We start from the raw sequence: 136,038 nt of genomic DNA on the forward strand, positions 1-136,038 counted from the left end.
AGTGTTGCTACTCACTACTCCTAAGACTGAGTCTTAGGGGTCTGAGTACTCAGGGGTCTGAATCAGGAGATCCTTTCCCATGGCGAAGAGGAGAGAGAGTGATGAATTTAAGAGACCGAAGGAAACAATTGGACTCTGGACCAGTTAGGAGGTTGGAAAGTGAAAGACAACCGGTGGAAGCCTAATATTAAGAGGCGTGGTTTGAGGCTGTGTGACTAGATGACTATGAATTTTAGTATCCCAAGGAAAGTGAGAGACTTTGCACCCATGTTTCTCCACTCGTGCCCACCTCCACTTCCTTTACACTCATTTCTGCACCTGATCTAGACACGCAAAGCTGCCTTGGAACAGTCTCTGCTGTGCGAGAAGAAGAGCACTAGTAATGCTAAGAACAAAAAAAGGTTCTTTAAGTGTCCTCTCCCCTCATTTATAGCAGTATAAGGGAACACATAGCTGTTCCCTAAGGCTTGAGCCAAAATTGTTGCTTTTCTGGATTTTTTCTTTCTTTTTTTTTTTTTTTTTTTTTTTTGCCTTGTTTCCTGTCGCTTTCCAAGAAGACCTAGGTTGGTAGATAGCCACACTTGTCCCCATCTATTCCTGGTGTGTACATTCCCTACTCTTACTCTTACCCCAGTCTGTTTTCTCTCTTATTTTAACGTGGAGAATAGCATGACCCTCGAACGTGAAGCCGAGATGGCCCTAATTTAAGATGGTGAGGGATGAGCTGGATAACAAGGAGCACGTTCATAACAAAGAGAGTTGTATCTGTCCTAGGCTGTTGCTATTAAGGGCCTTTGCCCTGCTAAGCTCTGTGTGGTAAATGGCAGAAGACTCCTTCAGTTTTCTTGCATGCTCTTAGATTAGGCCCTGTGATACCTCCCCATGACTATTCTTTCCATTTCTTTTCCTAAAATTTTCCCCCACCAAGTTATGCCCCACACTGACCACTAAAAATAATACTCTGCACCCCCCTCCCCTTCACTAGTGCCCCAACAACACCAACATGCCTTGTGAGACTCTGACAGGAGGTACAAATTCAGTGTCCCTGCCCAAGACCAGATCCTCTCCAGGTTGGGTTCCAGGTGTGACCGAGGATGGAAATACTGACAGCCTAATATGGTTAGCAGCAAGTACCATGGCATTTGAGTCAGAACTGATGAATGGGACTGGAGAATCTCCCAGCCTTCACCTGTCTGGAGTCTGGAGTCTGCTGCAGCATCACTGGGTGCTTCCCATGGAGCAAACAGGAGCAGAGACAGAAGGGGTGCTGCCTAGCTGGCAACTAGCCAGCAACTGCCACTCCCCAGCTTCCCAACCACATGAAAGGCTACAGGAGAAGAGCTCATCCAGAGCTGAAGGAGGCCAAGAGGCCTGACTTACAGTTCATCAGTCCTTCTCCCTCCCTCTGACTGCAAGTGGAGTTAAGTAAAAGCTGAAATTGTAGCCACCCACTCTGTGGGTTGCACACTCCCACTCTCGTCACTGACCCCAGACCTGGGTCTGAGCCCAGCGCGTGTGCCGGGAGCAGGGGGGGCGGGGGGGGGGTGTTGGCCTTGCTGACAAAATCCAGTTGGAATTTCTCAAGGTTGTGGTTTGGGGCTTAAGTTTGCCACAGAGTGTGTCTGACGAAAGAGAAAGCTAGAAAGAGAGGGAGCCAAAGGGAATACAGAGGAAGGAAACAGGAAAAAGATGAAATATTCTTTCTGTAATACCATTGGAGATTCTCCTCCCCCTTTCTAAGTGTGAGAAATTCCCATTCTGAATGTTCCTTATCATTATTCTCTCTCATATCCTATTCTAGATACACCCCCTCTTCCCCACTCCCCCGTACACACCAGGCTCAGTCAGTGACTGAAGTGGGATAAGACATCTTACTGCTTCCATCAAATTTCCAAGCCCAGAGTTCTCAAGTGGAAATTCAAGGACATAAAATTTTGCCATAGAGTACTGCCCTAACCCAACATTCCTCAAAATGCCCTTGCTATCCCAGTAGCAAAATCACCTGTTTTTTGAGGGTAATTTGGGTAGCAGATATATCTATTGCCTAGAGGAATGGAGAGAACATTCCCTGGCCAAGGAGATGACCTGTTAGAATCAGCAGCTTGTAACCCCATAAACATTTAGTCCTAAATGTATGAGGTCTATCCCTTTTCTGAATTGAATGATAACGGTTTGTTTTCAAAGACACTGAGCTAGGAATAGAAAGATGGTAAAAAGCTTTAAAAATCTGTTTTCTCTAGTTATGGTTCTCTTCTAAAAGATAAAGGAACTACTTTACTAAGATTAAATGCAGAAGAGCTCTGAATAAGGAAGGACAAAATACACGTGCAAATAATTCAGTAGGAAAGCATGCTGGTTTTGCTGGTTTCCAGAGCAAAACACTCCCTTTTTGAGCACTGGAATCTCCTTTATATGTTTCCCATTAGTCTTATATCTACCTCCCAGGTTCTCTGACTTGGAGCCATTAAGAAAAGCACCTGCTCTTTTGGCTCCTGGTTTAACGCTGAGATACCTTCAGTACTTGAAATTTCCAGAAAAGAGGTGACCATGTGGTGTGGGGCAGGGGTAAACAGAGTTCAGCCAAAGAACCTAATCTCATCTGCAGTCCATTTTTGTGAATCAAGCCTTCTTGGATACAGCCACGCCCATTCGTTTATGTACAGTCTATGGCTACTTGTGATTTACAACAGCAGAGTTGAGTAATTATGGCAGGGTTGAGTAGTTGCGACAAAGCCCACAAGCCTACTACAGTTGACCCTTGAACAACACGGGTTTGAACTGTGTGGGTCCACTGAATACACAGATTTTTTTCAGTAAATACCATATAGTACTCTAAATGTGTTTTTTCTCTTCCTTACAATTTTCTTAATAACATTTTCTTTCCTCTATCTTATTTTATTGTAAGAATAGAGCATATGAAACAAGTAGCACACAAAATATGTGTTAATCGACAGTTTATGTTATTGGTAAGGCTTCCGGTCAACAGTAGGCTGTTAGTAACTAAGTTTTAGGGAAGTCAAAAGTCATAGACAGGTTTTTGACTGCATGGGGAGGGAGGCTCCTCTAACCCCCCTATGTTGTTCAAGGGTTAACTGTATATTCACTATCAAGCCCTTTGCAGGAAGAAAAAATTCCAACCCTTGTTCTAGGGCAAGGACCAAGGTGAAATCTGGAGTTGAGGCACATAAAAAGTAAATAGGGCCTGTGTTTGGATCTCTAGCCCCTCACCCCTAGAAGTACCCCCCTGGTTTTCCACACTGAAAGTTCCCAACTAAATCATTGAGGATCAGGGGCATCTGGGTGGCTCAGCTGGCTAAGAATCCGACTTGATTTTGGCCCAGGTCATTATCTCTTGGTTTGTGAGTTCAAGTCTCACGTCAGGCTCCATGCAGACAGCAGAGCCTATTTGGGATTCTCTCAGCCCCTCCCCTGCTCATTCTCTCTCTCTCTCTCTCTCTCTCTCTCTCTCTCTCTCTCTCTCTCTCTCAGAGAGAGAAAGAAAGAAAACTTTTAAAATAATAAAGAAATAAATCACTGACGACCATTTCAAATCCTTTGTGGAGCCAGGCAGGATATGGGTAAATAATGTCATTGAGTATATGAGGGTAGAATTCACCTGGAAAAGAAGCCATGGACTGGGATCCCAAGTGTGGGCAGAAATATCACCACCTGCATCCACCGGTCCAGTAGCTTAATTTATTTTAGTTACAAACAGAAACCAAGAACAAGTCTCAGTACAATAAATTATCCATCCCCATCCCTCCTGCTAAAGAAAGAATAAAAGGCTCAGAGAGTCTTAGGTAAAATTCTTCCTTTGGAGGTTTCCCTTTAACATCTGAAGGCGGGGGGGAGGGATAGTTTCCCTAAGGACCTAGACAAACAACCCTCTGAGGACTCAGGGGAGAGGTCCCCCTCCAGCACTCTGTCTCTTCCCCAAGAAAAACCTCTCTACCACCATCTCCCATTACCCCACAAGAGTGGGCCCAGATCACTGTAGAAGAGTTTGGGAATGGCAGGTAGGAATGAGTGGTCTCCCTGGATACAGGTCTTCCGGCTCCACACAGTGCCTGGGTCTATCCCTCAAAGGGAAAGAGTGGTCAAACTACAGGGACTCCCCAGCCAGAAGGAAGAGGAACCAGAGCTAAAGGGACCCCAGGGTGGGGGAGAGGGAGGCAATACAGTGCATTTCATCTGAGCTCATTTCAGGTGTTTAAGGAGCAGAAGAGGGGTGACAGCTTTCTCTCCAAGGCCCTCCTACTGTGGGGGAGAAGGCTGCACATCACAGACTCTACCTGACCCCCACCACCCCCAAGCTGCTTCCAGGTAGATACTTGGAGCTTCTAGGAGCCAGGACTGACCCTGGACAGAAATCAGAGCAAAAGGCTGAAAAGGTGCCCCTCCCCTTCCCCAGTGCTGTGGCGAGGCCGGCCCTCACTTACACACGTTGACCCACTCTGTGACCTTGCACTCATCACACAGCACGTAGCAGCACCAGTGGAAGCGGCAATGACAGCGCTCGACTCGTGTCTGCCGGAGCAGGTTGTGCCCACGGCCACAGCACAGGCTGCCACAGCCATCCAGCAGGCGGCTGGTCTTATTGCAGGCCCGGCCCCGAGTGCCCGGGGAGCCCACGGCAGGGTCTCGCTCACAGAAGTCAGGCGACTTCTCAAAGTAGACCAGCTCTCCTGAGAGGCGACGGGGACGCAGGCGGGGCTGGAAGGCTCCGGAGTTGCGGTTGTGGGTATCGATGAAGATGGCCCGACCCAGCCGCTCCCTCAACGCCGCCCCCACTGCCCGGAACTCTGGGGCCGCCCTCCAGCAGGTCTTGAACTGGCAACTGCCCGACGTGCCATGGCACTTGCATTTCCGCTTCAGGTTTTCAGTCACCACCTAGAGCGGCAGAGGGAGGCGAGGTGAAGGGGACGGCAGCAAATGGGCAGAGCACAGAGGCACAGGAGAGGGGAGGGGACAGAGAGCACAGGGAAGGATAAATATAGGCGAGAACGATCATGGAATATCAGAAGAGAAACGGCACTGAACGGCTGGCTAATAGCCCAACTCCCTCCTCTTCTGGCTGGAGAACTGAACCCAGAGCAGAGTGATTTGCCCATCTTTAATCACTAGCTGGTGACAGAGACTCAGCTTAGGGAACTAGGTGGTAACAGAACTCAACTCCAGTTGTCCGGACTCCCAGTCCAGTGCTCTTTCCAGAGTGAGCACCAAAATGAGGAGTCTGACCCAAAGAACCCCTAAATTCTGTAGGGAGGCAGCTGTAATAATAGCTATCTATCGTGTAATGAGCACCTACTGAGGACTACGCACTCTGCCGAGTGCTCCATTTGCTAGCTCCCTCTTAATGACAACGTAAGATAGATATCATTAGAGTCTTTTTACAGATGCAAAACTGAGGTTAAGTAACTTGAGGTCATCCAGATGGTGAGTGGCAATCACCCACCGCGTCTCCTCCTCTCATTCTGCTGTGCCTCTCAAACTCTAGCCAGGCCTCGAAAGCTAAGGAGACCCAGGACAAGTTGCACACACATACCTGTCGCCCCACCCTGTTGTTGTGGATTCGCATTCTTGCCTGGATGTCCCGGGGAGCTTCCCTGGAATCCAAGAAATCCCGAGAGAACTTCTCTCCAAAGTCCATGTCATGGTTACAGCCACCCCATTCCCATGTGTCCTGGGGGCCAGGGCTGGGGCCTGAGCCGGGGCCAGGACTGGGCAGGGAGTGGGGGAAACTCTTGCCCCGGGACAGTGCCTGCAGCTGCAGTAGTTTGGCCCTCAGCCGATCCTGCTCACCACTGCCCTTCCAGCCGCAGCCGCAGCTCACCAGCTTGCCCAGGCTGCAGGCCGTGGCTACCGCGTGCATGACCCCTGCAGCCAGCATGGAGAAGGAAAAAGCACTCTCCCGGAAACCTGGGGATAAAAAGGGTGTGACGGGGGGGATAAGGTTGACAGGCAGCTGAGAGGGGGGAGGTGGAAGGAAATAAGCAGCCACCCTTCAATTCCAGGAATTCCTAACTGGATCCTGACTTTGCCATTTACCAGCTGAATAACTGGGGAGAAAGTCACCGAGAAGAAAGGGAACAGAAGCACAGAGCCTCAGTTTCCTCATCTATTAAGGGCGGGGGGTGGTGGGAGTGGACTGAAGTGATCTCTGAGGCCCATCCTGGTTCGGTTACTCTGGGATCTGCGGGTGTGGATGAAAGAGCTAGCTTGAGGGCAAGACCCCAAGGGTTGGCAGGTGACTGAGAGGGAGTCCCCGAGGTCTTTGAAGATTCACCGAGTTCTACATCTGAAAGCCTTAGAAATTCCCCAGGGAGCTTGGGTGGTGGGGTGGAAGCCGAGACCTTTGTGGGGGGGTGTCTTTTTTTTTTTCTAAAGCGTCTTTTAACCAACGGTTGAAGCTTCCAGGGCTGGGGGCATCTCCACCACCCCAATACCCCCAAAGCACGGGAACTGTGGAGCTGTCCTTCCCCTTTCCAGTTTCTAGTTTTATATTTGCCCTTTGAGACTGCCCTTTATGTTTATCCTAACCTGCTATTACTCTATAAAATGCTGGGAGGGGGAGAGAGTGAGGGTGATTTTCCCTACGGCCCTATTAAAATATTGGCTTCTTTGTTATGTTTTGGGGGTCACAGAGGCTCAAGATGACAACCCTTTCCCATGCTTCCCATTTGGGTATCAAAGCCTACACCAGGCCCTGTAAGGAAGGAGGGGTCTCTCACTTCCTTTTAGGTAGGGGCTTCCTTGAGCCCTGAGAGGATGAGAGACAGCACCTCTTTAGGGGCCGGGCCTCTCCCACCCCAGGATGCAGGGCTTCTGGCCCAGCCTCCCGACCCCCCCCCCCAACCTCCACCCTCCAGGGGTGAAGCTGTTTGCACACGTCTTGGGAATTCCCCCGCAGATGGCAGCTGCCTATTAACCCCGTAGTCCCTGAAGTACTGCCCCCACCCTGGAGCTGAGCACAGAATGGATCTTTACTCCTCCAGGGAGGAAACTCGGGCATGGCCTGGCAAGAGGCAACGATGCCTTCCAGACCATACCTCCCAGACCAGACCAGCAGTGACCTGTTCTTCGCCCCTCCAGCCGTTCCTCACCTGCTCAGGTGAGAGCCACCTGGGGCCCCCACAGCACAGAGGAGGGGGCTGCTCCCCGGCTTCAAAGTCATCAGGGTCTTTGTTCCCAGCCTCTGCTCCTGGGAACCCCAGCAATTAGGGGAGTAGGTTTAACCCTTAAACGGTTGGGGGCGTCACCCCACCCCCGCTGAGGCTCTGGGGACACCAGCCTGGGCTTGTCCCAGCGGAGAGGGAGAGGGGAGAAAGTTGAGGGAGGGAATGGGGGGGGACGTTTGAAGCTTCCAGGGCTGGGGGCATCTCTTCCTCACAGGTGCAACCCAGACTGAGCCTGGTGGAGGCAGGAAAGGGGGGCCCTAGGGTAGGAGAGCCGCGACCCAGCTGCCTTGCCGGCAGCACGCAGGTGGAAGTCAGGAGCAGGGGCCCAGACGGGTGGCCAGGCCCAGCTCCGTGGCTCCCGGGGGGGGGGGAATTCCCAGAGAGGCCCCTCCCCGAGTCGTGAACCGGTCCCTTCCCGCCTCCGCTCGCCTCGGCCTGCCGCCCCCCCCCCCCCCCCCCCCCCCCCCCGCCCCCAGCCCCAGAGGCGCAGACCCGCCCGGCCCGGCTCACCGCGCTTGAGGATGGCGCTGTGGTGCGGCAGGCGGCCGCCGCCCTCCAGCGCCGAGCAGTTCCAGCGCTGGTCGCGCAGCTGGTGCTGACACTCGTGGACCGCGATATGCAGGCCCTGAAGCGCGGATGCCGTCACGTCGGGGCTGCGCAGGCACAGGCCTAGCTGCCGTTTGCTCAGGCCCGACAGCGTCAAGCATACGGTGTTAGCGGTCAGCGGCGGCTCGCCGGGCAGCTTCAGGCCCAGAATCTCATTGCTGAGGGCCCTGGGAACGCAGAAGGCGTTTCGGGGTCTGTGGTCCAGGCCGCGCGCCCCCTCCGACTCCTCCCGTCCCGGGTCGGTGCTTGCAGCCTACGGCTCTCTCGAGGGCTGGGTGACAGGGGGGAATTGCTCACCGACTGCACAACGCCAGGAACAGGAGACCCGCGAAGCCCGAGGGCGGAGGCCGCGGCCGGGGCTCCTCCGGCATGTCGAAGCCCGGGCCGGAAGGCCCCGGTGGGCAGATCGATCACCGCCTGCGGGACAGAGAGACTTGGGCACTCGGGAATAAGGTGGGCTCCCCCGAGCAACCAAGGATTCCTAACTCACCAGTGCCACCCCAGTGACCCTCCACATTCCTCCCCAAACAAAACAGTAAGAATCATCCCTTGATTCCCAGTCCCCGCACCCTGCGGGAAGACTTAGGGGCCTCGCAGCTGGGGCTTATGCAAGCGCCCCTGGAGCCGGACCCAGCCAGACACAATGCCCGGCACACAGACACACTCACGTGCAGACTCAGACACACCGACTCACAAACACCACTCCACCATCTTGCCCCCCGGGGCTCCCTCTTTAAGGGCCCCAGGACTGGCTTCCCTTGCCGATACAGTCTCGCTTTTAGGGTTAGGGGCCAGAATTGGGAGGCGGTTCTCCACCAACAGATCGCAGGATGTGGGGGAGGGTCACCTCCAGATGCCGTCGAGGGCAGGCACCCTCCGTGAGAAAGGTGGAGGAATGGGCTCCCAACCCCTCTCTACCCCCTTCTTCTGCAGTTGGGAGAGAGGGGAGGCTCCAGGTGTGCCAGACAGGGAGGGGACCTGGTTCCCGCCTGTAAAGGACCGTAGCTCAGGCTGAGTCCTCTTCCTCCTCTGTGTTACCTTTCCTAACTAGTGTTCCCCTCCTTCCAGACGCCCGTCTGTCTGGTCCCCTCAGGTCCCAGCCTCGGTCCCCAACCCTTTGCTCTCGCGTTCATTGCCCTTCAGATCTGGGGGTGTCCCTTTATTTGCTGTCTTCATCTCTGGCAATATCCCTGGCTCTCTCTCGGTGTCTCCGTGCCCCTGTGGGCGGATGCGTGTCTGTCTGTCTGTCTGTCTGTCTGTCTGTCTGACTGCCCGTGTGCCTGTCTCGGCCGCGTGTGCTCGTCCCTGCCCTCCCTGCTTTCCCGGCTCCGATTACCTCCAGCTGCTCTGGTGCGGGGTCGCCACCGGCAGGGCTGGGTCGCCTGGGCTCGGGCTTCTCAAACCGTGGGGAGACTGCCTCGGGTTCTGCCCCCTCGGCAGAGCCGCATTCTTCCAGGGTAGGGCCACTCCTCTTCGCTGCTTCCCCAGCGCCGCCGCCGCAGCCGCCGGGAGGAAGGGAGGGAGGAAGGGAGGGAGTGATCGAGAAAGCTAGCGAGCGGTCTAGCAAAGAACTGGGGGCTCTGGCTCTACTCTACTCATGCCGAGCTCACAGGCGGCTCTGCTGCGGCTGACAGAGTTGCGGCCCCTCCCCGAGCCCCGGGCATCCCCACCCCACTCCTCGCACCCCCCGCCTTGACCCAGGGAGCGCAGCCGCTCCCCCTCCTCCCAGCCTACACACACACCCTCTCCCCCGACGCCTGGGTTCACGCTTGGCCCCACTGAAGGGGGTGGTGACCAAAGTGCCTCTCACCTGCTCTGGGTAGCCAAGTCTGCAAGGAGGGTGCAGGGACCCAGACTAGGGAGACAGGAGCCTGGTCCCACGTGGTCATTTCTCTTTGCCTCAGTTTCCCCAAGGAGAGCTGGATGGCTGGAGAGTGCCTTTGACACGATGAAGCTGGAGCTGAGAATCAACTTCTCTCCCTGGACACTGCTGTGCAGAGCCCTGAGCCAGAGCGCACCACAAGGCACTCAGAGCCGGCAGGAAAAGCTCCCTTCTGGGTGGCTTGGCTTCCACCCACCTCTGAGCTCTGAGCCTGCCCCTTGGGAGGGGTCAGCCTTGGCCTCAGAGTTTGGTCCTAGCAGAGGCTCGGGTAGCCCCAAAGATCTTCAGCCTTCTCCTCTGCTTCCCTTGGCTTCCAGGCATCCTTGCCTGCGGAGTTCTCCTGCCCTTCCCAGGATCCCCCAGTCTGTACTTGGAGTGGCCCATATCGTCGCTCCATGCTTTCAGACGTGCTTCACATGGAATGAGGAGGGCCTTGGGATCTCAAACAGAGCCCAGCCTGAGGACAGCCAGGGAAAGAGTCCCATCTTGGGGTGCACAGACCAGGACAAACCACCTTAGGGAGCTCCAGTGGCAGTGAAGGGGTTAGGCGCCACTGCGCTCCTGCCTGACTCACCCTCCCAGCTCTAACCACTGCGGGCTATTTTTGCCAGAGAGGGGCCCCAGGCTTCCCAGCCGCCCCCCGCCCCTGCCAGACCGCAGCCCAAGGCACGACTGGCCCCGTGCGCCCGAGGCTGGCACGTTGACTCAGAGACAGGCCCCCTGGGGAAGCAGAGCCACGGGGCTGAAACCCACAGCCACAGTCATCTCTTCCTTGGTGGTGGCCATGCAGCTCGTCTGGGCAGCCAGCCTCCAGCCTGTGCTGCTGCAGAGCCTGCCCTGTGCTGCAGGGGGCACTGTTGTCTAGGGGGCAGAGCGGTCTGAGAGAGGTCAGTGACTTTCATCTGCCCGTGTATTTTTTATTGACCACCTTTATGTACCAGGTCTTGAGTAGGCTGGGGAGGTAAAAGTGCCCTGGTTCCTGACACTGGCCAGCTCTGGCCAGAAGAGGGTTGCTTTTCTTTGCTTTTGCACCTCCGGGGGCAGGGAAGCAGGAGAAGTAGCCCTATAGCCCCTGCCTCTTCTTCCTGTTTAGAGGCCAAGACCCAAACCATGTGTGGCTTTTGAGGCCACCAGAATCTGCAATCTCAGTAGCTTTCACCCTTACACCTGGATTCAGCGATCCTTGCCAACGTCCTTGTCCTTCTGCCTGCGTGTTAGCCTGGGACTCCACTCAGGTCCCTGGAGGAAGGGGACAAGGTTTCCTATGCTCCTCTTCTCTTGTGGAGACCCCTTGGACATTTTTTCTGATTTTTTCTTCTGATTCTACCCTTGTCAGGCTGTAGTGTAGTCAGGTGCCAAGGAATGGCCAGGGGCAGAACTACCACCATAGACTTCAACTTCTCAGTGACTCCAGGGCTCCCCAAGCTGGTCTGTCCAGGGGTCCATACTCCTGTTCCCTCTCCATGCAGAAGCTCAGCTCTGGGACAGAAGGCCACAGGCAGGCAGACTGGGTGGCCTGAACTGGCCCTCAGTGCCCTTGGCCCGACCGGCTGGCCTGAGCACTGACCCGCAGGCGGCTGGAGGGTGGTGGAGCAGGCGGGGTCTGGAGAGGGCTGCGGGTACACACCCATTGCCTAATACCCCAAGCACGCAGCCAGCTCCAGGAAAGGGGAGGGGCGGGAACCAGAGAGACCTTGACAGGGGTTGGGGCCATGACAGGAGGGGGAAAGTGAGGGGCTGTCATTACTCTGGGGAGGGAGTGGGAGCAAGCTGGTCCTCCTTCCCTTCGATGAGAAGACTGGAGGGCTGCCTTCCCATCATGAGGATGGAGGGTGGGTGTAGCAAGAACAATCTGGGAAGAACACTGGAGCCCTGGAGGGCGGGGGTCAAAAAGAAGAGTGGGGGCCCCCGGGAGATTGGGGGATCCAGCAACCGAGGCGGTGGCTAATGCAGAGCAAAGCCTCGGGAACCTCCTCCTCCTCCCCCCCTCATGTTTGCCTTGGCCCGGGGTCCCGGGTGACTCATCTATTGCTGAGCCGCTGATAGGGGCGGCCAGGCCCGGGGAACCCAAATTATAGGCCCAGGAGGGATGGATGCGCCCTCAGCGGTGAGCTCAGCTGTGCTGCCCACCCTCCGCCTGTCACGCCTTCTGTTGTAGCACCACAGGCCACCGCCCGGAGGCACCAAAGGGTCCACAGTCCGACTGCGTCGGACTCTCAGGGAAAACCCCAACAGTTGAGCGGTTGGCCCCAACAAATCTGCGGGATTACCCTAGAAAGAACTTTGCCCCCTTCTCTACCAGAGGCTGATGCCTTCCCGGCCCAAGGAGGCAGTGCCGCCTGCTGGTGCTTCAAAGGAAGGTAGGCTCTTCTGCCCGTGAACCCTCAGCCCTAGTTCCCTGCTTCCTCCCCACACCCCAACATCAAAATAAAGCCCCTTTCCCCTCCAGTATCTCTCTCCCCTGTTCCTGCTCCAAGGAGGTGCTTTGCTACTGGCTTTCTACTTCAAGCCTTTAAAGTTATCCGTGGTCAAAAGTGATAGAAAAACAGAGCCAGGTAAAGGAGATAGGTGGTGAGATTCCGCTTTACATAGGGGGATGGGAAAGGAAGTGAGGGAATGAACCCACGGAGATATCGGAGGACGGGCATTCCAGAAGTCAGAAAAGCAGGTGCAAAGATCTGGAGACAGGAACTCATTTGGGATGTTCAAGGAATTAGCAACTAGGCCAGTGCCGCCAAAGGGAGGAACCCACAGGGGAGAGAACTGGTGCGCAATGAAGGAGCAAGATGGACCATATAGGGCTGTGGAGGCCACTGTAAAGATTTTGCCTTTTTCTTTGAGTGAGATTGGGGATCATTGGAAAATTCCCAGCAGAGGAATGAAATGATCTGACTTCTGTTTTGGAAAGAATGCCTCTGGCTGCTCTGTGGATAAGAGACTGGGGGTGGGGGGGTGGGGAGCAAGATGGAGTGGCCATTTACTGAGATGGGAGCACTGAAGAAAGACCTGGTTAGGATGGGGAAGAATCAGGAGTTCAGTGTTTTCTGTTTTTTTTTTTTTAATGTTTATCTATTTTCTAGAGAGAGACAGAGCATGAGCAGAGGAGGAGCAGAGAGAGGCGGAGACAGAATCTGAAGCAGGCTCCAAGCTCTGAGCTGTGAGCCGCAAGATCATGACCTGAGCTGAAGTCGGATGTTTAACCAACTGAGCCACCCAGGTGCCCCAGGAGTTCAGTTTTGAACATGTACATCTTGATATGCTTATTCAAGTGTTAGGTGTGCAAGTCCAGAGTTTAGGGTTAAGGGCCAGAGATATAAATTAGGGAGCATGAGACTGAATAGATCACCAAGAGAATGAGTATCGACTGGAAAGAAACTCCAAATTGAATTGGTGTATACTCTGAAGCTTAGAAATTGGGTATACAGGGTGCAACCAGATAGAAGACTGAGAAGGTGAGCAGCTAGGGAGGTAGGAATGGTGTTCTTGAAACCAAGTGAGAAAGTATTCCAAGAAGGAGAAAGTGTTCAACTCCATCTGCTGTTCCTTAAAAGTTGGTTAGGATGAGAGCCAACAGGTCATGGATGATTTTGATCAGGAGGTGTAGCAGATTCAAAGAGGTGATGGGGTGGAAAGAGGGAATAAAGAAAAGAAATTGGCGCCAGTGATTAAAGCAGCCCTTTTGAGCTTTTGCAGTAAAAGAGGGCTGAGAAATGGAGCAATCTCAGGAGGTAATGTGGCGTCGAATGAAGCTTTAGAGTTTTTAGAGGGGAGATATTACAGCATTTTGCCTGCTGATGGGTATGATCCAGCATAGAGGTAAATTGAAGAAACAAGAAAGAAACAGGACAATTGATAGAGTAATGATTTGATCTAAATAGAAATTTGGGCCAGGTCATTCATAGCATGACTCAGACTTAGAGCCCTTAGAGCCCACTTTTCTTCACTACTCCTGGTGGGTGGAATGGTAGAACAAAGGATACCGGCTTGTCTTTTCTTTCTTCCCACCTCTGCTTGTCACCAGGAGCCACAGAAAGGGCTTCCTGTCTTCCAGTGCATCTCCAGCTTCCATGGGGTTTAATCAATCCACAGGCCAAAGCACATGGCCCAGGCCCCAGTGGGAATAAACTCCTAAGGGATGAAGGACAAGCTGCCCATGGTACTTTGTCTATTTACTTGAGCCTTCTGTGCTGGGTGCCCTCCGTAGAGACTACTGGATTTGGATCTGGGGAGGATGCTGGGCCCAGAACATCTTGTCTCTCAGGGTCAAATCCTTGGGAGGGTCAGGTGCACTGGACTGGGCAATAGGCCTGGGAAGGATATTGCCCTCAAAAGTAACCTCCATCAGGGGGCACCTGGGTGGTTCAGTCAGTTAAGTGGCCGACTTCTCAGGTCATGATCTCTCAGTTCATGAGTTCGAGCCCACATCGGGCTCTGTGCTGACAGCTCAGAGCCTGGACCCTGCTTCAGATTCTGTGTCTCCTTCTCTTTCTGCCCCTCCCCCCACTTGCACTATGCCCCTCCCTCTCTCAAAAATAAATAAACACTAGGGCTCCTGGGTGGCTCAGTCGGTTGGGCATCTGACTTCAGCTCCGGTCATGATCTCACGGCTTGTGGGTTCAAGCCCCTTGTCGGGCTCTGTGCTGACAGCTCGGAGCCTGGACCCTGCTTTGGATTCTGTGTCTCCCTCTCTCTCTCTGCCCTTCCTCTGCTCATGCTCTGTCTCTCTCAAAAATAAATAAACATGAATTTTTTTTTAAAAATTAAAAAAAAACCACTAAAATAACAAATTTAAAAAAACCTCCATCAGGCTTCATCTTGGTTAATAAGCATCTCATTTAAAATGGAGGTGCCCTTGGGGCAGCTGGGTGGCTCAGTCGGTTAAGCATCCGACTTCCGCTCCTGTCATGATTTCACAGTTTGTGAGTTCGAGCCCCTCATCGGGCTCTGTGCTGATAGCTCAGAGCCTGGAGCCTACTTCAGATTCTGTGTCTCCCCGTCTCTCTCCCCCTCCCCTGCTCACACTCTGTGTCTCTCTGTCTCTCGGTATAAATAAACGTTAAAAAAAATTTTTAAATAAAAAATAAAATGGAGGTGCCCCAAGAAGATTAATTAAACTTATCAGACATGGACTCCTTAGAGTAATTTCCCTGCCTTTAATGGGATACCTGATCATTTCTGAGACTTAGAACTCTTCAGGATCAGACCTGGGTACATACTCAGTTAGAAAGCACCCCCTAAAAGCAGGGGAGGTGAAAAAGAGAGGATTCAAAAGGGAGACAGAAAGATCCTAAAAATCATTTTTATTTATCTGTCACTTTTGAGATGGGGTCCATAGCTTATTGTATTTGCTACACACTCACAAAAGCTGGAAAGAGCATTGGCTTTGAGTCAAAAAGAGTTTTTTAAAGTTTATTTATTTTTGAGATAGAGAGAGAGAGAGAGAGAGAGAGAGAGAGAGAGAGAGAGAACACAGGGGAGGGGCAGGGAGACAGGGAGAGAGAGAATCTCAAGCAGGTTCTGAGCTGTTCAGCACAGAGCCTGACTCAGGGCTCGAACTCACGAACTATGAGATCATGACCTGAGCTGAAATCAAGAAATCAGACACGTAACCAGCTGAGCCCCCCAGGCACCCCAGATCTGAGTTTTAATTTGGGTCTACCAACTTGTTCATTTTTTTTAAGATTCTAATTTTGAAGCTATTTATTTATTTATTTATTTTACATTGGTTCCATGCCCAAAGTGGGGCTTGAACTCAGGACCCTGAGATCAAGAGTCTCATGCTCTTCCCACTGAGCCAGACAGGTGCCCCTAAGATTTTGTTTTTTAAGTAATCTCTACACCCACTGTAGGGCTCAAACTTACAACCCCAAGATCAAGAGTCACATGCACCAGCGACTCGGCCAGACACGTGCCCCATTTATTCATTCATTAGCTGTGTAGACCTTGGACAACTTCTTAATCTATTTTTTTTCCCTCTGTAAAGTGAGAGAGAAGAGAGACATAAGGGAGGAGGTCCTCCCTCCTGGCAGGGGCCATTTGTGTATGGTGGTAGGGCATGATGACAAAGCTGGTGGTGCTCCCTATGCCCCAGTACAGGGGACAGCAGCCACTTCCTCTTCAATAGGAGGCCAAGATAGCCTTGAAGCTGAATTGGAGTCCCTGGGAAAAAAGAGAAAAGCCTACAATGGAGGAGATGCTTGCAAGCATTCGGGATATCTCAAATGTGGTGAGAGTGGAAAGAGCCAGAATTTTGCAAGAAGAGAGAAACTTGGCAGAAAAATCCAAAAAGAAGCAGACACGTGGAGGCACAAGTTCCCTATTCTGGGTTCAGCTCAGCCAGCAACTCTTCTCTTCCCAGCCCTCCCCACCCACACGCACACCTGACATCCACTCCACTGCCCTTCCTGAGCCTAATCCACAGAGACTCAGCTACTCCAGGCTTTGTCCATCTTGATGCCGCCTTGGTTGCAGCCTCAGTCCCCTCCCCCGGTGACATGCACATGTTGATACATGCCACAGAGTGACACACCACAGGGTGACACAAGGTATACACGGCGAGAGTGACACATATATGCATAGTTAATCTCCCCACGCACACACACTCATCCACCCATCCACCCACCTCCACAAACAGTCCCAGACACTCCATCCCTCAGTCAGTCTTTGGGTCTTTCCTGACAGTGGCCGCCACCTCCTTCCCGACACATAGATGATGCACTGCCCCAGGTGGTGGCTGTGACAAGATGACTGATCCCTCCTGACGTGAGCTACATGCCAAGATTCTTTGGAAAGTTCCCTAACGTCCCTCCTCAAAACATGGAGTTTCTCTCCATGAGGACACACACGAGTGTGCACCCTCAGAACACACTCACACATTCTCATATGCATTCCCCCTTGCATTGTCCCACTTAGACACACACACACACACACACACACACACACACACACACACACCATAGTCACTTGTGCACTCCTACCAGCCCACAAACACAAACTGCCGCGGTCCCCGGTTTTCTCTCTGGTGAACTTACCCCACAAACCCACCCTCAGGATTTCCCTGACCACGACCCCACTCCCAGTCTCCCCCTTATCCTTCCCTGTCCAGCCGTCGGGGGTTCCAAAGCAGGAGGCGTCTCCCCGGAGTCGCTGCCCAGAATCACAACTTTCCTTCCTCTACTCAGGAGTGGGGAGAGAGAGGACGCCAGACGGGCCCAGGGTGACGTCGAGGGGACAGCCCCACAGCCGGTGGTGGCGAAGCGGCTGGGCTCCCGGCAGACTCTCCCCTTAGCACATTGTCGCCGCGCCCCCTGGCGGACGCTGGTCCCCGACGGGCTCCGGACGCGAAGAGGAGTGAGGCGGGCGCGCGTGGGAGGGCGTCCCAAGGGGAGGGGTCGGCGGCCAGTGCAGGCCCGGAGGCGGGAGCCACCGGGCAGGGGGCGGGGGTGAGCCCCGACGGCCAGCCCGTCAGCTCTCGCCTCAGACGGGCGGGAGCCACGGCCCCGCTCGCTGCCCATTGTCTGCGCCCCTGACCGGTGCGCCCTGGTGCCACGGTGCGGCCCGGCGGGCAGCCTCCTATCGTCACTTCAGCCAGCGCCGCAACTATAAGAGGCGGTGCCGCCCGCCGTGGCTGCCTCAGCCCACCAGCTGGGACCGCGAGCCATGCTGCCCGCCGCCCGCCCCCAGGGCTGTTAGAGCCAGACTGCGAATTCTCGCCACCGCCGCCACCGCCGCGACCCGTCCCACCGTCGCGGGCAGCAGCCAAAGCCGCCCCAACTTCAGCACAGAGCAGGCGAGGCCGGGCAGGCCATGGGGCACTGGGCGCTGCTGCCCGGCTGGGTTTCTGCTACGCTGTGGCTGGCGCTGGCCGCTCTGCCCGCAGCCCTGGCCGCCAACAGCAGTGGCCGATGGTGGTAAGTGAGCTGGTGCGGGGTCGCCACTTGTCCCGGGGCGCAGAGCCAGGGGCCAGCCCCAGCCAGCTCCCACGCTCTGGGATCCGTCCGCAGACAGGCTCGCTCCACCGCACTGACTTCCCTCCGAGACACCGAGGGGCGCTCTGGAGCGGAGCTGCCCCAGAGAATCTAGTTCTGAGGAGGTGGGGTGAACGGTCCGCCCGCGGCGGCCCACGATACTCCCTCCAGGCAGGGAGCCCACTCTCATCTGGCACCGCCCTTCTCCCTTGAGCCCCAAACCCAGCCTCGCGGGGGTAGCCACACCACGGGTTTCCCTGCCTCGGAAGCGAAGGGCCAGGCCAGCGCTCAGAAAGGAGGCGAGAGGAGGGTGGGACTCCTGAGCATTTCACCCCTTGGGTGGGCATGGACTCCAGGCCAGGATTTCCTTGCCCAGGCTCCCGGGGAAGCAGTCTCTCAGAGTCAAGGTGGACATCTAGTCTTCAGGTTTCCCATGCCTCCCCTGTCCAGTCCCCAGGCCCAGGGTCCTGAGCGGCCCTGCACAACACTCTGGACGCCCATTCCTTTCAAACCAGTTAGCCAGGGAGCTCGGAGTCTTTACCTCATTATTGATCTCCTGCTGCTCTCTCAGGCAAATAGTCCCAGGAAGAGGACAGGGTAGACACGATCTTTTTGCTTAGGGAGCAGGTCCCCTACCAGAGCCTGAGCTCCTACCACGCATCTCACCAGGGGCATCGTGAACGTAGCCTCCTCCACGAACCTGCTGACCGACTCCAAGAGTCTACAACTGGTGCTGGAGCCCAGTCTTCAGCTGCTGAGCCGCAAACAGAGGAGGCTGATCCGCCAGAACCCGGGGATCCTGCACAGCGTGAGCGGGGGGCTGCAGAGCGCTGTGCGAGAGTGCAAGTGGCAGTTCCGCAACCGCCGCTGGAACTGCCCCACGGCTACGGGGCCCCACCTCTTCGGCAAGATCGTCAACCGAGGTGGGTACCCAGGGAAGCGACACTTCCGGGACCAGGGGAACGCAGGGTCACCCGCAGGGCAGGGGCGGGCGAGTGCAGGGAAGATGTCCCAGGCGCCTGCAGGGTTCCAGGATCAACCCGCCCAAGAGCTTCGCGCCCAGCGCCAGCTCTACCAGGCGTTTGCAAGCCGTGCACCTCCGGCGCGAAGCTTAACTTTTCTGCGCCACTGCCCCAGCAAAAGCGAGTTCTGAGTCGTGGACGCCGGCTCGCCACCGTTTCCCCGGCCCCTCTCAAAGGCGCCTGGGAAGCTGATCTCCGCGAGTGTGTCTTGCCTCCAGCCCAGCAAGGCTTGCATCGCCGACAGGGGCCGAAAGTTTGGGGCGCGGAGAGGTCTTGGCAAGTGCAGAGTTCTTCCCCTCCCCTCTTTTCAGTTTTTCCCTCTGGACCTGCCCCACTCCCACTGAGGAGCCAAATGCGCCCTGAGTCTCAGGAACGCGTGATTACAAGCGTGGACAGGGTTGCGTGCCCACGCACGTGCTTTCTCTAGGAGATCAGCTTCCCAACCCAGCCGGCCGCCGGCTCTCGGGACTCTAAGGGCGGAGTCAAGGGTCCCAAGCCCTCCACCGCGGATGCTGGCAGAACCCCGCGTACCCCCTCGCTGATCCCCGCTCCCTTCCGTCACAGGCTGTCGGGAAACGGCGTTTATTTTCGCTATCACCTCCGCCGGGGTTACCCATTCGGTGGCGCGCTCCTGCTCAGAGGGCTCCATCGAGTCTTGCACGTGCGACTATCGGCGGCGCGGCCCTGGGGGCCCCGATTGGCACTGGGGGGGCTGCAGCGACAACATCGACTTCGGCCGCCTCTTCGGCAGGGAGTTTGTGGACTCCGGGGAGAAGGGGCGGGACCTGCGCTTCCTCATGAACCTTCACAACAACGAGGCTGGCCGCACGGTGAGCGGGCTTGAGGGGCTCCGCACGGAAGCGGAGTGGCGTGGCAGGGAATCTCCGAGTCCCTGAGCAGGGGCTAACCTCGAACTTGGGGAGTGACGATCGGTGATAAGGCCAGGCGTCAGAGTAGGGAATCAGGAGAGGACGTCCCGAGGATGCAGGAGGTGTGGACGGAAGGCAGAGAATGGAAGAGATAGTGGCTGAGGGCAGGTAGAACTGAAGACATTAGACGTCATGGAACCCGTGGAATGTATTGCCTGCAGCCCTCCGTTGTACAGATTCAAAAAACGAGGCTTGGAGGCCGAGACCACTATCCCGCGTGGAGCAGTTGGGCCTGGGGTTCAAATCTCGGCGCGAGGGCTAAGCCTGGGCCTTTGCTGAGGTCCTGGCAGGGTCCGGGAGGGGGCGGTATCTGGGACGGTGGTGGCTCTGGCCCTGACAGTGCCCCGGGACACCCTTTCTTCCTCCTTCCCCCCAGACTGTGTTCTCTGAGATGCGCCAGGAGTGCAAGTGCCACGGGATGTCCGGCTCGTGCACGGTGCGCACGTGCTGGATGCGGCTGCCCACGCTGCGCGCCGTGGGCGACGTGCTGCGCGACCGATTCGATGGCGCCTCGCGCGTCCTCTATGGCAACCGCGGCAGCAACCGCGCCTCGAGGGCGGAACTGCTGCGCCTGGAGCCCGAGGACCCGGCGCACAAGCCGCCCTCCCCCCACGACCTCGTCTACTTCGAGAAATCGCCCAATTTCTGCACGTACAGCGGACGCCTGGGAACGGCGGGCACGGCCGGGCGCGCCTGCAACAGCTCCTCGCCCGCGCTGGACGGCTGCGAGCTGCTCTGCTGTGGCCGGGGCCACCGTACGCGCACACAGCGCGTCACCGAGCGCTGCAACTGCACCTTCCACTGGTGCTGCCACGTCAGCTGCCGCAACTGCACGCACACGCGCGTACTGCACGAGTGTCTGTGAGACGCTTCGCGGACTCGCCTCAGGAGCGTTCCCCTCTAGCCCACCCGGATACGTGCCCACCCAGTCCCTCCAGCCACAACCCCCGCGATTCATACGTGCGCGATCATTTCTCCCACCTCCTCCTACCGGGGGACTCCTGAAACCACTTGCCTGGGCCGGCATGAACCCTCTTGCCATCCTGATGGACCTGCCCCGGACCTACCTCCCTCCCTCTCCCGGGAGACCCCTTGTTGCACTGCCCCCTGCTTGGCCAGGAGGTGAGAGAAGGATTGTTCCCTTCCCCGTGGGGGTCAGCTTCTGACCGTGTGGCTCTGCTTCCTCCACCGCGCCAGTGACCCCCCCCCGCCCCCCCCGCCTCTCTCCCTCCCCTTTATCCTCCGTTTTTTCTCCAGATCTTCTCACGCCCTTCCCATTCTCCTGCCAAGGGTGCGGACGCTGAACACACACCTGGACAGCAGGGCCTTTCTCCTCCCCACCTACAACGGAACCGGGAGGTTCTAGGGTGAAAGGGCAGCTGTGGTGATGTGGAAAAGGAGGTTGGGGGACCCAGCAGAAATACCCCCATTCTCCCAGCCTCTGTCATGGAGCCATTGAACAGCTGTGAGCCATGCCTCCCTCACCCACCTCCTACCCCTTCCTGTCCTGCCTCCTCATCAGTGTGTAAATAATTTGCACTGAATCGTGGATACAAAGCCACGAGTTTGGTTGTTGTAAATAAAACTATTTATTGTGCTGGGTTCCGGCCTGGCTTGCAGAGACCACTTCCACCCCACCCCAATCCCTCTCCCTTCTCCTCTCCTTCTGCTCTCCAGCCTCTTCTGATCCCTCTCTTCCTCTCCCCAATTTCTCAAAGATGCCGTTGCCTACCGGAATCAGCATTTCCTTCCATTGTAGCTATTAGTGGCTCCCCACCCCCACCGATGTAGTATCTTCCTCCGCAGAATAAAATTTCTATTTTTATCAGTGACTCGGTGGCTTCTCCTTGAACCCAGAACACACCATTGCTTGCCTCTCTTGAATAGGCTACATTGTCGGGGGACTGGTTTCCCCCGCCCTGCAAGAAGACCCTGAGATTCTGACCCTTGCATGACCTTAATGAGGCCCCTGGGGATCTAGGTCGTCAGAAGAACCTGGCCAGGAGCCAGGACACCCTGCAAGATTCTTCTTCCTATTTGAACACCAACCGGCTGTGTGATACTGGGCAAGTCCATAACTGCCTCAGTTTCTTCCCTTGATGAACGGGGATTAAACAAACAGGCAAACAAACTCTAAGCCTGCCTTTCCTTTCTGGAATTGTGAAAATAGCTACACCTGAGTGAAGCCACGACCCTGTTCTGAAAAGAAACCAAAGAAGAAAAGAGAAAGCCAAGCAGAAAGGGTGCTGCTGTGGAGCTTTCGGCCCCTGAAGCCTATTGGCTTCAGCTGTGGTCGCGGCTTATTAGGACCTTATCATGTCCTTATTAGGACCCCAGCTCCCAACCTTGGGCTCAGGAGGATCCAGGTGACAGGTGATGGGTTCTAGCACTGGACCCAAAAGCTCAGAGATGACAGTGGGGGAGAAGAAGGGAGCTGGAGGGCTAGAATCCAACTAGAGGCTAGGGCTTAAACCAATGTGACCAGAAGGAAACCCAAGTGTGGTCCATAACCACACCATTAAGTTAGTCATTCCCATAAAGAGCCTGAAAGAGCACTGTTACGAATAACGCTCATACCTCCATGTGCACATTCACCAGAGTCGGCAGGAGTACTAATCCTGCCCACGCCCTGAACCTATCTCTAACCCTAATCCTCTGCCCGTCCCTAGATCTAGGTCTAACCTTAGCCTTAACCCTAACTTCAGACAACACTAACCCCTTCCTAAGCTCTAACGCTTGTCCCTAATCCTAAGACTTCCCCCCAGGGGAGGACCTAAAGGGCAGGGGGAGCTATGAAGCACCCCACCCCCCAAGGGCAACAACTGATCCCAGATGGCTGGAGAATTTCCCCCTCTCCCTAGGATTCTTTTGCTGTGGTAGCTGCCTCCCACCTCTCCCTGGATGTGTGAACTCTGACCCCTGTTGGCCTTTGGGGTATGTGTGGGGGTAGGGGAGTGGAGCCAGGAGCTGCTCAACCCTGCAATGACATCCCTTTCCCTTTTTCTCCATCTGCCAAGCCAGCACCAGCTTAGCTCTCATGGGCAGCAGAGGGGGAGGAGTAGAAACCTTATTGATCCGGGGTAGAAGGCACCTCTCATAAGCCTTGGGTTTCCAGTAAAGAACCCCCTGCAGAGAATGTCCAGTCTATAATCCAATGAATTATTAGATCCCCCAGCTCCCAAAGCAAGAAGTGAATGGGATGCCAGAGGCAGGAGAGGGGGCTTGGGCCCCTACTGGACGATGCCCAGAGTTGGGGAGAGTCAGCGTTTGGGGAGCTGAAGGGTTGGCAGCTGTCCCCAAGCACTCTCACCTGATTCCTAACTCCAAGAGCTGGAATGGGTATCAGCTTTCAGGCCTAGAAGCTGGGGCCTCTGAGCTGAGCTGACACACAAGGGCTGAAGAAGGGTAAAGGGAAGCAATGAATCCTGTTCTGGCCCTAATTAGACTTTCAACAAACCTGTTGTTTTCTCAGCCTCAGTTACCTTGTCAATTGAACAGGGATGGTTGCCAGTGCTTAGACCTCTCCTTCAAGAAGGTGGTGAGGTTCAGATGAGGGTCATGTACGTGAAAACTCTGGTCACTTGAACACTTGCTGACGCCTCTTCTGTGCCAGGCGTGTGCCAAAGGCTGGGGATACAGGGATGCGTGAGCCATCGTGCCTACCTGGAGAAGTTTATAGGGTGGCCAGGGAATCAAGCACATCGACTGGTATTGTCAGACGAAGAAGGGAGTGCAGTGAAGGCTCAGCGAAGTGTAAAGCCCTCTGCACACCCATGAGGTTTGATGAAAGACTCCCAGAATCAGTCCTCTGCATGGGAGCCCTCGCTTCCAGGGGCGGGGACTCCAAAGTGGGTAAGGAAGTGCAGAATGAGGCTGGGCCCTCAAGGGGCCATGCACCAAGAAAAAAGGTGTGTGGGAGGGGGAGGGCGGGGGGCAAGCAAAAGGGGTGTGGGATCTCTGCAAAGCATTACATAGAAGGTAATTCTTTTTCATGTTATGATCACCTGTGCCATTCTCACGAAGGGCTGTGCCTGGAAGGTATCACCATAGGCAAGTGTTGTCAGGAATGGGCCTGATGCCCCAGCTCTGCCCTATCCACCCAGGCTACCCTTCCACCCACTTCTGATCTTCAGGTGCCAGGTGCCACACACCCAGGGGGATCTGAGGCTGCCAGGGACCCCGGACACATGGTTGGCCTCAGCGGGTGAGGGAGGCACTAGTCCTGAAATACCCTGGGGGGGGGGAGCGGAAAAGCTGAGAGGAGTGAGACGGCAGGCCTGCGCAGTCCCCAGGGGGTCAGCAAGCCGGCACCACACACACCCTGCCACACGCACCCTGGAAAAACCCTGTCAGTGGGGCTGCAAATACCCCAGGGTCTAGCACCCCCCCCTCCCCACCTCAGGCTGGCTCAGTCCTCCTCTCCAGGCTAGAGGGAGAAAAATAACAAAATGAGGAGAAAATAAGCTGTTTGGCTGTGGTGTGAGCAGGAATATCCATACAGAGCTGCCCACCACTCACCCTTACTCACTCTTTCCACACCCAGCCGGGGCGCCCAGCATGAGACAGACCACCCCCCTGCCCCCTCCCCCGTCTGGGCTAAAAGCAGACGCTGGTGAGCGAGCAGCAGGTTATAAATATGCCCAGGGAACTGCCGCCAACTCGCTCCCTTGTCATTCCCTGGGAGGGGATAGGGTGGGGTGGCTCCTAGGGAGGAGCCAGGGCTGTTCCTGGGGCCCAGGAGGAAGTGGGGCTTCCAAGAGGCTACTGCACTTTTTTTTTTTTTTTGCCCTTTTCAAAGGGAAGGAACCCCCACCACTTCATTTTTCCTGGGCATTTGCTCATCTGCTCAGAGGTGGGGTTCCATCCTTCCCGGGCCACACTGAGGACCTCAGAAGGAAAGGGCCCAAGGCCACCCTGTGTCACGGTGCAGCCCGGCATCACTCCTCTTTCTCACATTCACTTACCCTCAGCAAAACCAGAGTTCATTCATTCATTCAACAGGCATTGACTGACGGCCTGCTGAGCACCAGGCCCGGGCATCAAAATACCTGCGAGCACAAGTGTCTGCACGTGTATGTGCACGCACGCACAGTGGCCCGGCTCCTGTGTGTTCACACCAGCACCGGTCCCTCTACGGACTTCTTGGCTTTAACCCGGCAGCCTCATCAGAAAGGGTAAAGCTTTAGGCTCCTTCCTGGTTCTGCCTCAGAGTAGGTTGGTGGAGGTGGAGGGTGTTGAGAGCAGGGCCCCTAAACATTCCTGCTTCCATTACTCCCCAGATAAATGAAGGGTCCTTTTTCTCCTCCTGCTCAATCATCTCCCAATGCAGGCGCCATGCCAGGAGAAAGAGCCACTTTGTGGGATGCCGGGGGCCACCTGCCCAGGCTGCCAGAGCCTCTTGCCTCCCAGTCACTTGCCAAGTAGGTGCCAAGCTGGGCAAAAGGGGGCAGTGCCACCCTGGGAAGCTTCCAGTTCTCCTCCCCCAAGGCCGAACCCCTCCCCTCTCCCTCCTCCCTATTAATCCTCGGAAGTGAAGGGGCCGTCCCTGGCGGCCCCTCGGCCCTATTGTGGCCCCTCGCCCTCCTCGGCTGGCGTCTAATTAACTCCTCCTGCCCCCGGTTTTGTGTGCCCCCCTTACCCCACCTTGTCGGCCCCGCCCCTCCGCTCGGCCTGCTCCCCCCCACGGACATTCCAGCCCGGCCGGGGCTGGTGTGCCAGGGCAACCAGGGCCGGACCAAGGCCTAATCCTCCCGCCGCCTGGCCCGGCTGGGGGAGCCCCACTCACCTCCCCGCTCTCTGGGGGCTGCCCGGCTCTGCTGCGGCGGAGACACACAATCAGGACAAAGGCGCAGCCCCCAGGGGGCTAACTCAGCCTTCACGCCCAGGTTGTGCGGCATTTGGGGAGTTTAATGAATTGTCCATCACGCCTTTCAGGGCCCGCCCGTCAGCCTGGATTAATCTTCGGAGCCCTGGTGGGGTAGGAGACACTAAGCCTGTATTTATTACTCTCCCATTGTCACTAATTGAGGTAATTATCTGTGACTCTGGCCTGGCCAACAATGCGGCATTCACTCCCGGGACCTCGATGGGCCTGGCTCCCACTCTCAGCACCAACCCTCCCTCCTCTCTTCTCCCAAACCCGCCAAGGGCTAAGTTGGGCCCTGGAGCATGTTGGGAAAGTGGACAATGTCCCACAATGCTTCACCTCTCAACCAGTGTCTCCCACAGCCACCACCATGGAGTCACAGCTAGGGAGAGGCCTGCCCCCCCCCACCCCGCCAAAGTAGATGAGAAAAAGAAGGCAGCCTGTCTAGGGACAGGTTTGGCTGGCAGAGCCCCCAGGCCACAGAGGGGCATGTTTCTGAGCTCTTTGGTTTTCTGGACACTCCAGCTCCTTACCTCTGGGCTGGTGACACCAGGATCTCATAGGGTCCTTCTGTGGATCCACATGAGTGGTCATGTTCCTATAACCTCCAGAAGTCTAGAATATTAGGAGGCCCTAATCCATAGCAGACGTACTCTCAGGAGATCCCTAGAGCTGCTAGAGCTGACAGTGTGGCTGTGGATGTGATGGGGGAGGTTGGGAGAAAGACTAGGAAAGGGCTGGTCAGGGAGCTCCGAGAGGGCAAGAGGAGTCATCCAAGCAGGCAGCATCTAAGGGTCACACTCATGTGGCCATGCAGCAACCATAGGGAGAAACTCAGATTTGGAGGGGTGAACAGTGCCAAAGAGTAGACTTCTCATGGAGATGGCTTCCCAGGTCAAGGGGATTGGCTTGGCGAGTGTGTGTGTGTGTGTGTGTGTGTGTGTGTGTGTAAATGAAAGAGAGCGATAGCAAAAAAAAAAAAATTTTGGTTTTTGGTTAAGACTAGATGTCAAGCTCTTGAAGGCAGGGGCTATGATTGTTCACTGCTGTTTTTCCAAGAGCCTAACATTGTACCTGACACATAGTAGGTACTGTCACGTGAATGAATGGATACATGAGGCTGGTACTTGCAGTGGGGTTGGGGGTCTGTTGGCTCTGCTTTTCCATAGCTGCACTTAGCCTTTTCATTCTGTCTCAGCACTTGCTGGAAGGAAATGTCTAGACCATCCAGGGACAGTTCTTGGATGGGCACTCCTCCAACTGCAAACATTTTAAGGACCTTGGCTGAACACAGAACTACAGTCAGAACAGCGCCACCTTGTGGTGCCTCTTGGAAGAGCTCCTGGAGAGACCAGCAAAGAAAGCAGGGGTTTATCCCTATGCTGGGGTGAGGGGTGGAAGGACACCAGGCAGCAGCCCCCTCTCCTCCCATTTATCTGACCCTGAATTGCTGTGCCAGTGTTCCTGTTACACAGTTTTATCATTTCTTCCTACCTTCTGACAGCATTTGCTGGGAGCCTGCTCCAGGCCCAGCTTGTAGTGGATACAGAGCTAAGTCAAAGGCACTACCCTTAAGTAGCTTATGGTCCAGCAGGAGATTCCACAACATAACAAGACCAACGAAGGCCGGCCGTATCAAGCAGCAGAGAAAACAATGCTATAGGTGTTGAGGAGGCAACGGGGACATTCGCAGCTCAAAACCTCTCTGCCCCTCCCCTCTTCCTCAATCCCTCTCGCTAAAGCTCAAACGTTTTATCCTTGCTTTCCAGAGACACTTCATGATTTGGCTCACACACATCATTCCAAGGTCCTTGCTCCTCTGAATTCCCCACTGACTCTGTTCCCCGTGAAAGCTTTGGGCTTTCCCACCTCTCTACCTTTGCTCATGCCCTGGAAAGCACCTCTTCCCCATCTCCCCCTGTTGAAACCTATCTCAGGTGTCCCTCCCTACATTCAGCCCTTCTCATACCCCTTGGCAAAGTGGCCTTGCCTCCTGAAGCAGCTTCTGGGTAGGGCTTTCATGAACAGCATGTACAGGCTGTCCCATGGATGGTTATCTGCGTGTTTCCTGTCCTCCTACTAGGCTTCCACCTTCCTGAGGACTGTGGGCTCTGTGCTTGGCATTCCTTGTAGCACTGAGCTAGGCATATCATATGTCCTCATTAAGAAAAGAGATGGATGGATGAATGGATGAGTGAATGGATGAACGAACAGATGGATAAATGGGTGAATGGATGGACAGAGGGATTGGTAGCTGGCTGGATAAATGGACAAGTGAGATGTATAGATGGATGCATGCATGCATGATGGATAGATGGATGGAGGAAGCAGCTATTCTTTAAAAGGACACAGAAAGGGGCACCTGGGTGGCTCAGTCAGTTAAGCGTCTGATTTCGGCTCAGGTCGCAATCTGACATTTGGTGAGTTTGAGTCATATCAGGCTCACTGCTGTCAGCATGGAGTTCGAGCTCAAGCTCACCTAGGCTCCTCTGTTCCCCTCTCTCTCCGCCCCTCCCCTGCTCGTGCTCTTTCTCTCAAAAATGAACATTTTTAAAGTAATAATAAAATAAAAGGAGTCATAAAGGGGGACCTGGGTGGCACAGTCAGTTAAGCCTCCGACTCCTGACCCTGGCTCAGTTCATGATCTCATGGTTCGTGGGTTCGAGCCCCGCATCGGGCTCTGCACTGATGGTGCAGAGCCTGCTTGGGATTCTGTCTTTCCTTCCCTCCGCCCCTCCCCTTCTTGTTCTCTCTCTCTCTCTCAAAATAAATAAATTAATTAAAAAAAAAAAAGGACCCATAAAAAGCTATGTAGTATCCAGGGCTCCAAGGGAGGAAGCCCCACCAAGACATGCCAAGACATGCAGGGGAGAGGACAGTAGGCAGACTGAGTCTTCCTTCACTAACAAATTCACCCTCAGTAAGCCATCTCTCAGAGTCCTTAGGTATATTCCCACTCCCAGAAGTCATAGTCGGGGACCTTCTCCTTCCTTCATGCTTGCCTGGATCCTCAGGAAGGCCTTCATTAACATATGTTATGTATACAGTCTACACTGTAATGCCTTTGTGGGTTTCCTCTCCCGCATCCCTCACTCGCCCTATCTCACACAGAGATAGAGATCTCACCCTAGACCGGAAGCTCCCTTTAAACAGGAACCAGGTCTGAGTCTCTTGTGTGTCCCTAGGGCCTGGCACACATGTTTAATGAATGAGTGAACAAATGAATGAGTGAATGCTCACCTTTCCCCACAGGCACACTTTGCACACTCCCTATAGACTCAGGTCCAGCCAGAACTCTCCTGGTTCTCTCCTTCTCATACTCCAGACACACACTCCTGACCCTGAATCCTCTAAAGTCCCATAATTACGGCCTGGTTCTTTGTTATCCATTTGTGACCGATCTAGGGAAGTTCCAGGGCTCCCACGAGAGTCTGAAAGGGGAAGGGGCCCGCTGGGCCTTTAAAGCCATATTAACTGGCCCCCCCCCCCCCCCGTTTGGGACAACAGAAAAGGGCTTCCCGGGAAGAACCTGGCTGTTGGGAGGGTAGTGTCCTGCTGCCCCAACCTGACCACGCCCTCCTGCGTCTGCTGTCCCTACACCTGACCTGTGAGGCTGTCCCAAGGTTGGGGGTGGTTGTGGCCTCTGTCTCAAGGCTGACCAGCTGGCAGACGCAGCCAGATTTAGAAGTCATTTTCGCAGCAGGGAGCCTCCAGCCTCCCACCCACAGTGCCACGCAGGGCCAGTCTGAGATATGGCTCACCAAGGGCTGGCCCCCAGACCTGCAGTCACTCCTCTCCTCCTCTCTATCCCTTTCTCCCCAGATCTTTAGCAGCTCGCGCTGACTCCACCCTTAGGCAAAGATGGAGGAAGTCCTGGGGAAGGGGTGTGGGTTGTATCTCCGCTCTAACTACCCAGAGGTTCCATGTACACCATTCACCCATTCAAGGGACTCTCTCCATCCCAGACCTCCCCGCTCCTCTTGACCTGGCCTCTGCTGCCTGTCCCACCTCTTGCCCTATCTCTGCTTCCCCATCCTCCTGTTCCTAAACCCCCAAATACTAATGAGATAGCTCTAGAGATAAATCATAATCAGAGCTTAACGCTTATGTATTACTTCCTATGTACCAGGCATTGTTCTAAGTGCTTTTACATATTGAATCGTTTAATCCTCCCCACAGGCCTATGAGAAAGGCACTATTAATAACCCCATCTTATCACTGAGGACCCCAAGACGCAGGGAGGTTGAGTAATTGCCCAAGATCACACAGCTGATGTGAGGTAGGGGCAAGATCTAAAGCCATGCTGCCAGGCCCCCGAGTCCATGCTCTAAACACCACACTACACCATTTCTCTGGTAACGGTAGTAGTGTGGGTGAGCTCTGAGAGCCTGGCCTCCTGGGTGTTCAGCCCCGAAGAGGCTTTCGCAGCATGGCGGAGTCTACCTCCCACTATCCTGCACGGCTCACCTCTTCTACTAGCCCAAGAGCCTGGAGCCCCTGGGCTGTAGCAAACTCCAGCCAGATGCTCTCACCACTGCCCTGGCCTTCCTCGGTCTTCCTCCTGGCCTGAAGGCCATTCTCTTCTCAAGCCCAGAGGCCCAAGGCCCATTCTCCCTAGTGGGCCAGCCTCACCGCAGCTTGCCCTCAGTTTTCACTCCTGCCTTATCTTCTGTAAGTGCTCCGAATGTTCCCTCAACTCCAGTCTAAGCAGACCATTTGGGAATTTCCTACACATACTGTTTCCCCATATCCGTGCTCCCATTTTTGCTCTTCCCTCTGCTTGGAACCCCTTTCCCCAGATTCTATTTCAGATGTCTCCTCCTTCGGGGGGGAGCCTTTCCTGAGCTCATAAAATCCATACAATCTCCCTGGTTTGACTCCTTGTAGTACTTACCACTCCCTGCTCACTACTATCGTTGTGTGTTTTCATCTTCACCCCGTTGTCAGGCAGGCCTTACTTACTCCTCTCTTTCCTGGAGCCCAACCCAGCGCCCGGTTCCTCTCAGGTGCTCAGTAAGTGCTCAATAGTTAGAATCGACCTGTACGTAGAAGGTAGACTGACCTTAGGAAACTCTGATCTCTGCCCAAAGTGAGGTGAACCTCACTTCCTTTACCTCCTCCCCAGCAAGAGCTAACTTGAAACCTGACTTTATGGGTCCCAGGCAGGTTCTGGGATGAACTCTCCAGGGTGATTCCGATCAATGCTCTCCCTTCAGGTTCAGAAGCCCGAGGAGACACTCCCCCCTTCACTGAACCTAGGTCAGCTTGCCACAGGCTGTGGTCCAGCGCGACCTCCCAAACTGCCCTGCCTAGTCTGTCTGGGGAGGGTAGGGAGTGACATGGAGATAACGGGAGACCCAAATCAGAAGTGGTTTGAGAATGGGGCTGGGGCTCTGAACGCAGAGTTCGAGCTGGTGGACTCGTAGGGATGGGGGCAGAGGCGGGCGAGCCAGGACTCTGCGACTGAGTCTGGGCGAAGCCCCCGCGCCCGCGGAGTCGGCGGCTAAATTTACCCAGGCTGACTCAGCCCTTGCCCGGAATGGGGGGTGGGGGGAGTGCGCCGGGGCAGTGGGAAGAGCCAGCGGGGGTGGGGTGGGGGGCAAGGAAGGAAGAGTCCGGACTAGGGGAGACAGGGTTGAGCCGGGAGTTTCCATCCAAGAAAGGAGTCCCCCCAGCCCCCCCACCAAGTGGGAAGAAACTGGAACCCTGGGGGAAGGACAACGGAGAGAGGGAGTAGGTCGGGTCGGTGAAAGGAAGAACATGCCAAGATTGGACAAAGGGAAGCTTAGATTTATTGAGCGCCTACTGTGTGCCAGGCACTGTGCAAGGCGCTTTACATACATTATCGCATAAAATCCTCACAACAACCCTGCGAGGTAGGTGTTTATAAACCCCCATTTGACAGATGAGGAAACTGAGGCTCAGGGAGGTGAAGTGATTTGGCCAAATTCGCATGGCTAGTAAATAGAGACAGAGCTCTGCAAGATGGTAGAGAAAAAAGACTTCAGTGTCTGGGTCCCAAGCCACTTGGCGTGGGTGAGTACAAAGAGGGGCTCCGCGCGCTCCAGAAGTCTAGAAGGCCAGAGGACTGCCCCCGACCTCACACGGCTGGAAGGCGGGGGACCGGCGCGCAGTAACTGGGAATCAACTGGTTAACTAGCAGTGCCTGGGTACGGGGCGGGGGACTCGGGAATTAGCTACTGGGGAAATCCGCGACCTGCGCGCGCCCCATAGTGGCTACAGCGAGTATCACACCCCACACCTACAGGCTTTTGGGGACCAGCCTCCCTCTTCCTTCCCTGGCCAAGGTTTCTGGAAGAGGCAGAGATGCAAGAAATTTTCAGGGTTCTTTCAGATGAGTGATACCACCGGGGTGTGAAATTGTGGTAACAATTCATAGCATCACTAAGGAACACTGGGGAGGAGGAAAAGGGGAAGGCCCAAAGAGGTCCCAAGCTGATTCACTGGCTGCCTTCCCTCCCCAGCTCAGACCACTGCAGGCCAGGGACAGTGACAAGGCCACACTCCTGCTCTGCTTTGGGGAGCCCTCACCTAAACCTAAGATACTGGGATAGAAGCCCTCACCCACTCACTCAGATCTTCTGCAAACCTTGGACAATCTCTTGAGTTGTGAACGAGTGCAGGTGAAAATGAAGCCACCCAGGGACACTCAGACTCCGTACATTTATTCCCAATTCTCTTTCTTGGCCTGTGGAGGAGGGGATAAGATACAAATCCTCCCCCAAGGATCCAAAACATCAGAGATGATGTTAGGACTCCCTCATTTTACATATTAGTAGGCCTGGAGAAGGGAAGTGACTTGCCTAAGGTCACCCAGCAGGCAGTGTCAGAGTTGGGATTGGAACCTTGTTTGGGGCCTTGTGACACCAAAGTAAGCCCTCTTCCTATTTTGCTGGTTGCTTCTGGGTCCCTTCCTCTTCTGCCAAAGGCCTCTATGTCACCTGGTCACCTCACTCAGAAGCCTCTTCCATCACTTTCTCCCTCCAGCCCAGAGACTCTGCCCTAAGTTGCCCTCCTATGACTATACCATCCCTGCCCTCCCTCCTGGTCCTGGCTAGGTCTCTCTGCTCAGCTCCACAACTAGTTCATCCGCCCCTGGTGAAGATTTTACCCCAGTGCCCTGAATGGAGCAGGGATTAAGGTCAACTGCTCATCCTCGCCTCTCCCGGAAAGGAAAGGAAGGGAAAGGAAAGTAAGAAAGGAAAGGACAAAGAAAAGAAAAAAAAAAAGAAACCATGAATTGCCACATGCTCCCTTTCCTTTCAATCGGGCGGCTGCTATTTCAAGTGTGGGAACGGCTATGGGTAAGGGGTACAAGGAAGTCTGTGAGGAAGAAAGAGGACCAGTGGGCCCAAAGATGGAAAGGTTGGGGAACACAAATACAAGAAAGGGCCTCTCACTGCTGCTTCCTATTTCCCTGTGGCATCCCCTTAGTGTCCCTTTCTCCGAAGAAGGCCTCCTCGGTTCGGTTGATGACATCTAGAATCTCTCGGATACTGTCGCTCAGCTCTGCCGTCTTCCCGCCTTCCCCGGGCCGGGGCCGCTCATTTCGCCAGGAGGCGCCCGAGGCTTCGGTGTCGCTTCCATCAGAAGAGCCGCTGTGGACGCTGAGCTCCGCAGCTTCGTCTGAGTCCGAGTCCGGGGCAGTGTGACGCCGGATGCGGGACACGGCTTCCCGCAGGGCCCCGGCGTAGGGCCCTGGGGTCCGCGCCCAGCCCCGGCCCGCGCGCCGCGGGACAGCCGCCACTTCCTCCGAGCCCTCGGCACTGCCCGCGCCTCCCGAAGCCGGTGGGCCTAAGACTGAGCGCTCTGGGCTACCTGGCTGCGCGGGGGCGTCCTGCAGGTTTACTTCGCCAACCGGGAGCCCCAAGATGCGCGAGGCGCGCTCCTCCAAGGAGGAGTCCGGGGGCTTCCCGCCCTCAGCTTCGAACCCTCGCCCCCCACCAAGCTGGTGTGAAAGGCGACTGCTCAACAGCAGTTTTTGGCATGGGGAGGAAAAGGCCGCGACTCCCTCGACCTCTTCCTTGTTGGGCTTCGGTTGGTTAGGGGCATCCCCCCCGACGCGCGGCACCCCATTGGGCAGAAGCTGTACATGCTGGGTTCGAGGGGTTGGAACGTACTGGGAGCGTATCACCACGCACGTGGCGTCAATGACAAAGACGCCTTCTCCCCGAGCAGGGCCGCGGGAGCTGCGGGGCAGGGTGTGGGCGCGGCGGGCCCCTTTCCAACCCTCCAAGGTCTCAGGTCCTGCCCCCTCTCTATGACCCAGGGACTCTCTCCATCCAGTGCCTCCTGGAGCCCAGGGTCTGGGGAGGGTCTGGCTATGTCGCGGTGCCTGCCTTTTAAGGGAGGGAATCCAGCATTTGGGGAGCCAGCTCTGTTCCCTACTTTCTTTCCCTTCCCCGGGGCCCTTGAGATGGGGCCTGGACCTGGGAGCGGGACGCGGTGGGCTGGGAGTCGCAGCGGCCAACCCCGCAGGAGCTGTCTCCGAGCTTGGGCTCCCAGCAGCTTTGGCTTGGGGATGGCTGTCACTACCACTATTCGGGCCGGCACTAGCCAGCCCCAGGCTTTTCTCCACGGCCCCTTTGCCGGACTCCAGCCTTGGCCTGGCTGTTCCACAGCCTGGGGATCCCCCCAGGAGACCCCGTCCCTGTCGGAGACCCCAAGCCCCGAGGACGTCCCGATAGATCCGAGGATCCAGCCTCTTCTTTGTGAACCCTCCCTCTGTCCTGGCCGGAGTCGGAGCACAGGCTGCTGAGGCGGGCGCCTGGGAGGGCTCGGGGCCTCGCTTAGACCCCAAGGTCCTGTGGGGGCCTTCGTAAGAAGGTGGAGCCACGTAGGGTGGCGGGCGGTCCCAGCGTCGTCGCAGGGCCGTCCCGGCTGCGCCCCTTAGCAGCAGGTGTGCCTCGTAGCTGGGGGGCCCTGACCGCCTACCTCCCCAGGGCCCCGCCCACGCCGCCCCTGGGTCGCTCTGAGGCTGCGCGGATGGACGGGGCGGTCGCCCCGCCAGCCCCAGGCGCTCGGGTCGTGAAGGAGCTGAGGGCCCTACAGGCTGGGCCACCCGAGGGGCGTTCCGAGGTTCCGGGCGGGGCCGACCGAGGGGGCTCCTTCGGGCCCCACCAGCCTTGCGCCTTTTTCGCTCGGTCTCCTTGGCCTCCCGCTCTTGCGATGCCGCTTTCCTTTTCTCTTGCTCCCGGGCTCGGGCCTCGGCCGGGGGCCCCGCCCGCCAGTTGGTCGCCTCCTGCAGCACCCTGGAGGCCCAGGGACGGCGGGGCGGCGGTTCAGGGGATCCCGAGCGCGGCCCACACCTGGGACAATGAGCAGGAACCCAGGTGAGCAGTTTGTGGGGGAAGGGGGCCGAAATCCGGGGAGCTGGGAGCACTGGAGACCATTTGGGGCAGGTGTGTGGAGGGGTGTGTGTGAGTGTGTGTGCGTGTGCACGTGCGTATACGTTAGGGCTGAAGTCGAAGCCGGACTCCTCACCATCTCTCCATGCACACTTTAACAGCGTCTGCCCCATCTCACCTCTTGCCCTTCCTCACACCCACTCCTGCCCCCCAAAACAGTGCGGGACGAGTCAGGCCCCAGCCCTCGGGATGGGGTGGGGGGAGGCGTGGGAAAGAGAAGGGGGACCAGCAGCACTGGCTGGTGCCTGCGGGGAGGTCCGGACCCCACTCCCCGCCCCACCACTCTCTTCCCGTCACCCCTCCTTCACTCACGTGCGGCTCTGGGGCCCACGGGCCCAGTGGCTGGCTTGGAAGTCCATGGGCTGTCGAGGAGGGGCGCGGCGACTATAATGACAGGAAATTGTCTTCACTTCGATCACCAGCAGCTTGGATTTCTGCACCCAGAGGCAGCTGCCAGACTCCTCATCCTGGGGCTCCCGGGGGCTGTCGGGCCCCTCGGAGAATAGCTGGCCATCCAGCATCCTGCCCCACCCCACCCCGGCCCCCCACCCTCCCACCCGCCCCGAGAGCCCCCTCCCAGCCCGAGGAGCCGGCGCCCACTGCAGAGCGAACGGGGCCAGAGACTGGGGACTATATATACCCGGGCACACGTGTGTGCCTGTCTGTGTGTGTGTGCGCGCGCGCATGTGACACGGCGCGGCGCGGACGGCACAGCGCTGTTACCTCCCCCATGTGCACGGCCGCCCCCTGGGGCCCGGGATTGGGCGCCCCTTCCCATTGCTCATGTCCCCCAAGCCTGATGGGACCTGCATGAGTGGGCAGGGGACTTCTAATTCTTGCCAAGCTGACGGTGCCCCTCCCCCACCCCCATTTCTTCAAGCTTCCTGTCGTTTTAATCCTTCCCTCTTCTGCTTGTCGGGGTGCCCGACCACCAGGGTTCTGCCTCTGACTTCCTGCCTCGGATTTCAGTTTCCCGGACAGGGAGGTGATGGGAATGGAAGTCAAGGTCTCTGCCTGCCACTCTCCGCTGGTTTCCATGGGGTTGGGGTGCAGGGGGTCTATTTTTAGCGGCAGTGGCTGTTCGGGTGCAGAGAGATGAGTAACCAGCTTCCATGCGGTGGAGGGAGGAGGCGGTGGTTTTCACACAGCTTTTATGTGACTCTGGGGGAGAGCTGCCTCCCCCAAGCCCAGAAAGGGTAACCTCCACACCCTTAACTCCTTACCCTCTCAGTGTTGCAGCCCAGGGCTGCTTGTACAGCTGCACACAGGAGTCTGTCTTGGCCATCCTAACTGTCCCACACTCCTGTTCCACATGTTTGTCCTTGGGGACCTATGGAGCCCTCTCCCCGCAGCAGGCTCTCTCCCCCAATCCAGGAGCCAGGACTTGGGGGTCATACTGTTCTGTGCCCACACAGCTCTGCTGAGCCTTATGGAGGACAGACCACGGTGGTTATGCATTTGCACCCTTTCAGAAGGGATGGAGGAGGAATACTGTGCTCTCTTGGCAAAACCAACCCCCTAGCAACTGAAATGATGAAAGTGGCCCCCACTTCCCAGGGTAGAGCTCCCCCTCACCACTACCACAATCCCTGGCTCACTTCCCCCCCCCCCCCCCCCACCTGAAGTGGTGCTTAAGATGGTCACCTTTTAGGATCATTCTGTCCCAGGGGCAGAAGGTGTTGCTTACATCTACATGATCCCTCCCCCCAAGCCTATACCAGGTGTCCCCTGATTCACCATGGTAATGTTAGTGGCAGCACAGCCCACGCCAACCCTTCCATGCAGAGACTTAGCAACCATGCCTGGCAACCATGGCAGCAGCTCCAGTGGAGGAGACGGGTGCAGGGAGGTGGGAGAAGAGTGTGTATGGCAATGGTTGCTGAGGAAGAAGGGATAATTTGCCTCTTCTAAGAGGACTAAGTAAGAATAAGCTATGAGGCTCCTCAATTTTGTCCCTTATCTTTCCTTCTACTCCATTCTCAGATTCTGAGACTGATTGGTTGGGTTTTAGGGAAGAATGGGAGAGGCAAAAGATCATGCAGCCCTTTGGGTACAGACCCTTCCTTTTACGAAGATGGAGCCAGAAGGGTGTTGTGGGGCAGAGATGGACTTACTGAGAACCAGAACAATCAACCCCAGGCTCCCTGCTCCCCAATATGGACCTTTAAGATAACCCAAACAGCCCCTATTCCAACCATTGGAGGCCCCTCCCCCTTCCCCAGACCCTTCACACACCTACCAGCTCTGCACACTGGTGGCTCTTTGCTCCACAGTGCTTCCTTCCACCTAGGTCCCACCAGAGTCCTAAGGCTTTTTAAAGCCCTGGCCTCCTCCCTAGACAAACTCTCCATGATGGAATGTGACATAAGGAGACATCTGTCCTTTCCATCATGCACTCACCACCCCCCCACATAAACATACCCTAATTCTAATAACTTGGAAGCCTCCCTCCCCCAAGTCTGGGAATGTGCTGTAAGCTGTGAAGAAGAGAATGCAGAAGCAGGGACTTTCTCCAGAGCCGAGATGGGGGCCCTGACAGATGCCTTGAAACTCCTGCGCATGTGCCGTCAGGAAACCTACTTTGGAGGAACCAATATGGTATGTCAGGGTTCATCAGAGTTCTTAGGTACAGTGTGCGTAGGGCAAGGAATTACTCCAAGATTGCTTCTGGTCTTGAGCAGGAAACGGTATCAAACCTACCAGTCAGTGGTGAGATGGCACCCAAAATCTGGCTCATGCCCAACAGTCTAGCAGTCCTTATGGTGTTTGGTGTTGACTATTTTGGCCCACACGGTTCCAGCACAGGTAAAGAGCCTGCTCCCCACAACCCTCACCCTCCAGCTCATTTGCACGTTGGCGGAATGGCAAGGCATTTTGTGGGTTCAAAGACAGTGCCAGCCCAGCAAAATTCAAACACAGAGTCCAACCTTCCCTGAGAAAAGTTGATAACTGTGGCATGTCTCTCTGCCTAAAGGAGACCTCAGTCCCTCTACTCTCTGGAGACAAAATACTATTATGAGATTTTCCTGGGGTCCAGCTATGGTTTAGGCAGAGGGGAAAGTGAGGTAACAAGGAGAATTTCCGGGAATAGACTGGGAAAGGTAGTAAGTCTAGCACAGTAGTAAAGAGCAGGAGCTCTGGGGCCAGACTGTTGGGTTCAAATCCTAGCTCTACATTTTATTAGATGTGTGGCCTTGGGCTGGTTCTTAGTCTTCTGTGCCTCAGTTTTTTTGAACAATCTGTAAAACTGGAATCATGCCTACCATTGTTCTGAGGATTAAATGAATTAATATATGTAAGGCACAGAGAATGGTGCCTGACACAATTATCTGTGTGTGTGTATGTGTGTGTGTGTGTGTGTGTGTGTGTGTGTGTGTGCGCATACATGTGCCATTATTCTGTTGTTGTCAATAATGAGTTAAAGAAGCCATATGAAGTAGGACGTTTGAGCATAGTGTCTATCAACTACAAGAATCAAAAACACTGCAATACCATGAAGAGGTTCCTGTCATTTTAATTACGTTTGCCATGAAAAGCAATAACCTCAGCTAATCACTCTGCCCTCCTCCTCTTCCTAACCCCCACCTCCCTTCATATGCACACAGCACAGGAACCCAAAGGCCCTCCTCCCCACAATCCTCCCCACTGCCATTATGGGAAGAAATGTCACTAAATGGACTCAGCCTCCTCCATACAGCATTTAACAGGATAAATAAAAATACCTTTAGAAGGGGTTTGTTGTGCTATTATCTCAGGGTGGAGTCAGGGGCAAAGGCAGAGGCAAAGGCTGGGTGAGGTCTGGGGATCTCTTAGAGATCAGAATTTGCTTGAGGGGCACACAGCCCATCATTCACCCAGTAAGGGGGATATGTCTAAGAAGGCAGGGGTTAAGATGGGCTAGGCTGTATGTGTGAGGATAAGGACAGCTAAAAATCCATTCTCCTTCCTCCCCCCACACCTTCCCCAGCTCCCAGGGAGTCCCAGCTAGGGGGCTCCCAAGCAGAGAACAGAGTTACAATTCTCTTAAGGTTTCATCTGTGGTTCCTAGAACTGTGGGCAGGCAGTGAGTGGGGTATGTCCCCTGGTGCTGCCTGACCCGTTCCCCAGCTCAGGGCTTCTCTCCTCCTGTGAGCACCAGGGCCTGCAGGATGTCAGACAGTGATACAATCCCCTTGACCACATCATTCTCATCTACCACTACAAGTCGGTGAACCTGCGTGAAGCAACACAGGAGAAAAGGGATTTTAGTGACGGCCTCAGTTAGGATGAGCCCTTCAACCCCGACTCTCCTTGCCAAACCCCACACTCAACGCTGCTTCCCCCAGCTCCTTCTGGGTCACTGGCCTCCCTACCTCTGCTTCCACCAGCCTGTTGATGATGGTCTCCAGAGTCTCATGCAGGTAACACTTGAGGACACCCTCAAAGTAATGTGATCGATGTTGGAGGGCTTTCGTCACAGACACATCTAAGTTGTTGTAGGTCTTTTCTGCTGCCAGATTCTGGGGAGAGAGAGGAAGGTGCTTGCAGGAAGCAAGGGAGCCAGCCCCCAACCCCTGACCCCACCCACCTACACCAGAGGGATTTAGGGTAGTTGTCAGCCATGCCCACAAGCCACACCCAACTCATTCAATTCCTTTTCAAATAGGATTCAAAAGTTTGGAAGCTTCTAAAACCCTTAGGTCCCAGAAGAGACTCTCTTCTACTCCCTCTCCACATTCAATACCCCACCCCTTTCCCTACCTCCCAGCCCCTCCACAATCACTCACGATAACATCAAACTTGGAGTAGATGTCCACCACACGCCCTAGGGGGACAGAGGCAGCTCAGCAAGGAGGATCTGGCATCCAAGGCTCCCCCTGCCTATAGCATCGCCCTCCGGGCTGAGCTGACGGACAGATTTTCCCAGAACCACCCTGGCTTCCCTGGAGCCCTCCCTCTTCTTCTGTGAAATCTCTCACCTTTCTCGTCTACTACTGGCAGTGCTGAAACTCGGTGTTGTACAAAGATGCCCAGAGCCACGTAGACAGGGGTGGTGGTGCGGACCATAGCAATGTTAGCATAGGTGCCAATCTGTAGCTCTTCCAGAGACTTAGACATGAACTCTGGCTTGGGGAACTCAGTGATCTGAGGAGAGAACCATCAGCTTGATCTTGAAGGCTCCCCAAACCACCCCTGGATACCCCTCCAACCTTGTATATAAGGAGTAAAAACCAGGCTGAGGACACTTACAAACAGTTTGAGGAACTTGAGGATACGCTTGTGGGTAAGGATGTACAAGGTGTTGCCTGATTCTGGGTCAATAACTGGCAGCCTGTGGATCTTGTTTCGAATTAATGAAGAGACAGCATCAAACAAGCTGTGGGAAGGTGGGGAATAAAGATAAGTCCCACAGTGCTGAGCCCAAGGTGGGTAAACAGCTTTTAAGAACATATTTACAAAGAGGGAAAACTGGTGACTGGGAGAGGACAGCAGTGTTCAAACCAGACCTAAAGAGTGTGGAGTGTGTGTGTGTGTGTGTGTGTGTGTGTGTGCGTGCGCGTGTGTGTGTGTGTTTGTGAGGAGCATCTTTTCTCTCTTCTGCCTCTAGATCTCTGGGTATCTAAAGCTTTAGCTATGCTGGTGGCAAGGCTCTTCCCTTTCTGGACAAATGGGTAGCTGGAACTCACCTGGCATTAGGAGAAATGCAGACAAGTGGTTTGAAGGAGTCCTGTAGGTACACCTCTGAAGGGAAAAGGGAGGTTCACAAAATACCAGTATGGAAAACCACTTGCCACTAAACTCTCCATCCCATTTTCTTTTTACAACCCCCAATTCTCTACATACCTCTCCAAGTTTCTATCTTGTGTTCTTCCAGCTCATAGATCTGTACCTGGAAGCAGAAGCAACAGAACTTGAGACTTGATCTCTCTGCTGCATTAACCCCTTGTAGTTTCCTTGGGAGAAAGGAACTGAGAATGCGGGACTCTGGGTAGGGAAAGTGGTTTTGGTCATTGCGCTAAGGTTCCTTACCAAGGCTGATTTATAGTAGCGATGCAGGATATTGATGAAATCGGTGATGGTCAGCATGCCTAGAAGCCAAGACAAGATCCCTCAGCACTGTTCAAAGCTTCTCTCCCTGCCCAGCACAAGATGCCAATAATACTGTGTTCCAGAAACTTTTGCTTACCCACAAAACTTTGCTTCTTACTATCCCACAAAGGGGCAGCCCGTACACCATTAGTCACCAAAGCAAAGAAAGCTTTCTTCACCTGTAGTCAAAAAGAGTAATAATCACAAAGGAAAATTCACAGGGTGCAGGACTTTAAAAGAAAGGGGTTGGGTATGCTGGGGAAAACATGAGACTAAACCCATATAAGGACAGGGATATTACCCTTGGGATGAGACAGGATGAAAGTTTTTGAACCAGAGGCTCCTAGGAAGGGGGATGGGAGAAGAGGATTTCACCCACCTGCAGGGAAGTATCAAATACAACCAATTTGGAGCTTGTGGGAATCAGGTCATAGCAGCGATGAGACTTCATGAAGGAAGTATACACACTATTGTTGGATTCTGGGGTCTCTGCATAGGGTGGGATAGTTAGAAGCTTCCTTCCATGCATCAACTCACAATCAAAAGAGGCAGAAAATAAAAGTGTAGTTGTTCAAATATTTAGAGGCTGATTTTTTTTTATAAGGCCCCCTTGTCTATCTATTTTGTTCCTATTCCCACAAAACCTGGATAAACCTGTTAGAAACCATTTCATTCAACCCCCGACTCCAGGTAGGGCTATATTTATTGGCTCCTTATGCAAAAGATGGCTGACTAAAACAGAAAGTCTATAATATCTATCATTAACCTGTTCAGTCTAAAAGTTTTTTTCTCATCTTTAACTCAAATTTTCCCTTTCATATGTTTAAGCGCATTTTCACTTGTTCTCTTTTCTCAGTGAAGATGTAATTAAGCTTCTTAAAATTCAAGTAAGCTTCTTAAAATTCTTCTAAGACCTACAGATGAGAAAGTCCTGGTCCAAGTTGGGCCATTTTAGATCAACATTCAGTTGGAGCCCAGTGCTCAATTAACCTGGCCCAAAACACCCCGAGAGTCCATCTTGGGATGACCCTGTGAATCAGAAATCATCTCACCTACTCTAGGCCAATGGGAGACCCTGGATGTGTTTACTTGTCTATTCCTCGGATTTTAATTGCTTGCTTTAAAGCGGAGAAGCAACCCACAAAATAATAACCTGAATGTGCTATGTACTATGCTATGTGTACTTTAAAAAATATGACATCATTTAATCCTCACAGATTGACAGTAAATCTGGAAAGCAAATACTGTCCTCATTTTTCAGATGAGAAAACAGGTAGGAAGCAGTTAAATAAACTGTTCAAGGTCACACCATTAGTAAGTGACAAGAAAGACTTAAACACAGACCTACCTGATGCCAAAGTTCATGATCTTAAATCCTATGCCAGTTGTTTGTTTTTAATTTTTAACCAGTCATGCAGATACACAGTTTAAAGAATCAAATAGTTCTACAAATTTTGTTAAGAAAAACTAGTCCCTGGCACCTGCTGCCCTGTACTAGCCCTCCCCAGAGATGAGACCTCTTTTAGCTGATTATTTTGGCACTTATTTCTATGTGTATAAAGTAACAAGCTATATATATTGCTCTTTTCTGATTTTTCCACTTTTGGGCCTTATCTATTATCATCCAAGGAATATGAGAATTTTTAGTTCTCCTTCATACTAAGACCCCAACACAAACATGAACCTCCCATCTCCCCGTTCTTCCAGAAGTTAAACTATAATGTTGGTTACATTAGTATTTAAATAATTTTGACTAAATATTATTATTCAGAGCTAAGCCCAACTGTAAACTCTTGACTTTTTTTTTCTTTTCCCCCTTTTTTCTAAAGATTTTATTTGTTTAAAGTAATTTCTACACCCAATGTGGGGCTTGAACTCACAATCCTGAAATCAAGAGTCGTATGCTCCACTGACCAAGCCAGCCAGGCACCCCTTCATTTATTTTTTCTTTCTTTTGCAACTTTGTTTTCCCTGGAGTTATTAATTGTCGTCTTTTTTGTTTTTAATAACTAATTGAAGTATTTATAACTAATGCAACCCCAAACTCTTCACCAATTGTTTAAATCTCCTTTTCAAGGGGTTCAGAAGCACTAGTCTATCAATTTAAACAACCCAAACAAGTTTATCCAGAGCCCAGTCTATTCTGACCTGCCCAAATCTGGGCTGGTTTGCTGCTGTGCACAGCTGTCATCCTGAGATCTTCCTTCATCACCATCCAGGGGCCCCCTTTCACGTCTCTCCTGTATTGGTACTCCTGTGTCCTGTATCCTATGATTTCATCTTTTTTTTTTTTTATTACTCCCTTGTTTTGGGGGTGTACATCTTCCTGTAGCTTCCCGAGAAAGGGTGCATGGGAGGTAAATTTTTTGAGAACTTTCAGCCTGCAGATATCTTTATTTTCTTTATTTTACCTTCATCTTTGATGTATAATTTGGCTGGATATAGAATTCTAGGTTTGAATTTATTTTCCTGCAGCATGCTGAAGGCACTGCCCCATTGCTGTCTAGCTTCTGGTGTGTTGAGAGTCTAAGGCAATTCTGATTCTTTTTATGTAACTTGTTTTTTTCCTCTCTGAAGACTCAGGATCTTCTCTTTGTTTCCAGTGTTTTGAAATCTCATGATGATTCTGGTTTAGGTGGGTCAATTTCATCCACTGTGCTGAATACTCAATGAGTCTTTTCAGTATGAAAACTAATGTCCTTCAGTTCCAGGAAATGTTCTTGAATTATTTCCTTGATCGTGTCCTTCCCTCTGTAATGTCCTTTTTCTCTTTCTGTAATTCCTATTATTTATTTATTTTAAAATGTTTGTTTATTTTTGAGAGAGAAAGAGTGTGGGCCCGCAAGCAAGGGAGGGACAGAGGATCCAAAGCAGGCTTTGTGATGACAGCAGAGAGCTGGATGCGGGGCTGGAACTCATGAATGTGAGATCATGGACTGAGCCGAAGGAAGTGGGATGCTCCACTCACTGAGCCACCCAGGCACCCCATGTAACTGCTATTATGTAGATTATAAGAGTTCCTTGACTGACCCTTTAAGGTTGTTTTTATTTGTTTTGGTTTTTCGTTTGGCGAATTGTTGCTGTTGTTAAAATATCTTCTCTCCTATTTTATGCTTCTTTGTTTTGGGTGTGGTTTTTTTTCCCCCACTTCTTTGATTTTTGTGGGGTTTTTTTTAAGATTGTATATTTAAGTAATCTCTACACCCAACATGGGACTCAAACTCACAACCTCAAGATCACGAATCACATGCTGTCTGGACTGAGCCAGCCAGACACCCCACTTCTCTGATTTTTAATTCTACTTTTTGGGAAACTGCCTCAACCTAATTTCCCAAACCTTCTACTTGGTTTTGGACTTTTGCTATTATACTTTTAATATCCTAGAGCCCCTCTTTGTTTTCTGAAAATTCCTTTAAAAAATGGTTTCCTGTACTTGTTGCATAGTGGAAATGTTCTTTATCTGAAATTAATGTTAATTTCTAAAGTTTTCTTCTCTATGCATTGAATTTTTCCTTCTGCTGTTTTTCCTGTTTCTTTTAAAAAAATTTTTTTAGTCTTTATTTATTTTTGAGACAGGGAGAGAGAGAGAGAGAGAGAGAGAAATGGCATGAGTGGGGGAGAGACAGTGAAAGAGGGAGACACAGCTGAGCTGTTAGCACAGAACCAGACACGGGGCTCAAACTCACGGACTGCGAGATCATGACCTGAGCCAAAGTTGGGTGCTTAACCAACTGAGCCACCCAGGTGCCCCTTCTATTTATTTCTTTTGCAGGGGCAGTTTGGATCATTTTTCTTTTAAACAGTTTTTTTTTTTTTTTTAATGTTTGTTTATTTTTGAGAGAGAGAGACAGACAGAGTGCTAGCAGGGGAGGGGCAGAGAGAGAGAGAGAGAGAGAGAGAGAGAGAGAGAGAGAGAGACAGAAGCCAAAAGAGGCTCCAGGCTCTGAGCTGTCAGCACAGACCCCGATCTAGGGCACAAATCCACAAACCGAACCGTGAGATCATGACCTGAGCCGAAGTCAGATGCTTAACCGAATGAGCCTCCCAGGCGCTCCTCCTACTTGTTTCTTTTGGCGGGAGGGGGGGGGGGAGGTGCAGTTTGGATCTCTTTTCTTTTTTAATGTTAGAGACTTTCTTTAGATGTCTGGTAATCCTTGGTTTAAAGGAGCATTCAAACCATATTCTAAGAGTGCAGTCTTTTAAAGCTGATTGGAAGCTCAAGTGTACACGTTAACTGTTAACACAGTTAACTTGTTCACTGTGAGCTGTTTAGATGGGGAACAGTCCGTATTTTTAGGGCTTTCTCTTCAAGGGGATTCTGGAGAGAAGGATTATTTATTCAGTTCCACGCTTGGGAGTATGAAGTCTTTTCTGTCAGCATTCTGGAAACTGGATTGGAAAAAGGACTGGAATTTCAGCATCCAGAGTAGTTTACTTCGTGCTCCTGCATTTGCTATAGTACTTCAGCCCTCAACTAGGCCTGAGCCCCTCTCCAGACCTTCAGTCTTTGCCAAAGTTGGGAGGGGCAGCTTCCTAGCTGCACTCAGTGGAGCAGGGAGTCTCAGATTCTGACTGCTTCTTAGATCTTCAATGCGTCTCGCCTTTCCCCATTGCTAGTTTATAATTCAGTTTTCTCGGGTCTGCTAAATCATTTACCACTCTTGCCTCTGTTTTCCAGCTCCCAATTACTATTGTCTCCTCTTTTATTCTCCCTATTCTGCCGGGTTTGTACCTTTTGAAAAAAAATTTTTTATGGTGGTTTTAGTCGCTCTTTGTAGAAGAACAAGAGTAGATGTGTGTATTCAATCCACCATCTGTAACCGGAAGCCCACTATTGTTTTTCAAATTTGACAACTCACAGAACTCCCAAGAACATGTCTTTTTTTTCAAGGTCGTGTAGGGGAAAACTGTGGCCTGTGCTGCTGGCCCCTGTGGGACTCCAGTATTCCAAGTGTCCCCCATCCTGGGACTCCCCTGCCTTGCCTGAGGCAGATGGGCTAAAGGAGTTCCCAAGAACATGTCTTTTGATGTCAGTTTAAGGCATACTTCACTGATAGTTAAATAATATCATTTTAGGCTACAGAATTACAAGCATATTTGATTTGGCTGTCTCAGTAGTTTAAAAGTAATTTAAATCAGTTCCCCAATTTTAAAAATCTGGAGATTAACATAAAGATCCAAATTCTCAATTTCTTTCAAAATCAGATCTGACCAAACCAGGCTTGAATTCCTAAACGGTGACAACGGACAAGACCTGGATTGTTGCTGCCTCCTTTTACATGTGACGAGATCTACAGGTTGTCAGGAATATGCAGCCTCCAGCACTGCTTGGTTCATGCAGACAGTTTGAGGTTTTGACCCTTGCCTTGGTGCTACTGCAAATGTACTCGGATACATAAAACAGGCACTGCTATCATGTGGCAGTCTCAGTTATGAAGAATATCATCCAGATCATTCAAATATGACCATATTAACTTTTCTGGATACCAACAAAATGAAAACAGAACATTTAAAAAGTCTTGTGGAGAACTCAGAGACCCTTAATAATCTGTCCTAAGACCTCACCCCGTATTTCAATTCTCTGAGAAAGTATGTACTCCTGATACCATAAATATGTCCTGGGAAGCCCCAGGAGTGTTCCTGGGCAAAATCCTTTAAGGGGGGGTGCCAATAAGTTCTTCTTTCTAGATGGTCTACGGTTAACCATTTCCTTCTCACCAGTTATTCGGGAAGGTGCTGGAATTGCCTTCTCCTGTGCCCTGGATTTTATGGTTTAGTGTCTCAATTTCTAGATTAGTTTTAAGGGCTTTCAAGGCCTTTCTATAATTTCTTGTGTACACTCAGTGGCTTTAGTGAGCTCACTGGATGATAAAAGCCTAGTGGCATTGTTTCTGGGCTAATTCAAAAGTACTAGGGGCCTTGATTCACGGTTAGGCAGCCCAGAGTTGCCTATGGAAGTTTTTCCTCAAAAATTTCCTTTAAGTGGTTTGATAATTGAAAATCTTAGTCATCCCCACCCTGCCCAAGATTTACTCCTGGGTGCTCCTGCCAAATTACTATTCCTGATTTGTATGATTTGTCTGGCCCAGTTTTGATTTTTCCCAGGGGGCATCCTGAGAAGATTTGAAAACATTGCTGAAGACAAGGTATGGTTCAGCTATTGCTTTCATAGCCGGTCTCCTTTCTTTAGTAAACTTACCTTGAGAATGCTCATTTTCCAGAGCTGGGGAGCTATCTGAAGAAGCAACCTGGAGAGACAAAAGAAACAAAGATTCAGCCTATCCTTGATTCCATCCATTTTAGCCTAACATTGGGAAGGGCTGGTGAACTAATGACTTCACTTAAAGCACCATAAGGCCCTCTTGAAATATTATCTCATTTAATCATCAGAACCACCCTGAGGTAAATACTCCTTTTAGCCTTATTTTCACACATTAGGAAACTGAGGTTCAAGAAATATTAAGCAGCCTACCCAAGGTCACGTGGCTGGTAAGAGGTAGAATAGGAATTTGAACACATATCTGTGTGGTTCCAAAGCCTATGTCCTTATATACTACACTGCCTGATGAAATATTAGATCTTAAAAGCCAAGACTAGAAAATCTGTGCTTAAGGCCAGTCCCACAAGGTTCTCACAGATCTACTTTATAAAAACACGAAAGCCAGAGAGACAATACTGCTTTCCCCTCAATACTAAGCCTAAATGTAGACACTAGAATCACAGACATACCCCTTTACCCTAAGAGAGGACCACATCTGGGGAGGATCCCGGCAGTTGACTGTCACAGAGAGTTAAAGCTTAAATGACTGAGGGGTAGATGAGGACTGTCAATGCTCTGAAACTGAAGACCCGACTCCTCTTAGCACCCTTGTGAGTCAAAGGCTGCTACAGCCCAGAGGATGCTGGTTTTCTAAGTTTCTTTGCCCCTGACAGTCTTTGAATACAGAGAAACCTTCAGAACCATGTCTGTGCTCCCTCAAGTGGGAACATTTGGAAATTTCATTGTTATCTAGGAACGCAGGAGGGGTCATGATAATTTCAATCTACTGGCATGAACAAGTTTGGCTCCGTTTGTTCTGGGTAATATACCCAAACTAACTTAAAGTCATACTTCACCTACATAGCTGCTGTAGTAACATGAAATTAAAAGCCTCGGCTTGAGCCTGGTAAGTTGGCTGGTAAACAGGGTCAAGTTGGCAGGACAGCCCTAAACGTCCCTCCCCTAATGGGCCAGGGTGGGGGCAGAGGGGGAGGGGAATAATCTCCTTCTCTTCTCTCTGGGCTGCATACGACTATCAGCTTGGCCTGGCATTTTGGCAAGGCTATCGGAACAACAGCCTCATCACTTATAAGTGGGAGAGAGGGCTGTTCAGCAGTAAAGATACACACATAGTATAATACAGTCTCACAAAGATCTATACAAAGACACAGAAACAGTTGCTTCTGTAGAAATTATTGTACCCATTATATAATACTTACGTACTGCACTGTGCTACAGTGTTTTGTTTTGTTGGTTCATTATCTATCCAAACAGGTTTTAAATTCCTGGAAGCCTAGAACTATTTTGTATTTCTCTGTATCACCCATAACATCTAGCATGGGGTTTTGCATATAAATCTCAATTGCTTTGTTTTTTAACTCTCAAATTAATAATGATAATGATGCACACCGATATGAACAGAGAGACCTATGATTAAGTTACAGAGAGAGAAAACAGATGTACAGCTAGAGATACAGAAACCTACACAATAGTCAACCACAACTGAATATGACTTTATCTTTCTGCCTATTTATCCACAGAGGAGGATAATTACGTCCACTCTTCTCTGCTTTTAATAACACAGGAGACCTGAGAAAGTCCCACTGTAATACACGAGTACAAAATATTATTATACAGACACAGGCTAAATCTGACACATGGACTCACAGTTTCTTCTGAACTCCTGATCCACATTTTTTTTTTAAATTTTTTTTTCAACGTTTATTTATTTTTGGGGGGACAGAGAGAGACAGAGCATGGACGGGGGAGGGGCAGAGAGAGAGGGAGACACAGAAACAGGCTCCAGGCTCTGAGCCATCAGCCCAGAGCCCCGGGGCTCAAACTCACGGACCGCGAGATTGTGACCTGGCTGAAGTCGGACGCTTAACCGACTGCGCCACCTAGGCGCCCCCTGATCCACATTTCTTTTTTTTTAAATTTTTTTTTCAACGTTTATTTATTTTTGGGACAGAGACAGAGCATGAACGGGGGAGGGGCAGAGAGAGAGGGAGACACAGAATCGGAAACTGGCTCCAGGCTCTGAGCCATCAGCCCAGAGCCTGACGCGGGGCTCGAACTCCCGGACCGCGAGATCGTGACCTGGCTGAAGTCGGACGCTTAACCGACTGCGCCACCCAGGCGCCCCAGGCCTGATCCACATTTCTAATTGTTTGCTGGACAACCACAGATGTCACACAGACTCCTCAAATGCTTCAATACAAAACAGTATCTGTCCTTCCACCCTGTTATTGTTACTGTGGTTCCCATCTTTGTTTTTTGCATTGCTCTCGTAGGTGCCTAGAACTGTAGTTTTGATTCCTCCAAGAATGGGCCACGCCAACATGTCTGCTTAGGATCGCAGGGCAGGGCATGACCTAAACTTGTCCTTAACATCTATCAGCTAAGCTGATATGTAAGAAATGCCTCAAGTCCCTTTCTATCCTTTCCACTTTTACAGTTTTAACTATAGCTTTTACCTCTCACTTCTGCAGCATTCTCTCAATTGGTCTCCCTGCCCTAAATCTATCTCCTTTTCATCTTTCATGCTGTCTCCAAGTTCTCTCACTAAGCATCTCAGGTTTGTAAGGGACTGTTATCTCCAGCAACCAGGAGCTCAATACTTTCTGAAGTAGCTCCATCCATTTGCAGAAGCTGTTGAGAACATTCCTAAAGCACACTTACTGCCTTGCTTATAGATCTTCATGGCTCCCCTTATTACAAAACAAAGTTCAAACGTAGTGTGGCATGCAATACCTTCAACCTGACCTCGGCCTACTTTTCCAATTTTTTCTCCCCGTGCAAGCAAAATCCAAACCTCCAGCAACATCATGCCACTGGCTCACCCCCAATTAATCTTTACATACCCTGATTTCTATGCCCGTGCTCACACTGTTCTCTCAACCTGCAAAGCCCTCTCTTAGGTTTACGATAATTTCTCCCTCCCCATGCTTCCACAGTCCTTTGTTTGCATGTTGATGATAGCATTTATTACAGTCTACGTTCAGTAACAACTGTCATTGGCTTGCCCTCACCCCCACTCTAGGCAGGCTGAGCATTTTCAAAGCAAGGGTTTTCTTTTCTTTTTAAAACAATTTCTATCCCAAGAACCCAATCAGGACATAAAATGTGAGGGCCAAATTAGAAAATCTATATAAAAATGTTTTGTAAACTCTAACACATTTATGAGTAAGTAAAATAAAAATTGATATGTTGTTTTCAATTTAATGGAATCAGACCTTTCTTTTCATTCATTTATTCATTTATTCATTTATTTATTTATTTATTTTAGTAAGTAAACTCTACTGCCCAACCTGGGGCTAGAACTCACAGCCCTGAGATCAAGAGTCTCATGCTCTGCTGCCTGAGCCAGCCAGGCGCCCCAAACTCTTTATTCTTGTGCAAAATCCTCTTAATCTGTAAGAGCTAATTCCCTTGCCTGGGTGACCCAACTGCAAATCAACTTTACCACACTTCCGTCTGTTTTCTCATTTATAACTCGAGGGCCATGACCTCTCTGCAGGCAGAGAAAGGGTGTGGTAAAGGAATTACTATGGGCATGGGACTGACCCAAAGAAAGGTGAACCTGCCAGTAACATGATAAAAACGAAGACATGAAGGGTTACTCTGCTTGACAGAGAATACATGGTTCCAGATGCTAGAAGGCGGCTCCGGAGAGTGAGGGTGGGTCCAAACATGCAGCGGGCTACCTGCAGCATCTCTGGGAGGATGACAGGGGCCTGCCACAATTGGGCAATGCCTGCTAGCCAAGAATGATCCGTGCCGCCTGCTTGCAGTCGCAGAGCAGGGCATAATCTAAACTTGTCCGGGGACAGGGCGGCCTCTAACACTAAAAAGATTCCCTCCTTCAGAGAAAGCCCACTTTTCAGTCTTACTAAGGCAGTGTGAGTTCGCTGGACACCTCGAAGCAGAGGTCTTTGTGATCGCAAGGCTCACACTCAGACAACTGAGGGCCAGGTGCTACCTGCAAGTGGCAGTCCCTTGGAAGCCTCCCCTCCCCCGCCTCACCCAGGAAAGCCGGGTCACAACCCTGCTCTCTGGCAAACCTCTGAAGGTTTGAGGTGCTATGAGGAGAGGAGGCCCCAAATCGCTAGGGTGTGCGCGGGTTCCTAGCGGAGAGCAAACACTGCCAGCTTGGGCTGAGACTACCGCGGACGGAAAGTATGCACCGCGCGGCCCAGTCCTAGGAGATGCGCCCAGCGAAGGAGCGGAGGGGCAGAGTCACGGGATAGGACAGGCACCGGCTTCTCGTTTAGTGGGCAGCAGCGCCGGTCCCTGCCCAGGCCTCCCTGTCCCCTAACGGGGGGTCTCAGGCTCCACAGCGCCCCCCGCCGCCCTCCCGTGCTCCTCACCGTCTCCATTTCAAGAGGCGCAGACTGGGCTCGCTCGCTTTAGGAAGCTCTCTGGGAGCCGGGTGGGAGGGGTGGAGGGGGGACAGGTCCCGCCCCATGTCCGGTACCGCTACACCACTTCCGCCTACGTCAGACAGACGCAAGCCAAGGGCGGAAGGCGGGGAGTTCACTCTTCCGGCGTGGCCTGGCCTGAGTAACCGCCCTCCCCCGGGTCCTCTCGGACCTCACGGATCCGCCGACGGCGAGGGTGACTGGACCGAGCCGCTTGTATTTAAAATGTTCTTTTTTTATTTGTCGTTTAAAAACAAACTTGGAAGAAGCAAAATCCAAAACTTGCCCTTTGCCTCTTGCAACATAAATTATGTACAGTTCAGAATGATCGCTGATACAAAACATGCCAAGGACAGGGCGCTGGGGAGAGAGGGCGCTTTAAAAAAGGGAATCATTTCATCCGTTGTTACGAAGGACCAACCTTGCTGTACAGGATACACACAACACAAAATAAAGTCTTCACGGGATTCACACTTGTCAGCGATTTATTTTTTAAAAAGGGGGAGGGTCCTGGAGGTGAGGGGAGAAGACTGTAAAAGGGAAAAACTGAAAATTGAATATGTGCAAGTGTAAACCAACCCAAAATACAAACACGGGGGGGGGGGGGGGGGGCGCGGGCGGGAAGGGAATTCAGATGCAATTATACAGGCGGGATACTTAAAAAAAAAAAAAAAAAAAAAAACAAAAAAAACCAACAACCAAAATTCCAACCTTGTAGCTTGGGTCTGAGTTAGTTTATATAAAAATTAAAAACTGTATAAGGTTTCTTCACTAAATTCTACAGGACTATCGGATACCTAGCATATGCTTACAAAGTCTGCCCCATCCCCTTTTCCCAATCCCAGGGCCCAAGCCCCAACCAGAGCCTGACTCACAGGAGTCAATCTCCCCCTCCCTGTAGCCTAGACCTTTTGCTCTTGGAAAAGGAATATCCAATGGCTTTGGGGGCAGCAGCCCAGTCTCCCCACTGTCTGATTTAATTACAGTGGTTTCTGTGGAGGTGGGGGGATGTTACTCTCTTAAACATTTGCAGCTTGAAACAGTTGAGGAAGCAGCTTAAAAAAAAAAATTCTCCCTACCCCCATCAATCCGCAACCCCCCAAATTCAAAAACAAAACAAAACAAACCTAAAATCACAACAGCGACCGTGCTCCCCCTCCAGCAGGCCTGCCCATCCACCGCCACCAAGCCCACCCCTACACTCCAGACATTTGATTTTTGAAAATATTAATTACAAAATGTCCTTTGCCCACAGCCCCTAGGAGAGAACTGCATATAAGCTTCATCTTCATCCCCACGCGCTCCCTACTAGAGACGGGTCTGGGGCCTCACCCACCCCCAACCTACCCCTACCCCCCAGGAAGAGGTTCAACTGCAGCACAAGCTTGGGCAGAAAGGGGAAGGAAAGGGAGGCAGGGAACCCATCACCCTCTGGCTCCCCCTGGGGCCAGCTCTCTTTTGTGCGTTATAACATAGTCCGACTATACAAAGGGGGTGAGAATTGCCCAGCCTCTATACCCCCACCTTACAGCAGTCACAGCCAGGGGGTGGGAAGGAGGGGGTGAGGAAAAGGGCGGTAGGTTGGGTTATGGAGGGGGCCCCCCCACAAGGGGAGCTCCATGTGTCCGCCCCACGCCCCCCTACCATTTATAAACTGGTTTTGTAAAAAGAAAATAGATATATTTATATAGAATATATAAAGCACAAAAATTAGTAGTTTTACATTTGCTCTCCCCGGGGGTGGGGGGAGAGGGGAGGGTTCTCACCTCCAGCCGGCTCCCCCATTCCCCACAAGACTATGTACAATCCCATGTATAAATAGATAAATACCCCCCACCCTCCCCGCGCTGACACTAAGCTCCCCACCCCCACATCACCACCCCTTCCCACCAGACCAGCAGCAGTTTGGTGACTGAGGGAAAGTGGGAGCTCCGGGCCACACCCTGCCTCACTGGGTATGGGCATGCCACTCAGGGATAGCCCTCACCCTACCACCCACCCACCCCATCCAGGGGCTGGAGGGCAAATGGGCTCATGATGGGGTTGGGAAAACAGGAGGGAGATATCCTGGTCCTAGGTTTAGCACCCCCTCCTGCCCCCATGTCTAGATGGAGAAGGAAGTCCTAGAGCAACTCGGGGCCAGTTATCCCCAATCTTCATCATCATTAGCCTCAACCACCATCCCATGCCCATAATTAAAAACAAAGATGGATTTTTTGTTGTTGTTTTTCTTCCTCTTCCTACCCCCCTTCCACCCACTCAGAAGAGGGCAGTGAGGTGGAAGAGAGGATCGGGGCAGTAGGGGGCTTGGAGAGGGTCTCACATTTCAAAACAGCAAAAAATCCAACACTTAAATGAGGTAGGTGTGGGTGCGGGGTCTCCTTGCCCGGCTTGCCTGGCTCGCCCTCCTGGGCAGCTGGGCGCCTCTTTCCCGTTCATGTTGCATTTGTCAGAGTGGAAAACAAGGAAACACAACCCATAGAGAGACAGAAACACAGAGGAGAAGAGGGAGACAGAGACAGATTGAGAGGGAAGGGGATGGGAGTGAGGGTGGGGGCAGGACCCGGCAGGCAGGGCCAGGTGTGGGACCCGGCCTTTGGGATTGTCAAGCTTAGTCAAGTCTCTTTGCAGCCTTGAGTTGGGCCGGAGAGGTCGGTGGGAGCAGCAGGGCTGTGAGGCCCGGCCACACATCCTCCTCCCCCCTCCCTGCTGCCTCCCAGTTGCTTCTGGGTAGTTCCCGGCCCATATCCCCCTCAAACCTGAGATGCCCAATGGCTGCTTCTGTCTGGCCCCTCCTGGAGCTGGGGGCAGAGATGCCAGCCTGGGGGCCGGTGGCGGGGAAGAGGGTTGCCCCTGGTGCCCAGGGTGGGCTTGGCCTAGGGCCCTCTGCCCCAGCCTCCTGCTCCAGGGGCTCCGGTCAGCCGGCAGCCCCAGCCCTGGGTCCTGGCTCTGGCTGCTACCTCTCTTCCCCCTCATCCCTTTCAGGGAAGAGGTTGGGGGTGGGGGGACTCCCCTGCCTGGTAGCCTCTAAGCTTCTTAGTTCATCCATTTTCGACAATTCCAGGCTCCACAGTGGCAGGGGATCTTGTGCTGATCGTCCTCAAAGTCAAACTGATAGTCATAGGTCAGCTGGAAAGAGAAGAGGGTAGAAATCAATGCCAGCCCCCCCAGAGGGAGTAGGGGAGGGCAGAGATCTGATCTGAGGGCAGTGGCCTTGGAGCTTGGCTCTAGGGAATGGCAGAGAAGAGGGAGCTTCTTTGTCACTCACACACGACACTTCCTCTCACCTCCTCTCCTTTGGGGATTCGCCGGCTGGAGATGATGATGATTTTATCCTCCTTGTCAAACGTCACAACTTCCGCCACACAGTTAGGGGCACAGGAATGGTTAATGTACCTAAGCAGCGGGCCAGAGTCGGGGATGCCAGGCAACTGAGTTGGGATGGCTTTGGTTCCTTGTTGGCCCACCCTGAGTGTCACCCAGGGACCCCTAAATCCCTCCTTCCTCATTCCTCTCTCACCTGGCAGGACCTCCGGTCAACGTAGCATCAATCACATGTTCATTGTTTATTCGGAACATGTAGATGCCTCGATTCTGGAAAGGAAGAAGTTGTACAAGTGAGGAGAGTATCAGAGAATGGTAGCGGTGCTGCTGGTGAGATCAGGTAGCAGATGCGGGCAGTGGGCTTATCTTCATTTCTTACTCTGCCTTTCTCCCATCACTTACCTCCTCCTCCCGCAGCTTTCCACCTGCTCCCCTGACCCCGATTCTGCCCCTTGCTCCTCCGCTGAGTGCAGACCATATACCAAGATGGCCCCTCTGCCAGTCCATACCTGCTCCTCATAGATTTTCTCCCGCCGGTTGGCCACCTCGTTGCGAATGATGGTGCCAATATACTCAATGACCATCGTGTGCTTTTCTAGGTCCTTGGCGGCATAGAGCCCCAGGCCCTGGATACGGGAGCGAGCCAGATACACATTGTTCTTCCACTCAGTGCGCAGACGCCGGTACTGCGATGACTTGGAGTGCACAAACTGCTTGCTGTATGGGGTGTTGGTCTCGCCTGTGAAGGTGCTCTGATACGCCTTGGACATGCTGGTGCTGTTCAGGGTGTGAGGCCTGGGAGGTGACACAGGCCATGACAAGACAGCTCTCCCTCAGACCAAACACACACCACCCGCCTCCTCCCCGGGATGCACAACATGCCAGTTAGGGGCATGTGCTGTCTTGGGAATGGAGCGGAGGCATGTGGGTCTTGGCTTTGGTGAGGTAGCCACTAGTTATGGGAACCCTTCCGACACCTGAGTGGGACAGAGAGCCCAGGATGGGGGGTGGGGTGTGGAGGGAGAGGGGGGCACCAATTCCCCTACACTGAGCCCGCTCTCCCATCTCCCCACCTTAAACCCCCCTCTTGCCAAACATTACACAAGGCCATGCTCCTCTGGGAGGTCTTCCCCAAGCAGCTGAGGCCTGGAATTTAAGCTCATGATTTGCTCAAACATCCGAGTTCTACCTCCTGAACATACTGGAAGCCCTGAAAATGGGGGCCGTGTCTACCACATCGGGCTGGATTTGAATTAAAAGTGGCTCTGAATTCACAGCCAAAAAGTGGTATCCTTTCCTTTCTTCAGACTGTCCCCTTCTCTGACATAAGGTTGGGCTCTGTGCAGATGGCTCAGTGCAGGGGAATGACTGCTGCCTGGCAGGATGCCTCTTCACCACCCTAGGGCACCAGCCAAAATCTTGCCCATCCCAGAGCAGTGGTTTTCAAACGTTTTTGATTCTTTTCTATTTAGCAGAAATCTGTTTTTCTTTTTTCTTTAACAAAATGTCATTGGAATTCCAATACACAACCTAGATGAAAAGAGAATGCTTCTGGATGAATCCAATTTGGGGAAGGGGGAGTTATGCACGAAGAGGGCCAGGTTCGGCTTACTCGGTTTATGTGTTCCAGGACTTTCTGAAACACACAAAGTTTGAAAACCACTGTTGCATCGAGGACTAGGGATGACTGGGGTAGTAGAGCCTGATGCTCTACAACAGCCCAAGGAGCAACAAAAGGCCTCCAAGAAAACCCTGTTACGTGGATTCTGCCTCCCCTCTACCCAGGGACCAAAGTCAGGCTACCGTGGCACACAGAAAGAGCAGTGAACCGCAAGTCAAGAGGTAAGGTTCTGGTCCCAGCTGCGTGACCTTTGTCTAGTCACTTAACTTTTCTGGGCCTCAGTTTTCTCAGCTGTAAAATGGGGGTCATACCACCTGCCCTACCTACCTCATAAGGTTGTTGTGAGGATCAAATGAGATAATGGATGTGAAAACGCTTTGAAAAAAAAAGTATAAAGTGCTATACAAACGTAAGGTTTTAGTATTTTTCCATTATATTTCTAATTATTTTTGACACCAACTCAGCCTGGGGAAGGGAAGGTGACCCTAACACTTATAGGGTGTCTCAGGTTTGGGAGAATCACAGGCCCCCTAGAAGCAAAATAAGAGGAAGGAGGTGACTGGCCCCCTTACACATTTCATAAAATTTCACCACCATCTACCCAGAACCTCCCCAGTAGCCATTCCCAGGGTGCCCAAGATAAGACTATCCCAGACCCCAGGCCAACCTAGGATACCTGAGCAGGGTGGAGGAAGAGGAAAGGGATACCCTAAGTGATACCTGCATACCCTCTAATCAGGAGGCCTAGAGTGAACCCCCAAACCCTCCTAATTGGCCGGAGGGTTCCTACCACCCACCCACTCCCACATCCCACAGCCCCCCCACACACAAGCTCACCGTTTGTAGTGTGTGAGGATTTTAGGCTCCGATCGGGCACAACCAGTGGGATTGATCATGAGTGGCAGCTCCATCAGGGGGTGGCGTCCATAGCGGAATAAATAGTTTTGACAGCTCTCCACTCCAGGCAGCTGTGGGCACAGGCCGTGCTTGCCTTAGCCTGAGCATTTTGGGGGCAGGACCAGAGTCCCCGGTGCCCACCTGGCCCCCAGCCCCTCCTTACTGATTCAGCTATGCGCAGCACGGCGTGCACCGTCAGCCCAAAGAGCTCCTCGCCTTTCAGGTACTCAGGGAAGAGCCGCAGCATGTCGGCCTCTTTTCTCATGGCAGCCACAGGCTCAATGATGCGATTCCACACAGCTAAGAGGCAAAAAAAGAGAGCAGCCCTCAGAGGCGATTTCTGCTCACTGATCTCAGCCCTAACCTCCATCTGGAGCTATGGTCATTTCCTGTGGCCTGCACACCTCCCTGTCACGAGGCTGTGTCGTTCTTCAGGACCCTCCACTGGCCTCCCAGTCCCACTCTCCCTCAACAAGCCAGAAGGCTTCCTACCCTGGAGGGGCATCACAGAGCCCTATGACACACAAACATGGACCCAAGGCCCAGAAGCCCCAGCACAGGCCACAGTGACTAACCGAGAGCCAGAACAATAGGCATGCTCTGGACTTGGGAAGACTTGGGTTCAAGTTCCAGCACAGGCTTTAGGCCCTTAAGCCAAATACTCAAATTTCTCTAAGGCTCTGTTTCTTTATGTATAAACTGGGCAAAATGAAAGTACTTACATCATAGGGTTGGCATAAACAAAATCACCTGTATGAGTCACTTACATTAGTTTGCGCCACATGGTACACGCTCACTTATTTTTATCATTAACGCTAAAACTAAGATCAACAGAATTTTGACCAGGGCGAAGCAACCATAAGGAACACGTGGTTAAGAACAGGGTGGGTGAGCTAGATGATGCGGTCTCAGAATCAGAATATTCTTTAGTTCCACTGCAGGTAGGAAAAGAAGCTAGAATACACGAAGTAGACTAGCAAAACATCTTCAATTACAAGAGCAATTAAGGTGACCAAGAGAGGCTAAAACACTTTCTCTGGGGATCTCTAGAAGACCTCTACCTGCCCGAGGTCAGGGGAGGAAGGTCACTCACAAAGACCCTGAGGTTCTCTCCCATTTCCGTAGTACCATTTCAAGGGCCCAGTGCTCACCCTGGGGGGAGGCGTCGGTGAAGACCAGGTCCTCCAGGCCCTGCTCGATGACTTTGATTATGAACTCAGGCCTTCCGTTGTTCTCGCCGATGGAGCAGCGGTAGCAGCAGCGGCGGTTGTTGGTGCGGAGGCTCCAGTAGATGCGTGTGGCCTCATAGCCCACAGGATAAAGGGCAGTGGCACTGTGGAAGTCGGCCATTTGGTGAGGGAGCAGCTGTCCAATGGCATGGAACACAAGGCCCCCTACACGGAACATGTGCAGCCGCTCTCCCCGCTGGATGATGCTGGCGATTTGCTTCACCTCATCCCGCTCAATGTAGACCCGCCGGAAGACAGCAAAAGAGCTCAGCTCCTGCTCACAGGGTCCCTTGATCTTATGCATTGGACACAGCATGGTCTTGTCCTTGAAGAACATGCACTTGGCGCGGATGGCACAGGCAAAATGGTAGACGTTGGGACAACGCATTCGATTGCAACTGCTGGTGGCACCGGTGCGCTGGCACAGGGAGCACTTGGTGAGCAGTCCTCGGTGCAGGGCAACCTCCACGTTCATCAGTGCCCCGCCCTGGGTCTCGTATACCTCCGTGGACCACAGAGCGCAGTTGAGGTGCACCCACAGGTCCAGGTCCAGGTTCAGCAGGCGGGCAGGTCCATCAGTGGCCCCATCACCCTCCTCGTGACAGAAGCAGCAGCGCCGCATGTCGCGAGGCACCTTGTCGGGTCGCAGGGCTGTGCCGAGCTGTTCCATAAACTCCGCCACTTCCCGCTCATCCTCCTGCCGTCCACCGGCCTTCTGAATGGTCAGCAGCAGCCGCAGCCGCTTCCAACGCACCCCCTTCCACTTCTTGAGGCGAGGGGGCCGGGAATCTTCACCTTCTTCAGGGGGCCGGGCTCGGGGCTTGGGTCGGGCTGATTCAGGGGATGAGGCCAGTGGCAGAGGCGAGGGGACAGGTGGCTCAGCTGAGGGTTCAGCCGGGAGTTCAGCCAGGGGTTCAGCAGGGGGGCTGGCAGGAGAGGGTGCCAAGGGGGATGGGGGCGGGGAGGGTTCTTCAGGAGGCGGGGCTGAGAGCTGTCGCACATCCAGGTTGGAGACGTTGTAGGTGTAGCTGTGTTGGGTGGGTGGCTCTGGGGCGGGGCTCTCCTATGGGAGGGCACGTGCCCGGTATCATTAGTGCCAGCTCCTCACTTAACTAGCCCCCTCCCTCCTCTCACCCGGAAGCCACTCTCCCCAAAGCCCTCTGCCTTCTTTGCCCTAGCCAGACACCCACCTCCCTTTCTCCCCCAGACCCACCTGTTTCAGGAGGCTCAAGATGTCTAGCTGGCTCTTGAGGGTATAGCCAGGCAACACTGCATCAAACTGTTTCAGCCAATCAGGGCCAGCTTCTGGGCTCTTGCCTCCCAGACCCTTTTCTTTCCCTCCTGCAGGAAGGAAGGGATCAGAACCTCCCACCAGAAGCATTCCCCACAGGTCCCAAGTTTTCCTGCCACACTCACCAGGGCCCTCGGCTTCCCCCTTCTTAGGCTCAATGCCTGCCCGGGCAGGGCTCTCTGGGAACAGCACCTCATAGGAGTTGGGGATCTTCATGCTCAGCAGCTCTGCCACTGCCACCATCACACCATTCAGGTTCTACCAGGGCAGGGAAGGGGATGGGAGGGCTGTGTCAGCAGTGCGGAGTGAGCACTGTCACCGGTTTGATGGGGACACCCTTCAACACCCAGAAGCCCACTCCCCAAGCAGCCAGTCAGTCCTGCCCTTCTCACACGCTTCCTTCATAGCACCTTTCCGAGACTGCTACGGACATGAATGGGCGCTCCACCAAAAGGGACCAGTGCCAACCGAGTTTAGGAATGACACAGGCTATATCCACGACCTGGAGACTCACGATACACATTAGCAAATTAAAGGATCTGAGGAACCTTGTAGTAAAGAAACTTGTTTTGTGGTTTCAAACCGGGATTTCCAATTTTCTTTGACCACAAAACCCCGTCAACATTAACAATAAAATAACAAGAGTTCTACCAAACGTGACTGAAGACATGCTGTCTTACAGCATTTGTCGCGTCATGTGCAACTCTCCTCATTTGTTGACTTGGGTCTACCACTGGACAGGGAGCCCCCCTGAGGGCAGGGACCTCTCATGCTTTATTTACCCTAATCCTGAAGCCTCCGGCCCAGGCACTCACACACAGCAGGTCCTAGTGCATAGTTCTGAGTGACTGAACTTATCCACATAAGCTCCATGGGCTGCCTTCTGACCAGGATCCCCTTGGTCTCCAAGGTACCCCCAGGACACACCTTGGCTGCAGCAGCAGAGACCGTCAGCATGACTGACACCTCACTTCCTTTGCCCTTTTCCCAAGTTGTGGCAGGCAGCTTTCCAGGGGCCTCCAGGTCCAGGGCCCCATAAGGTTTGGTATCTGGGAAGACTGAATGAGAGAGGGACCTGTGTAAGCTCTAGCTGCCTCTCTCCCCCCAGCTCGGACAACCCAGCCCTGCCTGGCCCACACCCAGAGCAGCCTCTACCTGGGATACTGGCCCGAGGAATGATGGGGATGACAGGGGAGAGAGCCCGGTCATCCTGCTCCCACCGGCCTGAGCCGAGCTGAGGGAAACGAGGGGCCTCCTCCCCCAGGATGCTCTCAGGGGACGAAGCCGGCACAATGCTGTCAGGAGAGTCGCTGTCCTCATCACTCTCCATCCTGTGGGCCAAAAGTAGACATTTGCTGGTACTGCCCTGCAGACTCCCCCTCCCAAATCTAGAAATTAGTCGATGTCATAGCCAGATTTGAAATCTGCCATTGGCCAAAGGAAAGATGAAACAACCTGCCCCGGTCCCGTACTCCCATTCCTCATCCCCATTTCTGGCTGCCCCCACCTGACATCCTCAGTCTGATTGTGAGGGGGTGTAGGCAAGGCAGCCAGCAGGTCTAGACTCTTCACCTCTGAAGTATCTGAAGAGTAGAAAGGGAGAAGAAAAGTCAGGCTGGTGACCAGAGCTGACACGGCTTTCTCCCCCACATTTCAGGCCTAACTAGTATAAGATCTAGCTTAGCTATTACGAACTGCTGTCTACCTACCCACCGACCTACAAATCTGGGGCAGATGAGCTGTATTTATTGAGCCTTTCCTCTATGTCAGGCCCTGGGCTTTGTTTATCATCTTTTAACAACTCCAGCAGAGGAATAATATCACACCTCTTTATAGTGAGGAAATTGGGGCCCACACAAATCAACCGTGTTACTTAGCTGTGCTAACACAACTAAATTAATACAGGAACCTGAATTCAAATCCAGATTTCACTGTAGTTCTATAACCACTCAAGCAGGATTGTTCCTCACCAACAAAAGCCTCATTACCCCTTTCCCTGCCATCTACCTCCTCTGTTGCCTGTTCTCTGGACTCCCTGCTTCCAACTCATCAGCCCTGAAGAGGCCCTTCCTAACCTCAGGTATCCTGTCATATGTGCGCACGGGGCAACATGCAACCATTCCTCTCAAACTGTATGAGAGGGGACACTAACCAACTTGGACCCCCGGCACTAAATCCTACCAGAGAAGGAGAGGCCCACTCTGCTCCTGACTTACCCCTCAGTGTCCCTTCAGTATCCCGGGCAGAGGCAGCATCCTTGGGGTGCTCCCCCAGCTCTTCAGATGGAGTGACGCCATTCACCATCTTCTGCTGCACCGATGGGGGTGGGGTGGGGGGCAGCGACGAGGGTGGTGTCGGCGGGTTACTCAGGTTATTCTGGGGGTGGGGTGGGGTGTTGTGTGCAAGATGGCATAGGGAGACTGATGTAATCTCCTGGCCCCACACGACATCAGCAATTTCCTCATCTTCCATTCCCACCTCCACCTCCCCAAGAACCTCGTCATCCCCAAGAGGTATTGCCGTTTTTCTGACCTTGGTAAGCAGCTGGGAATAGTAGTCAGGGCCCGTGGACAGCGCCCCACTTCCAAAGGCCCCCCTCAGCTGGCATTGCCCATTGACCGGGCAGCCACTGCCAAAGGGAGCAAAGAGGCTAAAATTGGCGGTGATGGTAGGCTCCGTTAAGGGCAGCAGGGACAGCTCCTAAGAGGGGCAAGATGACAAGGTTGGAAACCCACAGTGTGTACATCTCTGCCACTGCACAGCTGGGGGCCAGAGTGCCCCCTATCCTGGGATGGGACCAGGGGGCTGGCTCCTGGGGGTCACCTGTTTCAGCTGTTTCAGCAAGGCCTCGCTGGCCCTGACCCCGTCCTCCTTCCGCAGCTTCTTTCGGGAGCTCACCAACCTGTCGCTTGCCTTCTGTACCCGCTTGGGCTTTGGTGTCAAAGGCTTCCTTGCTGCTGTATCCTAAGCCAGATAAACCCACAGTGAAGGCTGCTGTCTTCCTCAGAGCCCTCGCCTCCTGTTTGAACCAGACATGCTCACGCTGCCCTAGGTTGCAGCCCCAATTCTATCTGCTCCAATCCATATAAAGTACTCACCTCCTTGTTGCTGGGGGTACCCTGTAGTTTCTGCTCCAGCCCAGCCAGCTTGCTGTCAATGTGCCCGTTGATCTCAGCTCGCAGCCCCTCGGGCCCCCGCCCAGTGCTGAGTTGCACATTCTTTGCCCGTAGAAGCTTCTGCAAGAGCAGATGCCCGGCCTCTGAGCGGGGGCCTGCCAGCAGGAGGTGGTTGCTGGTACCTGGTGCCCCTATTGGCTCCCCGTTGGCCTCCCTCTTCACCGCCTGGGCTCCCAGGGCACATGGCTCTTCCCGAGGCTCCTGCTTGATGCTGAGATGGGGTGGCTCAGGCACTGCCTGCCCATTCACCTGCTCCAGATGAATGCTCTGCTCTGGCTTCTGGGCTTCCACTAGGTTGTCTGGGGGGTCCCAAGGTCCCAGCCCCTTGCCAAAGAAGGTATCTGCAAGCTGGGCAGCAGCAGGTGAGACCCTCCCAGGAGGCAGCTCCAAGGATGGGCCCTGGGGTTTTGGAGTCCCTGGCTGGGTGGGGGTGAGCTGGGCCTCAGAGGGGAGCTGGGATGGGACCAGGGGGCTGGCTCCTGGGGGCTGTGAGGAAGGTCTCTTTGGCTCTTGGGGGCTGGATGGTGGAGGTGTGGGATGGACAGGGCCAACGACTGGTCCTGTGGATAAGGCTCCTTGTGGGGTGGGGAGCCGGGGTGGGCCCTGAGGTCGAAGCCCTGCCCCTAGCTCCTGGAGGGGGCCAGTCTGGGATCCAGGGAAGCTCCCAAGTTGAGGCTGGCGGCCTAGGAGGCCCTGGAGGGGAGAGGGCTGGGCCCCAGGCTCCTGGTAGGGTGGGGCATGGCGCACTGACTGACTCTGCTGCAGCTGCCGCTGCATGAGGAGCGCCTGTAGCTGCTGCTGCTGCTGTGGACTCAAGTGCCGCAGCTGGGGGTTTTTGGCCAGGACTCCTTGGAGCTGTGCTCGAAGCTGACCCACCGTAGGCATGACGCCAGCCCCGGGCAGGGCCTGCCCAGCCTGGGGGACAGGTCCTGATTTGGCAGGCTGTGGCCCTGCATTATTCTGCACTGGCCGCTCTAGTCCAAGGGGCTGTTGGGAACCCAGAAGGTTCTGGGTCATGGTCCCAGGCTGCTCCCCTAAAGGAACAGAGGATTGGGCCAGCAGGTGGGGCATAGATGAGGCCTCAGAAGATGATCCGCTGCCTGCTTGCCCATGGCTTCCCACACCTCCTGTGTGGAGCAAGTTAACTTGCTGCTGCTGTTGCCCTGGGACCCTCAGAGGTGGCTGCAGCTGCACAGGGTTGGGCTGAGGCTGGGCCTGGGGCTGGACAAGCAGGAGCTGTGAGTCCCCGGAGAGCGAAGGCTTTACCTCCCCAGGTTCGGTCGCCACTGACTCAGGTATAGTCCCTATTGCTAACGGCCCTCCCTGATGTGTGGAGGGCCCCTCAGTGGCCTCTGGAGGAAGAGCTGTCTCTACAATGGTTTGTTCCTTGCCCGTCAAGAGGACAGTTGGGCCCAGGGTTCCGGGGTTAGAAAAGTGTTGCACAGGCTTGGCTGGTATGCCAGGGCCAAGGGTCACCTGCTGCTGCTGCTGCTGCTGCTGCTGCTGCTGCTGCTGCTGTTGCTGCTGCTGCTGCTGCTGCTGCTGCTGCTGCTGCTGCTGGGGAGACAATAAAGTTCGACTCTGGTTCAAGAGGCCCATCTGCTGCTGTTGCTGCTGCTGCTGCTGCTGCTGTTGCTGCTGCTGCAATTGTTGTTGCTGTTGCTGCTGCTGCTGTAGCTGCTGCTGCTGTAGTTGCTGTTGTTGTAGTTGTTGCTGCTGCTGCAGCTGCTGCTGTTGTAGCTGCTGCTGCTGCTGCAGCTGCTGCTGTTGCTGCTGCTGTTGTTGCTGCTGTAGCTGCTGCTGCTGCTGTTGTTGCTGCTGTAGCTGCTGCTGCTGAAGCTGCTGCTGCTGTAAGGAAGCCATGGGCTGAGCACTCAGTTTGGGCTGCCCGCTGTGTGGCATCAGGCCCTGCTGAAGATGGGAAAGGCCTGCCATGGATCCCTGCTGTTGGTGCTGTTGCTGCTGCTGCTGCTGGGCTGTGACCAGCCGGTGTCCCATAAGGCCCTGACCCTGCTGTGCCAGCTGGGGGGAACTCAGCACCCGGGACTGGGTAAGAAGTACCTGTCTGTGAGGACCCTGGGGGCCCAAAGCTCCAGGGTGCTGTTGCTGCTGCTGCTGTAACACTGCCACCTGGGCAGGGCCCAGCATGCCCTGGGGCCCCTGGGGTGGTTGCGGGGACAGCTGCTGGACCAAGAGGCCTTGATGGCTACTGGGAGGCAGAAGCCCCGGGGGCTTGGGACCCAGAGCCTGGTTTGCCTGTACCCCCAAGCTCTGCTGCTGTTGCTGCTGGATTGCCACCTGTCCTAGGAGGTGCTGTTGCTGTTGTTGCTGCTGCTGCAATTTCTGGGCTAGTTGCATGCGTTGCTGCTGGAGTTGTAGCTGCCTCTCCTGTAAAAGTCTCGAATCAGGTCCTAGGCCTCGAAGAGCAAGGTTGCCAGGGAAAAAGCCCCCTGAGGGGCCAGCCAAGGCCCCAGTCCCACCAGAATGTTGCTGTTGCTGCTGCTGGGCCAGGGAGGTGTTGAGGAAAGGGCCACCAGGCTGTCCAGGGAGAGCCATGCCCCCTGGGGGCAGGCGAAGACCTGCAGCTTGCCCACCCGGAGGCCCCTGTGGTGGCTGCAGCCCATGGCCAGGGATCAGCTGACCGGGGAGCTTGGTGAGTAGCCGGGGACTCTGGGAAGGGCTGAGGGCCAGCACAGCTGAGTGTTGCTGTTGCTGCTGTTGCTGCTGTTGCTGCTGCTTATTCCGATATTCTGCCATGAGGTTGGTGTGCTCCTTCTGCTGCTTCCGGACCTAACACAGGAGGGTTGGGAGGTGAGCCTGGGGCCTGCCCATCGGAGCCATCCCTGTTCCCTGGGCTCCTGGTTTCTAGGCTGAAGTCTGCTTTCCCTACCTGATCCAGCTGTTTCTGGATCTTGCTCTGCTGCTCTGTAACCAGCTTGAGCTTCTCAGCATCAGCTTCTGGGAACTCACGGCCAGCCTTCTTGGCAGTGCGCTGTTTGGCACACAGAGCCTTCCGGGACTTGCGATGCACACCGATCTGCTCCTCTAGCACCTTCAGCTGCATCTGTAGGAGCTGCTGGGTATGAAACAGCCATTCCTCATACTGCCGCTGGTCAGCCTCATCTGGGAAAGGAAACAGGGTGTCAGGAGCTGCAAAAGGGTGATCCCAATCCCTCTTCTTCCACACAACCCACTCCCTTGCACACTCCTCCCCATCCCCCTACTCACTGATCACTCCCTGGGCAAAGGTGGGTGGATTGGGACGAGGCTGGGAAGGGTCACCAGCACTCCGCTCCTGTGATGAGAGAGACTGCTAAAGGGTCATTGTTCCATACTAGGCCCTAAAAAGGGTGGCCTGATTGTATAGGACACAAGTTCCTACTCCCAACTGATCACTTACCTGGCCACTCCCAGCTGCCACGTGGTTCTGCAGATCACTGCCGGGCCCCCCTGAGAGCCTCTGGGCTAGCAGAGATACTTGCTGCCTAGAGTCCACCAAAGCAAAGGGGATGCACAGGTGATGGGGAAAGTTGAAAGGCAAAGAGGTGGAACAAGTAGGGAAGGGGACCAGGAAGGAGAGGGAAAAGACTGGGAAAGGAAAGAGCCAACCACACCCCACCTCCCACGTCTTACCTGTTCATACCAGGTGCCACTCCAATGCTGCCCTGAGCCATCACTTTCTTGATGCCTTTCAAAGCCACCATCTTGGCCTTTGCAATGGGATCAATGATATCTTCTGCTGCAAATTTGTCCAGATCTGGAGAGGGGAGAGCCAAGTAAGCTGGACATTGGATTCAATACTCCACTTTGCATCTGCCATTCCTTCTAACACCTTGACCTCCACCAAACCAAGTAGAACAATGGCATGGCAAGAAAGTGTTAGAAAGACTAGGAGCCAGGGAGCCTGGCTGACTCAGCTTTATTATTCATAAGATAGTGGCCCTGTTTTTACTCACACAGTGCTAAAGGGTACTTAGTAAACATTTGCTGAGCTAATGTATCAACGTCATTTGACTTCTCTGAGCCTCAGTTTCCTCCTCTATTTGACAGACCTTGTGATTCCCTACTCTGCCGACCTCACAGAACTACCATGAGGATCAAATGTAACAAAGACTGTGAGTACACTTTATGACCTAGAAAGCATTCTTCAACAGAAGTACTCTTAGGGCAACTAGTGCAGCCCAAGAACCCTAGATGTGGGCACTGTGCCAAAGTCCTAGATGCCAGTGCTGCTTTGGGCACCACATGCATCACCTATAGCCCATTTCTTGCCTATTCAGGATGCTGGGTTAAAAAGGAGAAATAAGCAACCACCAAAAACTTACATCTTCCTAAAATCCTGCACATTTTATATTTCTCCACTGCTCTCACAACTTCACTCTCCACTTTTTAAAGGACTAACCTGGGGTGCCTGGGTGGCTCAGTCAGTTGAGCGTCCGACTTCGGCTCGGGTCATGATCTCACGGTTCGTGAGCTTAGGCCCCACATCGGGCTCTGTGCTGACAGCTCAGAGCCTGGAGCCTGCTTTGGATTCTGTGTCTCCCTCCCTCTCTCTCTGCCCCTCCCCCACACGTTCGTTCTCTCTCTCTCTCTCTCTCTCTCTGCCTCTCAAAAATAAAGAGAACTAATTAAAAAAATTTTTTTCTTAAAGGACTACCCAAACTCCCTTTCCTCCTATTTTAAGGCCACAAAATAGTCAAGAGGACCAGAGGAGCAGGATTCAAACTCTAGCTGTTAGCTGTATGATCTTGGCAAGTTACTCGCCCTCCACGCCTACTTCCCTAACTGAAGACCCTGGCAGTACCTATTTAATGAGTTTGTTGTGATTCAATTGGACGACGATGGTAAAGTGCTTGGCACACTGCTTAACAAATGTTATCCCAATAAACAGTATTGAATTTGAGATCTTCCTCAACCTGGCCCCCCTTCTCACATCTCCAAAATTAGGGTAGTACCCATTTACCTTCCTCCACATGGAGTCCACTCTGGCCTAGCCACCTCAATATGGTCTCCAAACGCACTCACCGGCTTCCCCCCACAACATTTCCCACTCAAGGGCCTGTGCCCGCCTGGACTGCTGTTTCCTGCACTACTTCTCTCCAGCTCCCGATCTTCTGGTCTCGCACAGCTACAAAGCCCTTGCCAACCAGGATTCATGCATTCATTCCATTTGTTCAAGTATCTAACTGCCTGCTCTATGCCAGGCGCCATTCCTCCGTTGGCAAAAAGCTACAATGCTTCTGCCTGCACTGCTAGTATGGTGTTTAGCCCATGCTCTTTGTGTCCCACCTCCCTCAGCTGGGGATTATCTTAGGTCTCTAGCTCCAGTGTCCATTTGGTGGTAGCAGTGATCACCCCTGAGTAACTAAGCCAGTGCCCCTGGCTCAAGTTACCTGTATCAGGGAAGAAGCTGTTAGCCAGCTGCTGCTGCATGGCCAGCTGCTGAGGTTTCATACACATGGAAGGTGGCATGGTACCCATGGGCTTCTGTGCCAGCACTGGCTGTGGGCTCTGCTGGGGCACCAAGCCTGCCTGCCCCCCGTGCTGCCCACTTAGCATATGTCCTTGACTGGACACCATGGCCATGGATGGGGCCAGGCGCTGCTGGAGGGCATGTGCTGGTGGCTGGGTGGGCATCAGTGGTTGGGCCAAGCCTGGCTGTCGGGAACCCCCAAGTCCTAGGGCAAGCTGCTGTTGGGGCCCAGCCAAACTGGGAGAAGAGCCTTCGTGTGTCAAAGACATGGCCTGGGCAGGGCCTGGTGTGGCCAGCAGGGAATGCTGCTGCTGCTGCTGCTGTTGTTGCTGCTGTTGCTGGGCAGGCTGCAGCTGTGCCGAAAGCTGCTGCTTCTTCTGCAGCTCCTTCTTCTCATGCTCCAACAGGTCTTCGATGAGCAAGGGTAACTCACTGGCTACCAGCGAGCTCTCCATCTTGTCCAGCTCATCCCCTGATGCTGCATGTCCACCGGGCAAGGTCAGGGCCCCACTCTCCAGCTCAAACTTTTCCAGCAGGGAGGACCCTCCTGGGCCACTCAGCGGGCTGGGTGTCAGCAGGTGAGCTGGTGGTCCTCCTGTGGCCCCAAAGGGGCCCTTCTCAGTTGTGTGCCCACTGCCAGAAAAGGGTCCTGTGCCCATCCGGGTGTCCCGGGTGCCCATCACACTCTGTCCTGGTTTCAGCCCTAGACCTAGGGAAGTGGTGGCAGGTGCTGGCTCTACCTTGGGGGTGGTAATGGCGAACTGGCAAGGGGAAGGGTGGCGCCCACCTTCCTCTACCTTGGGCTTCACCTCAGGGAGCACCGATGCCAGACGGGCCTCAGAGACATCAGCAGCAGGCAGAGGGCGCTCATCAGGGCCCATGGGTCCTGGCTCCACCCCCCGCAGCAGGGCCTCCCGCTCAGCCTTTTCATTGGCCGACTCTACCAGCCTCAGGTGCTCATTGAAGATGTCCTTCTTGTCCCCAGTATCCAGCTCAGGGTCAGTATAGGCCAGCAGATCAAACTCATCCCCATTGAGCAGGTCATCCAGGTGAGGGTCATTGGTCTCCAGGTTTTCCAAGGTGCCCAGCTCATCATCTCCCTTGGCCACATCCACACCCAGGCCCAGGTGAGCAAGCTCCTCATCATCCTCTAGGGCCTTGTGGGCATCAAAGTCATCGTCCAGCTCAGGATCCTCACAGGGTAACTTCCCAGCTTCCAGGGCCAGAGGAGGAGGGCGGCCAAGCTCAGTGCTTGAGGTGGGCCGGCTGACCAGCTCCAAGCCAGTGGGCAGGGAGGGACCTTTGGTGTGGGGCACTGGATGGAGACTACTGTTCAATTCAGGGGCCGAAGGTGCTGCGGGTTTCTGTGGGGGAAGGCCTGATACTGCCAGGCCTCGAAGCCCTTCAGGAGCCATTCGGTGGGAGTCCTCACTTACTGGGTAAAAACGGGGTCTCTGAGGGGGGCCCTGCCCAGGAAATGGAGCCCCCCCAGGTCCTAGTCCTTTCTGTACATTGTGCCGCAACTCAATGAACTGGGCAGGACCAGCTGGACCAGGCACTGGCTCTCCAGGGCCAGGGAGGCGGGCGGGAATTCCTGCCAAGGGGGAAGCTAGGGTTTGGCGGCCAAGTTCAGGCCCAGGAGTTGATGGAAAGCGAGTAGACATGGCAAGGCGCATGGAGGTTGCTGTTGCCTGCTGCTGTTGCTGCTGCTGCTGCCACAGTTGTTGCTGCTGCTGCTGCTGCTGTAAGGGCAGGGACCCAGGATAGGGTGCTCGCTGATAGAAGGCTTGGGAGCCTCCCACCAGTTGCCTGGAAGAATATGCGGTAGTCAGTAAGATGAAATCAGGATCAAGTGCTAGAACATGGGCTTAGGGCATTTAGGAAGGATGGAGTTGACACAGTAAGAAGGAATGAGGAAGAAGAGTAAGTGATACTGGACAAGGGTCAGACACAGGAAAACCTGGGGCAACACAAAACGGTGGTGAGATCTCCTCCCTTGCTTTACCCTTTGCTTTGGAGCTTACCGGCTGCTCACATCCATAGAGGAAGGGGTGGCTGGTGGAGGTGGCCGGGAGAGTCGGTCATCGCTGGGGAAAGCCCCTGGCCCCATGATGGGGCCACCCAATTTGCTTGGGGGCAGCCCCACAAGGCTACTCTTGTCCTGGGAGAGATGGAGGTGGATGAAGGAGGGGTTACCTTCAGTATCCTGGACCCGCCACCCCTTGCCACCACTCTATCTACCTGGGTCCCAGCAAAGGGAGTCTGGCCTCGATTCAGCTGCTCAAAGGCAGGGCTGCTGGGCTCGGCACCCCAGCTGCCCGGGGGCCCCACTGCTCCTGCAGCTGCCGCAGCTGTTTCCTTCTCTTGCCGCAGGGTGTTGCGCTGGATCTGCTGCCGAATCAGGAGCTCCCGTAGTCGCTGGCGCTGTGCAAAGAACAGAGAAGTGGGGTAAGTCCATTCTACTCCAATCACAGAGCTGGCACAAGAAAAGCAAAGATATGGGGGTTCACTCCAGGATGTCCACCCACCTGCCGCTGCTTCTCCAGTTCTGTCTGGCTGAGGCTGGACATGCCTGGGTCCTGGGTACCTGGAAGCTCAGGTGCCGCCAAAGAGCTACCCAATCCAGCCCCTGGGTCTTCTCGCTTATCGACTGGAGAGGTGATGCCTGCCCGCTGTGAGGCTCCATGCGACAGGTAGGGGAGGGATCCATCCGGTGCAGGTGGTGGTAGGACTGATGGGGGGCGTAGCGGGGACAGCCCAAAGCCCTCTCCTGTGGACCCACTGCTGGATCCCAGGGGGCTGCCTGATGGGTGGAAGTTCCCTGTGGCTACTGCGTAGTTTGTGCTTTGAGGCTTGCCCAAAGTAGGGCCAGGCCCAAAATGGCTGTTGATCCCATGGGGTGGAGGGAGACCAGGCTGAGGGACAGGGGGCTTTAGGGAAGGCTCCCCTACCGCCTGAGGGAAAGTGAAACGCATGGGAGAGGGGGTGCCCACAAATGCACCCGTCCCAGGGGACCGGGCAAAATTGGGGGGCTGCCCACTTGGGACCTTAGCATGGAGCTCACCTGCCGGTCCCGAGGGCAGGGCTGCTGGGAAGCCCCCAGCCCCCAGTGGAGTGTGGGCTAGAGGCCCAGCCTTGAAGGCAACTTCAGGGGGCTGGGGTCGGGGTGGCTTATGCAAGGGGGCAAATGGGTCACGGGACTGAGGACGTGAGGGTGGACGGGAATAAGGGTCAGGAGACTGGAAGCGAGGGGTAACAGGGGATGGGCAAAAAGCCTCGGCAGACAAAGGACGGGGCGTTAATGGGGACTGCGAGCTGGACTGGGACTGGGGACTGGCAGGTACTCGGGAGAAAGGGTCTGAGGGCAATGAGCGAGGGGGCAGGGCACAGCAGCTTTCAGGGGGTGGGGGTTGGGGCCGAGGGGTCAACGGGGGCTGGGCATAGGGGTCAGGATAGGGGCCAGGGCGAAAGATGTCCGAGTGGCTGGGAGAAGAAGGGGCCAAAGCCTGGGCAGGGGGTGGCTCCTGGGGCCTTAGGCCCAAGCCCGGGCTCTGGGGCTCTACCTGAGATGCCCGAGGGGTCAGGGGGGCTTTAAAGACATCAGGTGCCTTTAACTCCAGGTTGCCCAGGTGGGGGCCTGAGGAAGGTGAGTCAACAAAGCCTAGGTTTGGGGGCCCATAGCTAGGAGAGGATGCCCCAAGCTCTTCCTTCTTCACCTCTAGGGCCTTCCGAGACTCCCCAAAAGGCGGGGGTGACAGCAGGGGCTCGGCAGCCTTGCCTCCCCCTATCCCTGGGCTCTCAGGCACAGCCAGGTTGTCCAGTGAGGGGCAGCGGGGTTTGAGAAAGGGATCGGGTGTGGAGGGCTGGTGCCGGGGGGTGCCGGGTGGGGTAGTGTGGAATTCCCCTGGCTGGCCAGTCCCAGGACGAGATGAGGCGCCCAGCGTCAGGGGCTGCGCAGGGGCCCCAGTTGGACTAGGATAGGGAGGATAAGTAGGTGGTGCCGTGGGGAAGCGGGGCTCCAGAGCGTAGGCGGGGGCCAGTCCAAAGGGGTCCTGCGAAGGCACTTGGGCGGGCACCTGGGGTGGGAGCTTGAGGAAGAGCTCACCGGGCGAGTCGGGGCCGGGCACTGTGCCCGCCGGCGGCTTCAGGAACCCGTCCGCAGAGGTAGACAAGCCGGCGGGGGTAGTGGGGCTGCCAATGAAAATGGTGGGGGCAGCAGCGGGGGGCGGACTGCCCAGTGCCCCTGGCTGGGGGGGAATGCGAAGATGTAGGGCCGGTCGGTCAGTCTTACGGGCCATGTCGCCCACCTTGGTCTGCTTGTTGATCTGGCTCTCAGCCTGCTACAGGGGGAGACCAGGCACAGAGCAGTCAGGCTGCTGTGGCAAGCCCTATGTCCCCCACACCCTCAAGAGGCCCCCAGCTATAGGATCTGGATGGCACGACCCAGCCTGGCCCCCACTCACCTTTTGCACCTTGTTGATGCGGTGAGCTGCCCGGTTATCTTTGGCCTTTTGCTGAGGGATACAGGACACAGCCTTAGGCCTAGGGCTCAGTTTCATGCCCAGCCCCCATCCCTCACGTCACTCACTCCCTACCCAGAAGCTGATCCCTTCTGGCCCAGTTGCTTTGGGAGTGGGTAATGGAAAGAACGGAGGTGAATTTCCCAAAAACACCCTCGAGCCCCAGTTCCCACCCTGACCTAGGCTCTCTTCCGGCTCACCAGGTAGGGGGCTTTGTCAGTAGCTGGAACTTTTCTCCAGAGCTTCATGATTTGTTTGCAACGGCTAGACCAGTCTGGAGGGCAGAGGTATTACGTTAGAGGAAACTTGGCAGGTGACCCCTGTGCCCACCACATTCCCAGGTTGTTTCCCTTGCCTCCGTTCCATGGGTACCTGGGTAATCTTGCTTGAGATTGGGAAAGTTAATGTTGGCATAGAGCACAGGTGAGATGGTGGAGAGCTGGCCCAACTCCTCATCCTTCTCCCAACGCTGAAGGCTCCGCTGGTTATAGGAGAGCCCGTCGCCCTCTCCCTCCGTGGTGGGGGTGGTGGGGGTGGAGGGCGTGGTGCCCCCTGAGCCTGTCCAGGGGCTGTCTGGCTCACCGGGTTCCGGGCTAAAGAAGCCCCCGCGCTCCCTGGGGCGCAGGGGCAGAGAGTCACGGAGGGCAAGGAAGCCAAGCCCCACCCCAGACAAACTGCCTAGAGTTCCCAGGCCACTGCCCTACCCCCATAAGGAGGGCCACTAACAAAGGAGCAGAGACAAGCGTTTCTACAGCAGCACCCCAGAGTCCAAGGTCCCCTCCCTTGGCGTGGCCCCAGTGGGAGGGAAGGGACAGCAGGGACTGCCCACAGACGTTAAGCATAGATACCAACCTAGAATCCAGGAATGGGGACTGGCAGAGGCCCGGGTAGGAGTCCATTGGGCTGCTGGAGGGGAGATTGCCCAAAGGGAGTCCACCTACAAGAGGCACAGGATCAGAGAACGAGAGCAAGAGGCCCATCCTGGGGGTGAGCTTGGCCAAATCTGGACACCCAGTCTTGATGCCACTGCCATCCGTATCACCTTGAAGAAAGGGCCTCTGCAGCGGTGTACGGCTGCCGTCCGAGCCGGGGGTTCCACAACCCAGGTGCTGCTCTCGTTCAGAACCCAGAACATCCTTGAAGAGCTGCTGCAGGTCTTTAGATTCCATCTTGGGCAGTTCTGTGGGGGATTGATGAAGGATGCCGCTAAGGAAGACTGGAGATTTGACGGGACACTGCAGGGCCACAAATGGCCATGGCCAGGGAAGGTGCCCAGGACTCCCCACCAAAGAAGCTGGCTGTACAGATGGCAGTCCCACAGGTAGGACCTTCTCCTTCTCCCACAGAGGACCCTTACACACGACAAGTGTGGGCCACAGCCTCACCTTCAGTGGGAATCCTATCTAAGTCAGAGCTAAGCATCCCTTCACCCGGAGTGCCTGGCTTCTCGGGGTCACTGGGCACTGGGGATGCCTTTATGCCTCCATCCTCAGGTCCTGCAATTGCCAAGAGAAACCCGTCAACCAAGGACAGTGCAGAGGCACCACACTAGCCACCCTGGACCCCAGAGGGCACGAAACAGTTTCCAGCCGCCAACCAGATGGTGCTCAGGGGCAAAACATGTTGACAGAAGCAAAACCAAGAGAAGACACAGTCCTCCCAGCAGCCCTCACCTGGTGTATCTGCTTTGCCTTCCAGGCCACGGGATTCTTCATCTGCAACATCTGGAGCATCATCTCCTATGAGCAACAGTCCCCACTCTAGTCAGAGATGCCCTACACTTGATGCCCAGAATGGGCCCCCAGCTCCACAGGCCAGGGCCTTGGCCCACCCTCAATTCGGGGAGGCCAGCCTGTCCCCCACCAAATCCCCTCACCAGCCTCTAAGCACAGAGGGGAAGTTGGATCCTTTCAGACCACCTCACCCCCACATAACTGACCTTTCTGTGACGTGGGGAGCTCCTTCCTATCTGAACCACTATCCCCCTTGGCTTTTGGGGCTCCTAGTCCAAAACTGGGCCGGCCCACGCCAACGGCAAAAAGGGCCTTCCGGCTCAGGTCCAGCAGCTCCTTCCCAAAGAAGGCTTCCTGCAGGAGGAGTAAGAGAAATAGGCCTCTTCATGCTCCGCAGGGCAGACGCACCGTCACCCTGCAGAGAACCAAAGACCCACCTGCAGATAAGCAGGAAACATGTCTTCCAGTTTGCTCTTCTTGCGCCCACGCCGCTGCTGCTTCTTCTTCTCATCCCCATCAGCTAAGCTCTGGTCCACGGGGCCCTCTGCAGGTAGGTCTGCAGGCATCACTGGGGACAGAAGGGGAGGTGTCAGCCCCTCTCAGGGGACACTGGGCATGCTGCTCCCAACTCACTCAAGGGACACTTTCTGCCCACTCTCTCCCCAGCACCAATTGGGCCCACCACCCTCGTGGCCCTATGAGTGAGCCCTCACCTCCCAGGCCTCCCTGGCAGTGCCCTATAGGTCCTGGAATCCCCACCTTCTCCCAGGCCCCACTGGAGCCCTCACCCGTCTCACCCTCGTCGGGCTGCCCATCCCCACTCAACACCTCCGCCTGTGCAGCAGGCCCCTTTTTCACACGTGTGTGGGATTTCCGCTGTCGCACCATGAAACCACCAATGCCTAGGAAGAGGGAGAGTGAGACTGAGAAGCTGCCGGGGACCTGGTGAACTGTCCCTCACCACCCACCTCCCCATTCCAGGGCCTCACCAGGCCGATAGGGTTTGCGTTTGCGTTTCTTGCTTTCCTCGGTCTCCTCTCTGCCAGGCTCTATATCAGGGCTGATAGGCCCCTCCAGTTTCATTTCGCATTCCATGTGCTCCACGCCACCTGTGTACGGAGACAAGAGAGAGAGGGAGGAAGATCAGAAGCACGCGCCCTTTTAAGCTCGTCATCCTGCTATCCGAGAACAGAGAGCCCAGTGCTTTGCCACAGAGCCATCTGGACAAGCCCAACCGTGGTTTGAGGGGGACTGGGAGTGGCACTGCTGCCCCACCCAACGCCCCACTCTCACGGGAGTGCTCCCACTACTTGGGCACTCCCTGAGATTCCCCAGCCTGACCTTCACCCTTGAGCAGCTCGTCAGCATCCAGGTCCCCATCCTTCTTGTCATCAGGGCCAAGGGCATCTGAGGGCTCAGAACCCTCTAGCCCTGCCTCCCCTGGGAGGCCAAGCCGTCCTCGCCGCTGGCGCCGCTTGTGCAGGGGTGACATGGTCAGGTTACGCAGTACAGCCATGCCAGTTTCTGTCAGCCACACACCCTCAAAGCGAAAGTATTGAGGCTCTGCACAAAGGAGAAGAGCACGTAGCCCCTGGATGGAGGCCCCAGAGAAACCAGAACTCCAAGTTTCAGCCTAAGTCCCCAGCTGGGACAAAAGCAGCAAAAGATGGACCGAGGTGAACACTGGGGAGGGAGGGCTGGAGGGGACAGGCCACGAGTGGGTGCTAGCTGAGGCCTGAGTTCTCCATCGGTGACCCAGAGGGGTTCACAGAGATCGCTACTACAGAAGCCTGACTTTGCTCAGGACTCACACTAGTTCACCTAAAGAATTCTCTAGCTACCCAGGCCTAAGAAGGCCCCTACTGGCCAATGCCAGCATACAGTGCACACATCATGATGGAGGAGGAGAGGCCCCTTCACTGAGGCCCCCTTCACTGAGAAGAAAAATCTGTGTTCTGTGCTCTCTGGAGATGAGACTCTGCAAAGGCCACGTTGCCTAGTGGAATGAACTCTGCCTGGGAAAATGGAGGCCTTGGTTCTCGTTATAACTTTACCACTAACCTACTGGGGGTGACCTTGAGCAGGCCACTCAACCTCTGAGGATCTTAGTTTCCTCCTCTGAAAATGAGGAGATGAAGTTGGGTTGGAGCTGGACTAGACAGCGTCTAAGGTCTCTTCCAGACTTGGCATTCGGGATTTCTGTGACTCACCTGGCTCTTTCACCTTCATAGGCACCAACTCTGGAGGAGCAACAGGCGCTATGGAAGAGACGGGCAAACCAAGGCAGCTTGAGGCCCTGTCCCAAAGTAAGACAGCCCTGCCCTGACCCCTGCTCCCCTCTCCCCAGCACCTGGTACTCACCAGCAGGCTTTACCACATAAGGCTGGCAGGAGACACAGTCAAAGCCCTCGTCGGCCGCCTGTTCCACGTCATCCTCCGTGAAGAGGCTCTCGCAGCCAGCATGCATCCACCTAGAAGAAGGGAAACAGGAAGAAATAAACCCAGACAGTGCAAGGCTAAGAACAGGGAAGAGGAGACCCATATAAGGGGAGGACACCCTCACCGTTCACAGTGGCGGCACTGGATTAGGAGGTCCTCTTCCACATATGGGGCATGACAGATAGGGCAGGTCACCAGGCTAGCGCAGGGCCCGCAGTGTGTGTAACTATTCTGCCATTCACAGTGGAAGCCAGGGGAGGCAGCCCCACACTGCATACAAGACACACACCTGGTGGGGGCAGAAAGACAGACCCTCAGTACCTAGCCTCCCCAAGGCATCCAGAGACGTCTTCACTGAGAAGCAAGCAGCCAGCCCAGCCTTCTAAACCCAGCCTCTGTCACGTCAGCAACATCGCATCCCTCCAACATCTCCTGCCCAGGCCGCTCAAGATCCCAGGTCTCCCTACCATTTGCACTTCCAGCCACCCTTGGGCACGGTGAGCAGTGGCGGGTCCAGGCAGTATGTGTGGTAGCTAATGTCACAGTCATCACAGAGCAGGAGGCGTGAGGGGTCCGAGGCCTGGCCGCACACCTCACACACGATGCACTCCACACATCGCCAGCCCTTTAGCAGCATCACCTTGGTGATCTGGGGCAAAAGATGGCAATTCTTCAGGGTGTGACGTACAGGAAAGGGAAGACTTCTTAGGGGAGGGTGGGACTTACGTGGGTAGGGCTGGAGGACCTCAGTGCTCAGGCCAGACCTCCATCTGAACACAGGAAGGCTACGCAGAGCACCTCCATCCCCAAAAGTAGTGACTCTAAACTTAGGCTCCTAGGGATCTCTGCTGATCAGAGAATGGCCTCACCCAGCCACTACCTCATTACGATCTTTTACTAGCCAAGTCCCCAAAAGACTGTGGATATAATTAGGTTGTATCTCCCCCAACATTTCTTGAACGTTTAGAACCTGCTATTGCTACAAATTAGTGAATGTCAGCAGTGAGTTCTAAATCAGCATTAATGAAAACCCCAAAACAAGTGACCACACTTGGGTCAAAAACACTGCTTTCTCTTTGCAGACTTGTGCTTATGATTTTGATTTTATATTTTATCTCCAGGCCATGTAAAGTTTTCACAACTCAGACGATGGATTAAATTATACCAATCATGATCTACGACAAAGAAACTTAATTAAGACCGCCATGATTTCCAAAGTACTTTGCCCCAAGATGAGTTTGTAACCACCAGTGACTGACAAGTAACTTCCATGACCAATGGCCATTTTAAGCAAACAATATCAATTATACTCAAATTAAAATTTTTTAAATAAAGTAGTGTGACCAGAACAGGGGCCTAATGTAAGAAATAACTGACCCCATTTCCCAGTCCAGGCCTCTTGGGCCTTGAACTCACCTTGCTGTTGACACAATAAGGGTGATAGCACTGAGAACACTGGGAACAGGCGAGGAGGTGGCCCTCTGCTCCCCGTCCAAAGCTGCCACATACCACGCACATGTCCTAGAGAAACACAGAGAAACCCGAATGTCCAACCTGGCCTCTTCAATCTCACTCAGTCCCAGCAACCAACTACAACACTAATCTGAAAGGGGGGAGTCAAGGAACCAAAAACCCACCCCCCATTGTCAGGACACTTAGCTATCACGGGCCTGTTCCTTCCTATCATGCCTTGCTCATCTGACCAGGGAATCTGAATTGGTAATTCCTGACATGGGTAAAAGGAAGGAGAAGTGAAAGGAAGGTAAGAAGGATAAAGACTGGTCAGGATGAGAGAGTAACATATCTGACAAAATTCTATCAGCTTTGAGATGATTCAGGTGGGAACATACATTAAACTTCCCAGGCTATAAGCTTCAATAGGGCAGAGATCATTTCTGCCTTTTTTACGGCTATACCCCTTGCTCCTAGCTCACTGCCCAGCCCAGAGGAGACACTAAAGAGAAATTTGATGGATGGACAAACAAACGAACATGATCCTGATTCACTGTGTTTTCTCATTAGCTGGGTATCCCCAGAAGCAGGTCCTCAGTTTGGTCTTCCCCATTTACCCTCCCACCAAAATATGCCCAGCCAACATTGGGTCTGCCAGGTCTCAGTGCTGAGGATGGAACTATACCACAGGCAAGTACAGTACCTGCATTAGGACAAACTTGTCTGTGTTGGAGAAGAGAACCACAGTATTTTGCATGGTGTCGTCATCGTCGTCTTCTTCCTCTTTGCTGGGAGAGCTATCGATATCAGCAACCTTACAGGCAGAGAGTTGTGGCAAGTGAGGCAGCTAAATCTGCCCCCACTAAGCCGCTTTCCTCTTTGGTGCTGGGGGGAAGGAGGCGTGAACCCCTGGCTAAGATGAAGGCCAGGAGCCAGGACTAAGAAGCAGAAGAACACCCTAGCTCCCAAACTTGGCCTCAGCCCAACAGCAGAGATTTCAGAGAAGCCTGGGGGCCAGGTGGACAGAAGCACAGACATAGCTGGACAGGCCCTAGGCTAGCAAGCAGGTAGGTGGGCGTGCAGGGGACTGGCAGGATTTAAAGGGTGTTTAATCTTGAAAGGGCCAGCTGAAGCATGTTTGGGAAATGGGAAGCCTCTCCTTACTACCAGAGTCTCAATGGAAGAAGTAGTTGATTTTAGCCGGGCCCGTCCTCTCCCGCGTCCTCCATGTGCTCCTCCACGTGGCCGGCGTCTTCCTGGGAAACTACTGCTGCGACCCTAAGTGAGGGAAGAGGACGATTACAACAGCAAGTCAGGAGTTTGTAATCCTGTAGTGTACTGGGTTTACAGCCTCAGGGGGGAAGGGAAGAGATGAACGGACAGAGCATGACAGGTGATAAGGCCCAGGAGTCCTACTCAGGGCAGGGGAAAAGCCAAGCTCTCCGTGACAGGTAGATAGCTCCAGCTCAAACCATGCCCCCATCCCAAGGAGAAAGTGACCAACACGGCACAATGAGAAAAACACTGGCTAGAGAGACCTGACTTTCTAGTCCTCATTCTCTTACTGGGTAACTACGAACCCGGGCACTTCACTTCCCTCTCTATGTATCAGTATTTCCCTTAACAAAGAGGATGAATAAAGGATCCCTGAAGAGTCTAGGATTCAGTAAACCAGGTAGAAAGCTATCCGTGACATAGGATCACACATCTGACACTGACATCACATTGACCACAACCAGTGGCTGGATGGCCTCTCACCTGTTTGATGCGGGAACGAGCTGGGGAGCTGCGCCGCCTCCCCTTGTCCCCCTCAGCTTTGCCTCCGCCAATAGCTGTCCCAGCATCACACAGTAGCGAGTCGTCAGTCTCTGGCAGCGAGTCAGTACAGAGTCGCAGGGAGCCCTCATCTCGGGCTGGACTAACGTCTGTAGATACCCCCAGCTCCATGGACAAGGAGCCGCCCCCTTCGGGGTCGGGAGAGCCTAGCAGGGGCTCGGAGCCAGGAAAACTGGCACTGGCATCACCCTGGCTCAGATTGGAGATCTCATTAACGATGTCGGATTTGATGAGAGTGGGTGGGGTAGGGGCCACTGGTGCACGTGGCTCCTCTTGCTCTTCACAGGGTGAACTCTGCCCTGCCTGCTTGCATTCTGGGCCATAGACCTCCATAGGGGTCACAGGGGCCAGCTCCTCGGGGTCCAGGAGCACAGGGGAACCCTTAAGTTCACTAGCCAAACTGCCAGGGGTCTGTCCAGCCTCTGGCTGTGAACCAGGAGTGTCAGTCCCATCCAGAGGGGCTGTATCTTCCCCCAGACCGGAGAAGTCATCCAGAGCTGGGGCAGGACTAGGTGCAGGGCAGGAAAGGTTACCCATGGGGGAGGGGAGAGGACTAGTAGGGCTGGGTTCCAAGGCTGGGCACTCAGGTTCTGGGACTTTCTCAGTCTCCATCTCATGTGGCTCAGCCTCATCTGAGACCTCCACTGCCTTCTCCATGGGACTCAGTGGGGAGGGAATGGACAGTGGCAGAGCAGGAGGAGAGCACTGGGAAGGAGGGGAGTTTTGGGGAGGCAGGGAATGCTGCAGGAGTGAAGAACACTGAGGGGGAAGGGGTTCCATCAGGATGGGAGAAGCTGGTCCCATTGGGGAGCCTGGAGATGGGGGAAGGATCATAGGAGGTACAGGCTCAGGGTCAGTGCAGTTAGCTTCTGGTGGAGGGCTGATGGGTGTCTCTAGGATGGGGGCAGCCAATGGCGACTCAGGATCACTGTCCCCTTTGGCACCAAAGGGGTATTCTAACTCCCCCAAAGGAGACAGGGCCGGCGGGGCCACAGCTGTAATAATGGGTGAGAGTGGAGGAGGAAGAGGATCTGGAAACAGAAAAAGGGAGGCTCTTAGATTAGATGCACCATAAAGAATTAAGACTGTCCCAGACAAAGGGGGACTAACATCCCCTTACCTGGTGGCATCAGCTGAGGTGACAAGGATGGCTCCCCGGATGGGGACAACGGCAACTCCTCAGGTAGAGGGGACAGAGGTGGTTCCCCAGGCTCAGACAGGGCCGGCTCTCCAAGCAAGGGGGATAAAGGTGGCTCCCCAGGTGGGAGGAACAAGGGCAATTCCTCAGGTGCAGGGCATAGGCCTGGCTCCTCAGGGGGCTCTTCAGGTCGAGGGGACAGGCGCGGTTCCTCAGGCTGGGGGGACAAGCGCAACTCCTCAGGCCGGGGGGACAGGGGCGGCTCCTCAGGCTGGGGGGACAGGCGCGGCTCCTCAGGCCCGGGGGACAGGCGTAGCTCCTCAGGCACGGGGGACAGCTGCGGCTCCTCAGGCAGGGGGGACAGGCATGGCTCCTCAGGCTGGGGGGACAGGCGTGGCTCCTCAGGCCGGGGGGACAGGCGTGGCTCCTCAGGCCGGGGGGACAGACAGGGCTCCTCAGGCCGGGAAGACAGACACAGCTCCTCAGGGGCAGGGGACAGGCATGGCTTCTCAGGCCGGGGGGACAGATGTGGCTCCTCAAGCGGAGGGGATAAATGCAGCTTCTCAGGCGCAGGGGACAGGTGCGGTTCCTCAAGTGCGGGGGACAGGCGCGGCTCCTCAGGCCGGGGGGACAGACAGGGCTCCTCAGGCCGAGGGGACAGGCGCGGCTCCTCAGGCCGAGGGGACAGGCGCGGCTCCTCAGGCCGAGGGGACAGGCACAGCTCCTCAGGTCGGTGGCAGAGTCGTGGCTCCTCAGGCAGTGGCAACAAGGATGACTCCTCTAGCGGTAGGGTCATGAGCAGCTCCTCCGGGGGCGGAGAAGCAGGTGAGTCTTCGGGTGGTGGGGAAGCGGGTGAGTCCTCAGGTGGCGGGAATAGGCGTGAAGCCTCAGGTGGAGGAGACGTGGGAGACTCCTCGGGCGGTGGGGACAGGGGAGATTCCTCAGGCGGTGGGGACAGGCGTGACACCTCAGGCAGGGGGGACAGGCATGATACCTCAGGCGGGGGGGACATAGGCGAGTCTTCAGGTGGTGGGGACATGGGCGAGTCCTCGGGTGGTGGGGACAGACGTGATGCCTCTGGTGGTGGGGAGAGAGGAGACTCCTCTGGTGGAGGGGATAGGGGTGATTCTTCAAATGGTGGGAACAGACGAGATGCCTCAGGTGGTGGAGACATGGGGGATTCTTCAGGTGGAGGGGACATAGGTGACTCCTCAGGTGGTGGAGACAGGCGAGATGCTTCAGGAGGTGGGGAAGTAGGCAACTCCTCAGGTGGGGGGGACAGGGGAGACTCTTCAAATGGTGGGGACAGGGGTGATGCTTCAGGCGGTGGAGACAGGGGTGTCTCGAGTGGGGGAGATGGGGGGGACTCCTCTGGTGGAGAGAACGGTGACCCCTCCAGTGGAGAAAAGGGTGATGACTCAGGTGGAGGAGACAGAGGAGACTCCTCAGGCGGTGGAGAGAGGGGTGATTCCTCAGGTGGTGGGGACAGGCGCGATGCCTCAGGCGGCGGGGATGTGGGCGATTCCTCAGGTGGTGGGGACAGGGGCGACTCCTCAGGTGGGGGCAGCAGTGGCATCTCCTCATTTAGGGGGGCCTCCAACTGGGGCTCAAGTTGGGCCCCTGCTCTCCCTGCAGACATAACACACTATGCTCCCACCTAGCCCAGCTCTACTCCATCAAAAGTACAGGGTTTAAGGCAAAGCAGAAACTGTCCCTTGTCACAGAACAGACAGGAATTATTTTCAGGAACCCTCAAACCCTACTCACCTAGTGGTTTGGCTTCACATTGCAGGGGCCCCGGTTCCTTGGGTTGCATAGAGGTCACGTGCCCACCCTTTGGCTGCCCTTGGCATGCAACGTACAGAGCTTCAGGCTCATCAGTGGGGGTATCACCAGGCTCTGGGGGTGAGAACCTGCAGAGGGTACAGGGGAGCAGGCACCAGGGCTCTAATCAGCTATCAGCTCTTAGACAGCGTGGTGAGGTGAGGCACGAATGCTACAGATCGTACTGCCCACCTTGGGGCTCCCCTCTCAAAGTCGACTTGCTTTAACACGGCCCCTGCCAGTCTCAATACCTCCAAACTGCGTAACTTCCCAATCTCCTTCAGTCCATGTTACTTACCTGCTACAGACAGGGGGATGCTGCTCAGCCACAGAACTGACAGGCTGTCCTCCTTGGGCTTTGTGACAGCGGTGACAGAGCGAGTAATTCTCAAACCACTCAGAGTTGGGATTCAGCTCTGCTGAGCCTGCCCCACAGACCCGGCATACCCGGCATGCCTAGGGGAAGTAAGCAGGCAAAACAGGCACTGGTCAGAGAGCAGACTGGAGGAGAGCACAGGACTCATCACAATGGGGAAATGAGATGTGATAGGTGGTAGAATTAGGGAGAGTAAGGCAGAATCAGAGGGATAATCACCTTGCACTTCCAAGAGTGAGCAGGCAGTTCCTCCATTGGTGGTTTTAGGCAGAAGGTGTGGTATCCTTTGTCACACGTCTCACAGACCAACATCTTAGAGTCATTCCCAGGTTTCCTGCAGGCACATAGGGCACATAACAGATCCTTCCTGCCCTCATTTTCAACCCTAACCTGTGCTTCACCTAAGGCTTCTCTCTTGCCCTCCTATTCTTACCTGCAGGCTTGGCACACTTTGCATTCAGGGCACTGCCAGCCAGCACGTTTGCGGGCAGTCAGAGCAGTGTCCAGGCAGGCCCCGTGATAGTGATGCCCACAGCTGGTACAGAAGAACAGGTCACACAATTCCCCTGGTCCCTCACATACTGCACAACGAGCCTCCTCTAGCGTGGGAAGAGACAAAGAAGATGGGTCAGCTATGGATTCCTTGCAGGACTCAGCACAGTGCTCTCTACGTTAACAGGCATTCCATAGACACAGAACGAACAAACAACAAATAGTTACTGGGTATTTGCCCAATATACGGGAGACACTCTTCTAGGCGCTGCAGACACCGTGGTAAACAAGGAAAAGTCCCTGCGCTCACAAAGTTCACATCTCTTTTAGTGGGGCATAAGTTCACACAAAAACCCCAGGCACACTTGGCCCCTTATTTGCCCTGTGTCCAGAGGGTAGGACTTCTTACCCAGATGCGCAGCCCCCTCACTGTGCTCCGGGCATAGCAGCTGCAGTGTTTTCATGGATAAGAAGGAACCGCTGGCAGTCGCACAGGGGAAGTGGTAAAGCCGTGGACATCCGGGTGAGCGGCAAGGGATGGAGGCACCGCGCCTGGTGCAGTGGGAACAGCGCTGCCAGGGTGGAGACAAAGTGTCAGTGCTAGCCACTCTCCCCAGAGCAATAGGTCAGGCACTGGCTCTGCCTCCGTCTAACCACTGCCCTTCTCATTCTAGCCTCTCAGAAGCCCACCAGCCCTGCTCGCTCTACCCTGTGCCTATGCAATCCCTTGGCCCCAGCCCCACCTGTGAGATCCCTGAGAAGATGGCCTTGTCCACACCACATAGTTCTGGGCCCTCCTGCCCCCATACGCCTGCCGACCACGCAGCACACCAATGGTGAGCCCAGCAGGACCCTTTATAATGGAAAAGGATAAACAGAAAGGAAAGAGTTAGCAGAAAGGTAATGACTGGCTCAGGACCACCCAGTCCCTACCCCCTTTTCCTGCCCAAGTCAGCTACCCCACCTCTCCTCACTTACCGCCAGGTTCTCCTAGGTGGGCAGGTGTCAGGCCCTCAGGGAAACCAATCTGTGACAGGTCCTCACAGGGCAGCGCTGCCTCGTTGGGCCCTGGATTCCCCCCAGGGGACGCCACTGGACACTGGGGCCAGTCAAATGGCAACTCAAAGCGCCGTAGCTCCCGCTGCCCATGTAGACTGGGCTCCCCGCAGTTACAGAGAGCACAACGCCGCACCGGACCCCCACTGTGGACACACAAGCGTTAGTACCATGCCGACCACTGCCCAAAGGCACCCCTAACATCCCCATGATTTGGCATGCCTATGATTCCCAAACACTCATCTTCCTAAATCTTCCTCCTTGAAAGTCCAGACTCTCAAATCAAATCTTTGTGTGGCTTTACATCCTCATTTCCCCAAGTTACCTGCAGTCCTGGGGAGGCTCCTGAAGCCTAGGACCTCCAGAACTGGGCACAGAGACCTCCCCCACATGTGGGTTGGGAAGGTCTGGCTCAGTGGTGCCTGACTCCTCAGAGGCTGCAGGTCCATCAGCTGAATGAACAAAGAAGCAAGCATCAGCCATCATCTTCTATATAGTACTAGTCTAGGCAAACCATAAGAGACTCTTAAATGCACAGAACAAACTGGGGGTTGATGGAGGAGAGGTGGGGGGGCAGGGATGGGCTAAATGGGTGATGGGCATTAAAGAGGGCGGTTGCTGGGATGAGCACTAGGTGTCATATGTAAATAATGAATCACTAATTTCTACTCCTGGAACCGATACTACAATGTATGTTAACTAACTTAAATTAAAAAAATAAATAAATAAATAAATAAAAATACTAGTCCACTGATCAGACCCATGAGATTAACCAAAACCCTTCGTGAATTACAGTGATGGCAATTTGACTTTTGCTCCAAAGAACAAAGTCCTTCAATTACCTGTCTATTAGACAGACTTAGCTCCTGTCTTTGTGCCAGGGCCAGAAATCTAAGGTTGCCTGGGAAGGGCAGAAAGCTGCCAGCAAACCCAGAATTTGCCCTACTCACCTGCCGGTTCTGAATCTTTATCCTCACCAGGCGGCTTCTGGCTGTCCATCCCTCTCTCCGACTGGGCAGGGCCCTCTCGGGGAGACCTGTCAGAGCAGAAAGAAAGATCTACATGTCTAGTAAGTCTCCCCACTAAACACTTTCCCTAGCATCCTAGGAGGAAGGCAGCTATTGGTAACTACTTTACAGAAAGCAGAGCAAAGCCATACCTACAAACTCCTGTTCTAATGACAAGGAAAAACTTTCTCCCTAACCCTTACCCACTGCCTACTTCCTCCCCAGATAAACACATACCCTATTCTCCCGCTCTGGATTCTCAGGAGGTCCTCTCCCCTTTCCCACTTCCTACCTCCTGTGTCAGAGTTCCCAGGGCAAGAGCATCCAACTAGAAGCACATCCAAGCTATGTCTAGTACTTCCCTTTGCTTCATGTCTGAGTTCTTGGTTTCTGGTGTGCCCTATTCCCTGGCCTTTTTCTTCAGATCTCAAGTCAGCTACCATCCCAGAGGTACATCAGTGCCAACCCAGGGGTAGCCATAACCCAAGAAGTCTGAATCCAGTCAAAATCCCTCTCCCAGAGACAGAGTCTGGGGTCTTACAGGGTATAGAATTCATTACTGGGACTAAAGCCTAGCTATGGATGGATCTCCTCCACTTCCACCAGTTTCAAACAGGTGATCCCAAACAAAAAAGAAGAAACTCCCCAAATTCTACCCACGGCCCATCCAAATCCAGCTCAGGCCCCCTCCCACCTCCCCTCCCCTGCTGTGACTGAGCTCAGGATCTCACCCAGCCTGAAGGCCTCAGGTCGTTGCCCTTAGCAACACTAACTGCCCTTCCTCCTCAGAGGTCCCTAGTAGTTAACAGAAGTGGGCCTTAAGAGTTACTGAGCATGTGTAGCTAGGCTTGAAGCTAGGCATGCTGGGAGTTGTAGTCTCAGGAAGCACACTGCCACTTAGAGGAGTTCTAAACCCGGGAGGACACAGCATAGCAGAGTAGCTTCCTTCCTCTTCGGTAAAGCAGGGTTTCCACACACACTATGGGGGTGGGGGGGTAACGGTCCCCTCTTCTAAGATACGCCTGACTATACCAGAGCCAAATGAAACAATCTAAAGTTACACCTAAGAAGGTTGAGACCCACCCGTTGAACATATTTTCCTAAACCTCAGAGAGAACTAAGCAGAGTACAGAAAAGAGAAAAGCAAAGTTGTAGAGGTGAGGAAGAAGAAAGTCACCTTATAGAAAAAGGGAGAGGGGCGCCTGGGTGGCTCAGTCGGTTAAGCGTCCAACTTCGGCTCAGGTCATGATCTCATGGTTTGTGGGTTTGAGCCCTGTGTTGGGCTCTGTGCTAACAGCTCGGGGCCTGGAGCCTGCTTTGGATTCTGTGTCTCTGGCTCTCTCTGCCCCTCCCCCACACTCTCACTCACTCTCTCTCTCTCTCTCTCTCTCTCCCAAAAATAAATAAACATTAAAAAAAATTAAAAAAAGAAAAAGGGAGAAAGAGATAGGTGCCAGCAGCTCTAAATGGGAGGGATAGGGGCTTAAGCAGAGAAAAGAAAGTATGTTCTTAAGGAAGCTGGGGGCATGGGAGGAGGGAATCCCTAAAACAGAACTCTAAATAAAAGTTTGAGAAATTTCTCTCTCCCACCTTTTCCACTCTTATTTAACCAGAGGGACCACACCAACCTTAGTAAGGATAAGCCTCTCTTCCCAAACCAACTACCCCAGTGGTCAGCCACTGGGATTGTGTGACTGGGGCAAATAGATGGGGGAACCCTCAAAAGTGCCTAGGACTGATGAATCAATTACCTAAGAACCACAATATCAGTTCTCTTCCCCTGAGCTCACACTCCATTTTCAGAGACTAGCAATGCACCTTCTGTGACATATCACCGGAAAAGAAATTTTGTTTTACTTTTTTCCCTTCATACTTTCAGAATCTACCAGATTGGGAAAGTGAAGTACCACCTGATACCTGTTACCTCCATTCCCTGGTCATCTCTTTCCCAAACCTGCCACACAACCACACCGGAAAGGAAAGTCGGGTGGTCATCTGGCCGGCCCACAGAAAAGCTGGTCTGGAACTTCAAGGGGCTCTTAGAAGCCACTGTTGGGAAGTAGGGGTTGGAGGTCAGGGTACCAGCCAGCCCCCTCTTCCCAAGCAGTCGTTCAAGGCCCGACCACACCCAAAGACTTCAAAGTTTCCTAAATGTGTTCCTTACCACTACACACCCGCAAAGATCCTCTACCAGCTCTGCTCTCAAAAGTTGAGGCCAAAGGAGTCACAAACAGTAAGAAATAAAAAGCAACAGTGATAATACAGCGGGTGGGAGGAGGACTGCTTCACACAAGGCCAGAGGGACAAATTCCTCTGCCCTCCCCCGAGCGCAGCCCTCTCAAGCTGGTAAGGCTGGCACTGCTTGGGGAGATACAGAAACCACCTTCGTCAGCCTTGGAAGACAGAGTATCAACATCTTCCAAAGCCACAGCCTCATTCATGGGGACATGGAAGATAGACCAAGTAGCACACAGTAGAGTATCCTCCAAGCTGTGCCAAAAACAACCTAGGGGCACCTCCAAGAAGCTGGGGCTCCATTTCTCTACCCCTGCAGTCTAGCACCTGTGCCCCAATGCCAAGTCCCAGTTGCCAGGCCCCTGAACACAGCTAAACAAATAAAGACCACAGGTTCCCCCATCCCATCATTCACAGCCAGAAATCACACACACACATACATATACACCAAGGGTTTTTCCCTGGATCTAAATTGGGTTAATACCTAGCCAGGCTTCCTCTGGGGAACGAGAGATCCCAAAGAAGTACAGATCTAGGAGGTAAAATTGTGCTGGCTTCCCTTAGCCCCAGGCCTAAGAGGCCCAAAACAGCAAAGAAGACAGGGATTCATCTCAACCCACTCTCCTCCCTGACACCATCCCAGACCAATAGTTTTAACTCTATTTTCCCAGCCAAAGGGGAAATGGAAGCTTGGAGAGGTGAAAGGCTGAAGTAGGCCCTTGAGTGAACAGCTCTTCTGTAGGACTCAGGACTTCCTGGTTCCCAGCCTGAGAATCAAACCACACCTCTCCCCACCCCCATTTTGGGCCAGCCCTCCAGGAAGAATCCAAATGGCAACACTGGGCCCGTCGACCCTCCGGACGGTCTCTGGGTCATCCTGGGGTCAGCCACAGCTAAGAAGGAGAGGTCCCTCCTAAGGAAGCTCTTTGGGGACACACAACAGGAGGGTCCCTTCAGAGGCAGCAGTGGCAGAGAGCATGGGTGACAGCTAGCCTCATTCTACCACCCCTGCAGCACCTCTCACCTCAGGGTTACCACCCAGAAATCTTTCAAGGGCAAAACCCCTATTTTCTCCAAGATCAGACTGGAAGAGATCTAACCTATGTATGTTGGAGAGGGTGGAGTGAGGGAGCAAAACACACCAGCCAAATCCCTGCTGGGCAGCATGACAGCTGTGAGAGGGGCTGTCCCAGCCCAGGGCTCAGAGGCATGAGGCTCATGCTGCACCTTCATGCACTCACATACACACCCCTTCTCCCCAACACCTCCTGCCAGGGTTGGAAACACAGGCTTTGGCTGAAACAGCTCTTGATCAGGTCATTTCTCCTCCAAAGAGGGACAGGCCACCCTATTCTGTAGGCTTAGGACAGGATCTGAGGACCAGTTAACATTCCCTAATTGAAAAGGGTTTGGAGAGGTCTGGGAGGGGCCTATGGGATTGGCCAGGACTTATGGGCAACCAGCTCTCCACACTAGGCCCAGAGAAAGCGGGAGACAAAAGCCATTTTTTTGCAGCCCACATTCGCAGGGAGCAAATCTCAACGGCCTACTCTATAATCCCCTAGAGATTATGTCCATCCCCAGAGGAGGGGAGGCAAAGCAGGCTAAGACAGCACTAGGCCTTGCTGGGGTCACTTTGTCAGGCAGGGGCAGTTTAAAGTTGAACAGCAAGGCCAGAGCTGCCCCCAGCCCCGCCTCCTTCTTGCCCCAGCCACCCCCTTCATCACACTAGTTAATTTCCACACACTCTCCCTTTGCACAGTGAAATAAGGCCTGGTGAAATATCTAGGGTTCCTGGAGTCTCCCAGAGACTGCTCTGGGTGCCCGGATGGGCAAGAACAACCTTAAAGTCCAACCTGGCAGTAAGTCTGACCTGGCAGTGGCACTCTATCCTCCCTCCCAAAGTTGTTCTGTTCCCAAGGCCCACAAGGAACCCTGAGGGAGAAGCAGCCAACTGGGATTGGTGCTGGCATCAGGGCCTGGGTCCTAGTTTAGCAGAGCTCCCCCCAACACAAAAATAAACAGGCAGAAAGGCGATCTGGCCAGGTTCCCAAACTCCCGTGGTTCCCTGAACCCCCAGTCTTTAAAGAGGCACACCCCAAGACACCAGGCCTCGGTTCTGCCCCGGCGACTGGCTCAGGTTGCCTTGACAGACACTGCCAAAGGAACCCTCCTCAGCTCTGGCACCCCTTTCTCCAACCTAAAGGCCAGCTCCGGCCAAGATAGTCCATCTGGCTATGCCCCCAGTCCAACCCTTTCTGGGCCCTGGCCGGGCAGACTTCACTCACCTCTTCACAGGGCGATCCAGAAATCCTCATCCGAGAACATGGCCAGAGCCCGGGCCGCTCCCCGACCTCCAACCGCCAGAGCGATCACAGCCGCCCCCCGCACGGGGGGGCTTAGGGGGGCCAAGAACGGTAAATCCAGGTCGGAGTGGCCACCCTCCTCCCCCAAAAAAACGCAAGAAGCCAAAGAAGGGTTCTCTGCTTCGGGTTCCAGCAGTTTAGGTTTCCATGGACAGCCCCAGGGCGGCGAATCCCGAGCGGACACAAAGAGAGCACCGGTGGCTTTGATCTTGGGCGAGCAGGCTCCGCATCCGCGTCGCCGGGCGGCCTCTCAGTCCTAGGGCCGGGCCAGCGCCCCGGCCGCCCGCGCCGGGCTCGGGCGGAACGTCGAGGCTCTCCAGATGGAACGTCGAGGCGCCTCCCCAGCAGCCCGGAAGGAATGCCGCGCCGCCCCGCGCCGGGCCCGGATGGAACGTGAGACCCTCTCTGGAGCGCCGAGCCCCTCTCCCCGCCCGGGCCGGCGCCCCGGGGCCGCGCAAGCTACGGCGACGCGGAGCCGGCGGGGCCGCGGGGCTGAACCTGACACACACCCAGCGCCGGGCTCCTCGACCCCGAGCGCTCACCCTCTGAGGCTTCGAGCCCCCCACCTTCTGCTCCCCCCCGGGGAAGGGAGGAGGGTAGGTGGGCGAGGAAGAGGAAGGGGCGGGCGGTGCGAGCCCTCTGCCCGCTCCCCTCCGGCCGCTCCAGGCCCTGCGCTCGCCTCCCTTCCCCTCTGGCCTCGGGAGCTGCCCCGCCCCCGGCCTGGCCGGCTCTGATCGGCGGCACCCCCTCGACCCCCGGCTGGCTGTGATCGCGGGGGGCCTAGAGGTGCATGGCCCAACCCCGGCTCCCGGCACCGGGGGGTCAGGAAACTGAGCGGAAAGTGGGGAACGAGGCAGCCATTTGCAACCGGAGAGGAAAGTAGTGCAGCGCGGCGCCGCTCCGCCTCCCCCCCCTCCGCCTCCTGTTCGGCCGGTAGGGTGGTTCCTGCGAAGGGGCTATTTCCTGGCCCGAGATCTCGGCAGCGGTCGTAGAGATTCAGGAAGCCTCCGGCGCAAGATCCGGGGGGCTCTTTTGCCTGGGGAACCCCACTCGAGAAGCGGAGAAAGGAGAAGACGCGGCCCTATTTTGTGTTGGAGCGGAGCGGCGGAGGGATACGGCCCTCTCGGAGGAAAGGCTGTGACTCTGCAGTTCTACGCACACGCTGTGGGATCCCTCCGCCTCGGGTTAACCCCGACTGCGCCGGGCCGGCCGCTGTGCAGACACGTGGGAATGAAGCCCCCCTCCTCTGCGCCCCGGCCCTGGACCTGCCTCCTTCACTGACCCGCTCGTGAAACTAGGACTGCGGCCACTTTCTAGTTCCGTTCCCTTGCAGTTTTCAGTCCCAGAAGCTCCACCAGCCCCCTTGCCTTGGCCAGGGGCAATATTTCCCGGGAGGGGGATGGAAGAAGAGCCAGGAGATTGGCCGCTGCTCTGCATCCTGGGAACTGGAGTCCGCAAATGGAGAAAGTGAGGCACGGCGCCTGGCGCTGCAAAGGGTGGGTTCTTGCCACGTTCGGGGGCCCTAAGGAAAGCGGTACGAGTCCCTAGTCGTTCCTTGTGGCTCTCAAACCCCTCCGTGAGGAAAGAAGACTCAGTGCTACCACAATCACCACACACACCTCCCCCATCAAAACAAATGTGGAGTTTCCTTCCTTTCCCCGGGTGCTCCCACCCCCACCCCTAGTCTTTCTCCCCGGACCCTCAGGGCCTGTGTCCCCTTTTTTAGGAAACAGAGGGGATGTACCTTGGAGCCTTTCTGCTACCTGGCCGGAGTGCTGTTACTCTAGACAAGATCCCAAAACACTACTTGCAGGCATTCCCCCACACACCCCCGTAAGTCTGGGTGAGAAAGGATTGGAAAGCCTTTTCTGCATTAGCTGTAACCACGGGATGAACAGAAAGAGACACACTAACTATGTGCTAGATACTTTATATATTCTTAGTTATTCCTCACCCTCCTTATGAACTACGTAGAATTATGTTTCTATGATGAGATTGAGGCTAAATAAAATAGGTAAAATTTCCCAACGAATTACGTCTAGTGACATCCATGATTCAAGCCAATGGCCATGTTTTTCCTAGGATTGTATATATCTAGATAATTAAAAAAAAATATTTTTAAGGAGGATGCGAAGAAAGAGGTAAATCAGGTGCAGGGCTGGTTTTGTGGAAAAGGGTTTATTTACAATGCTGTCCAATAGAACTTTCTGCAGTGATGGAAATGCGTTACAGCTACACTAATTCGACTCAGCCACATGTAGCTATTGAGCACTTTGAAATGTAGGTGGTGCAACTGAGGAACTTTATGTTTAATTTTAATACTAAATTAAACTTAAATAGCCATATGTGACTTGTGGCTTCCATATTAACAGAGCAGAAAACCTTTAAATCTCTACTAGCCAGGTTCATAGGAAGGATTAGAACTAGGCATGCCCTGTGCTAGCCAGACACTGGTACCATGTACCCTGCACTGACCATTCGGGTCTATTTCAGCAAAAAAAAAAAAAAAAAAAAAAAAGCCAGCAGCAACTCCACACTTGTCCCAGCTATAGTGAATGAATTAACCAAGAGACAAAAGTTGGAAAATGAAAGGTCCCTCCCTACTCTCTACATCCAGAGCCAGGGAGGCTGACCTTCACCAAAAAGACCTCCAAGAACACAAGAGCCGCCTTTCTCAAGAGTTTATTATGTAAGAGAAACTGTTCTAAGCATTTCAAATATCACCACAACTTAACTCACCTCAACTCTATGCGGATTTAACTACACTTCATAAATGAGAAATTGAGGCTCAGAGAGGTTAAGTGACTGTGCAAGGTCACACGGCTAAGTGGAAAAGTATTCTAACTTAGCTATTAACTACTATTCATTATTTTTGTCAGGACTTTGAGATCGCTTGATACACTTTTAGAAAACTTCAAACATTTATAAGTCTATCCCAGACCTCATGGCAATGGCAACAGGGCAATAGATAACCTATATTGAATATTCCAGGTCAGATATGCAAAAGGACCTAACTTTAATATAAGGAAAGAGAGTGGTGACCACCCTAAAGAGAATCCTTAACCACCGAGCTTGTCCTTTGGAGAATGCTCCTTCCAGCAGCCTTTATATTTTAGATTCTGGATTAGAGATGTAAAAGCAGTTGGCAGAACTTTTAAAAACCAGTATGACAAACAGTCACCCCAACTGTAAGCCCAACTAGCCTAGACTCAAGCACTAGCAAGGTCACAGCTAAGATTTTGCCCATTGTTCCCAACTAAGTGCATTGACAGGGTACCTCAGATTCCCTCAGTTGGCGAGAGTAGTCTGTGTTCTCCCTGTTAATGGTACTATTCCAATAACCCTTGTAAATCCTTGGCAGAAGTATTATGCCAGTTAGACCCTAGGTCTGGTGGGGATGGGGGGTGAGCAGGAAAACTAGAGGCAGATAGGACTGATCCTTCCTAGCTAAAATGTCCATCCTCCTGCTGAGATGGCCGGTCAATAAGAAAGAGTAGAAGCAATACCTTTTGACACCTAAAAAAAGTGACATGATTCCAAAGGTGTGAAGGGTGTGAAAAGGTCACCAAAGGTAATGAAAAGACCAGAGAACATCCACTTAATGAAAGGCTCTGGGGACATGGGGAATGGAAGGATTGATATACACCAGGAGCATTATTTCTTCCTTCACTCGACTCTTCTGGAAAGCCAAAATCTTCACCAACACTTTACTCCGTCCCTGCCTCTACCCTCCTTCTTAATTATTACATCACTAGGATGAGGGGTTTCCTTCCTCCCCAAACCCTACCCTCTCTCTGAGTGCCATCAAATGCTGAGTGCCAGCTTCCCCCAGGAGGGAAGCTAGGTCAGCATGTGGCAGCTGGCCACTAGAGGGTAGTGTTTCTGTAGTTAAGGGGATCTTGAGAGCCTATAAACTTGGATGGGAGTGGCAGCCAACTGGTACCTGTACAGGAGAACCTAGGAGAAAAGAAGGTGGGAAAAATAAGTAAGAAGTCTTAGGGTAATGGTCCTCCTGAATGAGTGAGGAGTAAGGAATAGCAATGAGGTAGGAGGAAAGAGTTAGCCCTTATTCCCCACCAAAGGCCATAGTCACCATTCCTTGGAAAAGGAGATACTGGCTGTGAGCTCTCCCCACATACAGAGAAGCCAAGACAAAAAGATTTCTCAGTTTATTTGCATATATACATTGTTACCCTAGGGAGTCAGCTCCACTTCAGGAGTCCCCAGCTCCCTTCACACAGCCAACATCCAAAACCTGCACAGAAGACTGGGTCCTGAATAAAGAATGCTTAGGACTCATATCCCAACCCTGCAGGTTGTAACAACTCATTTAGCAAAAACAGAAGACGAGAGGCCAGTGCCCATGAGACATCCTTGCCCCGTTGTAAACATTGACAACCAGGCCACTGGAGCCTGGGAGAAGTGTGCAAACATGAGGGTACCACACTGTGTGACCAGAGGACTGGGAACACAGCTGGCAACCATACCCGTGAAGTCCTAAGGGCCTACACCCGCTGGAGCCTGGCAAGTGCCAGGGGCAGAATCAAGGCAGCTACCCAATGCCTGAGGGCTCACATGAGACGGCAGCGGCGCTCTTGCCCATAGGAATTCTCTACCCGGGCAATTTCCTGGATGACTTTGGTGAAGATGCCTCGAGTCAGCTGCAAGGGACAGAGAATCAGAGCAACAAAGTTAGTTACTGCCACCAATATGACTCAGCTCTGAGGTGTATACCCCACTCCCCCACCATCCCCATATCCAAGAAGTGCCATAAGAAAAACACTGCTACCCGACCACCTTCCTAATATTCAGGCCAAGCACCTGATTCTCTCGAGCAGATGACTCCATAAATGTTGCACCCCAGGACTCTGCCAGCTTCTTCCCTTCAACTGCCTGGACTTCCCTAGAAACAGATTTGTGACGTGAAGAAGGAGGACAGCAATGTCCCCACGTTCTTTGCAAAATCTTTAGAGAATCTAGACTTCCTCTTACCCATCCCACTTCCAAGGTTTGGGAGGAGGCTTGAGGAAGGAGAAAATCAAGGAAAACAAAGAAGCCTAGGATGGAGGCTTGAAATATGAAATTACAGCTTTTTCAATAGAAGGGTTATCTTGTAGGGGCACCTGGGTGGCTCAGTAGGTTGAGCATACGACTTCAGCTCAGGTCATGATCTCATAGTTCATGAGTTCAAGCCCCGTGTTGGTAGCTCAGAGCCTGGAGCTTGCTTCGGATTCTGTGTCATCTGCTCTCTCTGCCCCTCCTTTCCTCCCGCCCCTTGCAAAAATAAATAAACATTTTTAAAATTTAAAAACCAAAGAAGGGTTATCCTGTGTTAACCTTCAAGTTAGAAAAAAAAGAGGTGAAATGACTGTTAAGGTCAGTGGCAGAACCAGGACTAGAGCCTTGACTGATTCCTAGTCTATCTCACTTTCCTCTGCCTTTAGGTATAGAGATCTTCGTACCTGTCTGGAGAGAGATCTGCCTTGTTCCCCACTAGCACCACTGGCAGCCTGTGAAGAAATACCAGTTACTATAGGATCCCCTCCCACTCTGCATGGACCCCAACCTCCTTCACATCAAGGCTGGACAACTCCCCATCAGATCAGACAGGATCTGTCCTGGCCTCCTCCCTAACTTGGACCCCCTGCTCTCTTCCATCCCCTTAAGTCCATACTATGTCTCTATCTCCCAGAGCCACTCACCGAGTTTTCCCGTGACCTTCATGTAGCTTTTGGTACAGACTCTCAATGACTTGGAAGCTTTAAACACAAGAAATGGAGCTATAAACTTATTCTGAGACAGCCCTCAGATCCTCCCAAGTTCCCCACTCATAACCTTGGTCACTTACCTATGCAGAGAGGTGACAGAATACACAAGCACATAACCATGGACCCCAATGATGAATGAATAGGGCAGAATGCTGTACTCATCCTGACAAGAAACAGAAACATCAGTACCTAGATACATAACACTCAGCTGGCAAAGGTTTGTGGGTTGCATCCTGGGGACCCTCCCTAGGGCACTCAATATTCCAATCATTTCTATTCAACAAGAATTTACAGAATAGCTCCATTGTGCACTGCACACTACCCTCTGCTAAAATGCTTTTCTTTTAATACTACTTTACAGATGAGCCACAGAGGCAACCAGACTTCATCTCCCACAACTGAACTGCCATGTTTAGATACCCTACCCCAAACTGGTACCTGCCCTGCTGTGTCCACCAGGTGTAGGTGAAACTCATCTTTGCCAAGAGTCACTATCTTGCTGTAAGCTGAAAAGAAAAGAAAACTTGACTGTGAGGTGCTTGTAGGGCTAGCAATGTGTGCCCCCATACATTCTTAAACCTAGGGGTGATATAGATGGACCGGGTCTAGGGAGCTCTCCAGGCAGCTAGAGGGACAATGTTAAGGTTCTCATTGTCTACATCTACACCATCCTGGACTCAGTATCTTGCAAAATCCACTCTCTAGCTCCACTCATAGAACAGGATTACTAGAGAAAAGATTAGATTTAAGGTCTAATCAAATCAGCCCCTTGGCACCAGGAAACTCCCTAATTACGGAATTGGATGGGGCAACAAAGACCTCCCTGCCCCACCCCTAGGGGAGAAATCTACTCACTATTCTCCACTGTAGGATCGTAGCCTTCCAGGAACTCGCCTTCCACAAACTGATGTGCCAAAGATGTCTTCCCTGTGGGAAGCAGTGGTAGTTGTATCCAAATCATCCATCCACATTTACATCCTCTGCCCTTTCGGGGGCTGTGGCCCAGGGCTAAAGAGGACCCCAAATTAGCACCCTAGCCTGTGGGTGCCATGCAATGTTTTTCCTTAGCCTACCCTCACCCTCTTCGCCTTGGGTCTCTGCACCCTGGCCACCGGATGCATTCAGTAGCGCCGCAGGAAGCCTTTCCTGCAGACTTTCCCCACCCCACCCCTGGAAAGATCCGGGATTCCCCTAGGATCAAGTCGCCTCGCGCCCGGACACTTGCGACTTGCCCCACACAGACCGCGCCCCCATCCATCAAATCCTGAGCCCATCCTCCCCCCCCCCCCCCCCCCCGTCCCCAGGGTAACACTGGGGACCAGTCTGGTGTTCTGGCAACCAAGCCCACATTAACCCTTACGTTCTCCTGCTTCCTGCAACCCTCCACACACTATCACCACCCCAGCCTTTCCTCCTCCATCCTTTCAATCCTCGCCCTACAACCCCGTTCTAACGATGCCACCATTCCTGTCTGGGTCGCGTTCCCGCGACAGCGCGCCTCCTCTGGCCACAAAGCCGCGGTGCGTCGGTGCTCTCCCCAAGGCGGAGACTCACCTACAGAGCGGTACCCGAGAATGACCACCTTCCTGTAGCGAACTAACGGCATGGCAGTAGCCGGCCCCAAGGGGCTTGCAGAACTGCGGGCTGAAAGAGCCCTAAGAAAGGGAGATCAGAGTGTAAGGTAGGCGCAGCAACCGGCACAGGAAAGTCGCTCACCCTGAAGCTGCCAGGGGCAAGCTAGAGGAAAACCAAAACAAGCGCCGCGCCCGGAGCTGGCCACGTGATCACAACACAGCAAGACTAACGCGAGGGAGCCGGGCGCCGGGGGATCTACAGTGCCGCGCCGCTCCGGGCTCCGCCCCCCAGGCCGCTCGCCATTGGTTCATTGGAAAGGATAAGGGCGGGGCCGCCAGCAGGAGGGAAGGGTGGGCCTCACGTGGAGCCAGAGAACCAGGAGCTGCGCCTGCGCAGACTAAAGCCGGTTCATTCATAAAGAAACAGAAAGGAAGCCGGGGTCCTAGAGGTGTTTGCGCATTTGCAACCCGACACAAGCGGCTGCGAAGAATCAAGAAGAATCAAGAATCGTGGATGGAAGATACCCGTTATGGCTTGGCTGGAATTTCTGGTCAAAAGATTCTAGGCCTCCGTTTTGCAAGGTCTCTGAGATCCTTGGATAGGGAAAAAAAAAGGCCCAAGTTCCAATATATTATCTCTTCTTCCCCCCAGACTTCAGCCTCAGATCTTTTATTGTCAATTTCCATAGTCTATCAGGATCTTCGGAAATGCAACTCTTATTCTTGAAAAAGTTATTGAATTTGTGGCTAGGTCATCTGAAATTTTGTTGTTATCAACATAATCATCACATTCATTTATTCAAGTATTTATTCAGCACTTACTGTATGTTTCAGACATTGTTCTCGCTTTGGGGATAGAGCAGTGAACATGACAGACAAGGTCTTTGTGCGCATAAAGCTTAAAACCTAGTGGAAGAAACAAACATATAAACAAGGAAATATTAGATAGTATTAAGTGCTATAAAAGGCAGCATAATAAGAAATGACCACATTAGATAGTAAAACTTCCTCTCAAAGGAAGCCCCATTTAAACTGAGGTCTGAAAGACAATAAAGAGCTAGCTAGAACAAAATTCTGACAGAAGAATCCATCAGTGCTACAGGTGTTACGATGAAAATAAATTTGTTAAATTCCAGGAGAAGAAGAGGGGAGAGAGAGAGAGAGAGAGAGAGAGAGAGAGAGAGTCAGCCCAAAACAGACAAAATCCAAGAGAATGGCAGGGGCCAGGCTATGTAAAGAAATTTGGTCTAAGGGCGCCTGGATGGCTCAATTGGTTAGGCCCCCACTTTGGCTCAGATCATGATCTCGCCGTTTGTGGGTTCAAGCCTCGCGTCAGGCTCTCTGCTGACAGCTTGGAACCTGGAACCTGCTTCAGATTCTGTGTCTCCCTCTCTCTGTGTCCCTCCTCTGCTCGCTCTCTCTCTCTCTCTCTCAAAAGTAAATAAACATCAAAATTTTTTTTTGAAAAGAAGAAGTTTGGTCTAATTCTAAGCATCCAGAAAGCAGTTGATCATGTTTAAGCTGGGGCACGCCATGATCTGAATAGTGTTTCTAAAATATTTCCCTGGTTTAAAAAAAAAAAAAGTATACCTCTGGTTGTGAAGAATGAGGGGGACAGAAGCAGAAGGGGAAGCAGGGAGATCAGCTAGGAGACTGTTACTTGTAGTCCAGGTGAGAGGTGAAGGTGGCTTGACTAGAGTGATAGCGGTGAATGAAGTAGAGAATTCACGCTACATTTTGAGGCTGAGGTCAACCTGACTTGCTAAAGGGCTAGCCATAGGAGGTGAGGGAGGGGGAAAGAAAGAAAATGGCTAGATTTATAGAGAGTTCTACTTTGTGCCAGATGCATTTCTTTGTTATCTCATTTAATATCCACAACAGCCCTAAAGTCGGTCATTGGTATTACTTACCCATTTATCAACCATATTTATCAAACAATCATCATGTCCTATCTAGGTGCTGGGCATACAGCAGCAAACAACACACACAAGGTCTTTGCTCATAAGGAGCAAGTGTTCTTTGGGGGGAAAACCAACAATCTAAGAGGAAACCATAAATAAGCTAAAATAAAAAAATAATATCTGTAGCGGTGGGAGGAGCCCAAGATATTAATGGACTAGACAGTAATGGGGTGTGGTACTCTTCTTCTTTTATATGATATCCTAGAAATCCTGAGGATTTCAAAGACATTTGTACCTGAGACTTGAATGATGGGTAGCTGTTATCACCCTTATCCTACAGATGTGGAAACTGAGACTTAGCCATATAGATAGCACACAGAAGTTATTTCTTCTGGAAGGTCCTGACGAATTGGTATTTAGCAGCCAAATTGTACTGGAGGACAGGCTTTGTATAACTGTGGAACTATTTAATGCTTTGAAGAGTTCAGATCTACAAAAGTTGTTTCAAAGAGCTAGTTAATCTGGCCTCAGAAAGGGACCCAAATACCTTTTCAACTGGGTAACGGGAGTTCCTTGCAGACCAGCAACTTTATGTTGGATTATTTGGCCTGAGTGAGGTTGGTGGAGATTCCATATTGGGTCTTAAGCACTGCAAGGTAGAACAAAGAACTGGATTCAGTGAAAGTCAACAAAAATGTATTCATCTCTGATGCGCCCGGGTGGCTCATTCCGTTAAGCGCCCAACTTCGGCTCAGGTCATGATCTCAAGGTTCATGGGTTTAAGCCTGCATTGGGCTCTGTGCTGACAGCTAGGGGCCTGGAGCCTGCTTGGGATTCTGTGTCTCCCTTTCTCTCTGCCCCTCCCCTGCTAGAGCTCTGTATCTCTCTCTCTCTCTCAAAAATAAATAAACATTACAAAAATTGATTCATCTCCTACTTTGTACCAGACACTCTCACAAAGTGTTGCACAATATGGGTATAAAGATAAATGAGATGGCTTTTATGCTGTTTGTCTTTCCAGATTAACTCCCTATTCTTTTCCACCCAGGTTTGTTTCCAGGAGGCACACCTTACCCCCTGGATATCAGTGGAGTTCAGCCTATGAGAAGCCCTCACAGAAAATCACATGGATGGAAGAGAGTATCTATGTCCCCTTTGGAAGTTCCCAGCACCCCTCAAGTCACTCCTCCAACTCTCCCCCCCCCCTCACCTACCTCTTTTGTTCTGTTTCTAGTTGCTCTCTCCCCTTCAGGCCTACAGTGATAACAGTTTCTCTGATACTCACCCCAGGGTACTATTCTACCCCTGTGTGGTTTCCCTATACCCTGCTCACACCTTTGTAAACAGTCTCTTTATTAAATCATTCTCAAATTCTCTTGTTTTCAATCAGGAAGAAAGCAAAAGGCCTAAGACAAAGGCTTTCTCTTCCTATGGCTCTTTTAAAATTTTTATTAATGTTTATTCATTTTTTTTAAATGTTTATTTTATTTTTTGAGACAGAGAGAGACACAGCATGAGCAGGGAAGGGGCAGAGAGAGAGGGAGACACAGAATGTGAAGCAGGCTCCAGGCTCTGAACAGTCAGCACAGAGCCCGACATGGGGCTCGAACTCACGAACTATGAGATCGTGACCTGAGCCGAAGTCGGACGCTTAACTGACTGAGCCACCCAGGCGCCCCATGTTTATTCATTTTTTAGAGAGAAAGAAAAAGAGACAGAGTATGAACAGCGGAGGGGCAGAGAGAGACACACAGAATCCAAAGCAGGCTCCACACTCCAAGCTGTCAGCACAGAGCCCAATGCAGCGCTCGAACTCACAAACAGCGAGTTCATGACCTGAGCCAAAGTCAGATGCTTAACAGACTGAGCCACTCAGGAGCCCCTGGTTTTTTCTTTTTAAACAGGAAGAGAAGGTCTCACAGCAGATTTTCACCCCCCTCTCCTTAAACGAAACTATTGTATAGCCATCTCTAGCTGCAAGGGAGCCTGGAAGTTTTAGCATTTTCTTTTCTACCCTCTCTAGTAAAGGAAGGCAAAAGAGAAGGTGATTAGGAATAAATGTTCAGTGAGCCAATCCACAAGACCCGCACACCTCGGGACCAAGATATTTGTTTATTAAATATCAATCACCTTAAAGAGTAATGCATACACAGTTACTTTGTAAAGATCAAAGATATACAAAGATCACCAATATAGGATCACCTAAAGGAAGTAAACTATTCTAATGGTAGATAAATGGGCTTGGAATAAAATTTACAGTGACGGCATCATATATTTTGTTACGTCTCAAACAACTGAGACAAAATAAAGATCCACTGCTTCCAGAAAACTGTTTTACGTATCTCTCTAAAAAGTGAAAACATGTTTACTATGTTTGTATCAAAAGTACGGGTTCCAGGGACACCTGGTTGGCTCAGTCGGCAGAGCATGTGACTCTTGACCTCAGGGTTGTGAGTTTGAGCCCCACGTTGGGAGTAAAGACGACTTAAACAACAACACCACCAACAACAAACTTGGTGGTTTAAAACAACAATGTATTATTTCTTCTGATTCTGTGGGTTGAACTGGCAACTCTTCTGTTATCTCTCCTGGACTCACACATGCGGTTACCAGAGGCCACAGACCCTGCTGGGCGGACCTTTCCTTCAACCACAACTGCAGTTACGGTCTTTCTGGGTTCTCATAACCTTTCCTTCCCTTGCCCCTTTAGGCCTAGGGATCACCACTTCTAGTGGCTCCTCACTGAAGCCAGACTCAATGTTTCCCCCCTCTCCAAGATCTTCTTTAACCCTTTCCTACAACGTTATGAACAGCCCTTCCATTATATTCTCCTCAGTTCCCCATTTGTGCAATGTTCCCCCCCAAGGACTCTGAATGATACACCTCTGAATTATGGTAGGGAAAATTATCAAGTAAGAGATTAGAAGGCAAAATTATATTTAAGTCTCACATCAGAGTATGAATAGCTAGAAGCATAGAGGAAGGAATTATTCTCAAGGGAAAAAAGGAGAAAAGGGAGAGAGGAAGGCAGGAAAGGAGGAAGGAAGGAGCTTGATTCTGTCTGGAAGGATCAGAGGTTTCACATGCTCATTGATGATGTAGCTGGGCCTTAAAGCTTGAGAAAGCCCTAGGGAAAATAGCACAAAGTTAAGAGAATTGAAAACACAGCATGTCTGGAAATACAGAGTGGACCCTGTACCTGCAGCACTCTATGAATGTGGGCTGTCTGTGAATTAAGGCTGGAAATTAGACTGGGATCAGATCAGGGAGGGCTCTGAATGCCAGCTTTAAGAATTTGACCTTTGGGGTGGCTGGGTGACTCAGTCGGTTAAATGTCTGACTGGCTCGTGTCCTGAGCTCACGGTTCACGAGTTCGAGCCCCACGTCAGGCTCTGTGCTGACAGCTCAGAGCTTGGAGCCTGCTTCGGATTCTGTGTGTGTGTGTGTGTGTGTGTGTGTGTGTGTGTGTGTCTCTCTGCCCCTCCCCTGCTCATGCTGTTTCTGTCTCTCTCTCAAAAATAAATAAATATTTTTTAAAAAGTTAATAAGAATTCGAGCTTTGAGGGGGCGACACCTAGGTGGCTCGGTCTGTTTAGCATCCAGCTTCGGCTCGGGTCATGATCTTGAGGTTCATGAGTTTGAGCCCCATCTCAGGCTGTCTGCTGTCAGCACAGAGCCTGCTTCAGATTCTCTGTCCCCCTCTCTCTGCCTCTCTCCTGCTGGTGCTGTCTCTCTCACTCTCTCTCGACAATAAATAAACATTAAAAAACAAATAAAAATAAAGTAAAATACAATAAAACAAAACAAAATAAATGAATTTGACCTTTAGGGTGCCTGGTTGGCTCAGTCAGTAGAGCATGGGACTCTTGACCTCAGAGTCTAGAGCATGCAACCCTTGATCTCAGAACCGTGAGCTTGAGCCCCCCTGTTGGGGGTAGAGTTTACTAAAAAGAATTTGACGTTTGTTCAGTATCCAGCGTTCTCAAAATATACCATTAGTGGTATGTAAGATGACTTAGGTAACATACACACCTAAAATTCTATTTTGTTATGTGATTTTTAATATGTGGTGGGAAAAACAATAGTGATAATGCCAAAGCTATGACTTCACAAATATTCTTGCACAGAAGCTAAAGCTGGTAGTAAGAAAAGCCAATGGAATTCAAGAAGAATACTAAACCTTTATACGGGTAGAAAGAGACTGTGGCCATAGTCATGAAAACAGTACAAGGTTTGGGTAGCACTGCAGTAAACAGTGGAATCTTTGCTGTTAACTTGGTGGGTGTGGGGGGGGAAGCTTTATGAGGGTCACACTGGTGGCCCTTTAGAGAAGGTAGTACCAAGAGAGATTGGGGCTGGAGGGGAAGCCCTAATAGGAAGCCAATACCCAGCAAGGAGAAGATGAGGGCCTGGACCAGGTCACAACAGAGAGGATAGCGAGGACTCTTAGGGAGGGCACTCCAGACGGAAGTGAAGTTGATGACCTGATTAAAGCAGAGTGAAGGAAGATGGCAATTCCATGTGTAGGATTAGAAGACATGGGAGGACGAACAGGAATTTTTTAGTGGGGTTAAGGGGAACGTACTGAATGAATGTATTTATTTGTGACACGTGGATTTGGGGGCACTCCCCAGGTATTCGCATGTTGATGGGCAACTGAAGGATATGTGTCTCTAGGCACTCCACAGAAAAATAACCACAATATACATGCAGGCGTCTTCCTTGCGTGTTCCCTACATCTGGTCCTTCCTCTCACTCCTACACCTACTCTTGATTTCTGTTAGTATGGAGATGATAAACACCAATCCATTTCAGGAGAATGGGAAGTACTTAGTTCCTCTTGAGGGACCTTTCCCAATCCAGGGACCATAACCAGCAATGTACAAAATAATTGAATTATAACCTATTAGAGACGGAGGACCTTGGTGATCACCTGGTCCAGACTTTTTCTCCAGACTACAGGCGGAGAAGCCGCAGCCTGGAGAAGTAAAGTGAGTCACAACAGCAAAACACAGCGGGAAGAGCATGGACTTTGCAGTCAATCAGAGCTGGTGTCAAACCCTAGCTTATTCACTGTGTGATTTTAAGCAGGCTATTTCACTACTCTGAGCCTCAGTTTCTCCTCTATGAAATGGTTGGAACAACATGGTAGCAGATGTCTGACATTCTTTCTGGCTGCTGGCAGAAAGATCGAGTTCCAGGGTGGCCCGTGGCGGCGGTGTCAGCAGTGACTTCCTGTATCCATGTCGGTGTCAGCATTGGTCTGCAAATTGCAGTGTCTAGTGTTTAGTGGCAGGTGCCACGGTGCACTGGCTTGGTTCTGTGATTTGAGGCAATGTTTCTGGCTGCATAGCCTCAAAACCCAGGTCTCCAGCGGTCCCTGTCACTTGCTTAAGTCCTTCTAGAACCAAATACTCATTTTTGCATGACTGTCGTGAGAAATAAATGCAATAATGTGTGTGATATCCCAGGTACTCTATTAAGAAAGAGCTGGTACGAGGGGCACCTGGGTGGTTCAGTGAGTTGTCTGACTTCGGCTCAGGTCATGATCTCACAGTTAGTGAGTTTGAGCCCCATATGGGGCTCTCTGCTGTCAAGGTGGAGCCCACTTCAGATCCTCTGTCCCCCTTGCTCTCTGCCCCTTTCTTGCTCTCTCTCTCTCTCTCTCTCTCTCTCTTTCAAAATTAAATAAACGTTAAAGAAGAAAAGAAAGAGCTGGTACTCAGTGAATTGAAGCCATCAGAATAATTATCATTATTGATTTGAAAGTGAATTGACAGTTTGGCCAGAGAGATATGCCTAGAGGAAGGCAGATGGTCTGGCTCCCTCCTTGGACACCACTGAGAAAGAAGATCCTGGGAAGAACCCTCAGTCTAGCCAACTTGGGAACTGGACTTGCTCAGGACACCACCAAATCCTCATATGCTAGAGAAGCCTTACAAGAAGTCCTGAGTGCCTGATCTGGGTCCTACCATTCCAACGGACCCATCACGCTCCCTTCCCACCACCCAGGATGCCTGTGTCCTCTATCTAGGGCACTCCCTTTGAGGTACCAGACTGTCGCCCGAAGAGCAGAAAATTACATCTCTATGAGGGATTTCAGCCAATTGTCTGGAGGCCTGAAGAACCATTCCTGCCCCACCAGTGACTACATATGGCACCTCCCTCACCAAGATCCTCCTGGGCACACAGTAACAACTCTCGTTGACTGAGTGGCCCATCTGCCACATTCCATTTTGGATTATAGATTGATATTGGCTGATCAGTTACTCTTTCTCTTTCATTTTAGGCACATTAATATCACACAGCGAAAACTGAGAGAAAGCCTTTTCTCCTCCTACTTACTCTTTGCTCCCTACTTCATTCAATCAACCACCAAGTCCTATCAATCCCACGAATACAAGTATTTCCTAGAACTGTCCTTTCTTTCCATCTCCATTGCCACTTCTTTACCTTACCAACATCATCTCTCGTCTGCACCACCGCACTAACCTTTTTGCTTTTGCTCTCCTCCCTGGACTCACTAACTCCTTTCTAGTTCATTCTCCACTTGGCAAGTAGAGTGATCTCTCTAAAATTCAAATTTGGTCAGGCCGCTTCACCAAGCTAAAACCTAATTAAATTAATTTAATCTATTAAAATGCTTGTCTGTTTCCCTAGAAAAATATTAGAAATCCTCAGCATAGTAAAATACCTGTTAGTACTTGCAGGGCCCTGATAAATATTTGTGGGAAGGAGGGAGTCAACTCTCCAGGTCTGGGAGAAAATGCCTTGTTCCTTTCTGTGTTAATTTGCCTTGTTCAAATCTCAGGGCACCCCCTTCTTTCCAACTTCTTGGAAGCACCTCATTGTAGCCTCTGGCATCTCTTACAAAGTGATTTCCTCAAGGTCACACAGCTGGTGCATAAGCACCAAATGGAATAAACAGCCCTGTTGTTCACAACTGTAGAATCACATTAAGGGAGAAGCAATCATGGTTGAAAAGTGACAAATACCCATATGATGTTTGATCCTCCTGTAACACTCCCACCAAGTTTCCAGGCCTTGGTATAGAGTCTTTCAAAGATAAAGGAAATCTACCTCCTCACCCCACCAATTCTAATGGTTATTGAAAATCAGACATTTCAAAGAATAATCCATCCTAGCCAGTTTATCAAGGGATTGAGGGAATGCGAGCAAGGAGGCTCTCATTCCTGCAATGGTCCAGAAGTGCTTTGGGTCACCTGCCCCCAAGAGGAGGAAGGTGGATGACTTTGGCTTTCACTTAGTTCAGGGAGAGGCGCATGACATTTAGTCTCAAAAATTCTACGAGATACTGTAGACTGGCCAGGGACTAGAACAGGGAAGGGATGTGTGTGGAGGAAATGGGATTAATCCCAGCTCAAATGTTGGGTGGAATCCCAGCTGCTGCAGCTGCTGAGGGCTTAACCAGCTGTTCCCTGGGCAGCTGCAATGTTCATCCCAGACCTGGCTCTCAGGATGGCAGCTCTGTCTCAGCTTAGGGCCATCAGCTCCAAGCTAAGCCAAACTCTGCTGAAAGAATGGCTAGAAAGTAAAAGAGAATAGCAGAAAAGGAGCCCCCAGTTCCAAGGACTTCTGTTTGGACACCATGTGGTTTGGAGTCAGATAACTGTGTTCTTAGGTTATGCGGTCCCAAGGAGACAAGTTGAGAGACAGTTTGGGTTTAGGTTTCAGAGAGAAGCAAAGCCAGGGATGGAGGTATCCCCTTCAGATCTGTCCCTATCCTATCCTGCCCTGCTCCAGCATCCCTCCACTGGCCCCCACCATCTGCTCCCATAACACATTCTGTACGGGGATGGGGGCATTTACCACTTGCAATCAGAACTAACAACACTTGGGCTCCTGGGTGGCTCAGTCGGTTAAGTGTCTGCTCAGGTCATGATCTTGCGGATCATGGGTTCAAGCCCCGCGTCGGGCTCTGTGCTGACAGATCTGTGCTGACAGCGCGGAGCCTGCAGCCTGCTTCAGATTCTGTGTCTCCCTCTCTCTCTGCCCCTTCCCCGCTTGCACTCTGTCTCTCTTTCTCTCTCAAAAATGAATAAACGTTTTTTAAAAATGTTTTAAAAACCTAGCAACACTCACATGCACAGAGGAGGACCAACATACTTAAGGATAAAGATGACCTAAAAAGCCCATCTGATTTCCAATTTCTTGTTTAAAATTGAAGTTTGACACCCCCCCCCCCCCGATCTGCTTCAAATCCTACAACTGCTTTTCATCTTTAGGACAAAATTGAAAAATCTTTAAATAGTTCACATTTCCCTTCTAAACTGAACTTACTGATGCTCCTTGGGTTCAGTTTACTCTTGCTCCCCAACTCCAGACCTTTGTATATGCCGTTCCCCCTGCTCGAACAACTCTTACCCATCCTCAGGTCTCAGCTTGAAAGTCACTCCTCATCTATCTCACTGCACTCACCAACAACATTCTGACCACCGTGTCTGTCTTGCCAGGTGAACTGTAAGAGCCATGCCTGACTCACTGTCCTCCCCCCCACCAAAGTGGGCACTCAGTAAAACCTGACAAGATATTCCCCCTCTGATGTCCATTTGTATACATCAATCAATCACATATAGAGACAATAACAGGGAGAAGAGAGTCTGCATGTGCTAACTGGCCACACAATTCCCACAGGGAAATACCCTGACCAGCCATAGCCTTCTTCCCACAGACAGCTGCTTCAGTCTCCCAGACAGAGAAGAAAGCTTCCTCCAATATGGTGGACACCACGAAAGCAGTCAGAGCTCTAGGTCAGAAATGTTCGCTTTTCAAGCAGAGTACATTGTTTTCACTAAGACCCCATCTTAGCACTGGCCTCTTCTTACTTCCAACATTTCTGAAGGATTGTATTTAGTCTGTCGGGGCTGCCATAACAAAATACCATAAACTGGGTGGCTTAGACATCAAACATTTATTTTCTCATTGTTTTGGAGGCTGGAAAAGTCCAAGATCAAGGTTCTGGCCAATTTGGTCTCTGGTGAGAACTCTCTTCCTGGCCTGCAGGTGGCTGCCTTTTCACTATGTCTTTACAGGGCCTTTCCCTGGTGCACGCAGAGAGAGAGATAGTAACTTTCCGCTGTCTCTTCATATAAGGACACTAATCCCATCAGATCTGGACCCTCCTCCTATGACTTCATTTGACCTCAGTTACTTCCTTAGAGGCCCCATCTCCAAAAACAGTCACATAGGCATTAGAGTTTGAGCATATGAATTTGGAGGGGGATGTGTACATTCAGTCTATAACAAAGCTCAGTCTCCCTTCTCCTCTAATTAAACATATACTTTAAAATTTATATATATATATATATATATATGGGAATCATGGATAAATCCTGCTTCTGGTGAAGTGGTGAGTATTCTTCTCTGAAGTAGACAGAGAATAGAAAGCAGCAAAGGCAGTGAGAAATGGAGCAGATCATGGAAAACATGGACTGAGTGCCTATATATATATATATATATATATTTAAATAAATAAATAAATAAATAAATATCCTTTACTGGTTTACTGGCTAGGTAACTTTAGTTAAGGAAGCCAGCCAGCCACTCAGTGGGTTAAGCATCCAACTTCCGCTCAGGTCACGATCTCTCTGGGTTCATGAGTTCAAGCCCAGAGTGCCCTCAGTGTTGGAGCCCACTTGGGATCCTCTGTCTTCCTCTCTTCTACTTCCCCTCCATTCACACGTGCATGCACACACACACACACACACACGCATACACACGCATGTGCACGTGCTCTCTCTCTCTCGCAAAAATAAACGTTAAAAAAATTTGTTTAAGGAAGCCAGCCATCCAGGCAGGAGAAAGAAGAGCCAATGAAAATGAGAGCAAAATAGAACTGTCAAAATGCTAGGACTTCCTAGTCACTCAGTGAAGGGAATGAGAGTCAAAAACTTCTTAAGGGCCTATAGGAGGTGGCCCCATCCATCAAGGCAACCTTATTTCTTGTTATTCCTGCTCCCGTTCTACTACTTACCAGCTGTGGTAACTTGAGCAAGTGACTTAAACCTCTCTTTGCCTCGGTGTCCTCATCTGTAATATAACCCCACAGGGTTATCTTAAGGATGGAATGAGAATGCATGTAGAGGGCTAGAACAGGGCCTGATGCATGGTAAGTTCTCAAGAAACATTTGCTACCTGTAGTTCCACTCCCCAACTGGAACTACATGTAGCCAGCTTGCACATCTTCCTTCCAGATTCCAAGTCGCTGCTCATGTTGTTACTTCTGCCTGGAATGCCCTTTCTGGTCTCTACTACCTACACGCTTTAACGTTCTATCCAGGCCTCGCTGTCTTCACAAGGTCTTCCCTGTACTTTGATGACATTTTCCACCCATTCAATTCATCCTGATTAAGTAACAATGTTGATTTGGTAGTTAACCAACTTATACCTTTAAGTGTACTCCTCCATGGAGGAAGCTGTTTCTTAATATTTTGTGTGTTTTTCATGCGTAATACAGCACTACACTGTAGATGTTAAGTAATTCCTGTTTGAAGAAAGGGGGGTGTGTGAAATGTCCGGATTTGAGGGCTTATAAAGGTCATCTGAACCTTGAAACAGTGGTTCTCAACTCTGGTTTCCCAGTACGCAGAGAGGTCTTGCCAAGGTTACAAAATGCTCTGTAACTTCTCAAAACAAGATTACTTTTAATTATACTTTAGGTTTTTTTAATTTCTTAAAAATGTTTATTTATTTTTGAGAGAGACAGAGACAGACAGAGTGTGAGCAGGGGAGGGGCAGAGAGAGAGAGGGAGACACAGACTCCAAAGCAGGCTCCAGGCTCTGAGCTGTCAGCACAGAGCCCGATGTGAGGCTCCAACTCACAGACTGAGAGATCATGACCTGAGCCAAAGCTGGGCGCTTAACCGACCGAGCCAATTATACTTTAGTTTTAAAGCACACCCAAATCTTTTACACAGCACCTTCTGAAAGAATGTTATGAAATGAAACCATTATAGGGGCAACAGGGCCCCCAAAATATTTGGGAATCATGGATAAGTCCTGCTTCTGGTGGAGTGGTGAGTAGAGAAGTAGAGAATAGAAAGCGGCAAAGGCAGTGAGAAATGGAGCAGATCATGGAAAACATGGACTGAGTGCCTATTCCACATTGGCACATACACTCATCTTGTCAACAATCCTCTCGGGGTGGTATCATTATCTGCAGGTCTGCCTGACTTCGAGGCCATGCTCTGGGGAAAGATCCACAGCTTGGATTATGTTTCTGAGATCAGGAAAAGGGAGGGGAAGGTGGCAACGGGTACCTGGTACGGATTGAAGGAAATACTGAGTGGAAGGACATTAAAAGTAAACATATTCTGCTTCCAAATGTTGCCTTTCTCAAGCACTACCTGGAACCCTAAGTATGCTTTGACCTCCAGACATTGAACTCAAGTGTCACAAGGTGAGGGAGATGAGCTGGCTACTTGGATCTTCACAGAATCTGGCTACAACTATACCTTCAGCAACTGGGAGCCACAGAGCTAAACCAGGCACAAGGGATGCAAAAATGCCAGGCTTGGAAGAGTTTTCAAAAGGTGAGGCGTGTGGACTCCTCACCAGCCCTTGACACCTGTGGCTCAACCCTGGCAACTTACCAAGCCCTGCACGCCATCTTTCACCTCCTGAGATAAGGCTCCTCTGCGCACATCAGTCCACCCATCCCTGCAGTATATAATTCTCTTTCCTGTGGTCTGGAAGAGAACTGATCCTGAAAGCCACCAGGGGGCGGCGTAAAGCAGGGACCCTGTGGACTGTGAGTGCACAGCTGAGACAGGCAAGGGCTGGCTCCTCAGTGGTACCACCAAACCCCTCCATCCCCCAGACCCCAGACATTACCCTTCCACTGAGGCCCAGCTTCCTCAGAGCTTCCATTCTCAACTCAGGGGCACCCGAATTCCTGCCTGTCTGCTGCATTGGAACCTGAAGTTTCCAGGAACACCCAGGCCAGGGAAGAAAGCCGAGAGAGAGAGAAAACAGGGGAAGGAAGAGGAGATGGTGAAGGAAGCCAGTAGAAACAACTAGGACAGGTGATCAAGAAGGGAACTGGGGGTGGGGGGGTCCTGGCTGGTTCCGTCGGAAGAGCATGAGACTCTCGATCTCAGGGTCACAAGTTCCAGCCCAACTTTGGGTGTAGAGATTATTACTACTACTACTAATAATAAATAAGCTTAAAAAAGAAGGGGACTCAGGTTGTAATACCTATTTGCTGTTGCTTGGAGAGCCTCCCCTTGTACCCCCAAACACACACACCAGGGCTTGAAGCTGTTCTCTGCCCACAGCCCTTCAGGAGAGGTAAGTTCCAGCCCTCTGTGCCCATTCTTTCTCTTGACCAAGAGTGTGTGGGAACTATCAGTTATAACTTAGCCAGGGATTCCCAAGGGTCATCAGTTGGTCCAGTGACATCCCAGAATAAAACACGGGACCCACCCAGACCCTGACACTAGGGTAGAATGGGAATGAGGTTGATTCACGGCCTTTGGGAAGGGACCAGGATTGCAGGCTAACAATCAGGGACCAGAATTCTCTGGGCATCAGTAACTCAATGGCCAGAGACCTTGCTGGAACCCCTATGAATGAGAAAGGACGTTCCTGGACCCTCTTGCTCCTTCAACAACCCTGTCCCCTCCAACATTCTGTATGGAACCGTCGGGGCAGAAGGATGGTGAGAGAAGGCACCAACAGCCTAGAAAAGGGTATGACTCATCTGGTCTCCTGGTCTCCGGAGCTGATCAATTGGGCCCCACCTCTGAGGGGAGGAAGCAGGCGGGAAGACCTGCTGGGGTGGGGTAGGAGGAGTCAGAAGGAAGGTATTGCCTCGGAGTTAGTTCCCTTTCTCCACTCTGGAGGTGAATTACTCTCTGAATAGAGATATTTTCCAATAAGCTCCTGCAAGCCTTCCCTTTATTAGCCCACCTGTAGGAAAATGTCAGATGTCAGATTGGCTGGCTGTGTCAGACAGTGTTAACGCCGTGCCCTGGCCCCTCACCTTGCCAGGCGGGGCAAGCAGATCATTATATTACAATTTATAAATAGAAAATAAAATAAAATAATCGGGTGGGGCCGAGGCACTCGGGAAGAGGTGAAATAGTCCTCGTCAGGGAGTACCCACCATCAACCCCGTCTACCTAGGACCAGGGATCTCCTCTCAGCTGGAGGTTGCCCCTAAACCAAGCAGTCCAGTCTCGCCTCCATTTTTTCCCCTATCCCTTCCTCCCCCCGCAGTCAGCCTCCTCTGCTGCCCACATCCCCAGATCTCAGCCCGAACGCCCCGGTTTCAGCAGGCGCCTCTGGGTTTCTGGGTCCGCCGCGCTCAGCCCAGCAGCTCCTCCGCCAAGCGATAGAGGAACCGAGAGTACCAGTGCATGCCAGTCGGCTGGACGGCCCCGCCGGGAAGCAGCGCCCCCAGCGCGTGTAGCAGGCGCAAAGGAGCGAAAGCGCGGTGCGCCCACTGATGACTCTCCAGAACCGCGTAGCACGAGGCCAGGACGTCGTTGACCAGCAGCGTCCCGTGTGCTGTGAGCGGCGCGAACACGCCAACTGCTTCCTCGCGCGCCACGCGGGCTATGCGTGCCGGCCGAAGCGCGTCCCCGCCGGGCGCCAGCACCGAGTCCCCCGCCCGCAGCCGGCGCGCGAACACCGGCGCAAAGTCGCCCGGTGCGGGCGCTGGCCCCCGAGCGGCGAACACCAGGTGCCAGGGCGTGAGCAACAGCTTGCGCGGGGGCCGCTCGGTCTCCACAGCCACGAAAGAGGCCCGGCGCTGCAAGTCCCGGTCCAGGAAGAGCAGCACAGGCGTGGGCACCACCCGGCCTGCCGCGTCTGCAGCCAGCACCCAGTCTCCGCGGTGCAGTTCCCGCAGGCCCTTCCGCTCTCCGCTTCGCAGGCGCACGGTGGCATTTCCCGGAAAGCAGCCGCCGGCCCTGACCGCCAGTGAGTTATCTGCAGGGAACATGCACAGAGATGACTGAATCAAGACCAGCGGTTCCAGGATGTACAGATTCTCAAAGATATGGGTCGAGCCCAGCCGCAGACCTCAACCAGTCTTGGGACAGAATGTAATTTCCCATGGATCTGGCCCCAACCTGGGCAGAAATGGAAGGATGGTTTACAACCCTAACGCCCACTTGGTCTCCCCTACGGTCGCACCGGAAAGATGCAGCCTCAGTTTCCCGGCAGGAGCCCCCTTTGGGTGGACCTCACCACCCACCCCTACTGTACCGGCTTTGACCGACACGTGGACGTGGTTGCGGGACTCGTAGTAGACCCAGTCGAAGCCGGCTTCCACTGCCAGCCGCGCCAGCAACCCATACTTATTGCGGTCGCGGTCGGACGTGGTGATGTCCAAGGCACGACCTTCGTAGTGGAGTGAGTCCTGAGCATGGTGGCCATCTTCGTCCCAGCCCTCGGTCACCCGTAGGCGCACTCCGGGCCACATGTTCATCACGGCAATGGCCAGCGCGTTCACCCGCTCCTTACAGCGCTGGCGGGGAATAAAGGAGTCAGTCTCCTCACTACCACTCTCACCTTAGGGGCAAAAGGGACCTGGACGGGAGGGTCGATTCTTTGTTTTCCTGGCCTGACTCCACTCCCTCCCAGGTTTTGAGTGTCCCGGAGAAGTGAGAAGCCGAATAGGTGCAGTCGTCAATAAGCACTCCCTTTCCAGAGCGTTATGGGAGAACTGTGGGGTGCCCTCGGAGACTGATAGGGGGTGCCTATACCTAGCTCTTTCCCCACTTTCGACGCCCGCCCCTCACTCGTAATGGGACCTCGGCTCAACCTGGAAGAGGGCAAGAGTTGAGAGGGCGGGTGGAAGCTCGGTCAGGGAGGGGTTGAGCAGCCTGGCTCCCGGAGAGGAGCCCCTGTTTGAGGCTGGCCCCCGCCCCAAGCCCCGGCTGCCCTCCCTCCGCCTGATTCATCTTTTGTTTCGTTGCCTTCCCTGGCACCGGGCATCGCTTCCTTCCTTCCTTCCTCCTCCTCCTTTCGGCCCCTAGCATTAACCCCTTGGTGGTGCGAGTGCCCCCCACAGAGGTGCCCAAGCGGAGCCGTGGGGGATCAAGGCTGCTGGAAAAAGGGTTTGGGTGGCGGGGGCTGCGCGAAGTACAATGGCCATTCTCCGGGATGACTTAACCGAGCGAGAATCCCGGGCCGAGGCCGGGGACGCGCCGGGAGAAGCGGACTCAGCAGCTCCATCCACAAAGGCGCTTTTCAGCCGCCCCGGCTCAGGGAGAGGAAAGGGCAGAAAGCCGCGCCCCCCATCCCTGCTCCCGCCCGCCGGGCCCCCTCCCCCAGCGCGACCAGCCCTCCCAATTCCAACTCAGGCTCTGCCAGCCCGGAGAGCCCGGTCTTTCCATCTCTGTTCCAGATGCATCCCAGAAAGGCGTGGGAGTAGCACCTGAGATTAGCAGGAGCTGCCCTTGCGCGGAACTGGGGGGCCCCCTGCAGGGTGGGAGCGGAGTGGAGGGAAAGCATCAGTGGCTGGAAGCCTGCACCCGGGGGAGTGAGACCACGGTTATCTGGGCGGCTCTAGTCTGGGAGCCGGAGACCTTGGCACGCACCATAGCACGGACGCGGCGGGAGGAGGCTCGGAGAGGACAGCTTCCTTTTCTTCTCCTCGCTCCGACCTCTCACCTCGGACTTGGTTTTCTCCTAAGTGCCAGAGGGGCACTTTCCCCCTTCCCTTCTTCCCGAGTTTTCTACACCTCCGCAGGGTTGGAGAGCAGGGGAGGGGAAGACAGGAAAAGTGGTAACTCCTTCCAACTTTTTGTCGTTCTGTCCCCTAAGGAGGCCCTGAGGCCTTGACCTGCGGGGGCAGCAGCCCAGTGCAGAGCCAACTCAATGGAGGCCTTTTGCAGCCAGGGTGTGGGAGATAAGCAGGACTGAGGGGTTCCCAGGCCCGTCAGAGCCCCTCCTGGGCCTGTCCCTTTTTCTGGCCCCTCTGCTGCAGGTGGCAGCCAGAGGAACAGGTCACAATATTCCATGACCAAGGAGGGAAGGAGTGTCCCCTTCCCAATCTCTGAGTAGAAGTAGAAGGAATTCTTTCTCCCCTGGACAGGTTTTCCTAACAAAGTAACCTGGAAAACTATGGCAATTAATCGGAGGAAATCCGTACCCCTCCCTCTCCCCCCACCTCCCCACTCCATACACAATTAGGTGGTGTAATGGAAAGTGTATAGGACTTAGAATCAGGAGTCCTGAATTCTAGTCCCAGCCATGCCACTAATTAGTTTTTAAGACTTTGATTAAATCGCTTTTCCTCTTGGGGCCCAGTTCTCAGCTGCAAAATTGAGGCGGGGAGGTGGAAAAATGTGGCTTCCAAGTTTCCTTCCAGTTCTGACATTTAAGATCACTGGCCAGAGGTGGTCTTTCACCCCTAAGGTATTGCTCACCTCATCCTAGGTCAGTTAGATTGCAGTCTGCAGCAGATGCTTACTGCATGGTAGTTGAATTTAATCTTCAATTTCAAGGAAAACCCCTGAGCTAAGCTGAGCTTGAGGGATGCCTGGAACACTTTGATTCTCAGGTGTGCCCGTCCCTTCTTCCCATTGAGGACTACTTTTCACCCAAGACAGTCGTTTAGACTCTAGAATAGCCTTGCCTTGGTTCTAGGGTGCCTCTCCCATGCTGAAGACAATTCCTGCTCAGCCCTTTCTCAGGTAGATGACCTGGTGACCTAACCCTTCGCCACCCCTTTCTCCTTCAATCTCTTCAATCTCTTCAAAGCCCACAGATCTTTTCCACAATCAGGTCAGGAGCCAGGCTAAGGGTAGAGCTTTCTGTCTGCTGCCTAGCCAGCTCCTGGCCCCCAGCTCACCCCAGCCCTTCCTGCCTGGCTCGGTAGCTGACCCCCGGTCCACGCCTCAGCCATTTCCCGTCTCGCCTGCCGCCATCCTCCTTTCCCCGCCCTCTCTGTCTCTCCCAGCTTCACTCTCACTAGTCCCTCCTCCCCTCCCCACTCGAGCCTCTCCCTATTGGGATCCCTCCAGATTACTTAGTCCAGTGAGCAAAGGTGGGTTGTTTTTTTTTTTTCTTGGGCGGGGGGTGGAATGGTGGGAAGAGATTTTAAGGTCCCTATAGATGAAACCCAGCTCACCCTTCCGGGGCTGCCGCAGGAACTGGCAGTGCCCTGGGCGCAGGTGGGGAGAGGTCCTCCTTACCTCGGTCATCAGGCGGTCTGCACCACTGTTCTCCTCATCCTTGAAGATGATGTCCGGGTTGTAATTGGGCACCAGGTCCCGGAAGCGCTCGGAGCCCCTTGCCACTCTCCCCTCTGCCGGCCCACTGGCGCCTAGGGTCCGCTCGGGCATGCTGGGCACAAATTGCTTGTAGAGCAACGGCACGAGCTGCTTGCGCACGTAGCGGCGCCGGCCAACCGGTCCCCGGCCCGGCCCGCAGCTCTGGGCAGGCAGCGCCAGAAGCGCCAAGCAGCACAGGGGCACCAGCCTGGCCGGCAGCGCCATGGATGCAGAGGACTCGGGCCACAGGGAACGTTCTTGTCCTCACTAGCTCGCCCGTCAGTTGGGCATTTCCCTAGGCACCAGAGAGCCCAGCAGGCAGAGCTGCCCCCAGAGTGCCCTAGAGCTCTTGTGGCTCTGCGCACCTGGCTGCCGCTGGCTCTGCCCACATGCCCCCGGGGGGTCTGGAACCTGCTACTGATGGGCCATCATAGCAGGGAAGGGGGGTCGTGGGTGAGTGCCAGCCCAGCCTGGCTCTGCTGCCCGGCTCCTGCGCTGCCAGAACTCCCCGGCCCCGCCTTAAGTGGCCCCTGGCCCCGCCCCCCGCCCTTCTCCCAGGACCGTCCCTCCCCCTCCCACCGGGGCGGGGGCTGTAGCCGGTCACCGCTGGTCCATTGAAGTGTGTCCCATCCTGGAAACTGGGCAGGCACCTGTCTAAGAATTCCTAGCAGCTTTTCAGTCCGTAGCTGCCTGAATAAGCATCCTTCTACTCCCAAACCTAAGCTTGGCACCAAACCACCCTCCTCTGATACTTGAATTGGATCTTTACTGTCCCAAAGCCTATCCTGGCAGGCCATTGTCCTCTGCTATCATCCAGGAAGTATGGGTTCCAGTTTCTACCCAAGGCCAGCCAAGCCCTTTGGGTATACAACCAGAGCCTTTCTTCTCACTGGTCCTCCCCAAACGTCCCCCACTTTTCATCTCTCCTCAGCAGTAACTAGGACTGGAAGGGGAGGGTACCAGCGGACCATTTTCTCTGGTAACTCTGCAGCTTTTTTCTGAGAGCTTCCCCCAGAATCAGGGACAGAGTTTTGTAGTTATTATCTAGCTCTGGACTTCAAACTTCCACCCTGTCAAACACCCAAAGGCTGCTTCTCTTCTAATGCGTAACGTTGTCAGGTGGAAGCTGCTGGAAGGTAAAGTGAGTACAGTTACAGTCTCTAACAGGCTAATGGATGCTTCCCTTCACCTTCCATCTAGGCATCTCTCTATAGCTTTCTCCCTCTCTGGACCCCCTCGGGCTCTGCTTCCAGCCATCTAGGTTCATCTCAGAGGCTTTGAGCCTGCAACACTTCACCCACCAATCTATTATTGTTTAGAAATCACTGTCTCTAAGAAGCCTTCCCTGATGTCCTGACACTGCCCACCTGTTTCCCTGAGAACCAGTGATTAACTATCAACCTTTGTGGTATGTATTAGAATGATGTCACCCTTACTAGACAAAGCAGTTCTTAAGTACAAAACTGTTTACCATGAATCCCCGTGGCTAAGTACCTGGCTTAGAGTAGGGCGCTCAGCAAATTTTCGTGGAATCTACACTTTTCGTGTGTGTTCTATACTCCCCCCTCCCTCAGCTCCAAGATGAGCACTCAGTGCAACTCTGTACATTCGAAAAAAGTGTTCCTTCCTCAAGACACCTGACTGCCACTTGCAAGAAAATGGCTGTAGTCACATAAAGACTATGAGGTGAATGGTGCCCCTGGAAGTTGTACAATGCACAATCTGTATCATCCTGAGCAGAAACTTTGTCCCTACCCCCCAACATACCAGGGGCCTTGCATCGTATTCTAGGCACTGATAACCTCCGGAAAGATGGAGTTACATTATTTCCTGAGAACTACAAACCCTGGTTAGTCAGCCACTTCTTTTACTTTACATCCAAGTCAAGTCAGGGAGGACAGGGCTGAGGACATGTGCATATAGGGGGAAATTATCCTATTTCTACACTCATGCTCACTTACCCCCCAATAACCAAGGCCCAGAAACAAACCACGAAAACAAGGAAGAGTCAAGGGACCAGTCAGCTTTAAGCAAGGCTAAGGGAGGAGGAGCTTCCCACTGCTTAATTGTATGGCCTAACACTAGACCCAAGTCCCTAAAAGATACTAAGAATGTAGAGGGGGCAAGAGAAAGGATGGTGGGCGGGATATCTGTTTTTCTCAGTTGGTAGATTCAGAACTGGTGGGAATAAGACTGTTCAACAGACACAGAGACAGAGACAGAGACAGGCCATTTGAAAAACCAAAGCAAACCCTGGAATCAACTTTATTGCTGATGGTTGTGGTCTCTTCTTCCCTATGCCCTCCTCTCTCTGATGGTCCAAAGCCCCTCCAGGATAGCACAGTGCTTAGGCTCTGCTGGGCCAGAGGCAAAGGAGACAATCTGCCTCCCAAGTCTGCCCCCAACTCAGTCCCTCCCCTGAACCCACCCTACCCTATTGCACATCAAATCATGTAAACATGGCTACGGGCATGGCCCTGAACAGCAGTGAGGCAGATTGATGTGTAAACAGATTTGGGACCAGGAGCCAGACCCAGTCACCCAGCCCCATTCCATGCTGAGGCCCACAGTTAAATCTGGAAAAGCAGGGGGGCCTGGTCCCAAACTCTGGCTCAGATTATGCAACAGTGCAGACAGCTCAGCTCCCCTCTACCACCCACCCTCTCAGATTCCAGGTCCTGAGGTCCACCCACTCCTGGGCACCCCTCCAGGCCTGGGCAGCAGATGGCAGTGTCCAGTTTTCTCCCTCCCACCCCCAGCTGGACGTCACTGGTGCTGGGTCTTCCTAGATGCCCGGGGGAAACCGGAGACAGGCAAAGGCAATCTGTCCAGCCCTGGAGAAGAGGGAGGGTGGGTGGGTGGTCAAAAGCGGGACATAGGTCCAGTCTTGGGGGTAAGGAAACCGAGCCACAGAATGGGTGTCTGAGGCACGTTACAAACAAAGCAGAGAGCATGCCATCTCTCCTGGATGAGTGATCATGGTTCCAGAGGGCCCCACCTCACAACCACCCCACTAGCCTGCCCCCACACTCCCTCTCACCAAAGGCCCGGATCAGCTCTGCCCGCACAGCTGCGGTAAAGGTCTTCACCAGACAGAGAGTGGTGAGGCCCGCGAAGGCTGCATTGTAGAGGAACACAATGTAGAAATTGCCCAGCCAGTTGAAGCGTCCAAAGTCACCCAGCAGGTCAAAGCGAGTGAGCCCTGAAGTACAAAGGCCAGGATGGGAGTGGGCTCCCCAGCTCCTCCCTGGCTCAGAGCCCAGCTTTCTGCTGCCTCCTGGTGGCCACATCTCAACACTGCAATTCGTAGGTTGGACTCCCCTATGCCTTAATGACTCCCACTCTCAACTTGTCTCAGAGGGAGTTCATGGATGTTGAAGAAAATGTCAGCAGCTAGGCTTGCTCCAACCTCCCTTCCAGAGTTTGGCACCTTCTCCTCCAATGGGGCCCCCCTCTGGCTCCACGTGTCCCTAGGAGCTCCCTGGGCCTGCTACTTGTTCCTGGGCCAGGAACCTAAAAGCTGGTCACTCAGTGCTTTTTTGGGGGACAGAGCAGTGTGGAGGCTCAGAGCTGTTTTGGTTCATATCCAAACTCCATCCCTAGCTAATTGTGTGATCAGGATCAAATTCTTTAAATTTCTGTGCCTCGGTGTCCTTAACTATCAAGTATAGAAAATAACGGGATTGTGAGAATTAAATGGGACAACACGCATAAGGCACTATATATATGCCAGGCACTATTCAAACACTTACTGAGCCATAACCATCATAATAGTGTCATCATAAGTCCAAATACTGGGACCCTCTCCTACCTAAAAACATATTCTTACCTGCATCCAACCCACGTAAGGAATTAACTAGTGGGCCACAAGTCTAGTGTCCTACTAAATCCCCATGGCATTAGTAGTACAAATGGTGTAATGGAGACAACACGAACTGAAGCACCAAACAGAACTGATGTAAATACTAAATCACTTAGGAGACATGGATGATGGTATGATGGATGGGGGGATGACCTATGCAACTCCCATACTACCCTGGGGGGAACTATTATACTTTTGAACACTTTTTACCAGGTAATTCTAGATCATAGCTCTAAAGATGGGAGAAGGATTGAGTGTATTATCTGATGCCCCAGTGTGTGGGGAAAAGCACTGGACTGGGGTTTAAGAAACAAGGGTTCTTGGGGCGCCTGGGTGGCTCAGTCGATTAAGCATCTGACTTCAGCTCAGGTCATGATCTTGCAGTTCGTGTGTTTGAGCCCCACGTCGGGTTCTGTGCTGACAGCTCAGAGCCTAGAGCCTGGAGCCTCCTTCTCTCTGCCCCTCCCTGCTCATGCTCAGTCTCACTGTCTCTCTCTCAGAAATAAACATTAATAATAATAATAATAATAATAATAATAAAGAGACAAGGGTTCTAGCGTGACTTGGCCTTGCTTCAAACTAGTTGTCTGATTCGCTAAGTCAATTAGCTTCTCTGTTTCTTGTCTTTATAAAATGTGAATGTTTATTAGTGGATCCAGCCCAAAGGAAGATTTGGGGAAAAGTGGTGCTTCTCCACCAAAAAATGGAAGTAAAAGGGAGAGACTATGGGATGTAGCTAATGGGAGAAGTATGAGCTTTGAAGCAACACTACTCTGAAGCTCAACAGAGGCGTTTTACAGGGCCTCAATTTCTCCATCTGTATAATGGGGGTAATACCTCCTTGAAGGTTTGTTGTGGGAATTAGAGACAGCATGTATAGAAAGTATAAGCTTAGCATGAGTAGGTACACAGAAAAAGCCAATTAATTCCTTTACCTCCTTTTGCTACTTACCCAGGGTTCGAGAAAAGACAGGAAGTGCTGAGCTTAGGACCAGGAGACAGACACAGTTCCCAATTATCTGGGTGGGAGTAAGGAAAAGGGGAGGTGAGGGTAGCAGAGCTGCTAGCACCTAGCACCCATGCATGCCTCCAGGGAGGCTTCCACTATACCCTGCCCCCAGCTACCTGCGTCATGGCTGTGTCGTGCCATCTGGGCCGCAGGCCCCGGAAGAGTGGAGAGCTGTAGAATCCCACAACTGAGGATATCATCAGGTAACTGCCACTGAGTTAAGGAAGAACTGGCCAGCTCCCAAGGATTAGCGTCATCTCAAAGGAAATGGACCTCTCCCCTAACCCTCCTTTCAAGTAAATCTTCTTTCTGAACCCCAGGTTGGTGAAGACTTGCCCCCTTCCCCAACATTCCCACCACACCTTCCCACCACAGTCCCAGGAGACAAGTCCAGTGAACAGAGGCAATGGTGGGCTTCCAGAAGGATACAAAATGAGTACAACCTGAATGACGGCACCAAAGGAGCCCAGCTTGGAGAAGGAGACCTGGCCCAGGGAGGCATCCTGAGAGACGGAGTGGTGTCACTATAGAGTATTCCCTACCAGGAGCACCACCCAGCACCCAGCCTTCACTCTGGCCTCAGCTTCTGTCTCTCACCCCTAGCTTTTCTTAGGCTCTCCCCAAAAGATGGTGGGAGGGTGGCCCAGTACCTGCATGCCTCGGGGCATGGCAGCCTCATCGATGAGCAGCTCCAGGATGTGGATGGCCACAATGAGCACAGAGAGGCCCTGTGTGAAGCAAGGTCATGGACTTCCATTCCTGCCTCAGCCCACAGCTGTATTCAGAGCTGAATGTTAAGAGCAGATACTCTGGCCCAACATTTTCAGTTTCCCATTAGCTGTGTAGGACTGTTCAAGGCTGTTGCTAGCAACAGAGCACCTTTGAGGGTATTATAAGACACACCCTTTCTGGTCAAAGAGAAAAATGTACCTCTTCCTCCAGACTGATAAGACTTATTTCCAAGTCCAGAACATGGTAAGTGAGGGGATGGACTAGATTTCAACCCCTATTTTCATCCCAGAGAAAACCCATGTGACTACTACTCAGTGGCCATGTATGACCTTAGGCAAACCCCTTTGCTTCTGTTTCTTAATCTACAAAATGGGGATTGATGTGCTCGGTACAGGGCAGGGCACAAAGTAGCAATCAGTGAGAGGCAATTACTATTATTGAAGATAACCAGGTCCCTGAATCTCCTCCCCCTTCCCTGAGATGACCTAAAGTACTCAAGAGCCTACTATTCCTCACCTCCACCAGGAATGGAATACCTACCGTCAGTACCAGTAAGCACAGCATGGCCAGGGGGTAGCCCAGGTTCCGCTGCCAGGCTGAAGCCTTCCGCCGCTTCTCTGTACAGGGATGGAAAGCTGTTAGCAAGGGCCTAGAATGAAGGGCTACCTTCCTAGGGGACACATAGTTATCAATCCCTACCAACCTACATACCCAGCAGGACCCTCTGTGTCTGCAGAGCCAGGACCTGTCTGTGCAGCAGCTCCATATCCAAATGCAGCCAGCAGGAGGTGGGATCTGAGGGCAGAGAAGATGGTGCTGCCCCCCAGTCCTGAGGGCCCTGCCCAAGCCATGCCCACCATCCCATCTGGGGAGAACCATGACTCACTGCAAATCCTGCGGGTTAAAGCTGCCTCCTCAAAGGCTGAACAGTACAGCTGCTCCTCCAGGTCTTCCAGCAGCTGAGGGGAGGGGAAAGGGGAAACTGTCAGAGGTTCCCTGGTCCCAAAGGCCCAGGAGACCCCCGCTCATCCCAGGATCCATAGTCTTATTCCTTCCCCTAACCCTCATTCATCACCCTGCGGCCAGTGGCTTTATCTAGTCCCTCCCAACTGCCTGTGTTCTGCCTTGCATGTCTGGTGACCAGCTCCAGATGATGGAAGTGAAAGGCACAAGAGGCAGCAAAGGCTGGGACCTTCTGCAAGGCATGCACCACACAACTGTAGGCCTGCCTCACTGTTTGGCCCCAGCTTTTCAGGAATCAAAGGGCAAAGAGTACTACATACCCGAGGCTTGACCAGTAGCTTCCCAGTGACTGAGAACATGCGGGCGAGACCTAGTGGAGTACACACTGTGGGGACAGGAGCCAGTTACCTGCCAGACCTTTCTCTCAACCACTTTCCCTACCCACCCTTCCATTCCCTCTCTTTCCATCCTGGTTACTCTGATCCATGGACTTTACCCATGCTCTCCAAGACCCCAAACACTCACCCAGGAGCAGCAGGACCCCAAGAAAGGAGATGCAGGAGTAGAGGTAGGGGAGGTAGTACTCCCAGAAGTCTAAGGGTAAAAAAGAAGTAAGTCAGCTCGTCTCTCCTCCAGCTTCCTGAGGGCTAGCTAGCAAGCTTCAGAGACTAGCAAGGACACCACATACAAGCCTATGGGGGTTAGGCAAGTAATACAAATGAGCAAAGCTGGCCTAGTGCCAGCAGAACAGGAAGCAGCGGGGTCCTAAGTCATAGGACCAAACTGGAGGTCTTAAGCCATATCTAAAGAACACAACTGCTATTAGGCCCACCCAGTCCCTGGGTCCAGTGTGGCTGGATCCTCAACCTTGTCAGAAAAAGCCATAAATCTAGATATTTAATGTGAAATCTCCCAACTTTTACATTTCAGCAACTGACACAATGATTGTAAAAAAATGATTATATTTTTAATCATTGCATGGGTCCAATGGATCATTCCTGCAAATTGGACTTGGCCTGAAGTCCATCTGTTTGAAACTTCAGTCTTAGAAACATGGTCCCAACCTTCTCCACCTTACAGGGATACAGTTGTTCCAGGCAGAGGAACATCAGCCACTGCAGAGTCACGCAGCCTGGAGGGTGGGAAGGAAGCTGGCTCTCTCACCATAGAGTGACTCCCTGCTGGCCTTGTTGTTGTCCACAATAGCCGAGGCCACCCACACCATGCCCAGCACCAGGAGGGTGAGGAGCATCAACATCACCACCGTCTCATAGACCCGGCCCAGGACACCCTATAGGAGGAGACAACAGATGAGGGTCAGGTTCAACATCAGGGGAAGGTAGGAGACACTGGGGATGGCAGCCTGGCTGGGGAAACCAGAGAGGACTGGGTTCAGGAGACAGGGAACATCTAGGGACATTCATTATACAGGATAGGCTTCATCTGGAACCCCCTCCTCAGGTACCTTCTCTATCCTGCCTTGCCCTGGGAGGCTGACCCCTGAGGGCTGCATCACGTAAGCTCTTTGCCCTCTGGGAAGAACAGGCAGGAGAGTGGAAAATAGGAAGAGAGGGATCAGGGTATTTCTTCAGTTTCCTCCTACCTTTGGCTTTATGGTTTTGGCAGTGGCTGTGAAGCACCTTCCAGCTTCAAGTATCAGTGGGTTCCAGAAACTATTTCCCTTTGCTCCCATAGGCCTAGAGGTGGTAATGACTTCCTGCTGCCAGTAGCACTTCAAACTCCTTGTTGGTCCCCTTAACTCTGACTAAACCTCTGCCAATAGTCTTTGTTAAAATCTCTTCAGTTGAACCATCTGAGTGGAATTCTGTTTCCTGCCTGGGTATAACCCCACTCACCTTTCTGGAGCCAGCAAAGCCCTCAGACTCAGTGAAGAAGTATGCAAAGGGCATGAGGAAGATGAGGGACAGGTTAGAGAAGAGAAAAACGAGGTTCCAGAGGCCTAGAGCAAAAAAGGAAAAACAGAGGTGGTCAGTGGGGGAATGGGAATGACCCATTGGGGACAGATCATGTGGCAGAGGAGGGGGCGAGGGTGGGGTGATATACGACTAATTGGCCTAGGCTGTCTGTGTCTGTCTGAACATACCTGTTTCCTATCCCCACCCCAAGTTGCAACCAGGAGCAACGTACCATGGATGAGGGAGCCGTTGAGCCACTGGATATAGTAGTTGCGAGGCAGTGAGAGCAGCACCTCATTGCTGATAATGGAGAAGGGCAGGAGCAGGACAGCACCCAGGGCGACCGCCAGGGTAAAGGTGCAGAGCTCGAGCCTGGGCAGAGAATGGGTGGTGCCCTTGCTTAGCTTGGGCACTTACTCCCTTTGGCCCAGGAAGCCCTACTTGTCCCCATGGGCACCTGTGAACTACATGTAGCAGTGACAGACTGAGGGAAGGAGCCATCCAGCTAGGGCACTACCACTGCCCCCCTGAACACCCCCTCCAAGGAAGCCCTGGCACAAAGAATGGGAACACCTTAGGCATTCATGCCATCTGCCACGACACTTGCCCAGACTGTCCCCAGGAATGTGGTCCTCCTACACACGCCTGCTGGGTATGGCAGGTATGCCAAGCTAAGGGGCTTGTCTTCTCTTCTCTTCTCTGCTCAGAGATGTGGATTTCTGAGCTTGCCTTCTCCAGCCCAAATAAGAGCAGGGTCACCCCATATGGCTATGCCCTGCATGAAGGCACTAGGCAAAGGAAAATAAGGAGGAGCTGAAACCCAGCTTGATAGCCAAGGCCTGTGTCCAGGACTGCCTCAGCTGAAAAGAAGAGACACTTTTTTATCTAGTTGGTCCACCAAGAGGGGAAGGTTGCCTTCCTCTAAACTGTTGACCTGGAGGGGTCATCTCTCTATTTTCCCTATATGTGCTGGTGAATAATAATAACAGCCTGGAGCAAGGGTTATCCTCTCAGAACCAAGCATGCCCTGCCCTTGACGGTTCCACCTTCCACATCCCCTGCTCTATTTCCATTGGTTTACATCCCTGCAGTACTGCCTCCCTGATGGTCACTGGGAGGTGAAGCCAAGCTGGAACCACTTCCGGTGACTCAGGCCCCAGATCACAGTCCCTGGCCAAGAGGCTCCCAGAAACTCCTGGCCTAACCAGGAAGACAGGAACAACAGCTTTTCCAAGCGTCTCCAGGGTGGAGTGAAGCCGGAAGAAGCCAGAAATGGAGTGGCAGCAGAAGCCCTCTCTTCATTGTACAACACCTCACTCCCCCCCTGGCTCCAGGAGTCTCACTAGATCCCAGCTTCTAAAGGTTCCTGGTGCCAGGTGCTGAGGCAGCAACACTTACGCAATCTTGTTGACTGTGGCATCTTCATCATCCACTACGAGAGAGGGGGGGGGGGGGCAAGGGGAAGAGGTAGGACATCAGTGGGCAGCTCTGGGAACCATCTGTGCTGCAGTGGGCCCTGCCACCCCCTCCCTATCTGGAGGCAGAGCTGGACAGGAGGCTCTGGGAGAGTCCACACTATGAACCCACAACCTATTCTCTGGCCAAGGTGGCAGCTTTAAGATCTGTGGTCCCAGGCAGAGAGAGTACAGGCCAGAAATTCTCTCACTTCCCTCCCTCCCCACAATCTCTCATTGCAGGTTCCTCTTTGCAAGCTGAACACGTAAGAAACAACTGGTCTGTAAGGCTGGTTACATCAGTGGCTGGATTAAGCAAAGGGAAAACAGGGGAGGGGGAGGGGAGAGTCACAGAGAAAGCCCTCAGGAGCATTACACTGAGGAGTAACTGTTTTCTAGGGTGGGGGCTCATGAAGCCTTCTGGAGGGAAGGAAAGGCTAGGGCCGGGACAGGATGATCCGGACAGGCAGGTGGAGGGAACTGGGGCAAGTGTGTCACCCGAATCGCACAATGCCTACAGGAAGGAAAGCTCCAATCTGAGCACACTTAGGCTCTCTATAAAGAGAAAGTCCACCTTCACCAGGTCCTGGGGTCCCAGTGGTCAGCAGGTCTCTGTTACTGGGTGTGGATGCACTAGTGGAGAGAACAGCTTGTACCCATGGTAACACTCGCCATAATATCCATTTTAGGTTCACAGAGGGCTTTCATATTAACCATCTCATTTGGTCCACACAATGTCAATGAACTGGTTAGAGACTATTAGGCCTATTTTGTAGGGGATGGAACTGAATGTCAGAAAAGTTACATGACTTGCCCAGTGGCTTTATCAGTTGCAGACCCTTCTGTCTAGACTTTCCACTATACCACCTTGCCCCTGCCTGTGGAAGGGAAGCAGAACAGGCAAAGGCTCCGAAACAGTTGACTCTCCTTTCCCAGCAGGCACCATAGGCCCATTCCCCTGAGGCTGGCCCCATGGCAACAGGATCCCTGGCAGAGGACAGGCAGGAGGGAGGAAAGTCACGTACCTGTGGTGAACTCAGCAGGCTTCTTGAAGTGGGTCAGGGCGATGTGGCAGAGGATGTAGAGTGTCGCAAACAGAAGTGTTGAGATCTGTGGCAGAGTGTGAGCTGGGATGAGAAACTCTAATCCCCAGCATATTCCACAGCCCCTGCGGCCTGTTAATTCTATGGGGTCACTTTCCCAAAACAAGGCACCATACTTCCCGAGGTTCCATTTTTCTCCCCAGTACTTTCTTCTGGTCAGGGCCCCAGGGGCCTCTAAGAAGCACCAGAAAGGGGACGGGGGGACAGTACTACGTCCAGCCCTATGAAGGTTTGTCTGGGAGAAAATAGCTTCAGCTGAACCCTGGTTGGTAAATGGGCAGAGAAAACTCCTAGAGATCCACATACACACATGCCTGAAATGGGCCACAGAACCAGAGGGAATTTACTCCTAGTACATTACTGGAAAGAATAGCAGGTTTCAGGGAAGAAGGGGATGCCTGCATTGTCCTGATCCTTCACTCTTCCTCCCTCTTCCCCTTCCCCTGCTGCCACTTTGGCCCAAGCTCCGGGAGAGAATAAGTAGGAATCATGTTCCTAGACTACTTCAGAATTTCTACTCTGTGTTTATTCAGGGGCCCTGAAAGATCAGATCTGCTCTGGGCTAAACTAGAGCCTCATTTAATCCCCTGTCCCTCAGAATAGACCTTAGTTGAGGCCCAACATCTAAAATTTACATTTCTAGAACCACATCCCCCCCCACCTTTGTTTTTTTGATTTTGATTTTTTACTTATTTTTTCTTTTATAATCATTTTATTTTTTTCCTATGTATGTATGTATGTATTTATTTATTTATAATATAATTTATTGTCAAATTGGCTAAAATACAGTGTGTAAAGTGTGCTCTTGGTTTTTGGGGTAGATTCCTGTGGCTCATTGCTTACATACAACACCCAGGGCTCACATCAGCCCCTTTAAAGGCTGTTAATTCCTGGTCCCTACTTCAAGTGACTTCCAGCTCCGGAGCCAGGCCTCTCAGTGCCCTTGGGCAACTGGCCCTCCAATCACCAGTTATGGCAGGACTTGGCCAGGTAACTCTGCACATGCATGCATCCCTACCGTACCCCAAGTAATCTGCTGCTGTCCGGGGAAGGAGCCACTGGTCAGCTTGGCTCTGCAATCAGTGCTAGAGTCTTGAGAAGAGATGTTATTGCATTTTAAAAAATTAATTTATTTAAGTAATCTCTACACCCAATGTGGGGCTTGAACTCATAACTCCGAGACTAAGAGTTACACTCTTCTGGGGCATCTGGATGGCTCAGCCAATTAAGCCTCTGAATCTTGCTTTTGGCTCAGGTCATGAGCTCATGGCCTTGTGGGTTCAAGCCCCACATGGGGCTATGCGCTGGCAGTGAGAAGCCTGCTTGGGATTCTCTCTCTCTCTCTCTCTCTCTCTCTCTCTCCCCCCCCCTCTCTCTCTGCCCCTCCCCCACTTGCACTGTCTCTGTCTCTCGCAAAATAAATAAATAAACTTAAAAACAAAAAGAGCTACACATTCTTCCCACTGAGCCAACCAGGCACCATGAGATGTTAATTGCATTTAAAGTAAGCAAAGAAAGCAGGATCAGTCTTGTGGGTCCTCCAGTTCCCAAGAGGAGCTGACCCTACAGGGAATCTGCATACAGTGATCTATACAAGGAAGGAAGAAGTCAAAGAGACCCAAGAACAATGGATCTAGAACAAAACTTTAGCTTTTAATATTAGGGAAGCTGAGTAGAATGAGTTACTCAGATTGTACTAAAGCTTTCTACTGCCTAGTGCTCTCTCTGCCCTTGGGCTTGCGTAACAGCCAGGAAGGTGGGAGGGCTCAAAAGGTCAGGCTGGAGTTCCACGCAGTTCCAGCAGAAGCTAGGTCATTCTCTAGAGCAGTGCATGGGAGCCAGGTGGGGGAGGCACGAGAAGCCTTCAGGCTGCCCTTGGCCAGCACTGATGTCCTCAGCTAACAGTACTAAAGAGTGGGGGAGATATTTAGCAGGCTGCTTCTCTGTCCAAGGTCTCATCCCTCCCCATTCTCTAGGAATGTGGGCCTGTATCCCTACACTGTTTCAAGGCCTGGCGTGTCTCCACAATATGCCCAACCTCACCACGTGAGACTATCCACTAAGGATCACCCAAGGAAAGCTGATCTGGAGTTCCACACGTGGACTGATACATTCCCTATTTTTCAGTCCTCACAGATAAGAGCAGACCTAGTTATGTCGTGGCTCACTTTACCTCTCCTCCAGTCTGAGGCTGCCCAGGGCAGATTGTGAAAAATAAAGGATGACCCCATCAGTGGGTCTCCCTTCTCATTAAGGCTTCTGTTCTTCCAGACCTTCCCTTTTTGCTTTCTATTTAGTATCTGGGGGTGAAGGCTACTCTCGGCAAGTCTGAGGAAGGAGATAGAGGCGGGATGAGAATTGAAAGCAGGCCTGAGGAAGATGCAGCTCCCTAAGTGCCACCGGTCTCCCCTGGGGCCGAGGAGGGAGGCGTCCATCACAGTGTGGCAGGTTCAGCTGTTGCTCTAGGTGGCAGTGAGCGAGTAGGGAACGCAGCCTGCGGCTCTCTGGAGCACTGGGGAGGGAGAGGGACATTCACAGGGGAAATCCCGGCGTGGCCGGGGAGCTAGGAACCTACGCTTGTGGGGGTTTCTAACAAACACCAACGAGAAGGAAAAGAAGGGGAAAACTTAATTGTTCTCCATCTCTACACCGAATCCCTCCCAGCAAGAGTCCTTTCTTCCGAAGTGGGAGACTCATCAAAGTCCCCCGTTCCTCTGACATGCCACCCCTACACCTCCCAAGTTTTTCTTGGAATCTAGTTCAGCGTTTGGACGTCCCCCTTTTCGTGAAACATCAGTGGAGTTTGCGGGTAATGCAAACAAGCCCTCCCTCAATTAAAGCCATCCCTCTCAGACTATCCGACTACGAAGATAAAACTCACTAGCCTCGCAGGCCCACGCCCTGAACCCCAGCAGGGGTGGGGGGAGGCAGGAGGGCGGGCGGGGGGAGGGGCGTGTAGAGAGGAGGAACGGAAACCGACCCGCGGCTTTGTTTACCGCGCAGCTACCCTACTGATCCGATCTGGGGGTTCACCAGCCGGAGCACCGGTCCTTCCTTCTGTCAGGCCGGGGCCCTTGGTCGCTCGCCCCTGGACCTGGCTCTGAGCCTAGGTGGTCGCACTCCAACCCGAACTTCTCCCTCTCCCGCGACACCCGTGCTTCTCCCCCTCTTGGTCCTACCCTTCCTGCCCGGGTCCCGTACTCACAATGCACTCGCGAACCCTCTCGTGGAATAGCTGCTCTCGCACGGATAGCACTTCGTAGTCAGCTGCTTCCATACTCTGCTCAGCATGACTGGGGCGGGGGTGTCTCCGGGCCCGGGGAGGACGAGCGGGGATGAAGCCGCCGCCGCCACGCACCCGGACCCAGCCAAGGAGCCTTTCCTCGCAGCCTGCGACGGAAACTCGGGATAATCTGGAGCTCAGATTCAGTCGTCCGGACGCCTTAAAGGGGCAGGCACCAGGCGCCTGGTTTTAAAGGGCCCTGGCCCCCTCTGCTCCCTCCCCTTTAAGGTCCGGCCTCAGTTAACTTTAACGCAAACACCCGCCAACAAGCCTGCTACGAGGAAGCGCAGGTGCTGGTTCTATCTTACTGGAGACCAACTGACGACACAAGGGGTGGGCAGTTTCTTCCAGCGAGCTGAGTTCATTGGCTCCTAAGGAGCTGCCGCTCATCGCCAAAGGAACGCTGATAGGCTCGCCCCGTGGAAAGAGGCGGGATCTTTGGGGCCCTAACAGTGCCAGTTCTAAAACTAAACAACTGTCTCCTTCAGCTCCTGCTGTTCAGAGAGGTCTCTTCTCGCACTGCCAGAGCAACCAAGATTTTAATTTGACCGTGGTTAAATGACCCATTTGGACCAGGCCAGCCAGGCAGGATGGGAGAGCGCCATGGGGGTTCTGAAAGGTACCGCAGCCCAGTAACCCAAGGCCTGTAGCAGCATTTTCCGAAAAGGTGTTTATGTTGGGGTGGGGCCCCTCCGCAGCCAGGAGTTTTCACTCGGTAACTTTTGTGGGAGGCCTAGTGTGTGCTGGAGCAAATAGTGAAGAAAACTGCATAGAGAACCACAGAAATATCTTCTGAAACTTTGTGAGGAAATGCCCACGGGATCATTGCTTAATGGGACTGAGTCAAATGTTAGCTGACCACCTACTATGTGCCACTCACCTTACAGACTTCTATCTCATTTTTACATCACAACAGCCCCTCAGAGGACGGTGTGATTAGCACTTTAGAGATTAGAAAACGGTGAGAAGTTGTCACGTGCCCAAGGTCACACAATTAAGGAATGCCAGTTCTCTTCCTGCCACCTTGGAATATGCACTGTTTGGGAAGTTCCACCTTCATGGAGTTGAACTCGTCCTCTAAATTGGAGAAGGGAAACTCAAAAGAAGGGTTGAGTTTTGCAAAACCCCCCACTGAAGAAAAAGAGCCCGATTGTAACGGCCTAGACTGCATCCAGTTACTATCTGAGCAAAAGTCAGGGGCCAGAATTAACAGCTGAATTCTGTACCCTGGTTAACTTCTCTGGAGCAAGTCATTTTTGTCCCTTCTTTGTTTGCCCAGTGATTTGCAGTAGGATCTTGGGAAATAAAATTAATGTACTTGTATATATGTGCACATACCAAATATATATGTGTGTATACATACACACACACACACACACACACACACACACACACACACATCTGTCTTTGGTGACAGCAAGATAATGAGAGGAGCTAAGGAGTTGATTTCCCTCTTAGCAACTAAGCTTAGGGTGGAGAGAACATCAGTGGGAAGAGGGGGTAGTTACAAAGAGATGAAGATCGCTGGTTGGGTCCTGGGATCTGCTGCAAGGAAGGAAAAGTGAGCACAGGGAGGTGGCTTGGGCTATTGAGCGTGTTTTGGGGATAACCATATTGTGTTTTGTTTGGCTTCCAGTGTTTTTTTTTTTTAACAAATTTGAACAAACCTGTAAAAATCAGGACACCTTAAGAATTTAGATTTCTGTCTCTTAAATAGAAGATCTGGCAGAACTGGGCAACAAGGACATATGACCCTATAGATGGGGCAGGATGTGCTCTGGTCTTTCACAGTCTTTATCACGGGGGAAGCACTAACACCTCACCAGTGTTTCCACTTACATTGTCAGCCCAGCTGTGCATTTGAGGTTGTAACCTATGAGCTAACCCCTCTCTACTGCTTCAACTTGGTACCATCTTAACCCCAGCCTTTGGTCAACTCCTGGTGGACATGGTCAAGCTCTTTTCTTCCTTAGGGCTCTGTATTTGATGTTGCCTCTGCCCAGAAGGCTTTCCTCTTCCCCTCCTCCTTCCCTATTCAGTTCTGGCTGATTTAAATCTCAGGTTTGAGCTTAAATGATAATTGTCCAGAGGAGTCTTCCCTCACTAAATTATCTAAAGCAAACTAATTTTCTCGTATTATTTATAACAAATGGTCATAGCTTGATTTGTTTGCATTTGTTTGTCCTGTCCTCCATATAGGCTTGTAAAGGGGAAGAATCATTTGTCTTGAATGTAGTTATTTCCTTAGCCCTTAGCCAGGTACCTAATACATGCAAATATTAACAAATGTAGTGAGAAAAGATGGCAGGCATTGCTAATAATCAGAAGTCCTGGGTTCTAGTTCTAGCACTGTCATCCTGGACTATATTTAATCTCATTTGCAAAACTAGAACACCCTTCAGATTGCTTCTAAATCTAAAAATCTAATGTTCAACGTCCTTTGCAGTTTACAATGTGCTGTGACATCACCCAAGCCACAGACTATTAAATCTGATTCTTACAACAGCTGGTTGACATAGATTCTGCTTAGAGACTTATCACCTTCTAGAATGTACAGATATGTACAACTGAAGTGAACTTTAAAAGGCAAAATATCAATAAACATATCAACTTGGAACTGCATGGTAGAAGACAAGCTCAGAATAGAGAGAATCTAGAATACTTCCTAGAGAAAGTGGTTTCAAGCCCAGGGGAAATCTGATTTATTTGCTCACAAGTCTTTGAGCCCTTGTTTACAAATCCATTGGAAGCCAATAACTGTCTTTTCACTGCCTATATTTAGAATTGGCAAGAGATTCCAAGATTACTGAGTTACCACTCAGAAAACTATGCAAAAAGACACTCCCTAATATCTTTTTAAACTTACCAAATCTCACTTTGTCCAAATCCTATCTACTTCCAAGGCTCAACTTGCCAATAATGTAATGTCTTTTCTTCCATTCTTTCCTGAAGGGATTTTTGTCTGTACCATTTCAGCTATCTAGTTCAGTGAACAATTAGGCATATATGCACTATTTTATAACATTATCTTGAGCTATTATTTAAATCTTTTGTATTGTTTAAATTTACCTGCATTTATATCTTTTCTCCTTTCCTCTTTCCTTCAAGTTGGAAGGAAACAGTTGGAAACCTGTATTTGGCTTCTGATGCATCCTTTTCTGTCCAACCTCAGTGCAGTTCTCATAGTAAACACTCAGTGTTAATGGATTTGATCTGCTTATGAGATTAGTTACCCATTCTTAGTAGAGAAGGGGTAACTAATTATGGAGAGTTAATTTCAATTTCTTCAAGCATAACAAGGAAGAGAACTAATCCACATTGAGCCTCCACTAAGTGCTAAACATTAATAGATACTTTTCATAGATTATTCAGTGACAAAAGGACCCTAAAAAATAGACTTTATTCTTTTATGGATGAGGAATCAGTTTAAAGAGATTAACTTGGGGGCGCCTGGGTGGCTCGGTCGGTTAAGCATCCGACTTCGGCTCAGGTCATGATCTCACGGTCCGTGAGTTCGAGCCCCGCATCGGGCTCTGTGCTGACAGCTCAGAGCCTGGAGCCTGTTTCAGATTCTGTGTCTCCCTCTCTCTCTGCCCCTCCTCATGCTCTGTCTCTCTCTGTCTCAAAAATAAATAAACGTTAAAAAAAAATAAATAAAGAGATTAACTTGTACAAGGGCCAACTATAGTAAGGGTTGAGCTAGGGTTTGAACTCAGCCTGTCTGATTCCAAAGCTTCCCTTTTTCTGGATGTTCTGCTGTTGCCTCTTTGTGGATATACCCCCCACTTCTGTAGTCTCTTCATTACTATACTGCTTAGATATTCAGTGTAATAGAAAGCTAAAACTTGAGGGGCGCCTGGGTGGCTCAGTCGGTTAAGCAGCCGACTTTGGCTCAGGTCATGATCTCGTGGTCTGTGAGTTCGAGCCCTGCCTCAGGCTCTGTGCTGACAGCTCAGAGACGGGAGCCTGCTTCAGAGTCTGTGTCTCCCTCTCTCTCTAGCCCTCCCCCATTTGTGCTCTGTCTCTCTCTCTTTCAAAAATGAATAAATGTTCAAAAAAATTTTTTAAAAAAGCTAAAACTTGAATTTCAGTACCCTCAAGAACCCTGGGAAGTG

At 52.6% G+C, this 136,038-nt stretch overlaps 8 protein-coding genes across 18 annotated transcripts; 1 reads left to right on the top strand and 7 right to left on the bottom strand.

Moving 5' to 3' along the window:
• Positions 1 to 3,674: 3,674 nt before the first annotated feature.
• Positions 3,675 to 9,760, bottom strand: WNT10B (Wnt family member 10B). 2 transcript variants are annotated; one of them, XM_047866954.1, is made up of 6 exons: positions 9,595 to 9,760; positions 9,121 to 9,260; positions 8,082 to 8,201; positions 7,689 to 7,951; positions 5,546 to 5,919; positions 3,675 to 4,890 (listed from the first exon to the last, which is right to left on the bottom strand). In XM_047866954.1, exons 3-6 carry the CDS (start codon positions 8,153 to 8,155, stop codon positions 4,432 to 4,434), a joined length of 1,170 nt encoding a protein of 389 aa, XP_047722910.1. In that variant the 5' UTR covers positions 8,156 to 8,201; positions 9,121 to 9,260; positions 9,595 to 9,760; the 3' UTR covers positions 3,675 to 4,431. The 2 variants fall into 2 exon arrangements, with proteins under 2 accessions (XP_047722910.1, XP_047722909.1); XM_047866953.1 differs by lacking the exon at positions 9,595 to 9,760 and having other exon boundaries at positions 9,121 to 9,389.
• A 7,627-nt stretch (positions 9,761 to 17,387) lies between these two features.
• On the top strand, positions 17,388 to 20,724 carry WNT1 (Wnt family member 1). The gene is made up of 4 exons (XM_047867979.1): positions 17,388 to 17,576; positions 18,303 to 18,556; positions 19,220 to 19,485; positions 19,961 to 20,724. Exons 1-4 carry the CDS (start codon positions 17,473 to 17,475, stop codon positions 20,447 to 20,449), a joined length of 1,113 nt encoding a protein of 370 aa, XP_047723935.1. The 5' UTR covers positions 17,388 to 17,472; the 3' UTR covers positions 20,450 to 20,724.
• A 12,143-nt stretch (positions 20,725 to 32,867) lies between these two features.
• Positions 32,868 to 35,399, bottom strand: DDN (dendrin). Its single transcript, XM_047865174.1, has 2 exons — positions 35,191 to 35,399; positions 32,868 to 34,779 (listed from the first exon to the last, which is right to left on the bottom strand). Exons 1-2 carry the CDS (start codon positions 35,397 to 35,399, stop codon positions 32,868 to 32,870), a joined length of 2,121 nt encoding a protein of 706 aa, XP_047721130.1.
• A 3,001-nt stretch (positions 35,400 to 38,400) lies between these two features.
• Positions 38,401 to 51,790, bottom strand: PRKAG1 (protein kinase AMP-activated non-catalytic subunit gamma 1). Of its 5 annotated transcripts, none has more exons than XM_047865181.1 (12): positions 51,577 to 51,790; positions 47,147 to 47,195; positions 41,327 to 41,479; positions 41,045 to 41,126; positions 40,888 to 40,946; positions 40,702 to 40,747; positions 40,545 to 40,599; positions 40,108 to 40,234; positions 39,837 to 40,002; positions 39,645 to 39,682; positions 39,231 to 39,377; positions 38,404 to 39,091 (listed from the first exon to the last, which is right to left on the bottom strand). In XM_047865181.1, the coding sequence occupies exons 1-12, from the start codon at positions 51,672 to 51,674 to the stop codon at positions 38,987 to 38,989; spliced, it is 1,125 nt and encodes a 374-aa protein (XP_047721137.1). In that variant the 5' UTR covers positions 51,675 to 51,790; the 3' UTR covers positions 38,404 to 38,986. The 5 variants fall into 5 exon arrangements, 4 of the variants coding, with proteins under 4 accessions (XP_047721140.1, XP_047721137.1, XP_047721139.1 ...); XM_047865183.1 differs by having other exon boundaries at positions 41,327 to 41,436; positions 51,577 to 51,664; XM_047865182.1 differs by having other exon boundaries at positions 41,327 to 41,487; positions 51,577 to 51,609.
• Positions 51,791 to 51,844: 54 nt separating this feature from the next.
• Positions 51,845 to 92,208, bottom strand: KMT2D (lysine methyltransferase 2D). Of its 4 annotated transcripts, none has more exons than XM_047865173.1 (55): positions 91,035 to 92,208; positions 86,455 to 86,540; positions 85,830 to 85,956; positions 85,427 to 85,650; positions 85,192 to 85,301; positions 84,858 to 85,020; positions 84,390 to 84,555; positions 84,176 to 84,290; positions 83,879 to 84,036; positions 83,524 to 83,669; positions 81,739 to 83,385; positions 80,541 to 81,649; positions 79,950 to 80,060; positions 79,486 to 79,596; positions 78,747 to 78,851; positions 77,798 to 77,979; positions 77,455 to 77,619; positions 77,253 to 77,362; positions 77,102 to 77,149; positions 76,233 to 76,454; positions 75,881 to 76,000; positions 75,689 to 75,793; positions 75,329 to 75,459; positions 75,098 to 75,245; positions 74,832 to 74,897; positions 74,544 to 74,654; positions 74,201 to 74,338; positions 74,011 to 74,095; positions 73,531 to 73,772; positions 73,359 to 73,432; positions 73,102 to 73,152; positions 71,167 to 72,978; positions 70,880 to 71,062; positions 70,663 to 70,799; positions 68,559 to 70,447; positions 66,799 to 66,922; positions 66,566 to 66,650; positions 66,394 to 66,460; positions 66,056 to 66,288; positions 63,088 to 65,955; positions 62,813 to 62,953; positions 62,522 to 62,689; positions 62,206 to 62,365; positions 61,497 to 61,572; positions 61,145 to 61,320; positions 60,917 to 61,047; positions 60,115 to 60,247; positions 59,912 to 60,039; positions 58,621 to 59,761; positions 57,633 to 57,769; positions 57,410 to 57,540; positions 55,461 to 55,746; positions 55,148 to 55,221; positions 54,915 to 55,023; positions 51,845 to 54,756 (listed from the first exon to the last, which is right to left on the bottom strand). In XM_047865173.1, the coding sequence occupies exons 2-55, from the start codon at positions 86,501 to 86,503 to the stop codon at positions 54,664 to 54,666; spliced, it is 16,821 nt and encodes a 5,606-aa protein (XP_047721129.1). In that variant the 5' UTR covers positions 86,504 to 86,540; positions 91,035 to 92,208; the 3' UTR covers positions 51,845 to 54,663. The 4 variants fall into 4 exon arrangements, with proteins under 4 accessions (XP_047721129.1, XP_047721126.1, XP_047721128.1 ...); XM_047865170.1 differs by having other exon boundaries at positions 75,680 to 75,793; XM_047865172.1 differs by having other exon boundaries at positions 79,947 to 80,060.
• Positions 92,209 to 95,328: 3,120 nt separating this feature from the next.
• Positions 95,329 to 98,663, bottom strand: RHEBL1 (RHEB like 1). The gene is made up of 8 exons (XM_047865185.1): positions 98,435 to 98,663; positions 97,736 to 97,807; positions 97,319 to 97,386; positions 96,961 to 97,043; positions 96,815 to 96,871; positions 96,575 to 96,622; positions 95,934 to 96,015; positions 95,329 to 95,773 (listed from the first exon to the last, which is right to left on the bottom strand). The coding sequence occupies exons 1-8, from the start codon at positions 98,484 to 98,486 to the stop codon at positions 95,684 to 95,686; spliced, it is 552 nt and encodes a 183-aa protein (XP_047721141.1). The 5' UTR covers positions 98,487 to 98,663; the 3' UTR covers positions 95,329 to 95,683.
• Positions 98,664 to 113,380: 14,717 nt separating this feature from the next.
• On the bottom strand, positions 113,381 to 118,115 carry DHH (desert hedgehog signaling molecule). The gene is made up of 3 exons (XM_047865179.1): positions 117,524 to 118,115; positions 114,588 to 114,849; positions 113,381 to 114,308 (listed from the first exon to the last, which is right to left on the bottom strand). The coding sequence occupies exons 1-3, from the start codon at positions 117,824 to 117,826 to the stop codon at positions 113,683 to 113,685; spliced, it is 1,191 nt and encodes a 396-aa protein (XP_047721135.1). The 5' UTR covers positions 117,827 to 118,115; the 3' UTR covers positions 113,381 to 113,682.
• A 1,718-nt stretch (positions 118,116 to 119,833) lies between these two features.
• LMBR1L (limb development membrane protein 1 like) lies at positions 119,834 to 132,225 on the bottom strand. Of its 3 annotated transcripts, none has more exons than XM_047865176.1 (17): positions 131,846 to 132,225; positions 128,563 to 128,647; positions 127,482 to 127,515; positions 126,316 to 126,455; positions 126,024 to 126,127; positions 125,332 to 125,458; positions 124,693 to 124,761; positions 124,488 to 124,552; positions 124,091 to 124,163; positions 123,916 to 123,999; positions 123,745 to 123,821; positions 123,123 to 123,200; positions 122,902 to 122,975; positions 122,589 to 122,679; positions 122,416 to 122,482; positions 120,642 to 120,719; positions 119,834 to 120,435 (listed from the first exon to the last, which is right to left on the bottom strand). In XM_047865176.1, the coding sequence occupies exons 1-17, from the start codon at positions 131,915 to 131,917 to the stop codon at positions 120,368 to 120,370; spliced, it is 1,386 nt and encodes a 461-aa protein (XP_047721132.1). In that variant the 5' UTR covers positions 131,918 to 132,225; the 3' UTR covers positions 119,834 to 120,367. The 3 variants fall into 3 exon arrangements, with proteins under 3 accessions (XP_047721132.1, XP_047721131.1, XP_047721133.1); XM_047865175.1 differs by having other exon boundaries at positions 120,642 to 120,803; XM_047865177.1 differs by lacking the exon at positions 127,482 to 127,515 and having other exon boundaries at positions 120,642 to 120,803; positions 131,846 to 131,863.
• Between the last annotated feature and the right edge of the window lie 3,813 nt (positions 132,226 to 136,038).

This window comes from Prionailurus viverrinus, chromosome B4, assembly GCF_022837055.1.
Source record: "Prionailurus viverrinus isolate Anna chromosome B4, UM_Priviv_1.0, whole genome shotgun sequence".
Taxonomy (NCBI): domain Eukaryota; kingdom Metazoa; phylum Chordata; class Mammalia; order Carnivora; family Felidae; genus Prionailurus; species Prionailurus viverrinus.

What these genes read in the sequence shown, in the direction of transcription:
- RHEBL1 (XM_047865185.1), bottom strand. Translation starts at nt 98,486, where the DNA reads ATGCCGTTAGTTCGCTACAGGAAGGTGGTCATTCTCGGGTACCGCTCT. An exon ending in TCTGTCACCTCTCTGCATAG is followed by an intron (nt 96,872 to 96,960) that starts GTAAGTGACCAA and finishes TTGTGTTTAAAG; the next exon opens with CTTCCAAGTCATTGAGAGTC. An exon ending in GCAGATCTCTCTCCAGACAG is followed by an intron (nt 96,016 to 96,574) that starts GTACGAAGATCT and finishes ATCTGTTTCTAG; the next exon opens with GGAAGTCCAGGCAGTTGAAG.
- DHH (XM_047865179.1), bottom strand. Translation starts at nt 117,826, where the DNA reads ATGGCGCTGCCGGCCAGGCTGGTGCCCCTGTGCTGCTTGGCGCTTCTG. An exon ending in CAGACCGCCTGATGACCGAG is followed by an intron (nt 114,850 to 117,523) that starts GTAAGGAGGACC and finishes ATTCCCCGCCAG; the next exon opens with CGCTGTAAGGAGCGGGTGAA. An exon ending in CCACGTGTCGGTCAAAGCCG is followed by an intron (nt 114,309 to 114,587) that starts GTACAGTAGGGG and finishes TGTTCCCTGCAG; the next exon opens with ATAACTCACTGGCGGTCAGG.
- WNT1 (XM_047867979.1), top strand. Translation starts at nt 17,473, where the DNA reads ATGGGGCACTGGGCGCTGCTGCCCGGCTGGGTTTCTGCTACGCTGTGG. An exon ending in AACAGCAGTGGCCGATGGTG is followed by an intron (nt 17,577 to 18,302) that starts GTAAGTGAGCTG and finishes GCATCTCACCAG; the next exon opens with GGGCATCGTGAACGTAGCCT. An exon ending in ACAACGAGGCTGGCCGCACG is followed by an intron (nt 19,486 to 19,960) that starts GTGAGCGGGCTT and finishes CCTTCCCCCCAG; the next exon opens with ACTGTGTTCTCTGAGATGCG.
- DDN (XM_047865174.1), bottom strand. Translation starts at nt 35,399, where the DNA reads ATGCTGGATGGCCAGCTATTCTCCGAGGGGCCCGACAGCCCCCGGGAG. An exon ending in CGTGGGCCCCAGAGCCGCAC is followed by an intron (nt 34,780 to 35,190) that starts GTGAGTGAAGGA and finishes TCATTGTCCCAG; the next exon opens with GTGTGGGCCGCGCTCGGGAT.
- WNT10B (XM_047866954.1), bottom strand. Translation starts at nt 8,155, where the DNA reads ATGCCGGAGGAGCCCCGGCCGCGGCCTCCGCCCTCGGGCTTCGCGGGT. An exon ending in CAGCGCCATCCTCAAGCGCG is followed by an intron (nt 5,920 to 7,688) that starts GTGAGCCGGGCC and finishes TTTTATCCCCAG; the next exon opens with GTTTCCGGGAGAGTGCTTTT. An exon ending in ACAACAGGGTGGGGCGACAG is followed by an intron (nt 4,891 to 5,545) that starts GTATGTGTGTGC and finishes CTGCCGCTCTAG; the next exon opens with GTGGTGACTGAAAACCTGAA.
- LMBR1L (XM_047865175.1), bottom strand. Translation starts at nt 131,917, where the DNA reads ATGGAAGCAGCTGACTACGAAGTGCTATCCGTGCGAGAGCAGCTATTC. An exon ending in GCCTGCTGAGTTCACCACAG is followed by an intron (nt 127,516 to 128,562) that starts GTACGTGACTTT and finishes CCTCTCTCGTAG; the next exon opens with TGGATGATGAAGATGCCACA. An exon ending in TGTGCTTACTGGTACTGACG is followed by an intron (nt 123,201 to 123,744) that starts GTAGGTATTCCA and finishes TGCTTCACACAG; the next exon opens with GGCCTCTCTGTGCTCATTGT.
- KMT2D (XM_047865169.1), bottom strand. Translation starts at nt 86,503, where the DNA reads ATGGACAGCCAGAAGCCGCCTGGTGAGGATAAAGATTCAGAACCGGCA. An exon ending in TGTTTCCTGCTTATCTGCAG is followed by an intron (nt 75,246 to 75,328) that starts GTGGGTCTTTGG and finishes CTCCTCCTGCAG; the next exon opens with GAAGCCTTCTTTGGGAAGGA. An exon ending in TCCAGAAACAGCTGGATCAG is followed by an intron (nt 65,956 to 66,055) that starts GTAGGGAAAGCA and finishes CTCCTGTGTTAG; the next exon opens with GTCCGGAAGCAGCAGAAGGA.
- PRKAG1 (XM_047865181.1), bottom strand. Translation starts at nt 51,674, where the DNA reads ATGGGGCGGGACCTGTCCCCCCTCCACCCCTCCCACCCGGCTCCCAGA. An exon ending in TATTTGATACTTCCCTGCAG is followed by an intron (nt 41,127 to 41,326) that starts GTGGGTGAAATC and finishes TTTTGACTACAG; the next exon opens with GTGAAGAAAGCTTTCTTTGC. An exon ending in TCAAGTTCCTCAAACTGTTT is followed by an intron (nt 40,003 to 40,107) that starts GTAAGTGTCCTC and finishes TTCTCTCCTCAG; the next exon opens with ATCACTGAGTTCCCCAAGCC.